At 49.6% G+C, this 144,179-nt stretch overlaps 2 protein-coding genes across 3 annotated transcripts; one reads left to right on the top strand and one right to left on the bottom strand.

Moving 5' to 3' along the window:
* Nucleotides 1-10,693: 10,693 nt before the first annotated feature.
* Nucleotides 10,694-45,247, top strand: WIPI1 (WD repeat domain, phosphoinositide interacting 1). 2 transcript variants are annotated; one of them, XM_073607056.1, is made up of 13 exons: nt 10,694-10,727; nt 14,520-14,602; nt 18,277-18,446; nt 18,527-18,623; nt 30,336-30,433; nt 31,571-31,663; nt 31,734-31,804; nt 33,585-33,692; nt 41,845-42,006; nt 42,083-42,190; nt 42,644-42,765; nt 42,854-42,954; nt 45,020-45,247. In XM_073607056.1, the coding sequence occupies exons 3-13, from the start codon at nt 18,360-18,362 to the stop codon at nt 45,068-45,070; spliced, it is 1,098 nt and encodes a 365-aa protein (XP_073463157.1). In that variant the 5' UTR covers nt 10,694-10,727; nt 14,520-14,602; nt 18,277-18,359; the 3' UTR covers nt 45,071-45,247. The 2 variants fall into 2 exon arrangements, with proteins under 2 accessions (XP_073463157.1, XP_073463158.1); XM_073607057.1 differs by lacking the exon at nt 10,694-10,727 and adding an exon at nt 14,273-14,302 and having other exon boundaries at nt 14,521-14,602.
* A 28,741-nt stretch (nt 45,248-73,988) lies between these two features.
* ARSG (arylsulfatase G) lies at nt 73,989-136,918 on the bottom strand. The gene is made up of 12 exons (XM_073607055.1): nt 136,812-136,918; nt 120,642-121,081; nt 120,212-120,399; nt 119,316-119,363; nt 113,417-113,534; nt 104,863-104,997; nt 81,769-81,935; nt 81,617-81,697; nt 80,965-81,073; nt 79,704-79,824; nt 79,084-79,174; nt 73,989-74,310 (listed from the first exon to the last, which is right to left on the bottom strand). Exons 2-12 carry the CDS (start codon nt 120,866-120,868, stop codon nt 74,036-74,038), a joined length of 1,560 nt encoding a protein of 519 aa, XP_073463156.1. The 5' UTR covers nt 120,869-121,081; nt 136,812-136,918; the 3' UTR covers nt 73,989-74,035.
* Between the last annotated feature and the right edge of the window lie 7,261 nt (nt 136,919-144,179).

Here is a 144,179-nt window from a genome sequence, read left to right as displayed (position 1 = left end):
AGGAGCGTACCACTGTATACAGAGCGTGGGGGGAGGAGGAGCGTACCACTGTATACAGAGCGTGGGGGGAGGAGGAGCGTACCACTGTATACAGAGCGTAGGGGAGGAGGAGCGTACCACTGTATACAGAGCGTGGGGGGAAGAGGAGGAGTGTACCACTATATACAGAGCGTGGGGGGAGGAGGAGCGTACCATTATATACAGAGCGTGGGGGGAGGAGCGTACCATTATATACAGAGCGTGGGGGGAGGAGGAGGAGCGTACCACTATATACAGAGCGTGGGGGGAGGAGTAGCGTACCATTATATACAGAGCGTGGGGGGAGGAGCGTACCATTATATACAGAGCGAGGGGGGAGGAGGAGCGTACCATTATATACAGAGCATGGGGGGAGGAGCGTACCACTGTATACAGAGCGTGGGGGGAGGAGGAGCGTACCACTGTATACAGAGCGTGGGGGGAGGAGGAGCGTACCACTGTATACAGAGCGTGGGGGGAGGAGGAGCGTACCACTGTATACAGAGCGTGGGGGGAGGAGCGTACCATTATATACAGAGCGAGGGGGGAGGAGGAGCGTACCATTATATACAGAGCATGGGGGGAGGAGCGTACCACTGTATACAGAGCGTGGGGTGAGGAGGAGCGTACCACTATATACAGAGCTTGGGGGGAGGAGGAGTGTACCATTATATACAGAGCGTGGGGGGAGGAGGAGCGTACCATTATATACAGAGCGTGGGGGGAGGAGGAGCGTACCACTGTATACAGAGCGTAGGGGGAAGAGGAGGAGCGTACCACTGTATACAGGGCGTTGGTGGAGGAGCGTACCACTGTATACAGAGTGTGGGGGGAGGAGCGTACCACTGTATACAGAGCGTGGGGGGAGGGGGAGGAGGAGGAGGAGCGTACCACTGTATACAGAGTGTGGGGGGAGGAGGAGCGTACCACTGTATACAGAGCGTGGGGGGAGGAGGAGTGTACCACTGTATAAAGAGCGTGGGGGGAGGAGGAGCGTACCATTATATACAAAGCGTGGGGGGAGGAGCGTACCATTATATACAGAGCGTGGGGGGAGGAGGAGCGTACCACTATATACAGAGCGTGGGGGGAGGAGTAGCGTACCATTATATACAAAGCGTGGGGGGAGGAGCGTACCATTATATACAGAGCGTGGGGGGAGGAGGAGCGTACCACTATATACAGAGCGTGGGGGGAGGAGTAGCGTACCATTATATACAGAGCGTGGGGGGAGGAGCGTACCATTATATACAGAGCGAGGGGGGAGGAGGAGCGTACCATTATATACAGAGCATGGGGGGAGGAGCGTACCACTGTATACAGAGCGTGGGGGGAGGAGGAGCGTACCACTGTATACAGAGCGTGGGGGGAGGAGGAGCGTACCACTGTATACAGAGCGTGGGGGGAGGAGGAGCGTACCACTGTATACAGAGCGTGGGGGGAGGAGGAGCGTACCCCTGTATACAGAGCGTGGGGGGAGGAGCGTACCATTATATACAGAGCGTGGGGTGAGGAGGAGCGTACCACTATATACAGAGCTTGGGGGGAGGAGGAGTGTACCATTATATACAGAGCGTGGGGGGAGGAGGAGCGTACCACTGTATACAGAGCGTGGGGGGAGGAGGAGCGTTCCACTGTATACAGAGCGTGGGGGGAGGAGGAGCGTACCATTATATACAGAGCGTGGGGGGAGGAGGAGCGTACCACTGTATACAGAGCGTGGGGGGAGGAGGAGCGTACCACTGTATACAGAGCGTGGGGGGAGGAGGAGCGTACCACTGTATACAGAGCGTGGGGGGAGGAGGAGCGTACCATTGTATACAGAGCGTGGGGGGAGGAGGAGCGTACCATTGTATACAGAGCGTGGGGGGAGGAGGAGCGTACCACTGTATACAGAGCGTGGGGGGAGGAGGAGCGTACCACTGTATACAGAGCGTGGGGGGAGGAGGAGCGTACCACTGTATACAGAGCGTGGGGGGAGGAGGAGCGTACCATTATATACAGAGCGTGGGGGGAGGAGGAGCGTACCACTGTATACAGAGCGTAGGGGGAAGAGGAGGAGCGTACCACTGTATACAGGGCGTTGGGGGAGGAGCGTACCACTGTATACAGAGTGTGGGGGGAGGAGCGTACCACTGTATACAGAGCGTGGGGGGAGGAGGAGGAGGAGCGTACCACTGTATACAGAGTGTGGGGGGAGGAGCGTACCACTGTATACAGAGCGTGGGGGGAGGAGGAGGAGGAGCGTACCACTGTATACAGAGCGTGGGGGGAGGAGGAGGAGTGTACCACTGTATACAGAGCGTGGGGGGAGGAGGTGCGTACCACTGTATACAGAGCGTGGGGGGAGGAGGAGGAGGAGCGTACCACTGTATACAGAGCGTGGGGGGAGGAGGAGGAGCGTACCACTGTATACAGAGCGTGGGGGGAGGAGGAGCATACCACTATATACAGAGCGTGGGGGGAGGAGGAGCGTACCATTATATACAGAGCGTGGGGGGGGAGGAGCGTACCACTGTATACAGAGCGTGGGGAGAGGAGGAGCGTACCACTGTATACAGAGCGTGGGGGGAGGAGGAGTGTACCACTGTATACAGGGCGTGGGGGGAGGAGCGTACCACTGTATACAGAGCGTGGGGGGAGGAGGAGTGTACCACTGTATACAGGGCGTGGGGGGAGGAGCGTACCACTGTATACAGAGCGTGGGGGGAGGAGGAGCGTACCACTGTATACAGAGCGTGGGGGGAGGAGGAGCGTACCACTGTATACAGAGCGTGGGGGGAGGGGGAGCGTACAACTGTATACAGAGCGTGGGAGGAGGAGGAGGAGCGTACCACTGTATACAGAGCGTGGGAGGAGGAGGAGGAGCGTACCACTGTATACAGAGCGTTGGGGGAGGAGGAGCGTACCACTGTATACAGAGCGTGGGGGGAGAAGGAGCGTACCATTTTATATACAGAGCGTGGGGGGAGGAGGAGCTTACCACTGTATACAGAGCGTAGGGGGAAGAGGAGGAGCGTACCTCTGTATACAGAGCGTGGGGGGAGAAGGAGCGTACCATTATATACAGAGCGTGGGGGGGAGGAGGAGCGTACCACTGTATACAGAGCGTGGTGGGAGGAGGAGGAGCGTACCACTGTATACAGAGCGTGGGGGGAGGAGGAGGAGCGTACCACTGTATACAGAGCGTGGGGGGAGGAGCGTACCACTGTATACAGAGCGTTGGGGGAGGAGGAGGAGCGTACCATTATATACAAGGCGTGGGGGGAGGAGGAGCGTACCACTGTATACAGAGCGTGGGGGGAGGAGGAGCGTACCACTGTATACAGAGCGTGGGGGGAAGAGCGTACCACTGTATGCAGAGCGTGGGGGGAGGAGGAGCGTACCACTGTATGCAGAGTGTGGGGGGAGGAGGAGCGTACCACTATATACAGGGCGTGGGGGGAGGAGCGTACCACTGTATACAGAGCGTGGAAGGAGGAGGAGCGTACCACTATATACAGGGCGTGGGGGGAGGAGCGTACCACTGTATACAGAGCGTTGGAGGAGGAGCGTACCACTGTATACAGAGCGTGGGGGGAGGAGCGTACCACTGTATACAGAGCGTGGGGGGAGGAGGAGGAGCGTACCACTGTATACAGAGCGTGGGAGGAGGAGCGTACCACTGTATACAGAGCGTGGGGGGAGGAGCGTACCACTGTATACAGAGCGTGGGGGGAGGAAGAGGAGTGTACCACTGTATACAGAGCGTGGGGGGAGGAGCGTACCACTGTATACAGAGCGTGGGAGGAGGAACGTACCACTGTATACAGAGCGTGGGGGGAGGAGGAGGAGCGTACCATTTTATATACAGGGCGTGGGGGGAAGAGGAGCGTACCACTGTATACAGAGCGTGGGGGGAGGAGGAGCGTACCACTGTATACAGAGCGTGGGGGGAGGAGGAGCGTACCACTATATACAGGGCGTGGGGGGAGGAGTGTTCCACTGTATACAGAGCGTGGGAGGAGGAGGAGCGTACCACTATATACAGGGTGTGGGGGGAAGAGCGTACCACTGTATACAGAGCGTGGGAGGAGGAGGAGCGTACCACTGTATACAGAGTGTGGGGTAAGGAGGAGCGTACCACTGTATACAGAGCGTGGGGGGGAGGAGGAGGAGGAGCGTACCACTGTATACAGAGCGTAGGGGAGGAGGAGGAGCGTACCACTGTATACAGAGCGTGGGGGGAGGAGGAGTGTCACGGAACGTCCCACACTCCGCTTGAGTGTTTCCGTCAGTATACCGCTTCCTAAGTTCTGGAACACGAGTCCAATGGATCTGGCTATAGGAACCCCCAAGAACTAGACAACACCAGTCTTGGAGTACATCAGAACTATCTCTTTATTTGAGATCTCACACACATTTATACACCAGGCTGACGCAAAGTTAACCTAATTAACATGAGCTCCAATAGGAGTCGTCCCGTCTCCTACATTGTATAGAGGACAATGTGATCAGCTCATTCAATTTACACACATTACCATAAACATCAACACAGGGTTAATTAGAACAAACAACAATGAGTTGAATACCCTTAGAACCTGTGGTAAGCCAGACTAAACTCATTTACATTAAACACATTATAGCTGACATCAGACAGGTGATTGGAGTTGATGACATTAGCATCTCCTCACAGGATGTGTCCCAACAGTATAATTCAGTCTTATCATTCTAATATGGCATATAACGGGTTCCAGAGTCTGTGTGTTTTGGGGGGACATGGAGCTGAATCCAAAGTAACACCAACCCCAGGGTCCCCAGGCATACAGCTCACAGAGAGCACCATTCCCCCAAATGCTAGGGCCCATAATCGGTGGACAAGAGGCTTGCGTTCAGTCCCCTCCAATAGCCTCTGTCCCGGGTGAGTCTGTCACAAGGAGCGTACCATTGTATACAGAGCGTGGGGGGAGGAGGAGCGTACCACTGTATACAGAGCGTGGGGGGAAGAGGAGCGTACCACTGTATACAGAGCGTGGGGGGAGGAGCGTACCACTGCGTGGGGGGAGGAGGAGGAGCGTACCACTGTATACAGAGCGTGGGGGGAGGAGGAGCGTACCACTGTATACAGAGCGTGGGGGGAAGAGGAGCGTACCACTGTATACAGAGCGTGGGGGGAGGAGCGTACCACTGCGTGGGGGGAGGAGGAGGAGCGTACCATTGTATACAGAGCGTGGGGGGAGGAGGAGCGTACCACTGTATACAGAGCGTGGGGGGAAGAGGAGCGTACCACTGTATACAGAGCGTGGGGGGAGGAGCGTACCACTGCGTGGGGGGAGGAGGAGGAGCGTACCACTGTAGACAGAGCGTGGGGGAGGAGGAGCGTACCACTATATACAGAGCCAAGGGGGAGGAGGAGGAGGAGCGTACCATTATATACAGAGCGTGGGGGGAGGAGGAGCGTACCACTGTATACAGAGCGTGGAGGGGAGGAGGAGCGTACCATTATATACAGAGCGTGGGGGGAGGAGGAGCGTACCACTGTAAGCAGAGCGTGGGGGGAGGAGGAGCGTACCACTGTATACAGAGTGTGGGGGGAGGAGGAGCGTACCACTATATACAGGGCGTGGGGGGAGGAGCGTACCACTGTATACAGAGCGTGGAAGGAGGAGGAGCGTACCACTATATACAGGGCGTGGGGGGAGGAGCGTACCACTGTATACAGAGTGTGGGAGGAGGAGCGTACCACTGTATACAGAGCGTGGGGGGAGGAGCGTACCACTGTATACAGAGCGTGGGGGGGAGGAGGAGGAGCGTACCACTGTATACAGAGCGTGGGAGGAGGAGCGTACCACTGTATACAGAGCGTGGGGGGAGGAGCGTACCACTGTATACAGAGCGTGGGGGGAGGAAGAGGAGTGTACCACTGTATACAGAGCGTGGGGGGAGGAGCGTACCACTGTATACAGAGCGTGGGAGGAGGAGCGTACCACTGTATACAGAGCGTGGGGAGAGGAGGAGGAGCGTACCATTATATACAGGGCGTGGGGGGAAGAGGAGCATACCACTGTATACAGAGCGTGGGGGGAGGAGGAGCGTACCACTGTATACAGAGCGTGGGGGGAGGAGGAGCGTACCACTATATACAGGGCATGGGGGGAGGAGCGTTCCACTGTATACAGAGCGTGGGAGGAGGAGGAGCGTACCACTATATACAGGGCGTGGGAGGAGGAGCGTACCACTGTATACAGAGCGTGGGGGGAGGAGGAGCGTACCACTGTATACAGAGCGTAGGGGGAAGAGGAGGAGCGTACCACTGTATACTGAGCATGGGGGGAGGAGGAGCGTACCACTATATACAGAGCGTGGGGGGAGGAGGAGCGTACCATTATATACCGAGCGTGGGGGGAGGAGGAGGAGCGTTCCACTGTATACAGAGTGTGGGGTAAGGAGGAGCGTACCACTGTATACAGAGCGTGGGGGGGAGGAGGAGGAGGAGCGTACCACTGTATACAGAGCGTGGGGGAGGAGGAGGAGCGTACCACTGTATACAGAGCGTGGGGGGAGGAGGAGTGTCACGGAACGTCCCACACTCCGCTTGAGTGTTTCCGTCAGTATACCGCTTCCTAAGTTCTGGAACACGAGTCCAATGGATCTGGCTATAGGAACCCCCAAGAACTAGACAACACCAGTCTTGGAGTACATCAGAACTAACTCTTTATTTGAGATCTCACACACATTTATACACCAGGCTGACGCAAAGTTAACCTAATTAACATGAGCTCCAATAGGAGTCGTCCCGTCTCCTACATTGTATAGAGGACAATGTGATCAGCTCATTCAATTTACACACATTACCATAAACATCAACACAGGGTTAATTAGAACAAACAACAATGAGTTGAATACCCTTAGAACCTGTGGTAAGCCAGACTAAACTCATTTACATTAAACACATTATAGCTGACATCAGACAGGTGAGTGGAGTTGATGACATTAGCATCTCCTCACAGGATGTGTCCCAACAGTATAATTCAGTCTTATCATTCTAATATGGCATATAACGGGTTCCAGAGTCTGTGTGTTTTGGGGGGACATGGAGCTGAATCCAAAGTAACACCAACCCCAGGGTCCCCAGGCATACAGCTCACAGAGAGCACCATTCCCCCAAATGCTAGGGCCCATAATCGGTGGATAAGAGGCTTGCGTTCAGTCCCCTCCAATAGCCTCTGTCCCGGGTGAGTCTGTCACAAGGAGCGTACCATTATATACAGAGCGTGGGGGGAGGAGGAGCGTACCACTGTATACAGAGCGTGGGGGGAAGAGGAGCGTACCACTGTATACAGAGCGTGGGGGGAGGAGCGTACCACTGCGTGGGGGGAGGAGGAGGAGCGTACCACTGTATACAGAGCGTGGGGGAGGAGGAGCGTACCACTATATACAGAGCCAAGGGGGAGGAGGAGCGTACCATTATATACAGAGCGTGGGGGGAGGAGGAGCGTACCACTGTATACAGAGCGTGGAGGGGAGGAGGAGCGTACCATTATATACAGAGCGTGGGGGGAGGAGGAGCGTACCACTGTATACAGAGCGTGGGGGGAGGAGGAGCGTACCACTGTATACAGAGCGTAGGGGGAAGAGGAGGAGCGTACCACTGTATACTGAGCATGGGGGGAGGAGGAGCGTACCACTATATACAGAGCGTGGGGGGAGGAGGAGCGTACCATTATATACCGAGCGTGGGGGGAGGAGGAGGAGGAGGAGCGTACCACTGTATACAGAGCGTGGGGGGAGGAGGAGCGTACCACTATATACAGAGCCATGGGGGAGGAGCGTACCATTATATACAGAGCGTGGGGGGAGGAGGAGGAGCGTACCACTATATACAGAGCCATGGGGAAGGAGGAGGAGGAGCGTACCACTGTATACAGAGCGTAGGGGGAAGAGGAGGAGAATACCACTGTATACAAAGCGTAGGGGGAACAGGAGGAGCGTACCACTGTATACAGAGCGTGGGGGGAGGAGAAGCGTACCATTATATACAGAGCGTGGGGGGAGGAGGAGGAGCGTACCACTGTATACAGAGCGTGGGGGGAGGAGGAGGAGCGTACCACTGTATACAGAGCGTGGGGGGAGGAGGAGGAGCGTACCACTGTATACAGAGCGTGGGGGGAAGAGGAGGAGCGAACCACTGTATACAGAGCCATGGGAGGAGGAGGAGCATACCATTATATACAGAGCGTGGGGGGGAGGAGGAGCGTACTACTGTATATAGAGCGTGGGGGGGAGGAGGAGCGTACTACTGTATACAGAGCGTAGGGGGAGGAGGAGCGTACCACTGTGTACAGAGCGTGGGGGGAGGAGGAGGAGCGTACCATTATATACAGAGCGTGGGGGGAGGAGGAGCGTACCACTGTGTACAGAGCGTGGGGGGAGGAGGAGGAGTGTACCACTGTGTACAGAGCGTGGGGGGAGGAGGAGGAGCGTACCACTGTGTACAGAGCGTGGGGGGAGAGGAGGAGGAGGAGCATACCCCTATATACATGGGGAAGGAGGGATTTGCCATTATATACGTGGGGGGGACAGGAGGAATATACCATTATATACAGGGGAGGAGGGGGTTATACCAGTATATACATGGGGGGGAAGAATATACCATTACTACACTATACATGAGGGGAGGAGGGGGATATACCAATATTTACAAGGGGGGGGAGGGGTATACCATTATGTACGTGGGGAGGGGGGAATCTACCATTATATACATGGGGTGGGGGGAGGAGGGAGGTGTATACCATTATATACATGAGGGGAGGAGGAGGGATATACAATTATATACATGAGGGGGGAGGAGGGATATACAATTATATACATGAGGGGGGAGGAGGGATATACCATTGTATACATGGGGAGGAGGGATATACCATTATATACAAGGGTGGGGGGAAGGATATACCATTATATACATGGGGGGGAGGAGGGATATACCATTAAATATATGGGGGGAGGAGAAGGAGGGATATACCATTATATACATGGAGGGGGGAGGAGGAACGTACCATTACTACACTACACATGGGGGGAGGAGGAACAAACCATTACTACACTATACATGGGGGGAGGAGGACTATACCATTATATACATGGGGAGCGCCTGCCTGTCCTACAACCAGGACTGCACGCACGGAGCCTACCACCTACACCGTGTGGGAATATACTATTACTACACTATACATGGGGGAGGGGTATGCCATTATATACATGGGGGGAGGAGGAGCGTACCAACTACACGAGCGTGGGGTGAGAGGAGCGTACCAACTACACCGAACGTGGAAGGATGAGGAGCCTATACCATTATATACCTGGGGGGAGGAAGAGGGATATACCATTATATACATAGGGGGAGGAGGGATATACCATTATATACATGGTAGGAGGAGGGATATACCATTTTATACATGGGAGGGGGGGGGACGTGGAGGGATATACCATTATATACATGGGGGGATTTATCATTATATACATAGGGGGAGGGGAAGGAGGGATATACCATTAAATACATGGGGGTGAGGAGGGTTAACTAAATGTTCCACACTCCGCTTGAGTGCTTTCGTCATATACCGCTTCCTTCCAGTCTGAATATAGATATCAGATATTCCAACTACTACTAGATATTCTAATTACTGACAACCACACAACAAGACAATACTCATTTGGTTGCTGAACATGAACTGTTTATTAGAACAAGAATACAGTCTTATATACAGTTGAGGAGGTTCATATTACTCTAACAATACAAACTGTAACCAGAAACATAAATTAACGAGCTAATTGACTAATCATTTCCAGACTTGGTGACTCCGAGATATGACCTTTCAGGTCAGCCTTGTCGTCTCCGGGCTCACTGACTATACAATACACATTATCATAAATATCAACACAGAACTCCTTCACACAATAGCAGAGATAATTAACACAAATAACAATGGGGGAAAGACTCTTGGAGCCCACACTAGACGTATTTACAATAAACACATTATAGCAGACAACAGACAGGTGGCTGGAGTTGATGACCCAACAGTATGAAGCAGCCAGACATACACCTCACAAACAGTATTGTTCCCTTAAAATGCCAGAGCCCATAATCAGTAGGCAAGAGGCCAGCATTCAGTCCTTCCTCTCCAAAAGCCTCTGTCACAGAGGGATATACCATTATATACATGGGGGAGGAGGGATATACCATGAAATACATGGGAGGGGGAAGGGATATACCATGAAATGCATGGGAGGGGGAAGAGGGATATACTATTAAATACACGGGAGGAGGAGGAAGATACCATTATATACATGGGGAGGAGGGGGTTATACCATCATATACATGGGGGGAAGAATATACCATTAATACATTATACATGAGGGGAGGAGGAGGGGGATATACCATTATATACATGAGGGGAGGAGGAGGGGGATATACCATTATATACATGGGGGGAGGAGGAGGGATATACCATTATATACATGGGGGGGAGGAGGAGGGATATACCATTATATACATGGGGGGAGAAGGTGGAGGGATATACCATTATATACATGGAGGGGGGAGGAGGAACGTACCATTACTACACTATACATGGGGGGGGAACAAACCATTACTACACTATACATGGTGGGGGGGAGGACTATACCATTATATACATGGGGAGTGCCTGCCTGTCCTACAACCAGGACTGCACGTACGGAGCCTACCACCTACACTGTGTGGGAATATACCATTACTACACTATACATGGGGGAGGGGTATACCATTATAAAGTCAGGTCCATAAATATTGGGACATGGACACAATTCTAATCTTTTTGGCTCTATACACCTCCACAATGGATTTGAAATGAACAAGATGTGCTTTAACTTCAGACTTTCAGCTTTAATTTGAGGGTATTTACATCCAAATCAGGTGAATGTTGTAGGAATTACAACAGTTTGTATATGTGCCTCACACTTTTTAAGGGACCAAAAGTAATGGGACAATTGGATGCTGAGCTGTTCCATGGCCAGGTGTGTGTTATTCCCTCATTATCCCATTTACAAGGAGCAGATAAAAGGTCCAGAGTTCATTTCAAGTGTGCTATTTGCATTTGGAATCTGTTGCTGTCAACTCTCAATATGAGATCCAAAGAGCTGTCACTATCAGTGAAAGCAAGCCATCATTAGGCTGAAAAAACAAAACAAACCCATCAGAGAGATAGCAAGAACATTAGGTGTGGCCAAATCAACTGTTTGGAACATCCATAAAAAGAAAGAACGCACCAGTGAGCTCAGCAACACCAAAAGACCCGGAAGACCACGGAAAACAACTGTGGTGGATGACCGAAGAATTCTTTCCCTGGTGAAGAAAACACCCTTCACAACAGTTGGCCAGATGAAGAACACTCTCCAGGAGGTCGGGGTATGTGTGTCAAAGTCAACAATCAAGAGAAGACTTCACCAGAGTGAATACAGAGGGTTCACCACAAGATGTAAACCATTGGTGAGCCTCAAAAACAGGAAGGCCGGATTAGAGTTTGCCAAACAACATCTAAAAAAGCCTTCACAGTTCTGGAACAACATCCTATGGACAGATGAGACCAAGATCAACTTGTACCAGAGTGATGGGAAGAGAAGAGTATGGAGAAGGAAAGGAACTGCTCATGATCCAAAGCATACCACCTCATCAGTGAAGCATGGTGGTGGTAGTGTCATGGCGTGGGCATGTATGGCTGCCAATGGAACTGGTTCTCTTGTATTTATTGATGATGTGACTGCTGACAAAAGCAGCAGGATGAATTCTGAAGTGTTTCGGACAATATTATCTGCTCATATTCAGCAAAATGCTTCAGAACTCATTGGACGGAGCTTCACAGTGCAGATGGACAATGACCCGAAACATACTGCGAAAGCAACCAAAGAGTTTTTTAAGGGAAAGAAGTGGAATGTTATGCAATGGCCAAGTCAATCACCTGACCTGAATCCGATTGAGCATGCATTTCACTTGCTGAAGACAAAACTGAAGGGAAAATGCCCCAAGAACAAGCAGGAACTGAAGACAGTTGTAGTAAAGGCCTGGCAGAGCATCACCAGGGATGAAACCCAACGTCTGGTGATGTCTATGTGTTCCAGACTTCAGGCTGTAATTGACTGCAAAGGATCTGCAACCAAGTATTAAAAAGTGAAAGTTTGATGGATGATTGTTAATCTGTCCCATTACTTTTGGTCCCTTAAAGAGTGGGAGGCACATATACAAACTGTTGTAATTTCTACACCGTTCACCTGATTTGGATGTAAATCCCTCAAATTAAAGCTGAAAGTCTGCAGTTAAAGCACATCTTGTTCATTTCATTTCAAATCCATTGTGGTGGTGTATAGAGCCAAAAAGATTAGAATTGTGTCCATGTCCCAATATTTATGGACCTGGGAGGAGGAATATACAAATTATATACATGGGGGGAGGAGGAGGGATATACCAATATATACATGGGGGGAGGAGGAGGGATATACAAATTATATACATGGGGGGAGGAGGAGGGATATACAAATTATATACATGGGGGGAGGAGGAGGGATATACCAATATATACATGGGGGGAGGAGGAGGGATATACCAATATATACATGGGGGGAGGAGGAGGGATATACCATTATATACATGGGGGGAGGAGGAGGGATATACCATTCTATACATGGGGGGGGATATACCAATTATATACATGGGGGGAGGAGGAGGGATATACCAATATATACATGGGGGGAGGAGGAGGGATATACCATTATATACATGGGGGAGGAGGAGGGATATACCATTCTATACATGGGGGGAGGAGGAGGGATATACCAATATATACATGGGGGGAGGAGGAGGGATATACCAATATATACATGGGGGGAGGAGGAGGGATATACCATTATATACATGGGGGGAGGAGGAGGGATATACCATTCTATACATGGGGGGGAGGAGGAGGGATATACCATTCTATACATTGGGGGAGGAGGGATATATCATTCTATACATGGGGGGGAGGAGGAGGGATATACCATTATATACATGGGGTAGGAGGAGGGATATACCATTATATACATGGAGGAGGCAGTGTTGCCAACCGTCAGTATTTTTACTGGCAGCCAGTAAAAAACAGGCAATTTTCTCCTGCCAGTAAATGCCAGTAAAAGAAAAAAGTTGCCAGTAAAAAAATATGGCTGTGATATTGGGCTCGGTCCAGAGCCAGCTGAGATCATCTGAATTCCTGCTCCAGTGTGATCAGGCGGGTCTGGTGGAAGCAGTGCCCGAGCGTGTCGTGTGATGTCATAGTGCAAGGGAACCAAGCAGAGCGCCCAGAGCCTCGTGTGTGGGTCTGCAGGACAGGAACAGGGCAGGTCGGGAGCGGGACTGTCAGTGCTGTTTAGACTGAAGGGACCAAGAGTCAGCTTCATGTGTGCCTTTCTATTCTAATTTCTTGCCCTCCTCAGTCCTGTCCCTGAGCTACTTACTTACTATATCGAAAATAAAATAAGAAATATGTTTTTTGCCCTAATATCTACCTTAAATCACATTGCTAATTGCATATTGTACTTGTTTGTAGCCTAAATACTAAAATTTGCACTTACAACTGTAATTTTGTAACTTTTGGAAATGTGAGTAAAAACTTGGCTGTGCCAAGAAATTTTGGGTGTCGTTTCAATACATTTCAATCTGGTAGGTTGGCAACACTGGGAGGAGGAGGAGGCATATACCATTATATACATGGAGGGGGAGGGATATACCATTATATACATGTGGGGAGGAGGAGCCTATCACTACTACACTATACATGGGGGAGGAGGAGGAGGGATATACCATTTTATACATGGGGGGGGGGGGGGGGAGGAATATGCCTTATATACATGGGGGGGAATCTACCATCTCTACACTATACATGAGGGGAGGAGCAGGGATATACCATTATATACATGGGAGGAGGGATATACAATTACTACACTATACATAGGGGAGGAGCAGGAGGAATATACCATTATATACATGAGGGGAGGAGGAATATACCATTATATACATGAGGGGAGGAGGGATATACCATTATATACATGAGGGGAGGAGGGGTATACTATTATATACATGGGGGGGAGGGATGTACTATTATATACATGGGGGGGAGGGATGTACTATTATATACATGGGGGGAGGAGGAATATACAATTATAAACATGGAGGGGGGAGGAGGAATATACCATTATATACATGGGGAGCACCTGCCTGTCCTACAACCAGGACTGCACGAACGGAGCCTACCACCTATACAGAGCGTGTGGGAATATACCATTACTACACTATTCCTTGGGGGGGGGGTTATACCATTATATACATGGAGGGGGGGTGGAGGGATATACCATTATATACATGGAAGATGAGGGATATACCATTATATACATGGGGGGGAGGAGGAGGGGTATAACATTTCTACACCCACTTCAACTCTGCCATCTTTTCTTTTTAGGTCGTTGGCCATTGGGATAAGGACGGGTTACCGGCTTTTTTCTCTAAGTTCTGTGGATCATCTGGATCTCGTCCATGAAAACTGTAAGGACTTTCAGTCTTCTATCATTATTAGTCCGTGTATTCCTGGTCTGTGTATTCCTGGTCTGGGTATTCCTAGACTTATAGACCCCACATCTCTCCATAAAGAGGACCTGTCACGCACTATTACAAGCGATGCCCCGGCTCCTTGGAACTCCAGAGGGCCGGTTATTGGTAGAGATGGGGCTCTGACGAGGGCCGGCCATTGGTAGAGATGGGGCTCTGACGAGGGCCGGCCATTGGTAGAGATGGGGCTCTGATGAGGGTAGGCCATTGGTAGAGATGGGGCTCTGACGAGGGATGGCCATTGGTAGAGATGGGGCTCTGGCGAGGGCCAGCCATTGGTAGAGATGGGGCTCTGGCGAGGGCCAGCCATTGGTAGAGATGGGGCTCTGGCGAGGGCCGGCCATTGGTAGAGATGGGGCTCTGGCGAGGGCCGGCCATTGGTAGAGATGGGGCTCTGGCGAGGGCCGGCCATCGGTAGAGATGGGGCTCTGGCGAGGGCCGGCCATTGGTAGAGATGGGTCTCTGACAAAGGGCGGCCATTGGTAGAGATGGGGCTCTGGTGAGGGCCGGCCATTGGTAGAGATGGGGCTCTGACGAGGGCCGGCCATTGGTAGAGATGGGGCTCTGACGAGGGATGGCCATTGGTAGAGATGGGGCTCTGACGAGGGATGGCCATTGGTAGAGATGGGGCTCTGGCGAGGGCCAGCCATTGGTAGAGATGGGGCTCTGGCGAGGGCCGGCCATTGGTAGAGATGGGGCTCTGGCGAGGGCCGGCCATTGGTAGAGATGGGGCTCTGGTGAGGGCCGGCCATTGGTAGAGATGGGCCTCTGATGAGGGACGGCCATTGGTAGAGATGGGGCTCTGACGAGGGTTGGCCATTGGTAGAGATGGGGCTCGGACAAGGATTGGCCATTGGTAGAGATGGTGCTCTGACGAGGGTTGGCCATTGGTAGAGCTGGGGCTCTGACGAGGGACGGCCATTGGTAGAGATGGGGCTCTGTCGAGGGACGGCCATTGGTAGAGATGGGGCTCTGTCGAGGGTTGGCCATTAGTAGAGATGGGGCTCTGACGAGGGCCGGCCATTGGTAGAGATGGGGCTCTGACGAGGGCCGGCCATTGGTAGAGATGGGGCTCGGACGAGGGATGGCCATTGGTAGAGATGGGGCTCGGACGAGGGTTGGCCATTGGTAGAGATGGGGCTCTGACGAGGGTTGGCCATTGATAGAGATGGGGCTCTGACGAGGGTTGGCCATTGATAGAGATGGGGCTCTGACGAGGGTTGGCCATTGGTAGAGATGGGGCTCTGACGAGGGTTGGCCATTGGTAGAGATGGGGCTCTGACGAGGGTTGGCCATTGATATAGATGGGGCTCTGACGAGGGACGGCCATTGGTAGAGATGGGGCTCTGACGAGGGACGGCCATTGGTAGAGATGGGGCTCGGACGTGGGCCGGCTATTGGTAGAGATGGGGCTCTGTCGAGGGACGGCCATTGGTAGAGATGGGGCTCTGTAGAGGGTTGGCCATTGGTAGAGATGGGGCTCTGTCGAGGGACGGCCATTGGTAGAGATGGGGCTCTGTCGAGGGACGGCCATTGGTAGAGATGGGGCTCTGTCGAGGGTTGGCCATTAGTAGAGATGGGGCTCTGGCGGGGGACGGCCATTGGTAGAGATGGGGCTCTGTCGAGGGACGGCCATTGGTAGAGATGGGGCTCTGTCGAGGGATGGCCATTGGTAGAGATGGGGCTCTGTCGAGGGATGGCCATTGGTAGAGATGGGGCTCGGATGAGGGATGGCCATTGGTAGAGATGGGGCTCGGATGAGGGATGGCCATTGGTAGAGATGGGGCTCGGACGAGGGATGGCCATTGGTAGAGATGGGGCTCGGACGAGGGATGGCCATTGGTAGAGATGGGGCTCTGACGAGGGTTGGCCATTGATAGAGATGGGGCTCTGACGAGGGATGGCCATTGGTAGAGATGGGGCTCTGACGAGGGTTGGCCATTGATAGAGATGGGGCTCTGACGAGGGTTGGCCATTGATAGAGATGGGGCTCTGACGAGGGTTGGCCATTGATAGAGATGGGGCTCGGATGAGGGATGGCCATTGGTAGAGATGGGGCTCGGACGGGGGATGGCCATTGGTAGAGATAGGGCTCGGACGTGGGCCGGCCATTGGTAGAGATGGGGCTCTGTCGAGGGACGGCCATTGGTAGAGATGGGGCTCGGATGAGGGATGGCCATTGGTAGAGATGGGGCTCGGATGAGGGATGGCCATTGGTAGAGATGGGGCTCGGATGAGGGATGGCCATTGGTAGAGATGGGGCTCGGACGAGGGATGGCCATTGGTAGAGATGGGGCTCGGACGAGGGATGGCCATTGGTAGAGATGGGGCTCGGACGTGGGCCGGCTATTGGTAGAGATGGGGCTCTGTCGAGGGACGGCCATTGGTAGAGATGGGGCTCTGTCGAGGGTTGGCCATTGGTAGAGATGGGGCTCTGTCGAGGGTAGGCCATTGGTAGAGATGGGGCTCTGTCGAGGGACGGCCATTGGTAGAGATGGGGCTCTGACGAGGGACGGCCATTGGTAGAGATGGGGCTCTGACGAGGGACGGCCATTGGTAGAGATGGGGCTCTGTCGAGGGACGGCCATTGGTAGAGATGGGGCTCTGTCGAGGGTTGACCATTGGTAGAGATGGGGCTCTGTCGAGGGTTGGCCATTGGTAGAGATGGGGCTCTGTCGAGGGTTGGCCATTGGTAGAGATGGGGCTCTGTCGAGGGTTGGCCATTGGTAGAGATGGGGCTCTGTCGAGGGTTGGCCATTGGTAGAGATGGGGCTCTGTCGAGGGTTGGCCATTGGTAGAGATGGGGCTCTGTTGAGGGTTGGCCATTGGTAGAGATGGGGCTCTGTAGAGGGTTGGCCATTGGTAGAGATGGGGCTCTGTCGAGGGACGGCCATTGGTAGAGATGGGGCTCTGTCGAGGGACGGCCATTGGTAGAGATGGGGCTCTGTCGAGGGTTGGCCATTAGTAGAGATGGGGCTCTGGCGGGGGACGGCCATTGGTAGAGATGGGGCTCTGTCGAGGGACGGCCATTGCTAGAGATGGGGCTCTGTCGAGGGACGGCCATTGCTAGAGATGGGGCTCTGTCGAGGGACGGCCATTGCTAGAGATGGGGCTCTGTCGAGGGATGGCCATTGGTAGAGATGGGGCTCGGACGAGGGATGGCCATTGGTAGAGATAGGGCTCGGACGTGGGCCGGCCATTGGTAGAGATGGGGCTCTGTCGAGGGACGGCCATTGGTAGAGATGGGGCTCGGATGAGGGATGGCCATTGGTAGAGATGGGGCTCGGATGAGGGATGGCCATTGGTAGAGATGGGGCTCGGACGAGGGATGGCCATTGGTAGAGATAGGGCTCGGACGTGGGCCGGCCATTGGTAGAGATGGGGCTTCATAAGAGGAGAGGCTGGATGAGAAGATATATTCTATATATCTTGTTCTGTGCCTGTGGTGAAATGTATGATTGGTTGGACTGTGGGTGAGCCTTTGTCTGTAGCAGGAATCATCTGGTGAAGATGGCCTCCCATGTCGGCTGTATTGTTGTGTGGAGAAGGTCCAGGTTTGTGGAGAAGGTCCAGGTTTGGTATTCTCTCATTATTCTGTTCCTTGCTTCCAGCCGATCTCCCAGATGTGTACATCGTGGAAAGGCTTTTTTCCAGCAGTCTGGTGGTTGTCGTCAGTCACTCCAAGCCGCGTCAAATGAATGTTTTTCACTTTAAAAAAGGTACAGAAATCTGCAACTACAACTACTCCTCCAACATCCTCTCCATCAGGCTGAACCGACAGGTATGTGCTGGCGTCATCCTGTGACTGCATCCTGCAAGGGTTGGGGCTCACTGATTGGACATTTCCCTTTTTTGTTGCAGAGACTGGTGGTGTGTCTGGAGGAGGCCATCTACATCCATAACATTAAAGACATGAAACTGCTAAAAACGCTGCTGGACACTCCGCGGAACGCATCCGGTAAGCTGTGCACTTTGTATTGGGGGGTCCGTTCATTGCTGTGCACACTGCACCCCATCTCACTCATAATAATCAGGCTGCCAGTGTAGCAGGTCAAACCCTACGGGGCTCTGTGATTGGAGGAGAGCAGATCATGTCATTTTGATCACATGACCAGGCTCTCCTCCAGGAATGCCTTTTACTGGTCTGTCGTTCATTTGTAAAGCTCATCGCTGTGCAGCCATATGACTGCTTTATACACGAGCCCCTTAGTGTCTGTAGAATGGTGGAACTAGCAGAGCTGCTCAGTCATGTCGGATTCCTCAGATTTCTGTGCCGAATAAAGTCTTCATCTACAGACGAGGATTCAACATCTCCAACCTTTACTATTTACCTGGCCCTCGGGTTGGGGTGTAGATAGCATGTCTTGTACTGTAGATGGCATGTCTTGTACTGTGTGCTGGCCCTCGGGTTGGGGTGTAGATGGCATGTCTTGTACTGTGTGCTGGCCCTCGGGTTGGGGTGTAGATGGCATGTCTTGTACTGTGTGCTGGCCCTCGGGTTGGGGTGTAGATGGCATGTCTTGTACTGTGTGCTGGCCCTCGGGTTGGGGTGTAGATGGCATGTCTTGTACTGTGTGCTGGCCCTCGGGTTGGGGTGTAGATGGCATGTCTTGTACTGTGTGCTGGCCCTCGGGTTGGGGTGTAGATGGCATGTCTTGTACTGTGTGCTGGCCCTCGGGTTGAGGTGTAGATGGCATGTCTTGTACTGTGTGCTGGCCCTCGGGTTGGGGTGTAGATGGCATGTCTTGTACTGTGTGCTGGCCCTCGGGTTGGGGTGTAGATGGCATGTCTTGTACTGTGTGCTGGCCCTCGGGTTGAGGTGTAGATGGCATGTCTTGTACTGTGTGCTGGCCCTCGGGTTGGGGTGTAGATGGCATGTCTTGTACTGTAGATGGCATGTCTTGTACTGTGTGCTGGCCCTCGGGTTGGGGTGTAGATGGCATGTCTTGTACTGTGTGCTGGCCCTCGGGTTGAGGTGTAGATGGCATGTCTTGTACTGTGTGCTGGCCCTCGGGTTGGGGTGTAGATGGCATGTCTTGTACTGTGTGCTGGCCCTCGGGTTGGGGTGTAGATGGCATGTCTTGTACTGTGTGCTGGCCCTCGGGTTGAGGTGTAGATGGCATGTCTTGTACTGTGTGCTGGCCCTCGGGTTGGGGTGTAGATGGCATGTCTTGTACTGTGTGCTGGCCCTCGGGTTGGGGTGTAGATGGCATGTCTTGTACTGTGTGCTGGCCCTCGGGTTGAGGTGTAGATGGCATGTCTTGTACTGTGTGCTGGCCCTCGGGTTGGGGTGTAGATGGCATGTCTTGTACTGTAGATGGCATGTCTTGTACTGTGTGCTGGCCCTCGGGTTGGGGTGTAGATGGCATGTCTTGTACTGTGTGCTGGCCCTCGGGTTGAGGTGTAGATGGCATGTCTTGTACTGTGTGCTGGCCCTCGGGTTGGGGTGTAGATGGCATGTCTTGTACTGTGTGCTGGCCCTCGGGTTGGGGTGTAGATGGCATGTCTTGTACTGTGTGCTGGCCCTCGGGTTGAGGTGTAGATGGCATGTCTTGTACTGTGTGCTGGCCCTCGGGTTGGGGTGTAGATGGCATGTCTTGTACTGTAGATGGCATGTCTTGTACTGTGTGCTGGCCCTCGGGTTGGGGTGTAGATGGCATGTCTTGTACTGTGTGCTGGCCCTCGGGTTGGGGTGTAGATGGTTACACTATAAGCCCTTGGCAGGTCGTGGTACTGATCGTCTTCTGGTGTTGTTCATCCTATGGCACAGTGTTCACCTCTTTCATGGCAGCCAGTTAAAGTGGTTCTAAAGCAGGGATCTTCAAACTATGGCCCTCCAGCTGTTGCGGAACTACATATCCCATGAGGCTAGGGGTGCAACGGATCGTCACCGATCCGTGATCCGAACGGGCCAGGCTGTTCGGATCGGTACACCCGCGATCCGCGGAGCGCTCCGCGGCCTCGGGTTTTAGGAAAGGCCGCGGCTTCGGCCTAGCTCCGGAGCCGCGGCCATCTTGGTACACCCGGCGGCGCTCAGCTGCGTGCTGACGTCATCACCCCGCCCTCAACTCGTGGGTCCGGCGGCTGGCTTGGCGGCGCCGGCTTCTCTTAACAGGTCAGACTAACAGCACTGTAATGTATACAGTGCGGGGGGGCGTGTGGCTGTATTACAGTGGAGGGGGGGCGTGTGGCTTTATTACAGTGGAGGGGGGGGGGCGTGTGGCTGTATTACAGTGGGGGGGGGGGGGCGTGTGGATGTATTACAGTGGGGGGACATGTGGATGTATTACAGTGGGGGGACATGTGGATGTATTACAGTGGGGGGGACATGTGGATGTATTACAGTGGGGGGGACATGTGGATGTATTACAGTGGGGGGGACATGTGGATGTATTACAGTGGGGGGGACATGTGGATATATTACAGTGGGGGGGACATGTGGATATATTACAGTGGGGGGAGATGTGGATATATTACAGTGGGGAACATGTGGATATATTACAGTGGGGGAGATGTGGATATATATTTTTTTTGTTGATCCGAAAATGATCCGAAAATGATCCGATCCGTGACTCTGATCCGAGGAACGATCCGAACCGTGATTTTTTTGATCCGTTGCACCCCTACATGAGGCATTGTAAAACTCTGACATTCACAGATATGACTAGGCATGATGGGAATTGTAGTTCCTGAGCAACTGGAGGGCCATAGTTTGAAGACCTCTGTTCTAAAGGCTTAAGAATTTTTACCTTTTAATGCATTCTCTACATTGTCTGCATTAATGTAAAAACTCTTCTGTGCTGCAGGGACCTGTTCCTCCAAAAATTCAGGGGTTCAATGGAAGGACCTGGGCTTGCAGTGCTGCACGTAGTGGGTAGGGCTGCAGAAAACGTGTCTTGTAACCTTGAGGACAGTTTCTGTCTTGTATATCATGAATGCTGCTGCCAGACTCATCCACCTTACAAACCGCTCAGTGTCTGCTACCCCTCTCTACCAATCCCTCCATTGGTTGCCACTCGCCCAACAAATTAAATTCAAAATGCTAACAATAAGTTACAAAGCCATCCACAACTCTGCCCCCAGCTACATCACTAACCTAGTCTCAAAATACCAACCTAATCACCCTCTCCGTTCCTCCCAAGACCTCCTGCTCTCTAGCTCCCTCAGCCCAAGACCTCCTGCTCTCTAGCTCCCTCAGCCCAAGACCTCCTGCTCTCTAGCTCCCTCAGCCCAAGACCTCCTGCTCTCTAGCTCCCTCAGCCCAAGACCTCCTGCTCTCTAGCTCCCTCAGCCCAAGACCTCCTGCTCTCTAGCTCCCTCAGCCCAAGACCTCCTGCTCTCTAGCTCCCTCAGCCCAAGACCTCCTGCTCTCTAGCTCCCTCAGTGACTCAAACAGTCTTACTATCCTGCACAGAAAGGAAAGCGATTTGTATACCACATAAATGTGGGACAATCTCCCACCCTGGACACGAGATCTGCTGGCCTCCTTTCACACCGGTATGATGTCTGCAGGTCCTGTATGGGGAAGACCCATATCTGATAGGATATTGTAACCCTTGTTCCTGCCTTTGTTGGGTTTCAGTCATTTGGAGTCAGTATAGGCCTCCTAAGAAGACCATTTCTCTAATTGCACTTTGATTGAACCGTTCACTCCTCCGGGTTGTCCATAACCTTGATGGTCATTGGTACCTCTGTACCCCCCCCCCCCCCCCTTTCAAACCCCACTATGGAGACGGTTCCAGAGGAGTTTTGGTGTCTCCTAACCGTATTTGAATTACTCTATGCTTGTGATGCTTAGCCTTTCGGTGACGGGAGGTGTACAGGCTCTTGGGGTATCCGTGGTGCCACCATGGCAGACGTATTGCTGACAGCTTGTTCTTCCTACATAGTTGGGGTGTAGATGGCATGTCTTGTACTGTGTGCTGGCCCTCGGGTTGGGGTGTAGATGGCATGTCTTGTACTGTGTGCTGGCCCTCGGGTTGGGGTGTAGATGGTGTCACGGAACGTCCCACACTCCGCTTGAGTGCTTCCGTCATATACCACTTCCTCCCAGTCTGTATACAGATATCCCAACCTCTCTGAGCACAAACAAGGCGACACTTGCTTGTTGCTACCAAGAACTGACTTTATTCAGAACCAGAATACAGTCTTATATACACAGGAGAAGATTACTCTAACAATACAAACGTAACCTAATTAACATGAGCTAATTATCTAATCCTTTATACAGCCTAGGTGACTGAGACATGACCTTTCGCCCAGACTTGTGGTCACCGAGCTTCACACAGTTATATCAACAAAATGGCAGTCGTCCCGTCTCCTACATTGTATAGAGGACAATGTCACCAGCTCATTCAATTAACATAAACACAGGTTGATGACAACAGCATCTCCTCACAGGATGTGTCCCAACAGAATGAATCAGTCTTATCAGCAGGGGGCTGCTGGAGGAACCCCCCTCCCTCTTCAGGGACACAGACCCACAGCAAGGAGTCCCCAACAGAATCAAACAACCAACAATATATACATATATACATGACTGAGTCCGATTAGTACAGTTCAAACCGGACCTCCAATTCACCCCACAAAGAGCACCGTTCCATTGAAAATCCAGGGCCCATAATCAAAAGGCAACAGGCTAGCGTTCAGTCCCCTCCAATAGCCTCTGTCTCGGGTGAGTCTGTCACATTTCACCCCCATCAAAGGTTGACTAACAAGGTCCCAGACCTCCCCCTGGTCTGGACATACGTTAGTCAGGCAGAGTGAACTCACATAGTCTTCCCGCATGATCTCCATTCTTGGCTGCAAGGAATAGTTGACCTCAGTAGGTGTGGGGCAGAGGTCATTTACTCTCTGTCTGGCTGCCAGGGCTTCAGCTGGATTGTTTTTAACATTCCTGGGCTCGGTCTGCTGCTGGGCAGAGGGGCCAATCACCCCAGCTTACTGAAGCTGTAGAGGGACACTAGGTGCTAGGCAGAGGCCAGCGGTGCTCTGCCCTGTTGCCAGCGATTCAGCTGGGAGTAGCAGCTCCACTACATCAGCTTGTCGTCGGAGAGAGGGGCCAACTGCCCCGGCTCCCTGGAACTCTGTAGTTGTTGCCGGTGCTGGGAAGAGGTTGGTAGCACTCTGCCCTGTTGCCAGCACTTCTGCTGAGGACTCCGCATCCTCCGCTCCAGCTAACTGTTGGGGCAGGAGGTTGGCTTCCTCCACTCCCAAACTGTGTAGCTGCCATTGGGGAGGTGAGCCGGCTGCTTCCTTTTCTATTCCCTCATCTGGCTGCTGGGACGACATGTCGATGGTACTGTCTCCCAGGTACACGGATCTTTGCTGGGGAGGAAAGCCCGCTTCCTCCACCCTGGCCAACTGTTGGGGAGGGACAACACACACCTCCTCTCCCTTCTCCCTCTGTATCTGCTGCTGGGAAGTGATTGCCATCTTCTCACCCTGAGCCTCCACAATTGCTGCAGGTGTGGGGCAGAGGTCTTGGACCCTCTGTCCGGTTGCCAGCACTTCTGCTGGGGGTTTGCCAGGTGGTTCCTCCTCTACAGAAACGTCTATTAAATCCCCAGTCTCTGGAATTGGTAAAAGTGTGGGACAGAGGTCTTGGACCCTCTGTTCAGTTACCAGATCTTCAGCTGGAGAAGTTTGTTTTAACTCCATAGATGCTGCTGGCAGAAAATCACATGTCCCTGTCAGTGTTGTGGGAGAAAGGCCGACTACCTCTTCTCTCAAGAAGGCCGAAGCCACTGTTGGTGCTGGGCAGAACACAGTGAACTTTGGCCCTGATAGCAGCTCTTCTGCTGGAGGCTCATCAGGTTGTTCTTCCTCAGCAGAAAAGTCTATCAAATCCCATGTCTCTGCAACTGATGTCTGGGGATAGAGGTTCACAATCTCCTGTCCATGGAACCCAGAAGATGCTATCATTTCTGGGCAGAGGTTAGCAGAACTCTGCCCTGTTGTCAGCACTTCAGGTTTGGGGACGGCAATCTCCGGATTTTCCACTGCCGATTCTCTGGCATGCTGCTGAACTTGTTCTAGCAGTTTCCTGTATGCCCTTTCCAGATGCTGTTCCTTCCTTAGCAAATGGTCCAGATCAGGTTTGAGCTCTGAGACCCCTGCAAGACCGAGCATAGACTCTCTATAGTCTCCCAGGTCCTCAAGGTCAGGTTCCCCTTCATCGCCAAACATAAAAAGATCTGTAAGGTTCTCCCACAGCAATCCAGGGCCGCCAAAGTCATATCCCTCCGGAGAGCATTCTGTTGTCTCCCCTAAATATCCCTCCTCTGCGTGCCATTGCAGAGCCCGATAACGATTGTCCAGCTCTATCTCCTGCTGGACCAGCCTGTCCAACTCAGTCACCCATTGCTCCTGGGGCTGCTCTCCCAGGAATGCCATCCGCAATGCCCGTTGGTCACTGGCCCATTTCTCTTGGGTTGGAAAGCACTTGCCCTGTTTTATACCAGCGAGACGGAGGGCTCCAATCCAGAGCTCCACACGAATTTGCTGCCTAAGCTCCAGGTATTCATCCTCAGACACAGTCCTGGTGTATGTTGAAAGGATGATCCGCAGCAGCCCCGGGAACTCTGATGCCAGGTCCATATCTCCGCTGGGGTGACTGAAGTCTGCTATCCTCATCTTGGATCCAGTTGGAGGTTTGGATGTTCCAGACTTCAGGAAGCTTTCCCGCTGCTTGCCACCAATGTCACGGAACGTCCCACACTCCGCTTGAGTGCTTCCGCCATATACCACTTCCTCCCAGTCTGTATACAGATATCCCAACCTCTCTGAGCACAAACAAGGCGACACTTGCTTGTTGCTACCAAGAACTGACTTTATTCAGAACCAGAATACAGTCTTATATACACAGGAGAAGATTACTCTAACAATACAAATGTAACCTAATTAACATGAGCTAATTATCTAATCCTTTATACAGCCTAGGTGACTGAGACATGACCTTTCACCCAGACTTGTGGTCACCGAGCTTCACACAGTTATATCAACACAATAGCAGTCGTCCCGTCTCCTACATTGTATAGAGGACAATGTCATCAGCTCATTCAATTAACATAAACACAGGTTGATGACACCAGCATCTCCTCACAGGATGTGTCCCAACAGAATGAATCAGTCTTATCAGCAGGGGGCTGCTGGAGGAACCCCCCCTCCCTCTTCAGGGACACAGATCCACAGCAAGGAGTCCCCAACAGAATCAAACAACCAACAAAATATACATATCTACACGACTGAGTCCGATTAGTACAGTTCAAACCGGACCTCCAATTCACCCCACAAAGAGCACCGTTCCATTGAAAATCCAGGGCCCATAATCAAAAGGCAACAGGCTAGCGTTCAGTCCCCTCCAATAGCCTCTGTCCCGGGTGAGTCTGTCACACCCCCCATGTCCTGTAAAACCTCCATGGTCTGACCCCCCCCCCATGTCCTGTATAACCCCCAAAGTCTGTGAGCGCCCCCCCCGGGTCTTGTATAACCCCCATGGTCTGTGAGCGCCCCCCCCCCCCGTGTCTTGTATAACCCCCATAGTCTGTGACACCCCCCCATGTCCTGTATAACCCCCATAGTCTGTGACCCCCCCCATGTCCTGTATAACCCCCATAGTCTGTGACCCCCCCCCCGTGTCTTGTATAACCCCCATAGTCTGTGAGCGCCCCCCCCCCGGGTCTTGTATAACCCCCATGGTCTGTGAGCGCCCCCCCTGTCTTGTATAACCCCCATGGTCTGTGAGTGCCCCCCCCGTGTCTTGTATAACCCCCATAGTCTGTGACACCCCCCCATGTCCTGTATAACCCCCATAGTCTGTGACCCCCCCCCGTGTCTTGTATAACCCCCATGATCTGTGAGCGCCCCCCCCCGTCCTGTATAACCCCCATGGTCTGTGAGCGCCCCCCCCATGTCATGTATAACCCCCATGGTCTGTGAGCGCCCCCCCCGTGTCTTGTATAACCCCCATGATCTGTGAGCGCCCCCCCCATGTCATGTATAACCCCCATGGTCTGTGAGCGCCCCCCCCCGTGTCTTGTATAACCCCCATGATCTGTGAGCGCCCCCCCCCATGTCATGTATAACCCCCATGGTCTGTGAGCGCCCCCCCCATGTCGTGTATAACCCCCATGATCTGTGAGCACCCCCCCCCCTGTCTTGTATAACCCCCATGGTCTGTGAGCGCCCCCCCCCGTCTTGTATAACCCCCGTGGTCTATGAGCGCCCCCCCCGTCTTGTATAACCCCCATGATCTATGAGCGCCCCCCCCCCCGTGTCTTGTATTACCCCCATGATCTGTGAGCGCCCCCCCCGTGTCTTGTATAACCCCCATGATCTGTGAGCGCCCCCCCCCCGTGTCTTGTATAACCCCCATGATCTGTGAGCGCCCCCCCCCCCCTGTCTTGTATAACCCCCATAGTCTGTGACACCCCCCCATGTCCTGTATAACCCCCATAGTCTGTGACCCCCCCCGTGTCTTGTATAACCCCCATGATCTGTGAGCGCCCCCCCCCCGTCCTGTATAACCCCCATGGTCTGTGAGCGCCCCCCCCATGTCATGTATAACCCCCATGGTCTGTGAGCGCCCCCCCCATGTCGTGTATAACCCCCATGATCTGTGAGCGCCCCCCCCCGTGTCTTGTATAACCCCCATGATCTGTGAGCACCCCCCCCCCGTCTTGTATAACCCCCATAGTCTGTGACCCCCCCCCCCCGTGTCTTGTATAACCCCAATGATCTGTGAGCACCCCCCCCCTGTCTTGTATAACACCCATGGTCTGTGAGCGCCCCCCCCCCGTCTTGTATAACCCCCATGATCTGTGAGCGCCCCCCCCCCCGTGTCTTGTATAACCCCCATGATCTGTGAGCGCCCCCCCCCCCCGTGTCTTGTATAACCCCCATAGTCTGTGACCCCCCCCCCGTGTCTTGTATAACCCCCATAGTCTGTGACCCCCCCCCCGTGTCTTGTATAACCCCCATGATCTGTGAGCGCCCCCCCCCCGTGTCTTGTATAACCCCCATAGTCTGTGACCCCCCCCCCGTGTCTTGTATAACCCCCATAGTCTGTGACCCCCCCCCCGTGTCTTGTATAACCCCCATGATCTGTGAGCACCCCCCCCCTTGTCTTGTATAACCCCCATGGTCTATGAGCGCCCCCCCCTGTCTTGTATAACCCCCATAGTCTGTGAGCACCCCCCCCCGTCTTGTATAACCCCCATGGTCTATGAGCGCCCCCCCCTGTCTTGTATAACCCCCATGGTCTGTGAGCGCCCCCCCCGTCTTGTATAACCCCCATGGTCTATGAGCGCCCCCCCCTGTCTTGTATAACCCCCATGGTCTGTGAGCGCCCCCCCCATGTCGTGTATAACCCCCATGATCTGTGAGCACCCCCCCCGTGTCTTGTATAACCCCCATGGTCTGTGAGCGCCCCCCCCCCCATGTCTTGTATAACCCCCATGGTGTGTGAGCGCCCCCCCCGTGTCTTGTATAACCCCCATGGTCTGTGAGCACCCCCCCGTCTTGTATAACCCCCATGGTCTGTGAGCGCCCCCCCGTGTCTTGTATAACCCCCATGATCTGTGAGCACCCCCCCCCCGTCTTGTATAACCCCCATGGTCTGTGAATGCCCCCCCCCATGTCGTGTATAACCCCCATGATCTGTGAGCAACCCCCCGTGTCGTGTATAACCCCCCATGGTCTGTGAGCGCCCCCCCCCCCGTGTCGTGTATAACCCCCATGGTCTGTGAGCGCCCCCCCCCCCGTGTCTTGTATAACCCCCATGGTCTGTGAGCGCCCCCCCCCCGTCTTGTATAACCCCCATGGTGTGTGAGCGCCCCCCCCCGTCTTGTATAACCCCCATGGTCTGTGAGCGCCCCCCCCGTGTCTTGTATAACCCCCATGGTCTGTGACACCCCTCCCCCCGTGTCGTGTATAACCCCCATTGTCTGTAAATGCCCTCCTGCCCGTCTTGTATAACCCCCATGGTCTGTAAACACCCCCCCCGTGTCTTGTATAACCCCCATGGTGTGTGAGCGCCCCCCCGTGTCTTGTATAACCCCCATGGTGTGTGAGTGCCTCCCCGTGTCTTGTATAACCCCCATGGTGTGTGAGTGCCTCCCCGTGTCTTGTATAACCCCCATGGTGTGTGAGCGCCCCCCCGTGTCTTGTATAACCCCCATGGTGTGTGAGCGCCTCCCCGTGTCTTGTATAACCCCCATGGTGTGTGAGCGCCCCCCCGTGTCTTGTATAACCCCCATGGTCTGTGAGCGCCCCCCCGTGTCTTGTATAACCCCCATGGTGTGTGAGCGCCTCCCCGTGTCTTGTATAACCCCCATGGTGTGTGAGCGCCCCCCCGTGTCTTGTATAACCCCCATGGTGTGTGAGCGCCCCCCCGTGTCTTGTATAACCCCCATGGTGTGTGAGCGCCCCCCCGTGTCTTGTATAACCCCCATGGTGTGTGAGCGCCCCCCCGTGTCTTGTATAACCCCCATGGTCTGTGAGCGCCCCCCCGTGTCTTGTATAACCCCCATGGTGTGTGAGCGCCTCCCCGTGTCTTGTATAACCCCCATGGTGTGTGAGCGCCCCCCCGTGTCTTGTATAACCCCCATGGTGTGTGAGCGCCTCCCCGTGTCTTGTATAACCCCCATGGTGTGTGAGCGCCCCCCCGTGTCTTGTATAACCCCCATGGTGTGTGAGCGCCTCCCCGTGTCTTGTATAACCCCATGGTGTGTGAGCGCCCCCCCGTGTCTTGTATAACCCCCATGGTGTGTGAGCGCCCCCCCGTGTCTTGTATAACCCCCATGGTCTGTGAGCGCCCCCCCGTGTCTTGTATAACCCCCATGGTGTGTGAGCGCCTCCCCGTGTCTTGTATAACCCCCATGGTGTGTGAGCGCCCCCCCGTGTCTTGTATAACCCCCATGGTCTGTGACACCCCTCCCCCCCGTGTCGTGTATAACCCCCATGGTCTGTAAACTACCCCCCCCGTCTTGTATAACCGCCATGGTCTGTGAGTGCCCCCCTGTGTCTTGTGTAACCCCCATGGCAGAGGTGGGGGACTCGAGTCACCTGTTTGAGGACTTGCGACTTGCTTGACAAAATGAAATAAATGACTCGACTTGACTTTGACTTGGGCTATTTGACTTGCAATGACTTGGCACCACCAGTGCTGTGTCTTGGCCTAGGCAAAAGCCGCCCCCCCCCCCAAAAGAAAGCTCCCCCCAAGTCCCGGCTTCGGGGTAGATCAGTATTTTGACTTAATAAATGACTTGACTTCTAGCAGGGACTCGACTTGACTTGCTTGCTTTTCGCCAAAGTAACTTGGGACTTGCTTGTGACTTGCACATGTGTGACTTACTCCCATCTCTACCCCATGGTCTGTGACACCCCTCCCCCGTGTCGTGTATAACCCCCATGGTCTGTAAACACCCCCCCGCCCGTCTTGTATAACCCCCATGGTCTGTGAGCGCCCCCCACCCGTCCCGTCCTGTAGCTGGCGGGGTGATGGCACCTCACGGATGTAGACTTTTGGTGGATGTGCTGTGCAGTTAGCCGTGTGGATGAGAAGAGAATGATGAGTGGGATCCCCACAGACAGGCAGAAGTTAGGGCTGTTATTCTTGTGTTCTCCAGGAGGGCGGCGCTGTGACTGATGAGCTCCCTCCACTTTGCAGGTCTCTGCGCTCTTTCTATAAACCATTCCAACTCTTTCCTGGCATACCCTGGCAGCTCCTCCGCGGGGGAGATCGTTGTGTACGACGCCAACATGCTGGTGAGTCATGTGACCTGCCTGGTGATTGAATTTTTGTCCCATGGAGCTTACAATCTAATGGGGAGGCGGCCAGCGGAGATGGTTCTGTATGAATAAAACTCTCAAAGCTGGCCTTACATTGATAGAATCTTCCCTTCAAATGATTTCAGTTTTCTAATCACTGAGTGGATGGAAGGTCCTCTTCTAGCGGGATGGCCAATCACTGGTGGGGTGGATGGGAGGTCCTCTTCTAGCGGGATGGCCAATCACTGGTGGGGTGGATGGGAGGTCCTCTTCTAGCGGGATGGCCAATCACTGGTGGGGTGGATGGAAGGTCCTCTTCTAGCAGCATGGCCAATCACTGATGGGGTGGATGGAAGGTCCTCTTCTAGCAGGATGGCCAATCACTGATGGGGTGGATGGAAGGTCCTCTTCTAGCGGGATGGCCAATCACTGGTGGGGTGGATGGAAGGTCCTCTTCTAGCGGGATGGTCAATCACTGGTGGGGTGTATGGAAGGTCCTCTTCTAGCGGGATGGCCAATCACTGGTGGGGTGGATGGAAGGTCCTCTTCTAGCGGGATGGCCAATCACTGGTGGGGTGGATGGAAGGTCCTCTTCTAGCGGGATGGCCAATCACTAGTGGGGTGGATGGAAGGTCCTCTTCTAGCGGGATGGCCAATCACTGGTGGGGTGGATGGAAGGTCCTCTTCTAGCGGGATGGCCAATCACTGGTGGGGTGGATGGAAGGTCCTCTTCTAGCGGGATGGCCAATCACTGGTGGAGTGGATGGAAGGTCCTCTTCTAGCGGGATGGCCAATCACTGGTGGGGTGGATGGAAGGTCCTCTTCTAGCGGGATGGCCAATCACTGGTGGAGTGGATGGAAGGTCCTCTTCTAGCGGGATGGCCAATCACTGGTGGAGTGGATGGAAGGTCCTCTTCTAGCGGTATCGCCAAATGTCCTGAGAATGTTCATTTTAAAATTTATGAGTGTGTGCTCAAATCTTCAGAGCACCTCCCCCCTTTGAGAAAATGTTCGATGTGACTCCACCCCTCAGTGTCCCCGCCTTCCCCTAATGATGACGTCACTGATGAGGTCATAGAGGTGAAATTGAATATTTTCTTTGAAATATTATTAAACTCCTTTCTTTTTCTGCAGAAAACTGAATGCTCCATTCCAGCTCATGACAGCCCCCTGGCTGCCATCGCCTTCAGTCCTCCAGGGACCAAACTGGCCAGCGCCTCTGAAAAAGTGAGTCCGGTGCTCTGTGCATCCTTTTTCCGCCCACAACGGACAGCACTGACCCCCCTCTTCCCTACAGGGGACGGTGATCCGTGTCTTCTCCATCCCAGAGGGGCAGAGATTGTACGAATTCCGCAGAGGAATGAAGAGGTCAGAACTCCACCCCCTCTACTATACACAACTCCACCCCTTCTACTATACTCCGCCTACACCGCTCCACCCCTTCTACTATACTCCGCCTACACCGATCCACCCCTTCTACTATACTCCGCCTACACCGCTCCACCCCTTCTACTATACTCCGCCTACACCGCTCCACCCCTTCTACTATACTCTGCCTACACCGCTCCATCCCTTCTACTATACTCCGCCCACACCGCTCCACCCCTTCTACTATACTCCGCCTACACCGCTCCACCCCTTCTACTATACTCCGCCTACACCGCTCCACCCCTTCTACTATACTCCGCCTACACCGCTCCACCCCTTCTACTATACTCCGCCTACACCGCTCCACCCCTTCTACTATACTCCGCCTACACCGCTCCACCCCTTCTACTATACTCCGCCTACACCGCTCCACCCCTTCTACTATACTCCGCCTACACCGCTCCACCCCTTCTACTATACTCCGCCTACACCGCTCCACCCCTTCTACTATACTCCGCCTACACCGCTCCACCCCTTCTACTATACTCCGCCTACACCGCTCCACCCCTTCTACTATACTCCGCCTACACCGCTCCACCCCTTCTACTATACTCCGCCTACACCGCTCCACCCCTTCTACTATACTCCGCCTACACCGCTCCACCCCTTCTACTATACTCTGCCCACACCGCTCCACCCCTTCTACTATACTCCGCCTACACCGTTCCACCCCTTCTACTATACTCCGCCTACACCGCTCCACCCCTTCTACTATACTCCGCCTACACCGCTCCACCCCTTCTACTATACTCCGCCTACACCGCTCCACCCCTTCTACTATACTCCGCCTACACCGCTCCACCCCTTCTACTATACTCCGCCTACACCGCTCCACCCCTTCTACTATACTCCGCCTACACCGCTCCACCCCTTCTACTATACTCCGCCTACACCGCTCCACCCCTTCTACTATACTCTGCCCACACCGCTCCACCCCTTCTACTATACTCCGCCTACACCGTTCCACCCCTTCTACTATACTCCGCCTACACCGCTCCACCCCTTCTACTATACTCCGCCTACACCGCTCCACCCCTTCTACTATACTCCACCTACACTGCTACTACTCCACCCCTTCTTCTATACTCCGCCTACACCGCTTCACCCCTTCTACTATACGCCGCCTACACCGCTCCACCCCTTCTACTATACTCCGCCTACACCGCTCCACCCCTTCTACTATACTCTGCCCACACCGCTCCACCCCTTCTACTATACTCCGCCTACACCGCTCCACCCCTTCTACTATACTCCGCCTACACCGCTCCACCCCTTCTACTATACTCCGCCTACACCGCTCTACCCCTTCTACTATACTCCACCTACACCGCTCCACCCCTTCTACTATACTCCGCCTACACTGCTCCACCCCTTCTACTATACTCCGCCTACACTGCTACTACTCCACCCCTTCTTCTATACTCCGCCTACACCGCTCCACCCCTTCTACTATACTCCGCCTACACTGCTCCACCCCTTCTACTATACTCCGCCTCCATTGTCACATTATAATACCTCTGTTGCCCCCACCCCTGTACTTTTTTGAGGTTCCTCTCCAGATTGTCCCCCCCCCCCCCTCGCAGCTTCTTTGTTAGGCGGAGCCTTCTGAAGAGGATGACTTATCAGGTCTCTGCTTTTACTATCAGCCAATAGGATAGCCGTTCCTGTTTTTGTTAGGAAGGAGTCTTGTGATTGGTCATTTCTGGTGTTTGTCTTCCAGGTACGTCTCTATAAATTCTCTGGTGTTCAGTACAGACTGTCAGTTCCTGTGCGTGTCCAGCAACACGGAGACCGTGCATGTCTTCCGCCTGGAGGTTCCCCTGGAGCGGTGAGTACCCCCGACCCTGGGCATGTTCTCTACTACCAATCAGCTGGTGTCGGAGATAACAGGTTGTGATGTCACGGTGGTGGGCGTGGCCTGCCTCCCTCTCCATGGTCCTGTGTTCCTATCCCATAGTGCTCTCCGGGATTTCTCTTCTTGCCAGGATTAGGCACATGAAGTCTTTTTCCGGGTCTAGTCCACCATGTGTGACCAGGAGGGTGAAGGAGGAGTCGATTGGAGCAAATTGCAAAGCCCAAGATGGCGCCCAACTCCTCCTAGCCAAGCCTCAGCACGACGGACAGCCTGATTAGAGCGAACGAGGGCTTGATCTTTATGTGGCCCCAGGAGGAGTCTGTCTGGAATCTGCAGAATTGTCTGTGGAGTGGCTGGAGAGGAATGAAAGGTCTCTATGGGAGGAGAAGATTGATTCCCTATGGGAGGAGAAGATTGATTCCCTCTTCTACCTCTGGGGTCTGTCGGTGTCTCTGCTGGGAGGTAGATGTCAGAGCGGGTATTACTTGTAAAACAATTCCACTATGGCTGCCCTTTGCCCTTTAGGAGCTGCCGTCACCTATTAACACCCCCACACTGCCTCTGAGTTGGGGGTATATTGATGGAGACCAGTTGGGGTTGTGGGTCTCTGGCTGTAGTAGTAGTAGCAGCGGCCCACACTGGCTGTAGTAGTAGTAGCAGCAGCCCGTGCTGGCTGTAGTAGTCACGAGTCGTGGCGACGCTGGCAGTAGTAACCGCGCTGGCTGTAGTAGGCTCGGAGTCGCGGCCGCACTGGCTGTAGTAGTCACGATTCGTGGCGACGCTGGCAGTAGTAGGCTCGGAGTCGCGGCCGCACTGGCTGTAGTAGGCTCGGAGTCGCGCCCGCACTGACTGTAGTAGTCACGATTCGTGGCGACGCTGGCAGTAGTAGGCTCGGAGTCGCGGCCGCACTGGCTGTAGTAGGCTCGGAGTCGCGGCCGCACTGGCTGTAGTAGGCTCGGAGTCGCGGCCGCACTGGCTGTAGTAGGCTCGGAGTCGCGGCCGCACTGGCTGTAGTAGGCTCGGAGTCGCGGCCGCACTGGCTGTAGTAGGCTCGGAGTCGCGGCCGCACTGGCTGTAGTAGGCTCGGAGTCGCGGCCGCACTGGCTGTAGTAGGCTCGGAGTCGCGGCCGCACTGGCTGTAGTAGGCTCGGAGTCGCGGCCGCACTGGCTGTAGTAGGCTCGGAGTCGCGGGCGCGCTGGCTGTAGTAGGCTCGGAGTCGCGGGCGCGCTGGCTGTAGTAGGCTCGGAGTCGCCGCCACGCTGGCTGTAGTAGTCACGAGTCGTGCCCACGCTGGCAGTAGTAGACTCGGAGTCGCGGCCGCACTGGCTGTAGTAGGCTCGGAGTCGCGGCCGCGTTGGCTGTAGTAGGCTCAGAGTCGCGGCCACGTTGGCTCCCAGTGATGCATCTTCTAGGACGTCTGCTATCCTCCTTTCTATGGATTGGATATGGTTTTCTATTATTTCTCCCTTTCTAACAGTTTTTTACATTCTTTCCTGGAATGTTCGGCCTAAAATACCAAATCTTGTAACGCTTGTTTATGGACTCAACAATTTTATAGCCAAAGCATCCACTTTATTGTACATAAAACCTACAATTCTAAAACCAAAAGGTTTGTATGTTTTTTATGTATAATAAAGTGTATTGATGATGCTTTGGCTAGTGGTGGAACTACCAGGATCACAATGGTTGCACTTGGGACCAGGCTCTGGCATTCCACCACTGTGGGAGGGGCCCAGCGAGGTTTCTGGCTGTAGGGCTCTATGCTGAGAGCGTCTTTCATACAGCCCAGAGCCTGCACTGACATTCCCCCCCCACCTCCTTCCTCACACGGACAGGAGAGGAGAAAGTCGATTGTCACAGACTTTGGGCTTCAGGAGAACCATTGTCTGGAGAACTGTGTTTTTAATGTGTTCTCAAGTTATCCAGACAGAGCTGGTCACTAATTGCTTTTGTCTTCTTATGCATAAGTTAGTCCTATGGGGGACCCGGACTGTCTAAAGTGGTCATTGTCATAATAGGATTAGCTCTACTGTCTAAGGTGACCATTGTCTGAGATAATGGGAGTCACCCTTATCTGATGGTTTTCTGTATAAATTGTGTTTCTCAAATAAAGCAGTTCTATTTCTGGTGTACTCCAAGGCTGGTGTTGTCTGGTTTTTGGGGGTAGCCAGATCCATTGGTCTCGTGTTCCAGGAATTGGGAAGCAGCTTGTTGGCGGAAATACCCAACAGGGTGTCCGGAGTCCGTCGCATTTGGTTGGCAGCGGTGGGATGCTTTCTTGTGCCTGGAACATCCAAACCACCAACGGGACCTTGTCGGATGGATCTTTGCTACTCCAGCCCTAAGAGAAGCACACTCAAGGATCTGCTGGAATCGAGGGGACAGAGCGCCAGCAACAAGTCAAAGGCAACTTTAATTGCAGAGTTGATAGAGAGTGACCAGACCAGCAATCAAAGCAGAGGGCCACCTATGGAGGGGTCCAGGATGTCCAAGCTCCAGCGAGAGATCCAGTGTTGTCTGGCGCTATACAGCATCACCCCCCACCCCCCACCCCTCCCCTCTGCAGACACAACCCGTCTGAAAATGCTTGAGGTTCAGAAGGAGATCGGGGGTACTGCAGTTGCAGAATCGGGTAGCCGCAAGAAACTCCAGGATGGGGTGGAGGAAATTGACCGGTACCTTTTATGTCTTAGAGACCCAGTGTGATCTCCAGGGAATCGACGAAGCTGACTGGGTCACCATCCTCATCAGCAAGCTGTCTGGTCAAGCACTGGATGCTTTTGAAGCCATACCTGGGAAGACAAAAAAAAGACTACAAGCGAGTTAATGAGCGGCTGCTGGCAAGATACACAATCACTCCCGAAGCTCATCGTGCCAAATTTTGTAGCCTACAATGGGAAGAGGGCCAGCCCTATATGGAATGGGCTCATCGGATGTCCCGATCGGTAGATGCATGGTTCTCTTGGCTGTCAAGCGACTACCTTAGCGGATGCTGCCCAACTGATCCTACTGGAACAGTTTTACTACCAATCCCCTATTGAAGTGCGCAAGGGGGTCCAAGACCAAAAACCCTTGACGGTAGATAAAGCTATATGAATACCTGGAGATCCCACCAACCAGAGACTCACAGCTTCTCCAGACCACCACTAGCACCTGCCCATATCCAGCCAGCAGCCAGTTGCCCTCCCTGCAATGGCCCGACGGGGGGACACCTACGAGCTAACTGTCCTCGGAATGTCAACGTCACTTCATGGAGCCGTGCTGCCCCTGGCCCAGCCCGAGCAGCCACTCATTGCCCGGAGGCTGCCTCACCATCTACCCCAACCGGCTGGGGTGAAGAGGAATTTGGGCTACTCCCATGAGGCGAACCCAATACAAGCTGCTGCTGATGATAAATGCAGGCATCACCGACAGGCCGTATGGGTGAATGGGCGACCTGCCCAAGGACTCAGGGACAGCGGAGCTACTATTACCTTGGTGCAACCCAGGATGGTTACATCGACTGAGAAAACCGGGAGGTCCCTAGCTGTGCGAGTGGCTGGAGGCAAAGTTTTACGCATCCCTACCGCCCAAGTGCATATGGATCGGGGTTCGGGATCTAGAGACGTGGAAGTTGGAGTTATGAAAAATATACCCACAGATGTTCTACTTGGAAATGATTTGGGATATCTTTCTTCATCTTTCCATGTGGATTTATCCCCAGAAGCCTTCCCTGTGACAACCCGGCCGCAAGCAAGGCAAGCGGAGGAGGCACTCGATGACGGGACCCAGGTGAGGCCTATCTTCCCTAACCCCGACCAGACTGTACCACCCTTTACCTGGGCTACCCTGACTGACTTTACCCGGGAACTACTATCTGACCCAACATTGGCTAGTTACCGGGAGAGGCAGGGATGGACCCCGGGGGGATTAGAAAGGGAACGGATAGAGTGGGATTGGGAATTACTTTATCGGGTGACCGAAGGGAAGGGATCTCATCCAGTGCCCAAGCAACAAAAGGTCATGCCGCAGAAATATTGATGCGATGTTGATGATGATGCCTGCTTGGCATCGGACATGACATTCCACTAGCTGGTCACTTTGGAGTGATTAAAACCATTCACCGTTTGACTTGGCTATTCTTCTAGCCGGGGATATTAGACAGTAAGGTCATACCTGTGATCCTTTGTACCCCCTACTGATCATAGCTGAGCCCTTTAGCCGGATAGCCGTAGACCTGGTAGGACCGTTACCCTGACCCAGTCCCTCTGGGAAGAGAAATACCTTGACGGTGGATTATGCTACTCATTACCCAGAGGCAGTTCCTCTGACATACATCCATGCAGAGACAGTAGTGGAGGCCCTGCTGTGGATCTTTGCCAGGGTGAGTTTACCTCAGGAGATTATCTCAGACCAAGGGGCTCAGTTTACTGAGGACCTGACCCGACAGTTGTGGAAGCACTGTGGAATTAAGCCTATACACAGCTTTCCCTACCACCCCCAGACTAACAGACTATGTGAGCGGTTCAATGGAACGCTGGAGCAATTACTGCGGACATTCGAACTTCCCACCAGGATTGGGTTCTCCCCATTTTCTCCCCACTAGATCTACTTAGAGCACATTGGGAAGGAGGTGTAGGGGCTGAAGAGACCTCTGTGGTAGGGTACCTACTAGTGCTCAGGGACCTGCTAAAGGAACTCATGGACACCGTACAGGAGAACCTTCAGACAGCACAGGGGCAGCAGAAGCGGTGGTATGATCGTACCGCCCAGAATCGTACCTTGGCTGTAGGGCAGAAAGTTCTTGCCCTCAAACCTACCAAGTCCGACAAATTACAGGCAGGGACCCTACAAGGTAGTGCAGCAAATATGTGACACTACCTACCTGGTAGCAAAGTGCTCAGATGTAAGAGTCCGGCGGACCATCCATGTAAACATGCTCAAAGCGTATCAAGAGAGTCCTGAGGGGATAGCTGCAATATATGCTCCACCCGGGGCAGATTCAGAGAACCCTCCCCTGCCAGAGCTACCAGTGAGAGATGGGGATAGAGCAGGTGTAGAGACAGTGAGGTTAGACAGACAGCTAGGACCGAAGCAGCAGGACCAGGCCAGGCTGGTCCTTAGGCAGCGTCAGGACATGTTTTCCACCAAGCCTGCATACACTACTATGGCAGTGCACCGAGTGGAAACCCTGGAACAGCCACCTATTCGGCAGGCGGCTTACCAGGTACCTGAGTCGGTGAGAGAGTGTATGAGGCAGGAGATAAAGGACATGCTTGATTTAGGAGTCATCGAGCCCTCCAACAGCCCCTGGGCATCCCCAGTAGTGTTAGTGCCAAAGCGGGATGGTACTACCCACTTCTGCATAGATTACCGCCAACTAAATGACTGCACAACGACTGACGCCTACCCCATGCCCCGGGTCGATGAACTGTTAGACCGCATCGCCAGAGGTAATTTCCCAACTAACCTTGACCTATGCAAAGGGTACTGGCAGATTCCTCTGGACCTGGAATCTGTTCCGAAGTCAGCATTCATCACCCCCTTTGACTTGTACCAGTCTAAGATCATGCCATTTGGGATGAAGAATGCTCCGGCGACGTTCCAGAGGATGGTAGATCAGCATCTCGATGCCTTCCAGGACTATGCCTGTGCATACCTGGATGACATTGCGATCTATAGCTAAACTTGGGTACTCCACCTGGGTACTGTTAGACAGCATTAGGGCTGCGGGACTAACATTAAAGCCAGAGAAATGTAGCATAGGGATGTCCGAGGTTCAGTACCTCGGCCGGGCCGTGGGCAACAGCGTCCTGAACCAGCTAAAGTAGAGGCCGTTGCCAACTGGCCCACTCCCGGACAAAAACCCAGGTCTTGGCATTCCTAGGCACTGCAGGCTACTATAGGAGGTTTGTTCCCGACTATAGCACAATAGCTAAACCCCTGACTGACTTGACCAGAAAGATTCTTCCCCGCCAGGTCCTGTGGTCCCCAGAGTGTGAAAATGCTTTCCAGTGCCTGAAAATGCTTTGGTTTCTGCCCCAGTTTTTGCTGCTCCTGACCCAAACAAACGTTTTTGTGTACATACAGATGATTCTACCTTCGAGTTGGGAGCAGTGCTAAGCCGAGTGGGAGCCGATGGCAGTGATCACCCTATTGCCTACATCAGTCGCAAGCTATTACCCGAGTATTGTCATGGACTTTGGGCTGCAGGAGAACCATGGCCTGGAGAACTCTGTGTTTTAATGTGTTACGTTATCCAGACAGACAGAAGCTTTGGCTTCTTATGCATAAGTTAGTCCTATGGGGGGGGGGGCAGGCTAAGGAGGTCATTGTTATTATAATAGGACTAGCTCTACTATGGTTTTCTGTCTAAATTCAGTGTGTTTCTAAAAATAAAGCAGTTCTATTTCTGGTGTACTCCAAGACTGGTGTTGTCTGGTGCTTGGGGGTTACTATAGCCAGATCCATTGGTCTTGTGTTCCAGGACATGGGAAGCAGCTTCTTGGTGTAAATACCCAACAGGGTGTCCGGAGTCCGTCACACTGATCTACTCCTTCTCCTCTCCTGTGTGTGCACCAAGGCCCAGGTGGGAGAGGAGAGAGCCGATCTGCTCCTTGTCCTCCCGCCCCTCTCCTCCTGTGTGTACACCCCAGCACAGATGGGAGAGGAGAGAGCCGATCTGCTCCTTCTCCTCCTGTGTCTGCACCCAGCACAGATGGGAGAGGAGAGAGCCGATCTGCTCCTTCTCCCTCCTCCTCCTGTGTGTGCACCAAGGCAGAGATGGGAGAGGAGAGAGCCGATCTGCTCCTTCTCCCCCTCTCCTCCTGTGTCTGCACCCCGGCACAGATAGGAGAGGAGAGAGCCGATCCGCTCCTTCTCCACCTCTCCTCCTGTGTGTGCACCAAGGCAGAGATGGGAGAGGAGAGAGCCAATCTGCTCCTTCTCCCCCTCTCCTCCTGTGTGTGCACCCCGGCACAGATGGGAGAGGAGAAAGCCGATCCGCTCCTTCTCCCCCTCTCCTCCTGTGTGCACCAAGGCAGAGATGGGAGAGGAGAGAGCCGATCTGCTCCTTCTCCCCCTCTCCTCCTGTGTCTGCACCCCGGCACAGATGGGAGAGGAGACAGCCGATCCGCTCCTTCTCCCCCTCTCCTCCTGTGTGTGCACCAAGGCAGAGATGGGAGAGGAGAGAGCCGATCTGCTCCTTCTCTCCTCCTGTGTGTGCATCAAGGCACAGATGGGAGAGGAGAGAGCTGATCACATGGTACAGAGCCGCTGTGATTTACCGTGATCTGTGATGTGGCAGAGCGCACTGGATACGTGCCTCAGGGTTCTGGAAGGATGTCCATGGACCTCCATGATTTCTTGCATCGGGGCACTGAAGGCTCTAGTTCCGCCTCGGGCTTTGGCTATGCATTTTTGGATAGGAGACTCTCTCCAGATCTGGTTGAGTCCATAGACTAGCATTACAAGCTTTTGGTGTCTTCTATAAATAAGACTAGGAACCCCCAGATTGTGATATAATGTTAAGGCTTGCAGGAGCCTCTTTTATTTTATCATATCACTGGGGACCCCCCTTACAAAGACCCCCCCCCCCCCTCCCCCCCATTGGCTGCGTAGATCTCACTAATCACGCGTACCGTTCTTTTCATACATTGTATTCCGGAGGTGTCCGGAACCTTCCATCTCTTGTAAACAGGTCAGACATGACAGGCTCATTGCTTCACATGTAGCCATTAATAATAATAATAATGTACCTTGTCTATTGGCTAATGCCCCACCCCCCACCTTTATACCCCTGAAGTTGTGCTTGGCTGGATTCAGTTGTGGATGGGACACCGGCTCTTCCTGGGAATATTCTTGCAGATTTTGGTACCGTTGTGTCCGTTGCTGGATAGACTTTCTACATCCAGAACGTCCCAAGTCTCTTCTGTATCAGCCCTGTGATGTCACACTGCTCCGCCTCCACAAAGCACAGCAATTGGTTAGACAACTTCCTGCAGGAAATGGAATGAGCTGGTAGGAAGAATCTGACCCCATAGGAATGCAGCAAGAGCACCCTGCTAGCCACGCCCCCTTCCAATCAGGTTTCTGGCCGATAACTTAAGTTCTGATTGGTTTTTATCTCTCTAATAAACTCCCCAGATTGGAGGAAACGTCTTCCTGGAGTGGCTACATGGGGAAGATGTTTACGGCGGCATCGAACTACCTCCCAGCTCAGGTGTCAGACATGATGAACCAGGACCGGGCATTCGCCACCGTGCGTCTCCCCTTCTCCGGGCACAAGAACACCTGCACTTTGGTGACGTAAGTACATCTATGACACTCCGAATATCACTCTCTGATTGGCCGAAAATCATTAACTCGTCCTGTCTGCTTCCAGAATTCAGAAACTTCCTCGACTCCTGGTTGCCTCATCCAGTGGCCATCTCTATATCTACAATGTGGACCCGCAGGATGGGGGCGAGTGTGTCCTGATCCAGAAACACAGGTGACTAGTGTGGCACTAGTGGAGAAGGGGGCACCATAGTATGGCTGGGACTGGTGACGGGGACCGTACTGGGGCCTGGACTTGTGACGGGGACCATACTGGGGAGGACCATACTGGGGCCTGGACTGGTGACAGGGACCATACTGGGGAGGACCGTACTGGTGACAGGGACCATACTGGGGCCAGGACTGGTGATGAGGACCATACTGGGGCCTGGACTGGTGACAGGGACCATACTGGGGAGGACTGTACTGGTGACAGGGACCATACTGGGGCCAGGACTGGTGGCGGGGACCATACTGGGGCCAGGACTGGTGGCGGGGACCATACTGGGGCCAGGACTGGTGGCGGGGACCATACTGGGGCCAGGACTGGTGGCGGGGAGGACTATACTGAGGCTGTGGGACGTATTGTGACTAGGACAAGTGGTCCTCTTCTGGTGTCTCTCCGCAGCCTCCTGGATTGCAGAAAGTCAGATAAAGATGGAGATGGATCAGCAGAGAGTTCAGCTCCAACGTCTTATGCTGCCACAGTAGCCAGGCCAAGTAATGTACCCTCCTCATCCGCTGTAACAGGTGAGAGCGCCCCCTGAAGGGGAAGCTGGGGGACGTGGTTTAGGGGTTTCATAGATGTGACATTTACATTTGGTTGCACCAATTTTAGGTTACTCAGAAGATGGAGGGGCGCTACGCGGGGAGCTTCTTCCAGAACACGAGTTTGCAGTTGGACCTCTTCAGCTGGACGATGAGAGAGAATTTCCTCCTGTGAGCATTCAGGGTCCCTGAGAGAACTTGGGGGGAAGGGTCGCTCACCTTGGACCGCATCATGCACTTTACACACCAAGAACTGTGCTGGAGGTGCCTTGTAGTCCGCCATAGAACAGTCTACAGCTATATCTGTTCTGTCATATACAGCCAATGCCGGGTGCTACCCCCCACCTTGTATTAGCTCCCTTACCCCCCGCCTTGTATTAGTTCCCTTACCCCCTACGCCTTGTATTAGTTCCCTTACCCCCCCGCCTTGTATTAGCTCCCTTACCCCCCCGCCTTGTATTAGTTCCCTTACCCCCTCCGCCTTGTATTAGTTCCCTTACCCCCTCCGCCTTGCATTAGTTCCCTTACCCCCCCGCCTTGTATTAGTTTCCTTACCCCCCCCCCGCCTTGTATTAGTTCCCTTACCCCCCCGCCTTGTATTAGTTCCCTTACCCCCCCGCCTTGTATTAGTTCCCTTACCCCCCCCGCCTTGTATTAGTTCCCTTACCCCCCCCGCCTTGTATTAGTTCCCTTACCCCCCCCCCGCCTTGTATTAGTTCCCTTACCCCCCCCGCCTTGTATTAGTTCCCTTACCCCCCCGCCTTGTATTAGTTCCCTTACCCCCCCCTGCCTTGTATTAGCTCCCTTACCCCCCCCGCCTTGTATTAGCTCCCTTACCCCCCGCCTTGTATTAGTTCCCTTACCCCCCCGCCTTGTATTAGCTCCCTTACCCCCCGCCTTGTATTAGCTCCCTTACCCCCCCGCCTTGTATTAGTTCCCTTACCCCCTCCGCCTTGCATTAGTTCCCCTTACCCCCCCCGCCTTGTATTAGTTCCCTTACCCCCCCGCCTTGTATTAGCTCCCTTACCCCCCCGCCTTGTATTAGCTCCCTTACCCCCCGCCTTGTATTAGCTCCCTTACCCCCCCGCCTTGTATTAGTTCCCTTACCCCCTCCGCCTTGCATTAGTTCCCCTTACCCCCCCCCCCCTGCCTTGTATTAGTTCCCCTTACCCCCCCCCCCCCCGCCTTGTATTAGTTCCCTTATTCCCCCCGCCTTGTATTAATCCCCTTACACCCCGCCCCCCCCCCCCCGGCCTTGTATTAGTTCCCCTTACCCCCCCGCCTTGTATTAGTTCCCTTATTCCCCCCGCCTTGTATTAATCCCCTTACACCCCCCCCCTGCCTTGTATTAGTTCCCCTTACCCCCCCCCCGCCTTGTATTAGTTCCCTTATTCCCCCCGCCTTGTATTAATCCCCTTACACCCCCGCCCCCCCCCCCCCCCGCCTTGTATTAGTTCCCCTTACCCCCCCCGGCCTTGTATTAGTTCCCTTACCCCCTCTGTCCATAACCGGCCTCCTTTCTGTTCTCTCCAGTCTTAGGTGTCTCTTTACTCCTCAGTACCGTCACATGGTCAGTGGCCATTGAGAGTTCAGTATATGAGGTCATGGGTTCATCCCAGCGGAGGCTGTGACCTCTGAGGTCATGGGTTCATCTCAGAGGTGGGTGTGACCTCTGAGGTCATGGGTTCATCTCAGAGGTGGGTGTGACCTCTGAGGTCATAGGTTCATCTCAGAGGTGGGTGTGACCTCTGGGATCATGGGTTCATCTCAGTGGAGGCTGTGACCTCTGAGGTCATGGGTTCATCTCAGAGGTGGGTGTGACCTCTGAGGTCATAGGTTCATCCCAGAGGTGGGTGTGACCTCTGAGGTCATGGGTTCATCTCAGAGGTGGGTGTGCTCTCTGATGTCTCCACCGCTCCCTACTAGAGGTGTGTATGTGGTCAGGGTCTGTGTATTGGGGGGGGTCAGTACAAATTGAGGTGAATAATTCTGCTTGTCCCCTTAGATGTTAGCTAAACCTGCCCACTGCCTGTATGTACACCGCCATGGTATGTGTGTGTGCCTTCCCCTTCCATGTCCAATGCCAGTGTTATCACACATGTTACATGTCATCCCCATCCTTGTCTTCCAGGCGAGCCGTGCTGCGCTCACCCTGCCATGTTGTCTTGTATTTCTAGCCCCTCCCCCCCCCCCCTGCACTCGGGAGAATAAGATGGTTTTGTTTTGGTTTTGGTAGATAAGTTTGTGTCGCAGAGGTCAGAGGTCAGAGAGAGACGCCGTGCCGTGACCAGACAAGGAGCCGCCGAGTCGCAGGTGTGGGAGTGAGACTAATATGGAGGATGTTTACTATTGTAAGATATTCATTATATAGCCAGACGTCTAATTTATGCTTTGTATTGTACAAATGTTCATATAGACAACTTATTAATATGATAATCTTCTATAATAAATACTCTGCAATGTCCGGCTCTGTGACTGCGTCTCCTAGAACTCTCCACTCAAACATCGCAGGTCTCTATCAATATCCAGTGATAGTTTGTGTCTCTGCCCCTCCCACATCCAGTGATAATTTGTGTTTCTGCCCCTCCCACATCCAGTGATAGTTTGTGTCTCTGCCCCTCCCACATCCAGTGATAGTTTGTGTCTCTGCCCCTCCCACATCCAGTGATAGTTTGTGTCTCTGCCCCTCCCACATCCAGTGATAGTTTGTGTCTCTGCCCCTCCCACATCCAGTGATAGTTTGTGTCTCTGCCCCTCCCACATCCAGTGATAGTTTGTGTCTCTGCCCCTCCCACATCCAGTGATAATTTGTGTGTCTGCACCTCCCACATCCAGTGATAGTTTGTGTCTCTGCCCCTCCCACATCCAGTGATAGTTTGTGTCTCTGCCCCTCCCACATCCAGTGATAGTTTGTGTCTCTGCCCCTCCCACATCCAGTGATAGTTTGTGTCTCTGCCCCTCCCACATCCAGTGATAGTTTGTGTCTCTGCCCCTCCCACATCCAGTGATAGTTTGTGTCTCTGCCCCTCCCACATCCAGTGATAGTTTGTGTCTCTGCCCCTCCCACATCCAGTGATAGTTTGTGTCTCTGCCCCTCCCACATCCAGTGATAGTTTCTGTCTCTGCCCCTCCCACACCAAGTGATAGTTTGTGTCTCTGCCCCTCCCACATCCAGTGATAGTTTGTGTCTCTGCTCCTCCCACATCCAGTGATAATTTGTGTCTCTGCCCCTCCCACATCCAGTGATAGTTTGTGTCTCTGCACCTCCCACATCCAGTGATAGTTTGTGTCTCTGCACCTCCCACATCCAGTGATAGTTTGTGTCTCTGCCCCTCCCACATCCAGTGATAGTTTGTGTCTCTGCCCCTCCCACATCCAGTGATAATTTGTGTGTCTGCACCTCCCACATCCAGTGATAGTTTGTGTCTCTGCCCCTCCCACATCCAGTGATAGTTTGTGTCTCTGCCCCTCCCACATCCAGTGATAGTTTGTGTCTCTGCCCCTCCCACATCCAGTGATAGTTTGTGTCTCTGCCCCTCCCACATCCAGTGATAGTTTGTGTCTCTGCCCCTCCCACATCCAGTGATAGTTTGTGTCTCTGCCCCTCCCACATCCAGTGATAGTTTGTGTCTCTGCCCCTCCCACATCCAGTGATAGTTTGTGTCTCTGCCCCTCCCACATCCAGTGATAGTTTGTGTCTCTGCCCCTCGCACATCAGTCATATTTACCCAAAGTAGTGTTTCTTTCTTGTTCATTGAGGAACACAGGAAGTCTGTTGGGTACCTTCAGGGGATTGGACACTGGTAAACTAACCCCTCCTACTCTCAGCATTCCCCTGTTTTTTTTGGGGGGGGTGGGGGGGGGTAGATGTCTTCTTGAAACCCAACTGTTTTTGCTAGCTACCTTTTTTCTCAGGTCGATACCCGCTGCTGAGCTGCTCTTCCTTTGCACAGCTGTCCATATTGATGTATCCTCAGTATTGATTTGGAGGTCATATCTGGACCCCTCAGGAGGACTGGGTGATTGTGGGGATAGAACAGTGATGGTGAACCTTGGCACCCCAGATGTTTTGGAACTAATTTCCCATGATGCTCATGCAGTGTAGTTGAGCATGATGGGAAATGTAGTTCCAAAACATCTGGGGTGTAAAGGTTCTCCATCACTGGTCTAGAACATGACCTCCGGTACTAGGTTCTGCATCGTGGTGCTCTCCAGACCTGAGTGTACAGTAGTGTTTAGCTGCAGAGGTCCAGATCTGTGGCATAGGCCCATGTGTGACCCTGTCTCTGAAGACTTTGTGAGTAGGCTATATGGACCAAGCACTGGGCCTGTTGGGCACTATTTTTCCAATTCCCACCCTCTTGAAGGTTTAAAGCAGAAGGGTTTAATGCTGAGTGATTGGGAGCGACATGCTCTACCTCAGAGTCGTGCATTTTATCACACCATTCAGGGTTGAGGAAGAACCTTCTGCTCAGAAGTACAAGTGACACTTGGCATCCTACTCTGTTGGTCTCCATCCACCTACAGTGAACATGGGCCACCTGACCCTATTGATACTCAACAGACCGGATTGTGAGTTGCCTTCCACCCTCCGCTGCAACATGTCGGAACCCTGGAGACCAGGTATCCCCAGCTCACACTCCACAAACACTTCTTGTGCTGCCTGACATTGATGGTCTGGAATGTTGCCCTCTGCTACACTTTATACCCTCATCAGATTCTTCCTCCTCAGCCCCTTCCAACATGGCAGCCTCTTCTGTCTTAACCCGGAAGGATTTCACAGCAGTCGTGCAGGATTAGCACATTTCATTGTTGAGGTCATACTTGTGCTTTCACGCCTCCCCTGTAGAATTCTTGCAGCCTTATGCCGTGTACACACGAGCGGACGTTCGACGGACTGAACTCCAGAGGACTTTTTGATGGAGCTCCGACGCAACGGACTTGCCTACACACGATCACACCAAAGTCCGACTGATTCAAACGTGATGACGTACGACTGGACTAGAATAAGGAAGTTCATAGCCTGTAGCCAATAGCTGTCCTAGCGTCGTTGTTCGTACGTCGGACTAGCATACAGACGAACGGATTTTTCGACCAGACTCGAGTCCGTCGGAAAGATTTGAAACATGTTCTATTTCTAAAGTCCATCTGATTTTTCGACAGCAAAGGTCCGATGAAGCCCACACACGATCGAATTGTCTGGCAAATTCGTTCCGTTGGCCCTTTTGCTGTCGTGTACACGGCATAAGAAGTCGCTGAGTCCTGATCCACCAAGGCTCTGATATGGAATCCCTTATGAAGGAGCCTACACAGGAGGTGCATTCTTCTGCTATCTGTTGAAAACTTATTGACCCGCTGGGCACCACCTTAAAAAGATGAACCTGTAGCTCCTACCAGTGCTGACCCAAGTCTAGGCTCCTTTAGCACTCATAAGTCTGCCAAGACCTTCCTGGTGCACCTGCTGTTCTCAGCCTTCCTTTATGGACACTAGAAGTACCCTGAAAAGTCCTTTGTCCCTTCATAGCACTTGCAGGCCAAGTATCTCTTCAAGGAAGACTTTGTTACAAAGTGGAGTTTTTCTCTCTCTGCAGCAAGAAAGTTCGATCTTGTCCTGGGCGGAACTTCGCATTCTAGCTTTGCCTGCCGTTTGCATTGAAAGAGTCGACAATTGACAGGTAGATTTCCTCAGCTGGCAGAGCCTGATCCCTGGCGAGTGGAACTCCTGGAGGTGCTCCACAACCTGTGTTACATCCGAGGGATGCTGGAAGTGGACCTACTGGCCTCCAGATTCAACACCAAAGTGGACAGGTTTGTCTTCAGGTCTAGGGATTCTCTAAGGGGAGCAGTGGATGCTCCATGGAATTGGTACACTCTGATCTATGCCTTTCCTCCCCTAACAACTCCTTTCTCTGTTCGGCAGGATGGAGGGCATTACGGTAATCCTCATAGCTCCTGACTGGCCCAGGTGTATATAGTACTCTGACCTGATTCAGCTCTTTGCAGACTCTCCATTAGGCTCTTCCAGATCTTTATTTTCTCAAGGACCAATTTATGACCCTGCTTTATGGTCGCTGCAGCAAGGCCTTAGAAGGCTGGGTTCTGAGCGACAGAGGCATTTCCTAATCGCTGATGTTAAAACTTGGTCTAGTCTACATTCCTAGAAGAATTTTCACCTCCGGAAATTCTTCAAGACAAATTCTGGCCTTTTTAAAGATGGGCCTGACCCAGTATTTGTCCCTTCAAGGGTCATGTCTCTGCACTTGCAGTCTTGTTGAAGGGGCCGCTGCTTTTCCATTCCTTGATCAGTATTTTTGTGCAGGGTGTCCCCCCATCTGGCTCCCCCGGCTTACCAAACTGCAGGAAGTTCCCAGCTTCTGTGAGCCTGTTGGGGTTTTGTTGCCGTCAGTTGGACTTTTGTTTGGATGTCCTGAAAGTCACTGACTTCCTGTGTCCCTCAATCAACCTGAGAAAATCTTTTTTTGTAAAATCCATTGTCTGGAATGCATTGTGTCAAGGGTCCCACCTCTCTCTGTCAGACTATTTTATTGGCACTGTGGAAGTACGATGGCTTATATTAGGCTGGCCACACTTGGTTGCCAATGTCCAGTTCTCCTGAGGGTGGCTCTAAGAAATAGATTTTACGATAAAAAAAAATCCCATTGTTCCAGCCCCTCTCACAATGGGGAGATTTCCTGCATTAGTTTGTGTCTCTGCCCCTCCCACAATGGGGAGATTTTCTGCATTAGTTTGTGTCTCTGCCCCTCCCACAATGGGGAGATTTCCTGCAGTAGTTTGTCTCTGCCCCTCCCACAATGGGGAGATTTCCTGCAGTAGTTTGTCTCTGCCCCTCCCACAATGGGGAGATTTCCTGCGGTAGTTTGTGTCTCTGCCCCTCCCACAATGGGGAGATTTCCCGCGGTAGTTTCTCTGCCCCTCCCACAATGGGGAGATTTCCTGCGGTAGTTTGTGTCTCTGCCCCTCCCACAATGGAGAGATTTCCTGCAGTAGTTTGTGTCTCTGCCCCTCCCACAATGGGGAGATTTCCCGCAGTAGTTTGTGTCTCTGCCCCTCCCACAATGGGGAGATTTCCCGCAGTAGTTTGTGTCTCTGCCCCTCCCACAATGAGGAGATTTCCTGCAGTAGTTTGTCTCTGCCCCTCCCACAATGGGGAAATTTCCTGCAGTAGTTTGCCTCTGTCCCTCCCACAATGGGGAGATTTCTTGTAGTAGTTTGTGTCTCTGCCCCTCCCACAATGGGGAGATTTCCCGCAGTAGTTTGTGTCTCTGCCCCTCCCACAATGGGGAGATTTCCCCCAGTAGTTTGTGTCTCTGCCCCTCCCACAATGGGGAGATTTCCTGCAGTGGTTTGTGTCTCTGCCCCTCCCACAATGGTGAGATTTCCTGCAGTAGTTTGTGTCTCTGCTCCTCCCACAATGGGGAGATTTCCCGCAGTAGTTTGTGTCTCTGCCCCTCCCACAATGGTGAGATTTCCTGCAGTAGTTTGTGTCTCTGCCCCTCCCACAATGGGGAGATTTCCCGCAGTAGTTTGTGTCTCTGCCCCTCCCACAATGAGGAGATTTCCTGCAGTAGTTTGTCTCTGCCCCTCCCACAATGGGGAAATTTACTGCAGTAGTTTGCCTCTGCCCCTCCCACAATGGGGAGATTTCTTGTAGTAGTTTGTGTCTCTGCCCCTCCCACAATGGGGAGATTTCCTGCAGTAGTTTGTGTCTCTGCCCCTCCCACAATGGGGAGATTTCCCCCAGTAGTTTGTGTCTCTGCCCCTCCCACAATGGGGAGATTTCCTGCAGTAGTTTGCGTCTCTGCCCCTCCCACAATGGGGAGATTTCCCTGCAGTAGTTTGTGTCTCTGCCCCTCCCACAGTGGGGAGATTTCCCTGCAGTAGTTTGTGTCTCTGCCCCTCCCACAATGGGGAGATTTCCTGCAGTAGTTTGTCTCTGCCCCTCCCACAATGGGGAGATTTCCCGCAGTAGTGTGTGTCTCTGCCCCTCCCACAATGGGGAGATTTCCCTGCAGTAGTTTGTCTTTGCCCCTCCCACAATGGGGAGATTTCCTGCAGTAGTTTGTCTCTGCCCCTCCCACAATGGGGAGATTTCCTGCAGTAGTTTGTCTCTGCCCCTCCCACAATGGGGAGATTTCCTGCAGTAGTTTGTCTCTGCCCCTCCCACAATGGGGAGATTTCCTGCAGTAGTTTGTCTCTGCCCCTCCCACAATGGGGAGATTTCCTGCTGTAGTTTGTCTCTGCCCCTCCCACAATGGGGAGATTTCCTGTGGTAGTTTGTCTCTGCCCCTCCCACAATGGGGAGATTTCCTGCGGTAGTTTGTCTCTGCCCCTCCCACAATGGGGATATTTCCTGCGGTAGTTTGTCTCTGCCCCTCCCACAATGGGGAGATTTCTTGTAGTAGTTTGTGTCTCTGCCCCTCCCACAATGGGGAGATTTCCCGCAGTAGTTTGTGTCTCTGCCCCTCCCACAATGGGGAGATCTCCCCCAGTAGTTTGTGTCTCTGCCCCTCCCACAATGGGGAGATCTCCCGCAGTAGTTTGTGTCTCTGCCCCTCCCACAATGGGGAGATTTCCCGCAGTAGTTTGTGTCTCTGCCCCTCCCACAATGGGGAGATTTCCCGCAGTAGTTTGTGTCTCTGCCCCTCCCACAATGGGGAGATTTCCCGCAGTAGTTTGTGTCTCTGCCCCTCCCACAATGGGGAGATTTCCCGCAGTAGTTTGTGTCTCTGCCCCTCCCACAATGGGGAGATTTCCCGCAGTAGTTTGTGTCTCTGCCCCTCCCACAATGAGGAGATCTGCAGTAGTTTGTCTCTACCCCTCCCACAATGGGGAGATTTCTTGTAGTAGTTTGTGTCTCTGCCCCTCCCACAATGGGGAGATTTCCTGCAGTAGTTTGTGTCTCTGCCCCTCCCACAATGGTGAGATTTCCCTGCAGTAGTTTGTGTCTCCTCCCCTCCCACAATGGGGAGATTTCCTGCAGTAGTTTGTGTCTCTGCCCCTCCCACAATGGGGAGATTTCCTGCAGTGGTTTGTGTCTCTGCCCCTCCCACAATGGGGAGATTTCCTACAGTAGTTTGTGTCTCTGCCCCTCCCACAAAGGGGAGATTTCCCTGCAGTAGTTTGTGTCTCTGCCCCTCCCACAATGGGGAGATTTCCTCCAGTAGTTTGTGTCTCTGCCCCTCCCACAATGGGGAGATTTCCTGCAGTAGTTTGCGTCTCTGCCCCTCCCACAATGGGGAGATTTCCCTGCAGTAGTTTGTGTCTCTGCCCCTCCCACAATGGGGAGATTTCCTGCAGTAGTTTGTCTCTGCCCCTCCCACAATGGGGAGATTTCCTGCAGTAGTTTGTCGCTGCCCCTCCCACAATGGGGAGATTTCCTGCTGTAGTTTGTCTCTGCCCCTCCCACAATGGGGAGATTTCCTGCGGTAGTTTGTGTCTCTGCCCCTCCCACAATGGGGAGATTTCCTGCGGTAGTTTGTCTCTGCCCCTCCCACAATGGGGAGATTTTCTGCAGTAGTTTGTGTCTCTGCCCCTCCCACAATGGGGAGATTTCCTGCGGTAGTTTGTGTCTCTGACCCTCCCACAATGGGGAGATTTCCTGCGGTAGTTTGTGTCTCTGCCCCTCCCACAATGGGGAGATTTCCTGCGGTAGTTTGTGTCTCTGCCCCTCCCACAATGAGAAGATTTCCTGCGGTAGTTTGTCTCTGCCCCTCCCACAATGGGGATATTTCCTGCAGTAGTTTGTCTCTGCCCCTCCCACAATGGGGAGATTTCTTGTAGTAGTTTGTGTCTCTGCCCCTCCCACAATGGGGAGATTTCCCGCAGTAGTTTGTGTCTCTGCCCCTCCCACAATGGGGAGATCTCCCCCAGTAGTTTGTGTCTCTGCCCCTCCCACAATGGGGAGATTTCCCACAGTAGTTTGTGTCTCTGCCCCTCCCACAATGGGGAGATTTCCCGCAGTAGTTTGTGTCTCTGCCCCTCCCACAATGGGGAGATTTCCCGCAGTAGTTTGTGTCTCTGCCCCTCCCACAATGGGGAGATTTCCCGCAGTAGTTTGTGTCTCTGCCCCTCCCACAATGGGGAGATTTCCCGCAGTAGTTTGTGTCTCTGCCCCTCCCACAATGAGGAGATTTCCTGCAGTAGTTTGTCTCTGCCCCTCCCACAATGGGGAAATTTCCTGCAGTAGTTTGCCTCTGCCCCTCCCACAATGGGGAGATTTCTTGTAGTAGTTTGTGTCTCTGCCCCTCCCACAATGGGGAGATTTCCCGCAGTAGTTTGTGTCTCTGCCCCTCCCACAATGGGGAGATTTCCTGCAGTGGTTTGTGTCTCTGCCCCTCCCACAATGGTGAGATTTCCCGCAGTAGTTTGTGTCTCTGCTCCTCCCACAATGGGGAGATTTCCCGCAGTAGTTTGTGTCTCTGCCCCTCCCACAATGGTGAGATTTCCTGCAGTAGTTTGTGTCTCTGCCCCTCCCACAATGGGGAGATTTCCTGCAGTGGTTTGTGTCTCTGCCCCTCCCACAATGGGGAGATTTCCTGCAGTGGTTTGTGTCTCTGCTCCTCCCACAATGGGGAGATTTTCCGCAGTAGTTTGTGTCTCTGCCCCTCCCACAATGAGGAGATCTCCTGCAGTAGTTTGTCTCTGCCCCTCCCACAATGGGGAGATTTCTTGTAGTAGTTTGTGTCTCTGCCCCTCCCACAATGGGGAGATTTCCTGCAGTAGTTTGTGTCTCTGCCCCTCCCACAATGGTGAGATTCCCCTGCAGTAGTTTGTGTCTCCTCCCCTCCCACAATGGGGAGATTTCCTGCAGTAGTTTGTGTCTCTGCCCCTCCCACAATGGGGAGATTTCCTGCAGTGGTTTGTGTCTCTGCCCCTCCCACAATGGGGAGATTTCCTACAGTAGTTTGTGTCTCTGCCCCTCCCACAAAGGGGAGATTTCCCTGCAGTAGTTTGTGTTTCTGCCCCTCCCACAATGGGGAGATTTCCCCCAGTAGTTTGTGTCTCTGCCCCTCCCACAATGGGGAGATTTCCCGCAGTAGTTTGTGTCTCTGCCCCTCCCACAATGGGGAGATTTCCCTGCAGTAGTTTGTGTCTCTGCCCCTCCCACAATGGGGAGATTTCCCTGCAGTAGTTTGTGTCTCTGCCCCTCCCACAGTGGGGAGATTTCCCTGCAGTAGTTTGTGTCTCTGCCCCTCCCACAATGGGGAGATTTCCCTGCAGTAGTTTGTGTCTCTGCCCCTCCCACAATGGGGAGATTTCCTGCAGTAGTTTGTGTCTCTGCCCCTCCCACAATGGGGAGATTTCCCGCAGTAGTTTGTGTCTCTGCCCCTCCCACAATGGGGAGATTTCCCTGCAGTAGTTTGTCTTTGCTCCTCCCACAATGGGGAGATTTCCTGCAGTAGTTTGTCTCTGCCCCTCCCACAATGGGGAGATTTCCTGCAGTAGTTTGTCTCTGCCCCTCCCACAATGGGGAGATTTCCTGCAGTAGTTTGTCTCTGCCCCTCCCACAATGGGGAGATTTCCTGCAGTAGTTTGTCTTTGCCCCTCCCACAATGGGGAGATTTCCTGCAGTAGTTTGTCTCTGCCCCTCCCACAATGGGGAGATTTCCTGCAGTAGTTTGTCGCTGCCCCTCCCACAATGGGGAAATTTCCTGCTGTAGTTTGTCTCTGCCCCTCCCACAATGGGGAGATTTCCTGCGGTAGTTTGTGTCTCTGCCCCTCCCACAATGGGGAGATTTCCTGCGGTAGTTTGTGTCTCTGCCCCTCCCACAATGGGGAGATTTCCTGCGGTAGTTTGTGTCTCTGCCCCTCCCACAATGGGGAGATTTCCTGTGGTAGTTTGTGTCTCTGCCCCTCCCACAATGGGGAGATTTCCTGCGGTAGTTTGTGTCTCTGCCCCTCCCACAATGGGGAGATTTCCTGCGGTAGTTTGTGTCTCTGCCCCTCCCACAATGAGGAGATTTCCTGCGGTAGTTTGTCTCTGCCCCTCCCACAATGGGGATATTTCCTGCAGTAGTTTGTCTCTGCCCCTCCCACAATGGTGAGATTTCCCGCAGTAGTTTGTGTCTCTGCCCCTCCCACAATGGGGAGATTTCCCGCAGTAGTTTGTGTCTCTGCCCCTCCCACAATGGGGAGATTTCCCCCAGTCGTTTGTGTCTCTGCTCCTCCCACAATGGGGAGATTTCCCGCAGTACTTTGTGTCTCTGCTCCTCCCACAATGGGGAGATTTCTTGTAGTAGTTTGTGTCTCTGCCCCTCCCACAATGGGGAGATTTCCCGCAGTAGTTTGTGTCTCTGCCCCTCCCACAATGGTGAGATTTCCCTGCAGTAGTTTGTGTCTCTTCCCCTCCCACAATGGTGAGATTTCCCGCAGTAGTTTGTGTCTCTGCCCCTCCCACAATGGGGAGATTTCCTGCAGTAGTTTGTGTCTCTGACCCTCCCACAATGGGGAGATTTCCCGCAGTAGTTTGTCTCTGCCCCTCCCACAATGGGGAGATTTCCTGCAGTAGTTTGTGTCTCTGCCCCTCCCACAATGGGGAGATTTCCTGCAGTAGTTTGTCTCTGCCCCTCCCACAATGGTGAGATTTCCCGCAGTAGTTTGTGTCTCTGCCCCTCCCACAATGGGGAGATTTCCTGCAGTAGTTTGTCTCTGCCCCCCCACAATGGTGAGATTTCCCGCAGTAGTTTGTGTCTCTGCCCCTCCCACAATGGGGAGATTTCCCTGCAGTAGTTTGTGTCTCTGCCCCTCCCACAATGGAGAAATTTCCTGCAGTAGTTTGTGTCTCTGCCCCTCCCACAATGGGGGGATTTCCTGCAGTAGTTTCTGTCTCTGCCCCTCCCACAATGGGGAGATTTCCCTGCAGTAGTTTGTGTCTCTGCCCCTCCCACAATGGTGAGATTTCCCGCAGTAGTTTGTGTCTCTGCCCCTCCCACAATGGGGAGATTTCCCGCAGTAGTTTGTGTCTCTGCCCCTCCCACAATGGGGAGATTTCCTGCAGTAGTTTTTCTCTGCCCCCCCACAATAGGGAGATTTCCTACAGTAGTTTGTCTCTTCCCCTCCCACAATGGGGAGATTTCCCTGCAGTAGTTTGTGTCTCTGCCCCTCCCACAATAGGGAGATTTCCCGCAGTAGTTTGTGTCTCTGCCCCTCCCACTATGGGGAGATTTCCCCCAGTAGTTTGTGTCTCTGCCCCTCCCACAATGGTGAGATTTCCCGCAGTAGTTTGTGTCTCTGCCCCTCCCACAATGGGGAGATTTCCCTGCAGTAGTTTGTGTCTCTGCCCCTCCCACAATGGAGAAATTTCCTGCAGTAGTTTGTGTCTCTGCCCCTCCCACAATGGGGGGATTTCCTGCAGTAGTTTGTCTCTGCCCCTCCCACAATGGGGAGATTTCCCGCAGTAGTTTGTCTCTGCCCCTCCCACAATGGGGAGATTTCCCTGCAGTAGTTTGTGTCTCTCCCCTCCCACAATGGTGAGATTTCCCGCAGTAGTTTGTGTCTCTGCCCCTCCCACAATGGGGAGATTTCCCTGCAGTAGTTTGTGTCTCTGCCCCTCCCACAATGGTGAGATTTCCCGCAGTAGTTTGTGTCTCTGCCCCTCCCACAATGGGGAGATTTCCCGCAGTAGTTTGTGTCTCTGCCCCTCCCACAATGGGGAGATTTCCTGCAGTAGTTTTTCTCTGCCCCCCCACAATAGGGAGATTTCCTACAGTAGTTTGTCTCTTCCCCTCCCACAATGGGGAGATTTCCCTGCAGTAGTTTGTGTCTCTGCCCCTCCCACAATAGGGAGATTTCCCGCAGTAGTTTGTGTCTCTGCCCCTCCCACAATGGGGAGATTTCCCTGCAGTAGTTTGTGTCTCTGCCCCTCCCACTATGGGGAGATTTCCCGCAGTAGTTTGTGTCTCTGCCCCTCCCACAATGGGGAGATTTCCCGCAGTAGTTTGTGTCTCTGCCCCTCCCACAATGGGGAGATTTCCCGCAGTAGTTTGTGTCTCTGCTCCTCCCACAATGGGGAGATTTCCCGCAGTACTTTGTGTCTCTGCTCCTCCCACAATGGGGAGATTTCTTGTAGTAGTTTGTGTCTCTGCCCCTCCCACAATGGGGAGATTTCCTGCAGTGGTTTGTGTCTCTGCCCCTCCCACAATGGAGAAATTTCCTGCAGTAGTTTGTGTCTCTGCCCCTCCCACAATGGGGAGATTTCCCGCAGTAGTTTGTGTCTCTGCCCCTCCCACAATGGGGAGATTTCCCGCAGTAGTTTGTGTCTCTGCCCCTCCCACAATGGGGAGATTTCCTGCAGTAGTTTGTGTCTCTGACCCTCCCACAATGGGGAGATTTCCCGCAGTAGTTTGTCTCTGCCCCTCCCACAATGGGGAGATTTCCTGCAGTAGTTTGTGTCTCTGCCCCTCCCACAATGGGGAGATTTCCTGCAGTAGTTTGTCTCTGCCCCTCCCACAATGGGGAGATTTCCCGCAGTAGTTTGTCTCTGCCCCTCCCACAATGGGGAGATTTCCCGCAGTAGTTTGTCTCTGCCCCTCCCACAATGGGGAGATTTCCCGCAGTAGTTTGTCTCTGCCCCTCCCACAATGGGGAGATTTCCCTGCAGTAGTTTGTGTCTCTGCCCCTCCCACAATGGGGAGATTTCCTGCAGTAGTTTGTGTCTTTGCCCCTCCCACAATGGGTAGATTTCCCTGCAGTAGTTTGTGTCTCTGCCCCTCCCACAATGGTGAGATTTCCCGCAGTAGTTTGTGTCTCTGCCCCTCCCACAATGGGGAGATTTCCCGCAGTAGTTTGTGTCTCTGCCCCTCCCACAATGGTGAGATTTCCCGCAGTAGTTTGTGTCTCTGCCCCTCCCACAATGGGGAGATTTCCTGCAGTAGTTTGTGTCTCTGCCCCTCCCACAATGGGGAGATTTCCCTGCAGTAGTTTGTGTCTCTGCCCCTCCCACAATGGTGAGATTTCCCGCAGTAGTTTGTGTCTCTGCCCCTCCCACAATGGGGAGATTTCCCGCAGTAGTTTGTGTCTCTGCCCCTCCCACAATGGGGAGATTTCCCGCAGTAGTTTGTGTCTCTGACCCTCCCACAATGGGGAGATTTCCCGCAGTAGTTTGTCTCTGCCCCTCCCACAATGGGGAGATTTCCTGCAGTAGTTTGTGTCTCTGCCCCTCCCACAATGGGGAGATTTCCTGCAGTAGTTAGTGTCTCTGCCCCCCCCACAATGGAGAAATTTCCTGCGGTAGTTAGTGTCTCTGCCCCTCCCACAATGGGGAGATTTCCCTGCAGTAGTTTGTGTCTCTGCCCCTCCCACAATGGGGAGATTTCCCGCAGTAGTTTGTGTCTCTGCCTCTCCCACAATGGGGAGATTTCCCGCAGTAGTTTGTGTCTCTGCCCCTCCCACAATGTGGAGATTTCCTGCGGTAGTTTGTGTCTCTGCCCCTCCCACAATGGGGAGATTTCCTGCGGTAGTTTGTGTCTCTGCCCCTCCCACAATGGGCAGATTTCCCTGCAGTAGTTTGTGTCTCTGCCCCTCCCACAATGGTGAGATTTCCCGCAGTAGTTTGTGTCTCTGCCCCTCCCACAATGGGGAGATTTCCCGCAGTAGTTTGTGTCTCTGCCCCTCCCACAATGGTGAGATTTCCCGCAGTAGTTTGTGTCTCTGCCCCTCCCACAATGGGGAGATTTCCTGCAGTAGTTTGTGTCTCTGCCCCTCCCACAATGGGGAGATTTCCCTGCAGTAGTTTGTGTCTCTGCCCCTCCCACAATGGTGAGATTTCCCGCAGTAGTTTGTGTCTCTGCCCCTCCCACAATGGGGAGATTTCCCGCAGTAGTTTGTGTCTCTGCCCCTCCCACAATGGGGAGATTTCCCGCAGTAGTTTGTGTCTCTGCCCCTCCCACAATGGGGAGATTTCCCGCAGTAGTTTGTGTCTCTGACCCTCCCACAATGGGGAGATTTCCCGCAGTAGTTTGTCTCTGCCCCTCCCACAATGGGGAGATTTCCTGCAGTAGTTTGTGTCTCTGCCCCTCCCACAATGGGGAGATTTCCTGCAGTAGTTTGTCTCTGCCCCTCCCACAATGGGGAGATTTCCTGCAGTAGTTTGTGTCTCGGCCCCTCCCACAGTGGTGAGATTTCCCGCAGTAGTTTGTGTCTCTGCCCCTCCCACAATGGGGAGATTTCCCGCAGTAGTTTGTCTCTGCCGCTCCCACAATGGAGAGATTTCCCTGCAGTAGTTTGTGTCTCTGCCCCCCCCACAATGGAGAAATTTCCTGCGGTAGTTAGTGTCTCTGCCCCTCCCACAATGGGGAGATTTCCCTGCAGTAGTTTGTGTCTCTGCCCCTCCCACAATGGGGAGATTTCCCGCAGTAGTTTGTGTCTCTGCCCCTCCCACAATGGGGAGATTTCCCTGCAGTAGTTTGTGTCTCTGCCCCTCCCACAATGGTGAGATTTCCCGCAGTAGTTTGTGTCTCTGCCCCTCCCACAATGGGGAGATTTCCCGCAGTAGTTTGTGTCTCTGCCCCTCCCACAATGGGGAGATTTCCTGCAGTAGTTTTTCTCTGCCCCCCCACAATGGGGAGATTTCCTACAGTAGTTTGTCTCTTCCCCTCCCACAATGGGGAGATTTCCCTGCAGTAGTTTGTGTCTCTGCCCCTCCCACAATAGGGAGATTTCCCGCAGTAGTTTGTGTCTCTGCCCCTCCCACAATGGGGAGATTTCCCCCAGTAGTTTGTGTCTCTGCCCCTCCCACAATGGTGAGATTTCCCGCAGTAGTTTGTGTCTCTGCCCCTCCCACAATGGGGAGATTTCCCGCAGTAGTTTGTGTCTCTGCCCCTCCCACAATGGTGAGATTTCCCGCAGTAGTTTCTGTCTCTGCCCCTCCCACAATGGGGAGATTTCCCGCAGTAGTTTGTGTCTCTGCCCCTCCCACAATGGGGAGATTTCCCGCAGTAGTTTGTGTCTCTGCTCCTCCCACAATGGGGAGATTTCCCGCAGTACTTTGTGTCTCTGCTCTTCCCACAATGGGGAGATTTCTTGTAGTAGTTTGTGTCTCTGCCCCTCCCACAATGGGGAGATTTCCTGCAGTGGTTTGTGTCTCTGCCCCTCCCACAATGGAGAAATTTCCTGCAGTAGTTTGTGTCTCTGCCCCTCCCACAATGGGGAGATTTCCCGCAGTAGTTTGTGTCTCTGCCCCTCCCACAATGGTGAGATTTCCCGCAGTAGTTTGTGTCTCTGCCCCTCCCACAATGGGGAGATTTCCTGCAGTAGTTTGTGTCTCTGACCCTCCCATAATGGGGAGATTTCCCGCAGTAGTTTGTCTCTGCCCCTCCCACAATGGGGAGATTTCCTGCAGTAGTTTGTGTCTCTGCCCCTCCCACAATGGGGAGATTTCCTGCAGTAGTTTGTCTCTGCCCCTCCCACAATGGGGAGATTTCCCGCAGTAGTTTGTCTCTGCCCCTCCCACAATGGGGAGATTTCCCGCAGTAGTTTGTCTCTGCCCCTCCCACAATGGGGAGATTTCCCGCAGTAGTTTGTCTCTGCCCCTCCCACAATGGGGAGATTTCCCGCAGTAGTTTGTCTCTGCCCCTCCCACAATGGGGAGATTTCCTGCAGTAGTTTGTCTCTGCCCCTCCCACAATGGGGATTTTTCCCTGCAGTAGTTTGTGTCTCTGCCCCTCCCACAATGGAGAAATTTCCTGCAGTAGTTTGTGTCTCTGCCCCTCCCACAATGGGGAGATTTCCTGCAGTAGTTTGTGTCTCTGCCCCTCCCACAATGGAGAGATTTCCCTGCAGTAGTTTGTGTCTCTGCCCCTCGCACAATGGTGAGATTTCCTGCAGTAGTTTGTGTCTCTGCCCCTCCCACAATGGGGAGATTTCCTGCAGTAGTTTGTGTCTCTGCCCCTCCCACAATGGGGAGATTTCCTGCAGTAGTTTGTGTCTCTGCCCCTCCCACAATGGGGAGATTTCCTGCAGTAGTTTGTGTCTCTGCCCCTCCCACAATGGGGAGATTTCCTCCAGTAGTTTGCGTCTCTGCCCCTCCCACAATGGTGAGATTTCCTGCAGTAGTTTGTGTCTCTGCCCCTCCCACAATGGGGAGATTTCCCGCAGTAGTTTGTGTCTCTGCCTCTCCCACAATGGGGAGATTTCCCGCAGTAGTTTGTGTCTCTGCCCCTCCCACAATGGAGAGATTTCCTGCGGTAGTTTGTGTCTCTGCCCCTCCCACAATGGGCAGATTTCCCTGCAGTAGTTTGTGTCTCTGCCCCTCCCACAATGGTGAGATTTCCTGCGGTAGTTTCTGTCTCTGCCCCTCCCACAATGGAGAGATTTCCTGCGGTAGTTTGTGTCTCTGCCCCTCCCACAATGGGCAGATTTCCCTGCAGTAGTTTGTGTCTCTGCCCCTCCCACAATGGTGAGATTTCCCGCAATAGTTTGTGTCTCTGCCCCTCCCACAATGGGGAGATTTCCCGCAGTAGTTTGTGTCTCTGCCCCTCCCACAATGGGGAGATTTCCCCCAGTAGTTTGTGTCTCTGCCCCCCCACAATGGGGAGATTTCCTGCAGTAGTTTGTGTCTCTGCCCCTCCCACAATGGGGAGATTTCCCTGCAGTAGTTTGTGTCTCTGCCCCTCCCACAATGGTGAGATTTCCCGCAGTAGTTTGTGTCTCTGCCCCTCCCACAATGGGGAGATTTCCCGCAGTAGTTTGTGTCTCTGCCCCTCCCACAATGGGGAGATTTCCCGCAGTAGTTTGTGTCTCTGACCCTCCCACAATGGGGAGATTTCCCGCAGTAGTTTGTCTCTGCCCCTCCCACAATGGGGAGATTTCCTGCAGTAGTTTGTGTCTCTGCCCCTCCCACAATGGGGAGATTTCCTGCAGTGGTTTGTCTCTGCCCCTCCCACAATGGGGAGATTTCCTGCAGTAGTTTGTGTCTCTGCTCCTCCCACAGTGGTGAGATTTCCCGCAGTAGTTTGTGTCTCTGCCCCTCCCACAATGGGGAGATTTCCCGCAGTAGTTTGTCTCTGCCGCTCCCACAATGGGGAGATTTCCTGCAGTAGTTTGTGTCTCTGCCCCTCCCACAATGGGGAGATTTCCCTGCAGTAGTTTGTGTCTCTGCCCCTCCCACAATGGGGAGATTTCCCACAGTAGTTTGTGTCTCTGCCCCTCCCACAATGGGGAGATTTCCCGCAGTAGTTTGTGTCTCTGCCCCTTCCACAATGGGGAGATTTCCCGCAGTAGTTTGTGTCTCTGCCCCTCCCACAATGGGGAGATTTCCTGCAGTAGTTTGTCTCTGCCCCCCCACAATGGGGAGATTTCCTGCAGTAGTTTGTCTCTGCCCCTCCCACAATGGGGAGATTTCCTGCAGTAGTTTGTGTCTCTGCCCCTCCCACAATGGGGAGATTTCCTGCAGTAATTTGTCTCTGCCCCCCCACAATGGGGAGATTTCCTACAGTAGTTTGTGTCTCTGCCCCTCCCACAATGGTGAGATTTCCCGCAGTAGTTTGTGTCTCTGCCCCTCCCACAATGGGGAGATTTCCCGCAGTAGTTTGTGTCTATGCCCCTCCCACAATGGTGAGATTTACCGCAGTAGTTTGTGTCTCTGCCCCTCCCACAATGGTGAGATTTCCCGCAGTAGTTTGTGTCTCTGCCCCTCCCACAATGGGGAGATTTCCTGCAGTAGTTTGTCTCTGCCCCCCCACAATGGGGAGATTTCCTGCAGTAGTTTGTGTCTCTGCCCCTCCCACAATGGGGAGATTTCCTGCAGTAGTTTGTGTCTCTGCCCCTCCCACAATGGGGAGATTTCCTGCAGTAGTTTGTGTCTCTGCCCCTCCCACAATGGGGAGATTTCCTGCAGTAGTTTGTGTCTCTGCCCCTCCCACAATGGGGAGATTTCCTGCAGTAGTTTGTGTCTCTGCCCCTCCCACAATGGTGAGATTTCCCGCAATAGTTTGTGTCTCTGCCCCTCCCACAATGGGGAGATTTCCCGCAGTAGTTTGTGTCTCTGCCCCTCCCACAATGGTGAGATTTCCCGCAGTAGTTTGTGTCTCTGCCCCTCCCACAATGGGGAGATTTCCCCCAGTAGTTTGTGTCTCTGCCCCCCCACAATGGGGAGATTTCCTGCAGTAGTTTGTGTCTCTGCCCCTCCCACAATGGGGAGATTTCCTGCAGTAGTTTGTGTCTCTGCCCCTCCCACAATGGTGAGATTTCCCGCAGTAGTTTGTGTCTCTGCCCCTCCCATAATGGGGAGATTTCCCGCAGTAGTTTGTGTCTCTGCCCCTCCCACAATGGGGAGATTTCCCGCAGTAGTTTGTGTCTCTGACCCTCCCACAATGGGGAGATTTCCCGCAGTAGTTTGTGTCTCTGACCCTCCCACAATGGGGAGATTTCCCGCAGTAGTTTGTCTCTGCCCCTCCCACAATGGGGAGATTTCCTGCAGTAGTTTGTGTCTCTGCCCCTCCCACAATGGGGAGATTTCCTGCAGTAGTTTGTCTCTGCCCCTCCCACAATGGGGAGATTTCCTGCAGTAGTTTGTGTCTCTGCTCCTCCCACAGTGGTGAGATTTCCCGCAGTAGTTTGTGTCTCTGCCCCTCCCACAATGGGGAGATTTCCCGCAGTAGTTTGTCTCTGCCGCTCCCACAATGGGGAGATTTCCTGCAGTAGTTTGTGTCTCTGCCCCTCCCACAATGGGGAGATTTCCCTGCAGTAGTTTGTGTCTCTGCCCCTCCCACAATGGAGAAATTTCCTGCAGTAGTTTGTGTCTCTGCCCCTCCCACAATGGGGAGATTTCCCTGCAGTAGTTTGTGTCTCTGCCCCTCCCACAATGGGGAGATTTCCCGCAGTAGTTTGTGTCTCTGCCCCTCCCACAATGGGGAGATTTCCCGCAGTAGTTTGTGTCTCTGCCCCTTCCACAATGGTGAGATTTCCCGCAGTAGTTTGTGTCTCTGCCCCTCCCACAATGGGGAGATTTCCTGCAGTAGTTTGTCTCTGCCCCCCCACAATGGGGAGATTTCCTGCAGTAGTTTGTGTCTCTGCCCCTCCCACAATGGGGAGATTTCCTGCAGTAGTTTGTGTCTCTGCCCCTCCCACAATGGGGAGATTTCCCGCAGTAGTTTGTGTCTCTGCCCCTCCCACAATGGGGAGATTTCCCGCAGTAGTTTGTGTCTCTGCCCCTCCCACAATGGGGAGATTTCCCGCAGTAGTTTGTGTCTCTGCCCCTCCCACAATGGGGAGATTTCCCGCAGTAGTTTGTGTCTCTGCCCCTCCCACAATGGGGAGATTTCCCCCAGTAGTTTGTGTCTCTGCCCCCCCACAATGGGGAGATTTCCTGCAGTAGTTTGTGTCTCTGCCCCTCCCACAATGGGGAGATTTCCTGCAGTAGTTTGTGTCTCTGCCCCTCCCACAATGGGGAGATTTCCCTGCAGTAGTTTGTGTCTCTGCCCCTCCCACAATGGTGAGATTTCCCGCAGTAGTTTGTGTCTCTGCCCCTCCCATAATGGGGAGATTTCCCGCAGTAGTTTGTGTCTCTGCCCCTCCCACAATGGGGAGATTTCCCGCAGTAGTTTGTGTCTCTGACCCTCCCACAATGGGGAGATTTCCCGCAGTAGTTTGTGTCTCTGACCCTCCCACAATGGGGAGATTTCCCGCAGTAGTTTGTCTCTGCCCCTCCCACAATGGGGAGATTTCCTGCAGTAGTTTGTGTCTCTGCCCCTCCCACAATGGGGAGATTTCCTGCAGTAGTTTGTCTCTGCCCCTCCCACAATGGGGAGATTTCCTGCAGTAGTTTGTGTCTCTGCTCCTCCCACAGTGGTGAGATTTCCCGCAGTAGTTTGTGTCTCTGCCCCTCCCACAATGGGGAGATTTCCCGCAGTAGTTTGTCTCTGCCGCACCCACAATGGGGAGATTTCCCGCAGTAGTTTGTGTCTCTGCCCCTCCCACAATGGGGAGATTTCCCTGCAGTAGTTTGTGTCTCTGCCCCTCCCACAATGGAGAAATTTCCTGCAGTAGTTTGTGTCTCTGCCCCTCCCACAATGGGGAGATTTCCCTGCAGTAGTTTGTGTCTCTGCCCCTCCCACAATGGGGAGATTTCCCGCAGTAGTTTGTGTCTCTGCCCCTCCCACAATGGGGAGATTTCCCGCAGTAGTTTGTGTCTCTGCCCCTTCCACAATGGTGAGATTTCCCGCAGTAGTTTGTGTCTCTGCCCCTCCCACAATGGGGAGATTTCCCGCAGTAGTTTGTGTCTCTGCCCCTTCCACAATGGTGAGATTTCCCGCAGTAGTTTGTGTCTCTGCCCCTCCCACAATGGGGAGATTTCCTGCAGTAGTTTTTCTCTGCCCCCCCACAATAGGGAGATTTCCTGCAGTAGTTTGTCTCTGCCCCCCCACAATGGGGAGATTTCCCTGCAGTAGTTTGTGTCTCTGCCCCTCCCACAATGGTGAGATTTCCTGCAGTAGTTTGTGTCTCTGCCCCTCCCACAATGGGGAGATTTCCCGCAGTAGTTTGTGTCTCTGCCCCTCCCACAATGGGGAGATTTCCTGCAGTAGTTTGTGTCTCTGCCCCTCCCACAATGGGGAGATTTCCTCCAGTAGTTTGTGTCTCTGCCCCTCCCACAATGGTGAGATTTCCTGCAGTAGTTTGTCTCTCTGCCCCTCCCACAATGGTGAGATTTCCTGCAGTAGTTTGTGTCTCTGCCCCTCCCACAATGGTGAGATTTCCTGCAGTAGTTTGTGTCTCTGCCCCTCCCACAATGGTGAGATTTCCTGCAGTAGTTTGTGTCTCTGCCCCTCCCACAATGGTGAGATTTCCTGCAGTAGTTTGTGTCTCTGCCCCTCCCACAATGGTGAGATTTCCTGCAGTAGTTTGTGTCTCTGCCCCTCCCACAATGGGGAGATTTCCTGCAGTAGTTTGTGTACAGCTGTGTGTAGTGATGATGCGCATACAGTACCTTGTTTGTCCACCAGGAGGACACACAGTTTTGTGATAGACAGTGAGGGGTAAATACTGATTGTCTGCCCTGCAGATTGTGTAAGTTTTGCCCCCTTACATAGAAATGAAGGGTCTATAATTTTTATCATAGGTGTATTTTATATGATAGAGACAGAATATCAACCAAAAATCCAGAAAAATCACACAATACAAATGTTATAAATGGAGTAAAATAAGTATTTGATCCCCAACAATCATTCTCCCCCCACAGACTGGATACAGTATGTGGTACATATATATATAGAGAGAGAGAGAGAGAGTGTATATAGTATATATGGGGTATATAGAGAGTGTATATATGGGGGTATATATGGAGTATATAGAGAGTGTATATAGTATATATGGGGGTATATATGGAGTATATAGAGAGTGTATATAGTATATAGAGAGTGTATATAGTATATATGGAGTATATAGAGAGTGTATATAGTATATATGGGGGGTATATATGGAGTATATAGAGAGTGTATATAGTATATATGGGGGTTTATATATGAAGTATATAGAGAGTGTATATAGTATATATGGGGGGTATATATGGAGTATATAGAGTGTATATAGTATAATAGGGGGGTATATATGGAGTATATAGAGAGTGTATATAGTATATATGGAGTATATAGAGAGTGTATAGAGTATATATGGAGTATATAGAGAGTGTATATAGTATAATAGAGGGGTATATATGGAGTATATAGAGAGTGTATATATGGAGTATATAGAGAGTGTATATAGTATATATGGGGGGTATATATGGAGTATATAGAGCGTGTATATAGTATATATGGAGTATATAGAGAGTGTATATAGTATATATGGAGTATATAGAGAGTGTATATAGTATATATGGGGGGTATATATGGAGTATATAGAGAGTGTATATAGTATATATGGGGGGTATATATGGAGTATATAGAGAGTGAATATAGTATATATGGGGGGTATATATGGAGTATATAGAGAGTGTATATAGTATATATGGGGTGTATATATGGAGTATATAGAGCGTGTATATAGTATATATGGGGGTATATATGGAGTATATAGAGAGTGTATATAGTATATAGAGAGTGTATATAGTATATATGGAGTATATAGAGAGTGTATATAGTATATATGGGGGGTATATATGGAGTATATAGAGAGTGTATATAGTATATATGGGGGTTTATATATGAAGTATATAGAGAGTGTATATAGTATATATGGGGGGTATATATGGAGTATATAGAGTGTATATAGTATAATAGGGGGTATATATGGAGTATATAGAGAGTGTATATAGTATATATGGAGTATATAGAGAGTGTATAGAGTATATATGGAGTATATAGAGAGTGTATATAGTATAATAGAGGGGTATATATGGAGTATATAGAGAGTGTATATAGTATATATGGGGGGTATATATGGAGTATATAGAGCGTGTATATAGTATATATGGGGGTATATATGGAGTATATAGAGAGTGTATATAGTATATATGGAGTATATAGAGAGTGTATATAGTATATATGGGGGTATATATATGGAGTATATAGAGAGTGTATATAGTATATATGGGGGGTATATATGGAGTATATAGAGAGTGTATATAGTATAATAGGGGGTATATATGGAGTATATAGAGAGTGTATATAGTATATATGGAGTATATAGAGAGTGTATATAGTATATATGGAGTATATAGAGAGTGTATATAGTATAATAGAGGGGTATATATGGAGTATATAGAGAGTGTATATAGTATATATGGAGTATATAGAGCGTGTATATAGTATATATGGGGGTATATATGGAGTATATAGAGTATATAGAGAGTGTATGTAGTATATATGGGGGGTATATATGGAGTATATAGAGAGTGTATATAGTATATATGGAGTATATAGAGCGTGTATATAGTATATATGGGGGTATATATGGAGTATATAGAGAGTGTATATAGTATATATGGGGGTATATATGGAGTATATAGAGAGTGTATATAGTATATATGGAGTATATAGAGAGTGTATATAGTATATATGGGGGGTATATATGGAGTATATAGAGAGTGTATATAGTATATATGGGGGTTTATATATGAAGTATATAGAGAGTGTATATAGTATATATGGAGTATATAGAGTGTATATAGTATAATAGGGGGGTATATATGGAGTATATAGAGAGTGTATATAGTATATATGGAGTATATAGAGAGTGTATAGAGTATATATGGAGTATATCGAGAGTGTCTATAGTATAATAGAGGGGTATATATGGAGTATATAGAGAGTGTATATAGTATATATGGGGGTATATATGGAGTATATAGAGAGTGTATATAGTATATATGGGGGTATATATGGAGTATATAGAGAGTGTATATATATGGAGTATATAGAGAGTGTATATAGTATATATGGGGGTATATATGGAGTATATAGAGAGTGTATATAGTATAATAGGGGGGTATATATGGAGTATATAGAGAGTGTATATAGTATATATGGAGTATATAGAGAGTGTATATAGTATATATGGAGTATATAGAGAGTGTATATAGTATAATAGGGGGGTATATATGGAGTATATAGAGAGTGTATATAGTATATATGGAGTATATAGAGAGTGTATATAGTATATATGGAGTATATAGAGAGTGTATATAGTATATATGGAGTATATAGAGCGTGTATATAGTATATATGGGGGTATATATGGAGTATATAGAGAGTGTATATAGTATATATGGAGTATATAGAGAGTGTATGTAGTATATATGGGGGGTATATATGGAGTATATAGAGAGTGTATATAGTATATATGGAGTATATAGAGCGTGTATATAGTATATATGGGGGTATATATGGAGTATATAGAGAGTGTATATAGTATATATGGAGTATATAGAGAGTGTATATAGTATATATGGGGGTATATATGGAGTATATAGAGAGTATATAGTATATATGGGGGGTATATATGGAGTATATAGAGAGTGTATATAGTATATATGGAGTATATAGAGAGTGTATATAGTATATATGGAGTATATAGAGAGTGTATATAGTATAATAGAGGGGTATATATGGAGTATATAGAGAGTGTATATAGTATATATGGAGTATATAGAGCGTGTATATAGTATATATGGGGGTATATATGGAGTATATAGAGAGTGTATATAGTATATATGGAGTATATAGAGAGTGTATGTAGTATATATGGGGGGTATATATGGAGTATATAGAGAGTGTATATAGTATATATGGAGTATATAGTGCGTGTATATAGTATATATGGGGGTATATATGGAGTATATAGAGAGTGTATATAGTATATATGGAGTATATAGAGAGTGTATATAGTATATATGGAGGTATATATGGAGTATATAGAGAGTGTATATAGTATATATGGAGTATATAGTGTATATAGTATATATGGGGGGTATATATGGAGTATATAGAGAGTATATAGTATATATGGGGGGTATATATGGAGTATATAGAGAGTGTATATAGTATATAGAGAGTGTATATAGTATATATGGGGGGAGTATATAGAGAGTGTATATAGTATATATGGGGGGTATATATGGAGTATATAGAGAGTGTATATAGTATATATGGGGGGTATATATGGAGTATATAGAGAGTGTATATAGTATATATGGAGTATATAGAGAGTGTATATAGTATATATGGGGGGTATATATGGAGTATATAGAGAGTGTATATAGTATATATGGGGGGTATATATGGAGTATATAGAGAGTGTATATATGGGGGTATATATGGAGTATATAGAGAGTGTATATAGTATATATGGGGGGTATATATGGAGTATATAGAGAGTGTATATAGTATATATGGAGTATATAGAGAGTGTATACAGTATATATGGGGGTATATATGGAGTATATAGAGAGTGTATATAGTATATATGGGGGGTATATATGGAGTATATAGAGAGTGTATATAGTATATATGGAATATATAGAGCGTGTATATAGTATATATGGGGGGTATATATGGAGTATATAGAGAGTGTATATAGTATATATGGAGTATATAGAGCGTGTATATAGTATATATGGGGGTATATATGGAGTATATATAGAGAGTGTATATAGTATATATGGGGGGGTATATAGAGAGTGTATATAGTATTTATGGGGGGTATATATGGAGTATATAGAGAGTGTATATAGTATATATGGAGTATATAGAGAGTGTATGTAGTATATATGGAGTATATAGAGAGTGTATATAGTATATATGGGGTATATAGAGAGTGTATATAGTATATATGGAGTATATAGAGAGTGTATATAGTATATATGGGGGGTATATATGGAGTATATAGAGAGTGTATATAGTATATACGGAGTATATAGAGAGTGTATATAGTATATATGGGGGGTATATATGGAGTATATAGAGAGTGTATATAGTATATATGGGGGTATATATGGAGTATTTAGAGAGTGTATATAGTATATATGGAGTATATAGAGAGTGTATATAGTATATATGGAGTATATAGTGTATATAGTATATATGGGGGGTATATATGGAGTATATAGAGAGTATATAGTATATATGGGGGGTATATAGAGAGTGTATATAGTATATATGGAGTATATAGAGAGTGTATATAGTATATATAGGGGGAGTATATAGAGAGTGTATATAGTATATATGGGGGGTATATATGGAGTATATAGAGAGTGTATATATGGGGGTATATATGGAGTATATAGAGAGTGTATATAGTATATATGGGGGGTATATATGGAGTATATAGAGAGTGTATATATGGGGGTATATATGGAGTATATAGAGAGTGTATATAGTATATATGGGGGGTATATATGGAGTATATAGAGAGTGTATATAGTATATATGGAGTATATAGAGCGTGTATATAGTATATATGGGGGGTATATATGGAGTATATAGAGAGTGTATATAGTATATATGGAGTATATAGAGCGTGTATATAGTATATATGGGGGTATATATGGAGTATATATAGAGAGTGTATATAGTATATATGGGGGGGTATATAGAGAGTGTATATAGTATTCATGGGGGTATATATGGAGTATATAGAGAGTGTATATAGTATATATGGAGTATATAGAGAGTGTATATAGTATATATGGGGTATATAGAGCGTGTATATAGTATATATGGAGTATATAGAGAGTGTATATAGTATATATGGGGGGTATATATGGAGTATATAGAGAGTGTATATAGTATATATAGGGGGTATATAGAGAGTGTTTATAGTATATATGGGGGGAGTATATATAGAGTGTAAATAGTATATATGGGGGTATATAGAGAGTGTATATAGTATATATGGAGTATATAGAGAGTGTATATAGTATATATGGGGGGTATATATGGAGTATATAGAGAGTGTATATAGTATATATGGAGTATATAGAGAGTGTATAGAGTATATAGAGAGTGTATATAGTATATATGGGGGTATATATGGAGTATATAGAGAGTGTATATAGTATATATGGGGGGTATATATGGAGTATATAGAGGGTGTATATAGTATATATGGAGTATATAGAGAGTGTATATAGTATATATGGAGTATATAGAGAGTGTATATAGTATATATGGGGGGAGTATATAGAGAGTGTATATAGTATATATGGGGGAGTATATAGAGAGTGTATATAGTATATATGGGGGGTATATATGGAGTATATAGAGAGTGTATATAGTATATATGGGGGTATATATGGAGTATATAGAGAGTGTATATAGTATATATGGGGGGAGTATATAGAGAGTGTATATAGTATATATGGGGGTATATATGGAGTATATAGAGAGTGTATATAGTATATATGGAGTATATAGAGAGTGTATATAGTATATATGGGGGTATATATGGAGTATATAGAGAGTGTATATAGTATATATGGGGGGTATATATGGAGTATATAGAGAGTGTATATAGTATATATGGGGGGTATATATGGCGTATATAGAGAGTGTATATAGTATATATGGAGTATATAGAGAGTGTATATAGTATATATGGAGTATATAGAGCGTGTATATAGTATATATGGGGGTATATATGGAGTATATAGAGAGTGTATATAGTATATATGGAGTATATAGAGAGTGTATATAGTATATATGGGGGGTATATAGAGAGTGTATATAGTATATATGGGGGGTATATAGAGAGTGTATATAGTATATATGGGGGTATATATGGAGTATATAGAGAGTGTATATATGGGGGGTATATATGGAGTATATAGAGAGTGTATATAGTATATATGGAGTATATATAGTATATATGGTAGGGAGTATATAGAGAGTGTATATAGTATATATGGGGGGAGTATATAGAGAGTGTGTATAGTATATATGGGGGTATATATGGAGTATATAGAGAGTGTATATAGTATATATAGGGGTATATATGGAGTATATAGAGAGTGTATATAGTATATATGGAGTATATAGAGAGTGTATATAGTATATATGGAGTATATAGAGAGTGTATATAGTATATATGGGGGGTATATATGGAGTATATAGTATATATGGGGGGTATATATGGAGTATATAGAGAGTGTATATAGTATATATGGAGTATATAGAGAGTGTATATAGTATATATGGGGGTATATATGGAGTATACACAGACACTACAGTAGGTGCTCATGGTGTACACAGATTAGTCCTGTCAATGTAAGAAGGTTCTCCTAACAACAACTCGTTATGTGTATAAAAGACACCTGTCCACAGAATCTCTTCCATTCAATCCTCACCATCATGGGGAAGACCAAAGATCTGTCAGAGGACGTCAGGGAGAAGATTGTAGATCTGCACAAGGCTGGAATGGGCTACAAGACCATCAGCAAGGAGCTTGGTGAGAAGGAGACAACTGTTGGAGCGATTATTGAGAAATACAAAATAACCATCAATCGTCCTCGGTCTGGGGCTCCATGGAAGATTTCTCCTCATGGGGTGAGGATGGTCATGAGAAAAGTGAGGGATCCGCTCAGAACTACACAGGAGGAGCTTGTGAAGGATCTCAAGGCAGTTGGGACCTCAGTCACCAAACAAACCATTGGTAACACAATACACCACCATGGATTGAAATCCTGCAGCCCCCGCAAGGTCCTCCTCCTCAGGAAGACACATGTACAGGAACATCTGAAGTTTGCCAATAAACATCTAAATGATTCAGAGAAGGTTTGGGAGAAAGTTCTGTGGTCAGAGGAGACCACAATTCAGATCTTTGGCATTAACTCGACTCGCTGTGTTTGGAGGAAGAAAAATGGTGACTATGACCCTAAGAACACCATCTCTACAGTCACACACGGAGGTGGAAACGTGATGATATGGGGCCGTTTCTCTGATAAAGGTACAGACCAACTTTGCCGCATTGAGGGCCCATTGGACGGGGCCATGTATTGTAAAATCTTGAACCTTCTTCTCTCAGCCAGAACACTAAAGATGGGTCCTGAATGGGTCTTCCAGCATGACAATGACCAAAAACATACGGCCAAGGCAACAAAGGAGTGGCTCAAGAAGAAGCACATGAAGGTCATGGAGTGGCCTAGCCGGTCTTCAGACCTTAATCCTATAGAAAATGTATGGAGGGAGCGGAAACTTCGAGTTGCCAAGAAACCTTCAGGATTTAGAGAAGATCTGTAAAGAAGAGTGGACCAAAATCCCTCCTGAGATGTGTGCAAACCTGATCACCACCTACAAGAAACGTCTGAACTCTGTGATCACCAACAAGGGTTTCTCCACCAACTACTAAGTCATGTTTGCCTTGGGGATCAAATACTTATTTTACTCCATTTATAACATTTGTATTGTGTGATTTTTCTGGATTTTTGGTTGATATTCTGTCTCTATCATATAAAATACACCTATGATAAAAATTATAGACCCTTCATTTCTTTGTAAGTGGTCAAAACTTACACCATCTGCAGGGGAGACGATCAGTATTTTCCCCATTGTACCTACCTGGGCCTGGCACCTGGAGGATGCACAGGGATGATGTAGTGAACCTGCAGATGTCTAATGATGATGTACATACCTTGTTCCAGCACTCGGGATGATGAAGCCCCTTCCAGAGAAGACTGGGATTCCCTGATGAACTTCTGGAGCTTCTGAGGTAAATCCTTCTCCAGGCAGGTGAAAGAATATTAGCATAGAGAAGATATCTGATTTGTGTCTGTTTAATAACCTAGCAGGAAGCACAAGGAGAGAGGTCATTGCTCTGTACAGCGACACACAATGTGCCGGGGGTTACAGCAGATAATTGCAGACATGTCCTGAGAATAGTCTGCTGTGGACACATTGTCTTTGCGGACATTTTCGTGAATTGCAGAAATGGCATCCTCGATCAGCGGCAACACTTGCTGAAACTCTACACTGCTAGCCTCCAGGGGCTTCCCTTCCCGTGGGTCACGCTCAATGTTAAAGACTAAAGGAGGGTTGTGATGTCGCTCGGGTCCGATCTTCCCATCACAGCTCAATGCTCCACCTAGAATGAATTTCATGTCTCACAATCACAAGCAATATGTCTGAGGGCTGGGCATGGATCTGATGCAATTATTACGATACCACAAAACATACAAAGTCCCTGAGGACCAGCCATTGGTCCAGTGTAATCCTAGACCCTTCTGAGGACCAGCCATTGGTCCAGTGTAATCCTAGACCCTTCTGAAGACCAACCATTGGTCCAGTGTAATCCTAGACCCTTCTGAAGACCAGCCATTGGTCCAGTGTAATCCTACTCCCTTCTGAGGACCAGCCATTGGTCCAATGTAATCCTACTCCCTTCTGAGGACCAACCATTGGCCCAGTGTAATCCTAGACCCTTCTGAGGACCAACCATTGGTCCAGTGTAATCCTTCTCCCTTCTGAGGACCAGCCATTGGTCCAGTGTATTCCTACACCCTGCTGTAGACCAGCCATTGGTCCAGTGTAATCCTAGACCCTTCTGAAGACCAGCCTTTGGTCCAGTGTAATCCTAGACCCTCCTGTAGACCAGCCATTGGTCCAGTGTAATCCTAGACCCTTCTGAAGACCAGCCATTGGTCCAGTGTAATCCTACTCCCTTCTGAGGACCAGCCATTGGTCCAATGTAATCCTACTTCCTTCTGAGGACCAACCATTGGTCCAGTGTAATCCTTCTCCCTTCTGAGGACCAACCATTGGTCCAGTGTAATCCTTCTCCCTTCTGAGGACCAGCCATTGGTCCAGTGTATTCCTACACCCTTCTGTAGACCAGCCATTGGTCCAGTGTAATCCTAGACCCTTCTGAAGACCAGCCTTTGGTCCAGTGTAATCCTAGACCCTCCTGTAGACCAGCCATTGGTCCAGTGTAATCCTAGACCCTTCTGAGGACCAGCCATTGGTCCAGTATAATCCTAGACCCTTCTGAGGACCAACCATTGGTCCAGTGTAATCCTTCTCCCTTCTGAGGACCAACCATTGGTCCAGTGTATTCCTACACCCTTCTGGAGGATCAGCCATTGGTCCAGTGTAATCCTAGATCCTTCTGAGGACCAGCCATTGGTCCGGTGTAATCCTAGACCCTTCTGAGGACCAGCCATTGGTCTGATAATATATGTTGTTGCTGGCCTTTCTCAGTGAAGGGGGAGGGAGGTGAAAAGCTGTGGGTTTGCAACAGTCTGTAAAAGGTGTCCTGCAGGAATTTGTCACTTCTGCATCATCCGGTCTGGCCAAAATACTATAATGCCAGTTCTGCAGTGCCGGTGTTCTGTGATTTATTTTTCTATGTTTATGTCTCTTTTCTCCCTTTGAGGGGTACAGGATTCTTAGACAGCTGGGCTATACTGCCGCCTGTTGGAGGGTTCAACACTACAAGGCAGAAAACTGTAGACCCCTCCCATTACCAACATGGTTCAATTTTTGCTATTCTTAAAGAATGACTGACTGTCTCTCTCTCAGTTCTACTTATCTCAAGTCCCCTTTCTTCATTGATTTCAGGGGAGTTTTTCTGGACTAGGTCCAACTAGTCTGGGGGTCTCCTTTTTTTAAGCACAGTTTTTCCTAGGCATTGTGCTTGTGGAACGCAATATGACAGCCCAGCACTGTCAGCCTGGAAGTGCTTTTTGGGTTCTGCTTGATGGTGCCTTTTACTTCTAGCTGGTGTGTCACTGCTGGGTACTGTCTGGAGACCGGGTAACAGCACCAGAGCCAAAGACTTGCTTTGCTTTGTTAGTGGGCAGTGCAGGCCAAGCATCATGCTGGGAGTTCCCTTCATTTTTTGTAGGCTATAGGGTGAATTGTGTGGTAAATTTTCAGGCAGTATCTATGTTTAAACACATTCAAATCTTGGTTTCCCACAAGCAGCTGCAAGATTGGGGGTGCCTGACAAAGTAAAGCTAAAGTCCTTTGCCGGGGTAAAGCGTTGCTTGAGCAGACTCCCTGCCCTCTTCATCAGGAAGCTAAGTTGACATTTTTCTCCTGTTGCTTCTACACCTAAGAGCCACATGGAACAGAGGCTTGTGTTTTCTACCCATTAATTACCTGTTGGTCGCTCGGTCAGCTATGACTAATGTCTTGCTCAAACTGCAGGTCTTGAGGACTGTGCCAGCTGCCCAGATTATGCGGGTACCCCTCTGGGGTCTAGTATTATACCCTGTGCTTGTTCTTGCCCTTCTGCTATTGCAGCCAAAACATGGCGTACTCTAAGCCCAGGGGATATCACCCAGAAGCCGCAGGTAGCCCCAGAGCACAGTCTTCTTTTGGCTCCTGCTCTGCATCCAGGGCTCATTTTGATGCTGATGGGGGATCATCGCATCTGTATGTCCTTTTTTATCTCCTGTTCTAATGTATAGCCTTGGTATCCTTTTTTTTTATTGGCTTTTCCTGCACCCATCAGGGGGGTCTCCACTATCCCTGTTTTTAACATGGAAATTAACTCTAAAGTAGAAGGAACTTGTTTCTTCTCTTATTGGTGTCATGGGCATAATACTGGAGGTTGGAGAATTAGCCTGTTGCTACTACTCGCCCAGTGGTGGGCCTTGGCTCCTACAAGCCACAGCTGTCTTTTTATATGTTTTTCATGACCCCCTTTTTTTGATTATGTTATCTATAAGGACTAGAAATACTCTAAAATACTGTTCTCACTTATACATAATTGGTGCATTGGCAGAGGATTTGGTTTGGATGTAGTCTACACCTTCAGCGTTGGACCACCCAGTCTCCCACACCATAAAGAGAAGCAACCTTGTGGTGGAGATGGAGAATGCTCCTTCTAGGATTCCATGGACAAATGTTTTGAGGGTTAGTCCTAGTCTATATTTTGCACTCTCTGGCTCTGCTTTAAGTATTGATTCTAGTACCATTAGTCTAGACTCTCAACAATTGGTCCAAATCCTACTTTTGAGACTTTGCTCATTCGGGAGTTGACCAACAGATGGGGGATTTTAGGAACCAGGTGGTCCTCATGTTGAGTTGTATCTGTGATTTGTCGTGGGATAGCAATCACTTGCTTTTGTTGCAAATGCACAGACCACTTTATCTTAAGTGTTGGATGGGATGACAGAGCAGGCTTCCAAAAAAGGCTTTTTTATATGCCCTTTGTTGGGGTGTCTGTTCCATCCTGGACCTAAAGGTCCTCAATTTGTTTATTCGTGTCCACAAGTTTTGGATGGAGTTCAGATTTGTAACCCCTTACAGATTATCTTCTGTACCTCTTGGTGTTAATCGAGTTGCTGGCTCCAGTCCTGGCTCTGTTGCATTCCTAAGCCATCCACGTGGCCTTAAGCTGCATACACACGAGCAGAATGTCTGACAGAAAAAGTCAGACGGAAGCTTTTCATCATCTATTCCAATCGTGTGTATGCCTCCTCTGACTTTTTTTTTTTTTCGAAAATTCTGACGGACCTAGAAATGGAACATGTTCTAAATATTTCCGATGGAACCAATTCCTATCGGGAAACTGCTCGTCTGTATGCTGTTCCGATGGACAAAAAACGACGCATGCTCTGAAGCAAATACGAGATGGATGCTACTGGCTACTGACTATTGAACTTCCTTTTTTCTAGTCCCGTTGTATACGTCACCTCGTTCTGGACAGTGTGACCGTGTGTAGGCAAGACAGCTTGAGTGGAATTCCGTTGGAGAAACCTTCAGAGTTTATTCCGACGGCAAAACCGGTCGTGTGTACACGGCCTTAGAGAACAATGTGTTAGTTTCTAGAAAAACTGCGTGACTATGTAAGGACCCTGAACCTCCAACCCATTATCTGGACTATCTCTTGGATACCTCTCTGATCCTAGTGTTTATCCCTACAGATACACTGCTGATGCTCCAGTCTCAGATCTGTGCTTTCTGGTCCTGGAATCCATTGATTGATGCACTGGTGACTTTATCAGATCATCAATCAAGCCCATGACCACAAGGTTTGGGTTCTCCCCTTTCCTCTCAAAGCTTACTCCAGCAGTGCTAGGAGAGTCTCTTTTCTAGGTTTCCTTGGCTTCTGAGGCTGGCATCTTGTTATCTCTTCACACATTTTATATGTTCTATCAGATACATGTATTTGCCTCTATCAGTGCTGGCTTTGTGAGTTGACTACAGTTCTTTTGCCTTGTTGGACCCTTTAGGATGTGTTACCTGCCCTTCTGTTAGACTGCCTTTGCACTTCCTGTTGTCTTAGAATCATCAAGCCTCAAGTGCCCTTCAATTGATGGAGTACAAAATTCCCATTTTTTCCCTTTTAAAATCCCTTTCTCTGAGCCCATTTAGGGACACAGCCCCCTTGTGAGCAGTTTTGAGAAGGGTTATAGGGCTGGCTTACACTTTGTTTCCAATACTTCTGCAGGCGGTAATAAATCCTACTGATCAACGAATCCTGTGTCCCTCAATGGGCAACAATGAGAGTTTTATGGGGAGGACAAACATTTCATTAGTAAAACCCATCATTAAAGTACTGTATAATGATATTATAATTAAAAAAAATTATATTATATCTTATAAGGGTTAATCCTTTATTTTTTTTATAGAGTGGAGAAATATTAAAACCCCCTTTGGGCTTTTATTGCTTCTCAATTTCTCATGTTTACCATTCATTTTTAAAATTGAAAGAACATCCCCAATTTTGGCTTGTCCCCAGAATAGTAATAGAGGAGCTCTTCTCATGGTGGACACCAGTTTTGGTGACAACCAGGGATTCCCTGCCTTGGAGGATCGTCCCTCACGTCTTGTGTTTTAGAGGTTATAACCTTTACTCTATCTAAAATGAGAACAAAAGGTTTGCCTTTAGGACTACTTTAAACCATACCTGTGGTATAAAAAGCCTTGTATGGACCCAACCGAATTGCTTCTATGTTTCCAAACTGCCCGCCTGCCCCGCTGTTGGGATGATAAAGGATCTAAAGAAGAAAATCAAAGATGTCATTTGTATGAGATACAGAAAGTTTTCCTCCCACGTTTCCTGGCAGATGAGACAATCCTCTACCTGCTCATTGTGAAGATCATATAGAACCCAGCCAAGAAATCTATCCCCCCTATAGTGTGCAGCTGCTGCTGGAGATAAACACAAAGCCTCTGGCTGTCACATTTGTTAATAATTGCTGACCCATGATGGAGATTGCATCATGTCATCCAGCAGTGTGACCGGGACAAGTTTATTGTTTAGAGGCCTGAGGTCAGCGAAAAGCCATGGCTTCATCTGCAGGTTCCAGCGGAGGTGTCCAACAAATACAGACTGAACCCCAAGCTCCATTCTTCAAAGAAAGCCGAGCTCACTGGGTGTTGGTTCCTCTGATCTTTCTATAACCCAAAACAGCTGGAGAGGTGAGACGCATTCTGCCGCCCAGCAACTTGATGTGCTCCGACTTACAGAGACTCATCAACAGGATCTGCTTCCTTCTCAAACGCCCATCTAATGCCGCCACGTACCTGGTGTCCTTTATGTGCCCGTCCACGGAGAATGGCAGAGATGTCTATACCATCAAACTTCCGATTGGCTGGCAGAGTGCTATTTGTAAGAGTCACTATGGTGGGGAAAATGTCCAGTATGCTAGAAGAAAAAAAAGCCAGGAAAGTTCTGATAATCACATGGATAGGCGGATGAATTGTAGAACATATATGCTTAAATCATTTGGCCACAATTTCCCAATAAACAGCCTATTGCCATCCTCCACCTATTACCTGACCTGAGCTGAATCGTGGACACGAGCCACGAAATGGATGGCCGGGTAGAAAGGTTAACCCCAATCAGTAATAGCTGAGGCCACGTACGTCTGTCGTCACTGGCCAATCAGCTCTCACTGCCATTCTGTTCACCTGCAGGCTTCCGCCATTTCATTATTAGCAACCTATGATTTGGGGACCAATCTCAGCATAGCCAATCTGGTCCAATTCAAATGGAAGAGACTTTGGAAGTGCTCTGTAGACATTCACATGCCGGGAACGTTATCCAACCCTATAGGAAATGTTGGGGAGGGTGATGTGACTGGTGACCTTTTCTATTATGGATTGGGGTGGAGTCTGGCTGGGGTGATATTTATTTAATAAGTGAGGACACGGTGGTTCAAAGTCTGTTTCAAATTACTCTGTACATGTTATCTGATTTGGAACACGCTTGAAGTGAACCTTCCAACACAACTAATAACACACTTCAAATGCCTTTGCTGAGTGTCTCTCTCCCCTCCCCCTCTCGTAGGTTCCATCATCAGTGCTTACACTGGAGTTAGAAGAAGCATGGCTTTCTACATCTCTATGGGAGCCATGCTTTTGTGTCAGAAAGTAGGGATGCATGTAGGCATGGGTGACAAGAGATATGGGCACTTGACAGCCCAATCACCTCCATCCAATGCTGATTAGACCATAAATCACTATCCTTCCATTCCTTGTTTGTTATGCAGTAAGTAGCGGGGGGCTGCAGTAGTGTATGGTGGTGGTACCCTCTGGTCAGGCTGTATGGTAGGGGTTCCTGGATCACATGACTGGCTAAATACAATTAAATTCTTTGTGTTTCAACTGTACATCCAGTTGTTTGGCTGGAGTTCCACTGTGACAGTTCTAGTCAACACCGAGCTGGTTCCACCTGAAATGGTTTCCTTGCAGGAGAGAGATGTAGACACGCATACTAACCGCTTCTGCTGGGTGCTTTCTTTAGACAAGGGGCATGCTGGGTAAATATGGAGCCTTCACTTACCTCAGTAGCGCAGAGCTTGTCTTGTTTTCTGGAACCACCTCTGGCCAGTACACAATGGTGGGGACACGATGGCCACCTTCCCATGTTGTCCGTTTTGCTGCGCTACCACCTGGGAAGAGAAGACTCCGCATTAATCTGTGTCCTTATTGGATCATCCATAATAGATTTACAGCCATAGTATCTCCTCCCAGAGAAAACAACTTTTCCTTAACGCGTTTCACCACAGCATGGCTTGATCACAAGGATGCCCCATACTATGATACTGTGGCTGCATATCTTTTATGGATGATCCAACAAAGTAACTCAGTGTGGAGTGCAGTTCTTATCCTAATCACTTTCATGTGATGATAGACCAGAATGGGCTTCTTGAACCTGCACCCAAAGTCCAGATACCTAATGGTAGTGCTAGTCTGGAGTGCTGCGTCGGAATGGGATTGTGTCACATAATGTTGTGCTTCCTCACCCACTAGGCCTATCGCTGTGCCTGCAGATATAATAGGACCATCTGTCACCCCATAATACCTCTGTTTGGAGGAGCAGGTCATCTATGTGGATCTTGTCCATGTCACATAGTGTGGTACTTCACTCACTGAAGGTCTATTCCTATCTTCTGCATAGTAGGTAGCTTGTGTTCTTAGTTTATCCTGGTTACCTTGTGCCGTTTGCCATGCTCCTATAAATGGTCCTGTACTCCCTGCGAGGTCACACTTCTCAGCCCAGGGTCCGTTGTCACCTGTGGGGCAGGAATAGATCTGTATTACATGGATAGTGACACGGTAGGAGGACTTTGTCTTTCTGCAGTACCTGTAAACCAGACTAGAGTATTGTGGTCGGCGTTGGCTATTATCTGTCCGATCAGCCAGTCCATCTCTTGCATGCTGTCCTTGTATGGTGTCCTAGTAGGAGCAACTGACAGGGGAACGTGCATATGTGCAAGGGCCACATACAGGAAGTACGGCATCCCCCGAGCCCTAGACACAGAGGAAAGTTACTCTGATTGCTGGATGTGGACATCTCATTGTCCTCCTTAGTTTAGTGCCCATTTAGTTAGAATTGGGGATGACGGCTTCAGTACACCGATACCTCACCTGGCTCTCTGTACAGAGTACTCCTAACTTACTAAAGAGTGAAGTGAGGACAAAGCTGCAGGGAAATTAAAAGACTGCCCACAAGATATTTGAATTGAGTGCTGTGCTTTATCCTTAATAAATGAGGCCCAGTTTGTGTGCACAGTGCAGTTCACAGACACCTCAGTACAGTGTACACACCCAGGAAGAGCCTAGAGGTCCAGGGAAATTTATTTGTCAGCATTATGAGAATGGCAGGAATTGCACTGACAGGGGCAATAAACCCTTCTGTAGGACTGGCGGCATTCCAGCAAAGGAGACACGACCTCTCATGTCTACTGCTGAGCTGCTTCAGTCACACAGAGACCGGGAACACGGGCACCAATACAAAGGATGGGAACACGGGCACCAATACAAAGGATGGGAACACGGGCACCAATACAAAGGATGGGAACACGGGCACCAATACAAAGGATGGGAACACGGGCACCAATACAAAGGCTGGGAACACGGGCACCAATACAAAGGATGGGAACACGGGCACCAATACAAAGGATGGGAACACGGGCACCAATACAAAGGATGGGAACACGGGCACCAATACAAAGGATGGGAACACGGGCACCAATACAAAGGATGGGAACACGGGCATCAATACAAAGGATGGGAACACAGGCACCAATACAAAGTACAGGAACAGGGGCACCAATACAAAGTACAGTAACACGGGCACCAATAAAAAGGATGGGAACACGGGCACCAATACAAAGGATGGGAACACGGGCACCAATACAAAGGATGGGAACACGGGCATCAATACAAAGTACAGGAACACGGGCACCAATACAAAGTACAGGAACACGGGCACCAATACAAAGTACAGGAACACGGGCACCAATACAAAGTACGGAAACACGGGCACCAATACAAAGGATGGGAACACGGGCACCAATACAAAGGATAGGAACACGGGCACCAATACAAAGGCTGGAAACACGGGCACCAATACAAAGGATGGGAACACAGGCACCAATACAAAGTACAGGAACACGGGCACCAATACAAAGGATGGGAACACGGGCACCAATACAAAGGATAGGAACACGGGCACCAATACAAAGGATGGGAACACGGGCACCAATACAAAGTACAGGAACACGGGCACCAATACAAAGGCTGGGAACACGGGCACCAATACAAAGTACAGGAACACGGGCACCAATACAAAGTACAGGAACACAGGCACCAATACAAAGTACAGGAACACGGGCACCAATACAAAGGATGGGAACACGGGCACCAATACAAAGGATGGGAACACGGGCACCAAGGACACAGACACAAAGGATGGGAACGCGGGCACCAAGGACACCAATACAAAGGATGGGAACACGGGCACCAAGGACACCAATACAAAGTACAGGAACACGGGCACCAATACAAAGTACGGGAACACGGGCACCAATACAAAGTACGGGAACACAGGCACCAATACAAAGGATGGGAACACGGGCACCAATACAAAGTACAGGAACACGGGCACCAATACAAAGTACAGTAACACGGGCACCAATACAAAGTACAGGAACACGGGCACCAATACAAAGTACAGGAACACGGGCACCAATACAAAGGATGGGAACACGGGCACCAATACAAAGGATGGGAACACGGGCACCAATACAAAGGATGGGAACACGGGCACCAATACAAAGGCTGGGAACACGGGCACCAATACAAAGGCTGGGAACACGGGCACCAATACAAAGGATGGGAACACGGGCACCAATACAAAGTACAGGAACACGGGCACCAATACAAAGTACAGGAACACAGGCACCAATACAAAGTACAGGAACACAGGCACCAATACAAAGGATGGGAACACGGGCACCAATACAGAGGATGGGAACACGGGCACCAATACAAAGGATGGGAACACGGGCACCAATACAAAGGATGGGAACACGGGCACCAATACAAAGTACAGTAACACGGGCACCAATACAAAGGATGGGAACACAGGCACCAATACAAAGTACAGGAACACGGGCACCAATACAAAGGATGGGAACATGGGCACCAATACAAAGGATGGGAACACGGGCACCAATACAAAGTACAGTAACACGGGCACCAATACAAAGGATGGGAACACAGGCACCAATACAAAGTACAGGAACACGGGCACCAATACAAAGGATGGGAACATGGGCACCAATACAAAGGCTGGGAACACGGGCACCAATACAAAGGATGGGAACACGGGCACCAATACAAAGACTGGGAACACGGGCACCAATACAAAGGATGGGAACACGGGCACCAAGGACACAGACACAAAGGATGGGAACACGGGCACCAAGGACACAGACACAAAGGATGGGAACGCGGGCACCAAGGACACCAATACAAAGGATGGGAACACGGGCACCAATACAAAGGATGGGAACACGGGCATCAATACAAAGGCTGGGAACACGGGCACCAATACAAAGGATGGGAACACGGGCACCAATACAAAGGATGGGAACACGGGCACCAATACAAAGGATGGGAACACGGGCACCAATACAAAGGCTGGGAACACGGGCACCAATACAAAGGATGGGAACACGGGCACCAATACAAAGGCTGGGAACACGGGCACCAATACAAAGGATGGGAACACGGGCACCAATACAAAGTACAGGAACACGGGCACCAATACAAAGTACAGGAACACGGGCACCAATACAAAGTACAGGAACACAGGCACCAATACAAAGGATGGGAACACGGGCACCAATACAAAGTACAGGAACACCGGCACCAATACAAAGGATGGGAACACAGGCACCAATACAAAGGATGGGAACACGGGCACCAATACAAAGGATGGGAACACGGGCACCAAGGACACCAATACAAAGGATGGGAACACGGGCACCAATACAAAGTACAGGAACACGGGCACCAATACAAAGGATGGGAACACAGGCACCAATACAAAGTACAGGAACACGGGCACCAATACAAAGGATGGGAACACGGGCACCAATACAAAGGATGGGAACACGGGCACCAATACAAAGGATGGGAACACGGGAACCAATACAAAGGATGGGAACACGGGCACCAAGGACACCAATACAAAGGATGGGAACACGGGCACCAATACAAAGGATGGGAACACGGGCACCAATACAAAGGATGGGAACACGGGCACCAATACAAAGTACAGGAACACGGGCACCAATACAAAGGATGGGAACACAGGCACCAATACAAAGTACAGGAACACGGGCACCAATACAAAGGATGGGAACACGGGCACCAAGGACACCAATACAAAGTACAGGAACACGGGCACCAATACAAAGTACAGGAACACGGGCACCAATACAAAGGATGGGAACACGGGCACCAATACAAAGGATGGGAACACGGGCACCAATACAAAGGCTGGGAACACGGGCACCAATACAAAGGATGGGAACACGGGCACCAATACAAAGGATGGGAACACGGGCACCAATACAAAGGATGGGAACACAGGCACCAATACAAAGTACAGGAACACGGGCACCAATACAAAGGATGGGAACACGGGCACCAATACAAAGGATGGGAACACGGGCACCAAGGACACCAATACAAAGGATGGGAACACGGGCACCAAGGACACCAATACAAAGTACAGGAACACGGGCACCAATACAAAGTACAGGAACACGGGCACCAATACAAAGGATGGGAACACGGGCACCAATACAAAGTACAGGAACACGGGCACCAATACAAAGGATGGGAACACGGGCACCAATACAAAGGATGGGAACACGGGCACCAATACAAAGGGTGGGAACACGGGCACCAATACAAAGGATGGGAACACGGGCACCAATACAAAGTACAGGAACACGGGCACCAATACAAAGTACGGGAACACGGGCACCAATACAAAGGATGGGAACATGGGCACCAATACAAAGGATGGGAACACGGGCACCAATACAAAGGATGGGAACACGGGCACCAATACAAAGTACAGGAACACGGGCACCAATACAAAGTACGGGAACACAGGCACCAATACAAAGGATGGGAACATGGGCACCAATACAAAGGCTGGGAACACGGGCACCAATACAAAGGATGGGAACACGGGCACCAATACAAAGACTGGGAACACGGGCACCAATACAAAGGATGGGAACACGGGCACCAAGGACACAGACACAAAGGATGGGAACACGGGCACCAAGGACACAGACACAAAGGATGGGAACGCGGGCACCAAGGACACCAATACAAAGGATGGGAACACGGGCACCAATACAAAGGATGGGAACACGGGCATCAATACAAAGGCTGGGAACACGGGCACCAATACAAAGGATGGGAACACGGGCACCAATACAAAGGATGGGAACACGGGCACCAATACAAAGGATGGGAACACGGGCACCAATACAAAGGATGGGAACACGGGCACCAATACAAAGGATGGGAACACGGGCACCAATACAAAGGATGGGAACACGGGCACCAATACAAAGGATGGGAACACGGGCACCAATACAAAGGCTGGGAACACGGGCACCAATACAAAGTACAGGAACACGGGCACCAATACAAAGGATGGGAACACGGGCACCAATACAAAGGATGGGAACACGGGCACCAATACAAAGTACAGGAACACGGGCACCAATACAAAGTACAGGAACACAGGCACCAATACAAAGTACAGGAACACAGGCACCAATACAAAGGATGGGAACACGGGCACCAATACAAAGGATGGGAACACGGGCACCAATACAAAGTACAGGAACACGGGCACCAATACAAAGGATGGGAACATGGGCACCAATACAAAGGATGGGAACACGGGCACCAATACAAAGTACAGGAACACGGGCACCAATACAAAGGATGGGAACATGGGCACCAATACAAAGGATGGGAACACGGGCACCAAGGACACCAATACAAAGGATGGGAACACGGGCACCAAGGACACCAATACAAAGTACAGGAACACGGGCACCAATACAAAGTACAGGAACACGGGCACCAATACAAAGGATGGGAACACGGGCACCAATACAAAGGATGGGAACACGGGCACCAATACAAAGGATGGGAACACGGGCACCAATACAAAGGATGGGAACACGGGCACCAATACAAAGTACAGGAACACGGGCACCAATACAAAGTACGGGAACACGGGCACCAATACAAAGGATGGGAACATGGGCACCAATACAAAGGATGGGAACACGGCACCAATACAAAGGATGGGAACACGGGCACCAATACAAAGTACAGGAACACGGGCACCAATACAAAGTACGGGAACACGGGCACCAATACAAAGGATGGGAACATGGGCACCAATACAAAGGCTGGGAACACGGGCACCAATACAAAGGATGGGAACACGGGCACCAATACAAAGACTGGGAACACGGGCACCAATACAAAGGATGGGAACACGGGCACCAAGGACACAGACACAAAGGATGGGAACACGGGCACCAAGGACACAGACACAAAGGATGGGAACGCGGGCACCAAGGACACCAATACAAAGGATGGGAACACGGGCACCAATACAAAGGATGGGAACACGGGCATCAATACAAAGGCTGGGAACACGGGCACCAATACAAAGGATGGGAACACGGGCACCAATACAAAGGATGGGAACACGGGCACCAATACAAAGGATGGGAACACGGGCACCAATACAAAGGATGGGAACACGGGCACCAATACAAAGGATGGGAACACGGGCACCAATACAAAGGCTGGGAACACGGGCACCAATACAAAGGATGGGAACACGGGCACCAATACAAAGGATGGGAACACGGGCACCAATACAAAGGATGGGAACACGGGCACCAATACAAAGGATGGGAACACGGGCACCAATACAAAGGCTGGGAACACGGGCACCAATACAAAGGATGGGAACACGGGCACCAATACAAAGGATGGGAACACGGGCACCAATACAAAGGATGGGAACACGGGCACCAATACAAAGGCTGGGAACACGGGCACCAATACAAAGGATGGGAACACGGGCACCAATACAAAGTACAGGAACACGGGCACCAATACAAAGTACAGGAACACAGGCACCAATACAAAGTACAGGAACACAGGCACCAATACAAAGGATGGGAACACGGGCACCAATACAAAGTACAGGAACACGGGCACCAATACAAAGGATGGGAACACGGGCACCAATACAAAGGATGGGAACACGGGCACCAATACAAAGGATGGGAACACGGGCACCAATACAAAGTACAGGAACACGGGCACCAATACAAAGGATGGGAACACGGGCACCAATACAAAGTACAGGAACACGGGCACCAATACAAAGGATGGGAACACGGGCACCAATACAAAGGATGGGAACACGGGCACCAATACAAAGGATGGGAACACGGGCACCAATACAAAGGATGGGAACACGGGCACCAAGGACACCAATACAAAGGATGGGAACACGGGCACCAATACAAAGGATGGGAACACGGGCACCAATACAAAGGATGGGAACACGGGCACCAATACAAAGTACAGGAACACGGGCACCAATACAAAGGATGGGAACACAGGCACCAATACAAAGTACAGGAACACGGGCACCAATACAAAGGATGGGAACATGGGCACCAATACAAAGGATGGGAACACGGGCACCAAGGACACCAATACAAAGGATGGGAACACGGGCACCAAGGACACCAATACAAAGTACAGGAACACGGGCACCAATACAAAGTACAGGAACACGGGCACCAATACAAAGGATGGGAACACGGGCACCAATACAAAGGATGGGAACACGGGCACCAATACAAAGGCTGGGAACACGGGCACCAATACAAAGGATGGGAACACGGGCACCAATACAAAGGATGGGAACACGGGCACCAATACAAAGGATGGGAACACGGGCACCAATACAGAGGATGGGAACACGGGCACCAATACAAAGGATGGGAACACGGGCACCAATACAAAGTACAGGAACACGGGCACCAATACAGAGGATGGGAACACGGGCACCAATACAAAGTACAGGAACACGGGCACCAATACAAAGGATGGGAACACAGGCACCAATACAAAGTACAGGAACACGGGCACCAATACAAAGGATGGGAACACGGGCACCAATACAAAGGATGGGAACACGGGCACCAAGGACACCAATACAAAGGATGGGAACACGGGCACCAAGGACACCAATACAAAGTACAGGAACACGGGCACCAATACAAAGGATGGGAACACGGGCACCAATACAAAGGATGGGAACACAGGCACCAATACAAAGGATGGGAACACGGGCACCAATACAAAGGGTGGGAACACGGGCACCAATACAAAGGATGGGAACACGGGCACCAATACAAAGTACAGGAACACGGGCACCAATACAAAGTACGGGAACACGGGCACCAATACAAAGGATGGGAACATGGGCACCAATACAAAGGATGGGAACACGGGCACCAATACAAAGTACAGGAACACGGGCACCAATACAAAGTACGGGAACACAGGCACCAATACAAAGGATGGGAACATGGGCACCAATACAAAGGCTGGGAACACGGGCACCAATACAAAGGATGGGAACACGGGCACCAAGGACACAGACACAAAGGATGGGAACGCGGGCACCAAGGACACCAATACAAAGGATGGGAACACGGGCACCAATACAAAGGATGGGAACACGGGCATCAATACAAAGGCTGGGAACACGGGCACCAATACAAAGGATGGGAACACGGGCATCAATACAAAGGATGGGAACACGGGCACCAATACAAAGGATGGGAACACGGGCACCAATACAAAGGATGGGAACACGGGCACCAATACAAAGGATGGGAACACGGGCACCAATACAAAGGATGGGAACACGGGCACCAATACAAAGGATGGGAACACGGGCACCAATACAAAGGCTGGGAACACGGGCACCAATACAAAGGATGGGAACACGGGCAACAATACAAAGTACAGGAACACAGGCACCAATACAAAGTACAGGAACACAGGCACCAATACAAAGGATGGGAACACGGGCACCAATACAAAGGATGGGAACACGGGCACCAATACAAAGGATGGGAACACGGGCACCAATACAAAGGATGGGAACATGGGCACCAATACAAAGGATGGGAACACGGGCACCAATACAAAGTACAGGAACACAGGCACCAATACAAAGTACAGGAACACAGGCACCAATACAAAGTACAGGAACACGGGCACCAATACAAAGGATGGGAACACAGGCACCAATACAAAGGATGGGAACACGGGCACCAATACAAAGGATGGGAACACGGGCACCAATACAAAGGATGGGAACATGGGCACCAATACAAAGGATGGGAACACAGGCACCAATACAAAGTACAGGAACACGGGCACCAATACAAAGGATGGGAACACGGGCACCAATACAAAGGATGGGAACACGGGCACCAATACAAAGTACAGTAACACGGGCACCAATACAAAGGATGGGAACACGGGCACCAATACAAAGGATGGGAACACGGGCACCAATACAAAGTACAGGAACACGGGCACCAATACAAAGGATGGGAACACGGGCACCAATACAAAGGATAGGAACACGGGCACCAATACAAAGTACAGGAACACGGGCACCAATACAAAGGATGGGAACACGGGCACCAATACAAAGGATGGGAACACGGGCACCAAGGACACAGACACAAAGGATGGGAACACGGGCACCAAGGACACAGACACAAAGGATGGGAACGCGGGCACCAAGGACACCAATACAAAGGATGGGAACACGGGCACCAATACAAAGGCTGGGAACACGGGCACCAATACAAAGGATGGGAACACGGGCACCAATACAAAGGATGGGAACACGGGCACCAATACAAAGGATGGGAACACGGGCACCAATACAAAGGCTGGGAACACGGGCACCAATACAAAGGATGGGAACACGGGCACCAATACAAAGTACAGGAACACGGGCACCAATACAAAGTACAGGAACACGGGCACCAATACAAAGTACAGGAACACGGGCACCAATACAAAGGATGGGAACACGGGCACCAATACAAAGGATGGGAACACGGGCACCAATACAAAGGATGGGAACACGGGCACCAAGGACACCAATACAAAGTACAGGAACACGGGCACCAATACAAAGGATGGGAACACGGGCACCAATACAAAGTACAGGAACACGGGCACCAATACAAAGGATGGGAACACGGGCACCAATACAAAGGATGGGAACACGGGCACCAATACAAAGGATGGGAACACGGGCACCAATACAAAGGATGGGAACACGGGCACCAATACAAAGGATGGGAACACGGGCACCAATACAAAGGATGGGAACACGGGCACCAATACAGAGGATGGGAACACGGGCACCAATACAAAGGATGGGAACACGGGCACCAATACAAAGTACAGGAACACGGGCACCAATACAAAGGATGGGAACACAGGCACCAATACAAAGTACAGGAACACGGGCACCAATACAAAGGATGGGAACACGGGCACCAAGGACACCAATACAAAGGATGGGAACACGGGCACCAAGGACACCAATACAAAGTACAGGAACACGGGCACCAATACAAAGTACAGGAACACGGGCACCAATACAAAGGATGGGAACACGGGCACCAATACAAAGGATGGGAACACGGGCACCAATACAAAGGATGGGAACACGGGCACCAATACAAAGGGTGGGAACACGGGCACCAATACAAAGGATGGGAACACGGGCACCAATACAAAGTACAGGAACACGGGCACCAATACAAAGTACAGGAACACGGGCACCAATACAAAGGATGGGAACATGGGCACCAATACAAAGGATGGGAACACGGGCACCAATACAAAGTACAGGAACACGGGCACCAATACAAAGTACGGGAACACAGGCACCAATACAAAGGATGGGAACATGGGCACCAATACAAAGGCTGGGAACACGGGCACCAATACAAAGGATGGGAACACGGGCACCAAGGACACAGACACAAAGGATGGGAACGCGGGCACCAAGGACACCAATACAAAGGATGGGAACACGGGCACCAATACAAAGGATGGGAACACGGGCATCAATACAAAGGCTGGGAACACGGGCACCAATACAAAGGATGGGAACACGGGCACCAATACAAAGGATGGGAACACGGGCACCAATACAAAGGATGGGAACACGGGCACCAATACAAAGGATGGGAACACGGGCACCAATACAAAGGATGGGAACACGGGCACCAATACAAAGGATGGGAACACGGGCACCAATACAAAGGATGGGAACACGGGCACCAATACAAAGGCTGGGAACACGGGCACCAATACAAAGGCTGGGAACACGGGCAACAATACAAAGTACAGGAACACAGGCACCAATACAAAGTACAGGAACACAGGCACCAATACAAAGTACAGGAACACGGGCACCAATACAAAGGATGGGAACACGGGCACCAATACAAAGTACAGGAACACAGGCACCAATACAAAGTACAGGAACACAGGCACCAATACAAAGTACAGGAACACGGGCACCAATACAAAGGATGGGAACACGGGCACCAATACAAAGGATGGGAACACGGGCACCAATACAAAGGATGGGAACACGGGCACCAATACAAAGGATGGGAACATGGGCACCAATACAAAGGATGGGAACACAGGCACCAATACAAAGTACAGGAACACGGGCACCAATACAAAGGATGGGAACACGGGCACCAATACAAAGGATGGGAACACGGGCACCAATACAAAGTACAGTAACACGGGCACCAATACAAAGGATGGGAACACGGGCACCAATACAAAGGATGGGAACACGGGCACCAATACAAAGTACAGGAACACGGGCACCAATACAAAGGATGGGAACACGGGCACCAATACAAAGGATAGGAACACGGGCACCAATACAAAGTACAGGAACACAGGCACCAATACAAAGTACAGGAACACGGGCACCAATACAAAGGATGGGAACACGGGCACCAATACAAAGGATGGGAACACGGGCACCAAGGACACAGACACAAAGGATGGGAACACGGGCACCAAGGACACAGACACAAAGGATGGGAACGCGGGCACCAAGGACACCAATACAAAGGATGGGAACACGGGCACCAATACAAAGGCTGGGAACACGGGCACCAATACAAAGGATGGGAACACGGGCACCAATACAAAGGATGGGAACACGGGCACCAATACAAAGGATGGGAACACGGGCACCAATACAAAGGCTGGGAACACGGGCACCAATACAAAGGATGGGAACACGGGCACCAATACAAAGTACAGGAACACGGGCACCAATACAAAGTACAGGAACACGGGCACCAATACAAAGTACAGGAACACGGGCACCAATACAAAGGATGGGAACACGGGCACCAATACAAAGGATGGGAACACGGGCACCAAGGACACCAATACAAAGTACAGGAACACGGGCACCAATACAAAGGATGGGAACACGGGCACCAATACAAAGTACAGGAACACGGGCACCAATACAAAGGATGGGAACACGGGCACCAATACAAAGGATGGGAACACGGGCACCAATACAAAGGATGGGAACACGGGCACCAATACAAAGGATGGGAACACGGGCACCAATACAAAGGATGGGAACACGGGCACCAAGGACACCAATACAAAGGATGGGAACACGGGCACCAATACAAAGGATGGGAACACGGGCACCAATACAAAGGATGGGAACACGGGCACCAATACAAAGTACAGGAACACGGGCACCAATACAAAGGATGGAAACACAGGCACCAATACAAAGTACAGGAACACGGGCACCAATACAAAGGATGGGAACATGGGCACCAATACAAAGGATGGGAACACGGGCACCAAGGACACCAATACAAAGGATGGGAACACGGGCACCAAGGACACCAATACAAAGTACAGGAACACGGGCACCAATACAAAGTACAGGAACACGGGCACCAATACAAAGGATGGGAACACGGGCACCAATACAAAGGATGGGAACACGGGCACCAATACAAAGGATGGGAACACGGGCACCAATACAAAGGCTGGGAACACGGGCACCAATACAAAGGATGGGAACACGGGCAACAATACAAAGTACAGGAACACAGGCACCAATACAAAGTACAGGAACACAGGCACCAATACAAAGGATGGGAACACGGGCACCAATACAAAGTACAGGAACACAGGCACCAATACAAAGTACAGGAACACGGGCACCAATACAAAGGATGGGAACACGGGCACCAATACAAAGGATGGGAACACGGGCACCAATACAAAGGATGGGAACACGGGCACCAATACAAAGGATGGGAACATGGGCACCAATACAAAGTACAGGAACACGGGCACCAATACAAAGGATGGGAACACGGGCACCAATACAAAGGATGGGAACACGGGCACCAATACAAAGTACAGTAACACGGGCACCAATACAAAGGATGGGAACACGGGCACCAATACAAAGGATGGGAACACGGGCACCAATACAAAGTACAGGAACACGGGCACCAATACAAAGGATGGGAACACGGGCACCAATACAAAGGATAGGAACACGGGCACCAATACAAAGTACAGGAACACAGGCACCAATACAAAGTACAGGAACACGGGCACCAATACAAAGGATGGGAACACGGGCACCAATACAAAGGATGGGAACACGGGCACCAATACAAAGGATGGGAACACGGGCACCAATACAAAGGATGGGAACACGGGCACCAAGGACACCAATACAAAGGATGGGAACACGGGCACCAATACAAAGGATGGGAACACGGGCACCAATACAAAGGATGGGAACACGGGCACCAATACAAAGTACAGGAACACGGGCACCAATACAAAGGATGGAAACACAGGCACCAATACAAAGTACAGGAACACGGGCACCAATACAAAGGATGGGAACATGGGCACCAATACAAAGGATGGGAACACGGGCACCAAGGACACCAATACAAAGGATGGGAACACGGGCACCAAGGACACCAATACAAAGTACAGGAACACGGGCACCAATACAAAGTACAGGAACACGGGCACCAATACAAAGGATGGGAACACGGGCACCAATACAAAGGATGGGAACACGGGCACCAATACAAAGGCTGGGAACACGGGCACCAATACAAAGGATGGGAACACGGGCACCAATACAAAGGATGGGAACACGGGCACCAATACAAAGGATGGGAACACGGGCACCAATACAGAGGATGGGAACACGGGCACCAATACAAAGTACAGGAACACGGGCACCAATACAAAGGATGGGAACACAGGCACCAATACAAAGTACAGGAACACGGGCACCAATACAAAGGATGGGAACACGGGCACCAATACAAAGGATGGGAACACGGGCACCAAGGACACCAATACAAAGGATGGGAACACGGGCACCAAGGACACCAATACAAAGTACAGGAACACGGGCACCAATACAAAGTACAGGAACACGGGCACCAATACAAAGGATGGGAACACGGGCACCAATACAAAGGATGGGAACACGGGCACAAATACAAAGGATGGGAACACGGGCACCAATACAAAGGGTGGGAACACGGGCACCAATACAAAGGATGGGAACACGGGCACCAATACAAAGTACAGGAACACGGGCACCAATACAAAGTACGGGAACACGGGCACCAATACAAAGGATGGGAACATGGGCACCAATACAAAGGATGGGAACACGGGCACCAATACAAAGGATGGGAACACGGGCACCAATACAAAGTACAGGAACACGGGCACCAATACAAAGTACGGGAACACAGGCACCAATACAAAGGATGGGAACATGGGCACCAATACAAAGGCTGGGAACACGGGCACCAATACAAAAGATGGGAACACGGGCACCAATACAAAGACTGGGAACACGGGCACCAATACAAAGGATGGGAACACGGGCACCAAGGACACAGACACAAAGGATGGGAACGCGGGCACCAAGGACACCAATACAAAGGATGGGAACACGGGCACCAATACAAAGGATGGGAACACGGGCATCAATACAAAGGCTGGGAACACGGGCACCAATACAAAGGATGGGAACACGGGCACCAATACAAAGGATGGGAACACGGGCACCAATACAAAGGATGGGAACACGGGCACCAATACAAAGGATGGGAACACGGGCACCAATACAAAGGATGGGAACACGGGCACCAATACAAAGGATGGGAACACGGGCACCAATACAAAGGCTGGGAACACGGGCACCAATACAAAGGATGGGAACACGGGCACCAATACAAAGTACAGGAACACAGGCACCAATACAAAGTACAGGAACACGGGCACCAATACAAAGGATGGGAACACGGGCACCAATACAAAGGATGGGAACACGGGCACCAATACAAAGGATGGGAACATGGGCACCAATACAAAGGATGGGAACACGGGCACCAATACAAAGGATGGGAACACAGGCACCAATACAAAGTACAGGAACACGGGCACCAATACAAAGGATGGGAACACGGGCACCAATACAAAGGATGGGAACACGGGCACCAATACAAAGTACAGTAACACGGGCACCAATACAAAGGATGGGAACACGGGCACCAATACAAAGGATGGGAACACGGGCACCAATACAAAGTACAGGAACACGGGCACCAATACAAAGGATGGGAACACGGGCACCAATACAAAGGATAGGAACACGGGCACCAATACAAAGTACAGGAACACGGGCACCAATACAAAGGATAGGAACACGGGCACCAATACAAAGTACAGGAACACGGGCACCAATACAAAGGATGGGAACACGGGCACCAATACAAAGTACAGGAACACGGGCACCAATACAAAGGATGGGAACACGGGCACCAATACAAAGGATGGGAACACGGGCACCAAGGACACAGACACAAAGGATGGGAACACGGGCACCAAGGACACAGACACAAAGGATGGGAACGCGGGCACCAAGGACACCAATACAAAGGATGGGAACACGGGCACCAAGGACACAGACACAAAGGCTGGGAACACGGGCACCAATACAAAGTACAGGAACACGGGCACCAATACAAAGTACGGGAACACGGGCACCAATACAAAGGATGGGAACACGGGCACCAATACAAAGGATGGGAACACGGGAACCAATACAAAGTACAGGAACACGGGCACCAATACAAAGTACAGGAACACGGGCACCAATACAAAGTACAGGAACACGGGCACCAATACAAAGTACAGGAACACGGGCATCAATACAAAGGATGGGAACACGAGCACCAATACAAAGGATGGGAACACAGGCACCAATACAAAGGATGGGAACACGGGCATCAATACAAAGGATGGGAACACGGGCACCAATACAAAGTACAGGAACACAGGCACCAATACAAAGTACAGGAACACGGGCACCAATACAAAGGATGGGAACACGGGCACCAATACAAAGTACAGGAACACGGGCACCAATACAAAGTACGGGAACACGGGCACCAATACAAAGGATGGGAACATGGGCACCAATACAAAGGATGGGAACACGGGCACCAATACAAAGGATGGGAACACGGGCACCAATACAAAGTACAGGAACACGGGCACCAATACAAAGGATGGGAACACGGACATCAATACAAAGTACAGGAACACGGGCACCAATACAAAGGATGGGAACACGGGCACCAATACAAAGGCTGGGAACACGGGCACCAATACAAAGGCTGGGAACACAGGCACCAATACAAAGGATGGGAACACGGGCACCAATACAAAGGATGGGAACACGGGCACCAATACAAAGGATGGGAACACGGGCACCAATACAAAGGATGGGAACACGGGCACCAATACAAAGGATGGGAACACGGGCACCAATACAAAGGATGGGAACACGGGCACCAATACAAAGGCTGGGAACACGGGCACCAATACAAAGGATGGGAACACGGGCACCAATACAAAGGCTGGGAACACGGGCACCAATACAAAGGCTGGGAACACGGGCACCAATACAAAGGCTGGGAACACGGGCACCAATACAAAGGCTGGGAACACGGGCACCAATACAAAGGCTGGGAACACGGGCACCAATACAAAGGCTGGGAACACGGGCACCAATACAAAGGCTGGGAACACGGGCACCAATACAAAGGATGGGAACACGGGCACCAATACAAAGGATGGGAACACGGGCACCAATACAAAGGATGGGAACACGGGCACCAATACAAAGGATGGGAACACGGGCACCAATACAAAGGATAGGAACACGGGCACCAAGGACACAGACACAAAGGATGGGAACACGGGCACCAAGGACACAGACACAAAGGATGGGAACGCGGGCACCAAGGACACCAATACAAAGGATGGGAACACGGGCACCAAGGACACAGACACAAAGGATGGGAACACGGGCACCAATACAAAGGCTGGCAACACGGGCACCAATACAAAGGCTGGGAACACGGGCACCAATACAAAGGATGGGAACACGGGCACCAATACAAAGTACAGGAACACGGGCACCAATACAAAGGATGGGAACACGGGCACCAATACAAAGGCTGGGAACACGGGCACCAATACAAAGGATGGGAACACGGGCACCAATACAAAGGATGGGAACACGGGCACCAATACAAAGGATGGGAACACGGGCACCAATACAAAGGATGGGAACACGGGCACCAATACAAAGGATGGGAACACGGGCACCAATACAAAGGATGGGAACACGGGCACCAATACAAAGGATAGGAACACGGGCACCAAGGACACAGACACAAAGGATGGGAACACGGGCACCAAGGACACAGACACAAAGGATGGGAACGCGGGCACCAAGGACACCAATACAAAGGATGGGAACACGGGCACCAAGGACACAGACACAAAGGCTGGGAACACGGGCACCAATACAAAGGCTGGGAACACGGGCACCAATACAAAGGCTGGGAACATGGGCACCAATACAAAGGCTGGGAACACGGGCACCAATACAAAGGATGGGAACACGGGCACCAATACAAAGACTGGGAACACGGGCACCAATATAAAGGATGGGAACACGGGCATCAATACAAAGGCTGGGAACACGGGCACCAATACAAAGGATGGGAACACGGGCACCAATACAAAGGATGGGAACACGGGCACCAATACAAAGGATGGGAACACGGGCACCAATACAAAGGATAGGAACACGGGCACCAAGGACACAGACACAAAGGATGGGAACGCGGGCACCAAGGACACCAATACAAAGGATGGGAACACGGGCACCAAGGACACAGACACAAAGGATGGGAACACGGGCACCAATACAAAGGCTGGCAACACGGGCACCAATACAAAGGCTGGGAACACGGGCACCAATACAAAGGATGGGAACACGGGCACCAATACAAAGGATGGGAACACGGGCACCAATACAAAGGATGAGAACACGGGCACCAATACAAAGGCTGGGAACACGGGCACCAATACAAAGGCTGGGAACACGGGCACCAATACAAAGTACAGGAACACGGGCACCAATACAAAGGACGGGAACACGGGCACCAATACAAAGGCTGGGAACACGGGCACCAATACAAAGGCTGGGAACACGGGCACCAATACCAAGGCTGGGAACACGGGCACCAATACAAAGGATGGGAACACGGGCACCAATACAAAGGCTGGGAACACGGGCACCAATACAAAGGCTGGGAACACGGGCACCAATAGAAAGGATGGGAACACGGGCACCAATACAAAGGCTGGGAACACGGGCACCAATACAAAGGCTGGGAACACGGGCACCAATACAAAGGACGGGAACACGGGCACCAATACAAAGGCTGGGAACACGGGCACCAATACAAAGGCTGGGAACACGGGCACCAATACAAAGGCTGGGAACACGGGCACCAATACAAAGGATGGGAACACGGGCACCAATACAAAGGATGGGAACACGGGCACCAATACAAAGGATGGGAACACGGGCACCAATACAAAGGATAGGAACACGGGCACCAAGGACACAGACACAAAGGATGGGAACGCGGGCACCAAGGACACCAATACAAAGGATGGGAACACGGGCACCAAGGACACAGACACAAAGGATGGGAACACGGGCACCAATACAAAGGCTGGCAACACGGGCACCAATACAAAGGCTGGGAACACGGGCACCAATACAAAGGATGGGAACACGGGCACCAATACAAAGGATGGGAACACGGGCACCAATACAAAGGATGGGAACACGGGCACCAATACAAAGGCTGGGAACACGGGCACCAATACAAAGGCTGGGAACACGGGCACCAATACAAAGTACAGGAACACGGGCACCAATACAAAGGACGGGAACACGGGCACCAATACAAAGGCTGGGAACACGGGCACCAATACAAAGGCTGGGAACACGGGCACCAATACAAAGGCTGGGAACACGGGCACCAATACAAAGGATGGGAACACGGGCACCAATACAAAGGATGGGAACACGGGCACCAATACAAAGGATGGGAACACGGGCACCAATACAAAGGATGGGAACACGGGCACCAATACAAAGGATGGGAACACGGGCACCAATACAAAGGATGGGAACACGGGCACCAATACAAAGGATAGGAACACGGGCACCAAGGACACAGACACAAAGGATGGGAACACGGGCACCAAGGACACAGACACAAAGGATGGGAACGCGGGCACCAAGGACACCAATACAAAGGATGGGAACACGGGCACCAAGGACACAGACACAAAGGCTGGGAACACGGGCACCAATACAAAGGCTGGGAACACGGGCACCAATACAAAGGCTGGGAACATGGGCACCAATACAAAGGCTGGGAACACGGGCACCAATACAAAGGATGGGAACACGGGCACCAATACAAAGACTGGGAACACGGGCACCAATATAAAGGATGGGAACACGGGCATCAATACAAAGGCTGGGAACACGGGCACCAATACAAAGGATGGGAACACGGGCACCAATACAAAGGATGGGAACACGGGCACCAATACAAAGGATGGGAACACGGGCACCAATACAAAGGATAGGAACACGGGCACCAAGGACACAGACACAAAGGATGGGAACGCGGGCACCAAGGACACCAATACAAAGGATGGGAACACGGGCACCAAGGACACAGACACAAAGGATGGGAACACGGGCACCAATACAAAGGCTGGCAACACGGGCACCAATACAAAGGCTGGGAACACGGGCACCAATACAAAGGATGGGAACACGGGCACCAATACAAAGGATGGGAACACGGGCACCAATACAAAGGATGGGAACACGGGCACCAATACAAAGGCTGGGAACACGGGCACCAATACAAAGGCTGGGAACACGGGCACCAATACAAAGTACAGGAACACGGGCACCAATACAAAGGACGGGAACACGGGCACCAATACAAAGGCTGGGAACACGGGCACCAATACAAAGGCTGGGAACACGGGCACCAATACCAAGGCTGGGAACACGGGCACCAATACAAAGGATGGGAACACGGGCACCAATACAAAGGCTGGGAACACGGGCACCAATACAAAGGCTGGGAACACGGGCACCAATAGAAAGGATGGGAACACGGGCACCAATACAAAGGCTGGGAACACGGGCACCAATACAAAGGCTGGGAACACGGGCACCAATACAAAGGACGGGAACACGGGCACCAATACAAAGGCTGGGAACACGGGCACCAATACAAAGGCTGGGAACACGGGCACCAATACAAAGGCTGGGAACACGGGCACCAATACAAAGGATGGGAACACGGGCACCAATACAAAGGATGGGAACACGGGCACCAATACAAAGGATGGGAACACGGGCACCAATACAAAGGATAGGAACACGGGCACCAAGGACACAGACACAAAGGATGGGAACGCGGGCACCAAGGACACCAATACAAAGGATGGGAACACGGGCACCAAGGACACAGACACAAAGGATGGGAACACGGGCACCAATACAAAGGCTGGCAACACGGGCACCAATACAAAGGCTGGGAACACGGGCACCAATACAAAGGATGGGAACACGGGCACCAATACAAAGGATGGGAACACGGGCACCAATACAAAGGATGGGAACACGGGCACCAATACAAAGGCTGGGAACACGGGCACCAATACAAAGGCTGGGAACACGGGCACCAATACAAAGTACAGGAACACGGGCACCAATACAAAGGACGGGAACACGGGCACCAATACAAAGGCTGGGAACACGGGCACCAATACAAAGGCTGGGAACACGGGCACCAATACAAAGGCTGGGAACACGGGCACCAATACAAAGGATGGGAACACGGGCACCAATACAAAGGCTGGGAACACGGGCACCAATACAAAGGCTGGGAACACGGGCACCAATACAAAGGCTGGGAACACGGGCACCAATACAAAGGCTGGGAACACGGGCACCAATACAAAGGATGGGAACACGGGCACCAATACAAAGGATGGGAACACGGGCACCAATACAAAGGATGGGAACACGGGCACCAATACAAAGGATGGGAACACGGGCACCAATACAAAGGATGGGAACACGGGCACCAATACAAAGGATGGGAACACGGGCACCAATACAAAGGATAGGAACACGGGCACCAAGGACACAGACACAAAGGATGGGAACACGGGCACCAAGGACACAGACACAAAGGATGGGAACGCGGGCACCAAGGACACCAATACAAAGGATGGGAACACGGGCACCAAGGACACAGACACAAAGGCTGGGAACACGGGCACCAATACAAAGGCTGGGAACACGGGCACCAATACAAAGGCTGGGAACATGGGCACCAATACAAAGGCTGGGAACACGGGCACCAATACAAAGGATGGGAACACGGGCACCAATACAAAGACTGGGAACACGGGCACCAATATAAAGGATGGGAACACGGGCATCAATACAAAGGCTGGGAACACGGGCACCAATACAAAGGATGGGAACACGGGCACCAATACAAAGGATGGGAACACGGGCACCAATACAAAGGATGGGAACACGGGCACCAATACAAAGGATAGGAACACGGGCACCAAGGACACAGACACAAAGGATGGGAACGCGGGCACCAAGGACACCAATACAAAGGATGGGAACACGGGCACCAAGGACACAGACACAAAGGATGGGAACACGGGCACCAATACAAAGGCTGGCAACACGGGCACCAATACAAAGGCTGGGAACACGGGCACCAATACAAAGGATGGGAACACGGGCACCAATACAAAGGATGGGAACACGGGCACCAATACAAAGGATGGGAACACGGGCACCAATACAAAGGCTGGGAACACGGGCACCAATACAAAGGCTGGGAACACGGGCACCAATACAAAGTACAGGAACACGGGCACCAATACAAAGGACGGGAACACGGGCACCAATACAAAGGCTGGGAACACGGGCACCAATACAAAGGCTGGGAACACGGGCACCAATACCAAGGCTGGGAACACGGGCACCAATACAAAGGATGGGAACACGGGCACCAATACAAAGGCTGGGAACACGGGCACCAATACAAAGGCTGGGAACACGGGCACCAATAGAAAGGATGGGAACACGGGCACCAATACAAAGGCTGGGAACACGGGCACCAATACAAAGGCTGGGAACACGGGCACCAATACAAAGGACGGGAACACGGGCACCAATACAAAGGCTGGGAACACGGGCACCAATACAAAGGCTGGGAACACGGGCACCAATACAAAGGCTGGGAACACGGGCACCAATACAAAGGATGGGAACACGGGCACCAATACAAAGGATGGGAACACGGGCACCAATACAAAGGATGGGAACACGGGCACCAATACAAAGGATAGGAACACGGGCACCAAGGACACAGACACAAAGGATGGGAACGCGGGCACCAAGGACACCAATACAAAGGATGGGAACACGGGCACCAAGGACACAGACACAAAGGATGGGAACACGGGCACCAATACAAAGGCTGGCAACACGGGCACCAATACAAAGGCTGGGAACACGGGCACCAATACAAAGGATGGGAACACGGGCACCAATACAAAGGATGGGAACACGGGCACCAATACAAAGGATGGGAACACGGGCACCAATACAAAGGCTGGGAACACGGGCACCAATACAAAGGCTGGGAACACGGGCACCAATACAAAGTACAGGAACACGGGCACCAATACAAAGGACGGGAACACGGGCACCAATACAAAGGCTGGGAACACGGGCACCAATACAAAGGCTGGGAACACGGGCACCAATACAAAGGCTGGGAACACGGGCACCAATACAAAGGATGGGAACACGGGCACCAATACAAAGGCTGGGAACACGGGCACCAATACAAAGGCTGGGAACACGGGCACCAATAGAAAGGATGGGAACACGGGCACCAAGGACACATGGGAATACTGAGAACAGGAATATGGTCACCAGGGACATAGATGGTGGGAACACAGGCACCAGGGGGGGCATTCACCAGATATATAAGGTATAAGGTCACCAGAAAAATGGGGCCACAGAGGGCAGGAATGGTCACAGGGAACATAGGGGGGCTACAGAGGGTAGGTAGAGTGGTACCAGGAACACCGTGCCACAATGTACAAGTCTAGTAATGCAATAATCACTGACTTGGCATCTCTGATGAACCCGGTGGCCTTGTCTGCGTATCTGCTGGCCAAGCTATTTAAATCCACCGGCTGATCCAAAATCTGAGAGTTTTCCATCAGTGGTAATCCCAGCTTTGTGTTGCATCCGCCCTTCGACCTGCAAGACCAAACATAACTGAATGTATCTGATATCCTCATTATACATTTATATAGATCTGACATATACCGCAGTGCTGTACAGAGATCACAGAGCCAATCACATCAGTCTCTGTACAGAGGAGCTTACGCTCTACATAAAGGGTCCTCCATGTTTTTTAATAAAAAGTCAAATCAGTGTTTCAGACTGATCAGCGGGAGTAGAAATGCCCTCAATGAATAATGCTTTATGATTGGTGTCAGTGGAAGGAATGGTTCTCTGTCCTTGGTGTCAGTGGAAGGAACGGTTCCCTGTCCTTGGTGTCAGTGGAAGGAATGGTTCTCTGTCCTTGGTGTCAGTGGAAGGAACGGTTCCCTGTCCTTGGTGTCAGTGGAAGGAATGGTTCTCTGTCCTTGGTGTCAGTGGAAGGAACGGTTCTCTGTCCTTGGTGTCAGTGGAAGGAACGGTTCTCTGTCCTTGGTGTCAGTGGAAAGAACGGTTCTCTGTCCTTGGTGTCAGTGGAAGGAACGGTTCTCTGTCCTTGGTGTCAGTGGAAGGAACGGTTCTCTGTCCTTGGTGTCAGTGGAAGGAACGGTTCTCTGTCCTTGGTGTCAGTGGAAAGAACGGTTCTCTGTCCTTGGTGTCAGTGGAAGGAATGGTTCTCTGTCCTTGGTGTCAGTGGAAGGAATGGTTCTCTGTCCTTGGTGTCAGTGGAAGGAACGGTTCTCTGTCCTTGGTGTCAGTGGAAAGAACGGTTCTCTGTCCTTGGTGTCAGTGGAAGGAATGGTTCTCTGTCCTTGGTGTCAGTGGAAAGAACGGTTCTCTGTCCTTGGTGTCAGTGGAAGGAACGGTTCTCTGTCCTTGGTGTCAGTGGAAAGAACGGTTCTCTGTCCTTGGTGTCAGTGGAAGGAACGGCTCTCTGTCCTTGGTGTCAGTGGAAGGAACGGCTCTCTGTCCTTGGTGTCAGTGGAAGGAACGGTTCTCTGTCCTTGGTGTCAGTGGAAAGAACGGTTCTCTGTCCTTGGTGTCAGTGGAAGGAACGGTTCTCTGTCCTTGGTGTCAGTGGAAGGAACGGTTCCCTGTCCTTGGTGTCAGTGGAAGGAACGGTTCTCTGTCCTTGGTGTCAGTGGAAGGAACGGTTCTCTGTCCTTGGTGTCAGTGGAAAGAACGGTTCTCTGTCCTTGGTGTCAGTGGAAAGAACGGTTCTCTGTCCTTGGTGTCAGTGGAAAGAACGGTTCTCTGTCCTTGGTGTCAGTGGAAAGAACGGTTCTCTGTCCTTGGTGTCAGTGGAAAGAACGGTTCTCTGTCCTTGGTATCAGTGGAAGGAACGGTTCTCTGTCCTTGGTATCAGTGGAAGGAACGGTTCTCTGTCCTTGGTATCAGTGGAAGGAACGGTTCTCTGTCCTTGGTGTCAGTGGAAGGAACGGTTCTCTGTCCTTGGTGTCAGTGGAAGGAACGGTTCTCTGTCCTTGGTGTCAGTGGAAGGAACGGTTCTCTGTCCTTGGTGTCAGTGGAAGGAACGGTTCTCTGTCCTTGGTGTCAGTGGAAGGAACGGTTCTCTGTCCTTGGTGTCAGTGGAAGGAACGGTTCCCTGTCCTTGGTGTCAGTGGAAGGAACGGTTCTCTGTCCTTGGTGTCAGTGGAAGGAACGGTTCTCTGTCCTTGGTGTCAGTGGAAGGAACGGTTCTCTGTCCTTGGTGTCAGTGGAAGGAACGGTTCCCTGTCCTTGGTGTCAGTGGAAGGAACGGTTCTCTGTCCTTGGTGTCAGTGGAAGGAACGGTTCTCTGTCCTTGGTGTCAGTGGAAAGAACGGTTCTCTGTCCTTGGTGTCAGTGGAAAGAACGGTTCTCTGTCCTTGGTGTCAGTGGAAAGAACGGTTCTCTGTCCTTGGTGTCAGTGGAAAGAACGGTTCTCTGTCCTTGGTGTCAGTGGAAAGAACGGTTCTCTGTCCTTGGTGTCAGTGGAAAGAACGGTTCTCTGTCCTTGGTATCAGTGGAAGGAACGGTTCTCTGTCCTTGGTATCAGTGGAAGGAACGGTTCTCTGTCCTTGGTGTCAGTGGAAGGAATGGTTCTCTGTCCTTGGTGTCAGTGGAAGGAACGGTTCCCTGTCCTTGGTGTCAGTGGAAGGAACGGTTCTCTGTCCTTGGTGTCAGTGGAAAGAACGGTTCTCTGTCCTTGGTGTCAGTGGAAAGAAAGGTTCTCTGTCCTTGGTGCCAGTGGAAAGAACGGTTCTCTGTCCTTGGTGCCAGTGGAAAGAACGGTTCTCTGTCCTTGGTGTCAGTGGAAAGAACGGTTCTCTGTCCTTGGTGTCAGTGGAAGGAACGGTTCTCTGTCCTTGGTGTCAGTGGAAGGAACGGTTCTCTGTCCTTGGTGTCAGTGGAAGGAATGGTTCTCTGTCCTTGGTGTCAGTGGAAGGAACGGTTCTCTGTCCTTGGTGTCAGTGGAAAGAAAGGTTCTCTGTCCTTGGTGCCAGTGGAAAGAACGGTTCTCTGTCCTTGGTGCCAGTGGAAAGAACGGTTCTCTGTCCTTGGTGTCAGTGGAAAGAACGGTTCTCTGTCCTTGGTGTCAGTGGAAGGAACGGTTCTCTGTCCTTGGTGTCAGTGGAAGGAATGGTTCTCTGTCCTTGGTGTCAGTGGAAGGAACGGTTCTCTGTCCTTGGTGTCAGTGGAAAGAACGGTTCTCTGTCCTTGGTGTCAGTGGAAAGAACGGTTCTCTGTCCTTGGTGTCAGTGGAAAGAACGGTTCTCTGTCCTTGGTGTCAGTGGAAAGAACGGTTCTCTGTCCTTGGTGTCAGTGGAAGGAATGGTTCTCTGTCCTTGGTGTCAGTGGAAAGAACGGTTCTCTGTCCTTGGTGTCAGTGAAAGGAACGGTTCTCTGTCCTTGTTGTCAGTGGAAGGAACGGTTCTCTGTCCTTGGTGTCAGTGGAAGGAACGGTTCTCTGTCCTTGGTGTCAGTGGAAGGAACGGTTCTCTGTCCTTGGTGTCAGTGGAAGGAACGGTTCTCTGTTGTTGGTGTCAGTGGAAGGAACGGTTCTCTGTCCTTGGTGTCAGTGGAAGGAACGGTCCTCTGTCCTTGGTGTCAGTGGAAGGAACGGTCCTCTGTCCTTGGTGTCAGTGGAAGGAACGGTTCTCTGTCCTTGGTGTCAGTGGAAGGAACGGTTCTCTGTCCTTGGTGTCAGTGGAAGGAACGGTTCTCTGTCCTTGGTGTCAGTGGAAAGAACGGTTCTCTGTCCTTGGTGTCAGTGGAAAGAACGGTTCTCTGTCCTTGGTGTCAGTGGAAAGAACGGTTCTCTGTCCTTGGTGTCAGTGGAAAGAACGGTTCTCTGTCCTTGGTGTCAGTGGAAAGAACGGTTCTCTGTCCTTGGTGTCAGTGGAAAGAACGGTTCTCTGTCCTTGGTATCAGTGGAAGGAACGGTTCTCTGTCCTTGGTATCAGTGGAAGGAACGGTTCTCTGTCCTTGGTGTCAGTGGAAGGAACGGTTCCCTGTCCTTGGTGTCAGTGGAAGGAACGGTTCCCTGTCCTTGGTGTCAGTGGAAGGAACGGTTCTCTGTCCTTGGTGTCAGTGGAAAGAACGGTTCTCTGTCCTTGGTGTCAGTGGAAAGAAAGGTTCTCTGTCCTTGGTGCCAGTGGAAAGAACGGTTCTCTGTCCTTGGTGCCAGTGGAAAGAACGGTTCTCTGTCCTTGGTGTCAGTGGAAAGAACGGTTCTCTGTCCTTGGTGTCAGTGGAAGGAACGGTTCTCTGTCCTTGGTGTCAGTGGAAGGAACGGTTCTCTGTCCTTGGTGTCAGTGGAAGGAACGGTTCCCTGTCCTTGGTGTCAGTGGAAGGAACGGTTCTCTGTCCTTGGTGTCAGTGGAAAGAACGGTTCTCTGTCCTTGGTGTCAGTGGAAAGAACGGTTCTCTGTCCTTGGTGTCAGTGGAAAGAACGGTTCTCTGTCCTTGGTGTCAGTGGAAAGAACGGTTCTCTGTCCTTGGTATCAGTGGAAGGAACGGTTCTCTGTCCTTGGTATCAGTGGAAGGAACGGTTCTCTGTCCTTGGTGTCAGTGGAAGGAACGGTTCCCTGTCCTTGGTGTCAGTGGAAGGAACGGTTCCCTGTCCTTGGTGTCAGTGGAAGGAACGGTTCTCTGTCCTTGGTGTCAGTGGAAAGAACGGTTCTCTGTCCTTGGTGTCAGTGGAAAGAAAGGTTCTCTGTCCTTGGTGCCAGTGGAAAGAACGGTTCTCTGTCCTTGGTGCCAGTGGAAAGAACGGTTCTCTGTCCTTGGTGTCAGTGGAAAGAACGGTTCTCTGTCCTTGGTGTCAGTGGAAGGAACGGTTCTCTGTCCTTGGTGTCAGTGGAAGGAACGGTTCTCTGTCCTTGGTGTCAGTGGAAGGAATGGTTCTCTGTCCTTGGTGTCAGTGGAAGGAACGGTTCTCTGTCCTTGGTGTCAGTGGAAAGAAAGGTTCTCTGTCCTTGGTGCCAGTGGAAAGAACGGTTCTCTGTCCTTGGTGCCAGTGGAAAGAACGGTTCTCTGTCCTTGGTGTCAGTGGAAAGAACGGTTCTCTGTCCTTGGTGTCAGTGGAAGGAACGGTTCTCTGTCCTTGGTGTCAGTGGAAGGAATGGTTCTCTGTCCTTGGTGTCAGTGGAAGGAACGGTTCTCTGTCCTTGGTGTCAGTGGAAAGAACGGTTCTCTGTCCTTGGTGTCAGTGGAAAGAACGGTTCTCTGTCCTTGGTGTCAGTGGAAAGAACGGTTCTCTGTCCTTGGTGTCAGTGGAAAGAACGGTTCTCTGTCCTTGGTGTCAGTGGAAGGAATGGTTCTCTGTCCTTGGTGTCAGTGGAAAGAACGGTTCTCTGTCCTTGGTGTCAGTGAAAGGAACGGTTCTCTGTCCTTGTTGTCAGTGGAAGGAACGGTTCTCTGTCCTTGGTGTCAGTGGAAGGAACGGTTCTCTGTCCTTGGTGTCAGTGGAAGGAACGGTTCTCTGTCCTTGGTGTCAGTGGAAGGAACGGTTCTCTGTTGTTGGTGTCAGTGGAAGGAACGGTTCTCTGTCCTTGGTGTCAGTGGAAGGAACGGTCCTCTGTCCTTGGTGTCAGTGGAAGGAACGGTTCTCTGTCCTTGGTGTCAGTGGAAGGAACGGTTCTCTGTCCTTGGTGTCAGTGGAAGGAACGGTTCTCTGTCCTTGGTGTCAATGGAAGGAACGGTTCTCTGTCCTTGGTGTCAGTGGAAGGAACGGTTCTCTGTCCTTGGTGTCAGTGGAAGGAACGGTTCTCTGTCCTTGGTGTCAGTGGAAGGAACGGTCCTCTGTCCTTGGTGTCAGTGGAAGGAACGGTTCTCTGTCCTTGGTGTCAGTGGAAGGAACGGTTCTCTGTCCTTGGTGTCAGTGGAAGGAACGGTTCTCTGTCCTTGGTGTCAGTGGAAGGAACGGTTCTCTGTCCTTGGTGTCAGTGGAAAGAACGGTTCTCTGTCCTTGGTGTCAGTGAAAGGAATGGTTCTCTGTCCTTGGTGTCAGTGGAAGGAATGGTTCTCTGTCCTTGGTGTCAGTGGAAGGAACGGTGCCCTGTCCTTGGTGTCAGTGGAAGGAACGGTGCCCTGTCCTTGGTGTCAGTGGAAGGAACGGTTCCCTGTCCTTGGTGTCAGTGGAAGGAACGGTGCCCTGTCCTTGGTGTCAGTGGAAGGAACGGTTCCCTGTCCTTGGTGTCAGTGGAAGGAACGGTTCTCTGTCCTTGGTGTCAGTGGAAGGAACGGCTCTCTGTCCTTGGTGTCAGTGGAAGGAACGGCTCTCTGTCCTTGGTGTCAGTGGAAGGAACGGTTCTCTGTCCTTGGTGTCAGTGGAAGGAATGGTTCTCTGTCCTTGGTGTCAGTGGAAGGAACGGCTCTCTGTCCTTGGTCTCAGTGGAAGGAACGGCTCTCTGTCCTTGGTGTCAGTGGAAGGAACGGTTCTCTGTCCTTGGTGTCAGTGGAAGGAACGGTTCTCTGTCCTTGGTGTCAGTGGAAGGAACGGTTCTCTGTCCTTGGTGTCAGTGGAAGGAACGGTTCCCTGTCCTTGGTGTCAGTGGAAGGAACGGTTCTCTGTCCTTGGTGTCAGTGGAAGGAACGGTTCCCTGTCCTTGGTGTCAGTGGAAGGAACGGTTCCCTGTCCTTGGTGTCAGTGGAAGGAACGGTTCCCTGTCCTTGGTGTCAGTGGAAGGAACGGTTCCCTGTCCTTGGTGTCAGTGGAAGGAACGGTTCCCTGTCCTTGGTGTCAGTGGAAGGAACGGTTCCCTGTCCTTGGTGTCAGTGGAAGGAACGGTTCCCTGTCCTTGGTGTCAGTGGAAGGAACGGTTCCCTGTCCTTGGTGTCAGTGGAAGGAACGGTTCCCTGTCCTTGGTGTCAGTGGAAAGAACGGTTCCCTGTCCTTGGTGTCAGTGGAAAGAACGGTTCCCTGTCCTTGGTGTCAGTGGAAAGAACGGTTCCCTGTCCTTGGTGTCAGTGGAAAGAACGGTTCCCTGTCCTTGGTGTCAGTGGAAAGAACGGTTCTCTGTCCTTGGTGTCAGTGGAAAGAACGGTTCTCTGTCCTTGGTGTCAGTGGAAAGAACGGTTCTCTGTCCTTGGTGTCAGTGGAAAGAACGGTTCTCTGTCCTTGGTGTCAGTGGAAAGAACGGTTCTCTGTCCTTGGTGTCAGTGGAAAGAACGGTTCTCTGTCCTTGGTGTCAGTGGAAAGAACGGTTCTCTGTCCTTGGTGTCAGTGGAAAGAACGGTTCTCTGTCCTTGGTGTCAGTGGAAAGAACGGTTCTCTGTCCTTGGTGTCAGTGGAAGGAACGGTTCTCTGTCCTTGGTGTCAGTGGAAGGAACGGTTCTCTGTCCTTGGTGTCAGTGGAAGGAACGGTTCTCTGTCCTTGGTGTCAGTGGAAGGAACGGTTCTCTGTCCTTGGTGTCAGTGGAAGGAACGGTTCTCTGTCCTTGGTGTCAGTGGAAGGAACGGTTCCCTGTCCTTGGTGTCAGTGGAAAGAACGGTTCCCTGTCCTTGGTGTCAGTGGAAAGAACGGTTCCCTGTCCTTGGTGTCAGTGGAAAGAACGGTTCTCTGTCCTTGGTGTCAGTGGAAAGAACGGTTCTCTGTCCTTGGTGTCAGTGGAAAGAACGGTTCTCTGTCCTTGGTGTCAGTGGAAAGAACGGTTCTCTGTCCTTGGTGTCAGTGGAAGGAACGGTTCTCTGTCCTTGGTGTCAGTGGAAGGAATGGTTCTCTGTCCTTGGTGTGAGTGGAAGGAATGGTGCGCATGGAAGGAATGGTGCCCCATCGATGGTGTGCATGGTAGGAATGGTTCTCTGTCCTTGGTGTGAGTGGAAGGAATGGTGCCCCATCGATGGTGTGCATGGTAGGAATGGTTCTCTGTCCTTGGTGTGAGTGGAAGGAATGGTGCCCCATCGATGGTGTGCATGGTAGGAATGGTTCTCTGTCCTTGGTGTGAGTGGAAGGAATGGTGCCCCATCGATGGTGTGCATGGTAGGAATGGTTCTCTGTCCTTGGTGTGAGTGGAAGGAATGGTTCTCTGTCCTTGGTGTGAGTGGAAGGAATGGTGCCCCATCGATGGTGTGCATGGTAGGAATGGTTCTCTGTCCTTGGTGTGAGTGGAAGGAATGGTGCCCCATCGATGGTGTGCATGGTAGGAATGGTTCTCTGTCCTTGGTGTGAGTGGAAGGAATGGTTCTCTGTCCTTGGTGTGAGTGGAAGGAATGGTGCCCCATCGATGGTGTGCATGGTAGGAATGGTTCTCTGTCCTTGGTGTGAGTGGAAGGAATGGTGCCCCATCGATGGTGTGCATGGTAGGAATGGTTCTCTGTCCTTGGTGTGAGTGGAAGGAATGGTTCTCTGTCCTTGGTGTGAGTGGAAGGAATGGTTCTCTGTCCTTGGTGTGAGTGGAAGGAATGGTGCCCCATCGATGGTGTGCATGGTAGGAATGGTTCTCTGTCCTTGGTGTGAGTGGAAGGAATGGTGCCCCATCCATGGTGTGCATGGTAGGAATGGTTCTCTGTCCTTGGTGTGAGTGGAAGGAATGGTTCTCTGTCCTTGGTGTGAGTGGAAGGAATGGTGCCCCATCGATGGTGTGCATGGTAGGAATGGTTCTCTGTCCTTGGTGTGAGTGGAAGGAATGGTGCCCCATCCATGGTGTGCATGGTAGGAATGGTTCTCTGTCCTTGGTGTGAGTGGAAGGAATGGTTCTCTGTCCTTGGTGTGAGTGGAAGGAATGGTGCCCCATCGATGGTGTGCATGGTAGGAATGGTTCTCTGTCCTTGGTGTGAGTGGAAGGAATGGTGCCCCATCGATGGTGTGCATGGTAGGAATGGTTCTCTGTCCTTGGTGTGAGTGGAAGGAATGGTGCCCCATCGATGGTGTCGGTGGAAGGAATGGTTCTCTGTCTTTGTTGGCAGGAGAAATGGTTAAATATAATATTTTATGATGCTGAGAAGGAAGACAGCGTCTATATACATTACCAGTATGGCGGCTCTCGCAGGCTCTGAGGACAGGGTGGGCAGGGGGGAAGGTTGTACCCAGCGGTGTCTAAGCAGCCCATGTCATTACTGTATGGGATTCCATAGTAGTAGTGAAATCCTGAAGAGAGGAAGCAGTCACATGTCAGCAAGGGACAGTCACCTGACTGATGTCCTTCCCTCACGTATGATACTTGGGTGCCGCAACATAGAAGACTCTTCAGGAAGCAGCCTTGTGATGTCAGTGCACAGTGAGGTAAGTGGCCATCAGTCATCTCCCATGGCAACAAACCAAAATATGAAATACACACACAGCACCCTAATAGTGCCACTCCTATGACTGCCCTGACCAATCACCTGCCAACAGCCTGGATGAAATGAATATGTGCCACCAGAAAAGAGTCTATGTTCTTCTATCCTTGCATGTATAGAAAGAGCCATGGGAGGCGAAATCAGCGATTTAATGCCATTTATTTTCATGTGTTCAGTGTACCCCCTGCTTGTAGATTCCAGAGAACTCCTCACATGATTGGTGAAAGGGTCAGCTTTCCACACTCCCCACTGTATCACAAATATTTTGATTCTTATTGGTAGCTATAAGAAACTTTTCTTCTCTCTTTTCATGTGACAACACTGAAGAAATGACACTTGTCTACAATGTAAAGTAGTGAGTGTACAGCTTGTATAACAGTGTAAATTTGCTGTCCCCTCAAAATAACTCAACACACAGCCATTAATGTCTAAACCGCTGGCAACAAAAGTCAGTACACCCCTAAGTGAAAATCTCCAAATTGGGCCCAATTAGCCATTTTCCCTCCCCGGTGTCATGTGACTCGTTAGTGTTACAAGGTCTCAGGTGTGAATGGGGAGCAGGTGTGTTAAATTTGGTGTTATCGCTCTCACTCTCTCATACTGGTCACTGGAAGTACAACATGGCACCTCATGGCAAAGAACTCTCTGAGGATCTGAAAAAAAGAATTGTTGCTCTACATAAAGATGGCCTAGGCTATAAGAAGATTGCCAAGACCCTGAAACTGATCTGTAGCACGGTGGCCAAGACCATCCAGCGGTATAACAGGACAGGTTCCACTCAGAACAGGCCTCGCCATGGTCCACCAAAGAAGTTGAGGTCACGTGCTCAGCGTCATATCCAGTGGTTGTCTTTGGGAAATAGACGTATGAGTGCTGCCAGCATTGCTGCAGAGGTTGTAGGGGTGGGGGGGTCAGCCTGTCAGTGCTCAGACCATACGCCGCACACTGCATCAAATTGGTCTGCATGGCTGTCATCCCAGAAGGAAGCCTCTTCTAAAGATGATGCACAAGAAAGTCCACAAACAGTTTGCTGAAGACAAGCAGACTAAGGACATAGATTACTGGAACCATGTCCTGTGGTCTGATGAGACCAAGATAAACTTGTTTGGTTCAGATGGTGACAAGCGTGTGTGGGGGCAACCAGGTGAGGAGGACAAAGACAAGTGTGTCTTGTCTACAGTCAAGCATGGTGGTGGGAGTGTCATGGTCTGGGGCTGCATGAGTGCTGCCGGCACTGGGGGGCTACAGATCATTGAGGGGACCATGAATGCCAACATGTACTGTGATATACTGAAGAAGAGCATGATCTCCTCCCTTCAGAGACTGGACCGCAGGGCAGTATTCCAACATGATAACCACTCCAAACACACCTCCAAGACCACCACTGCCTTGCTAAAGAAGCTGAGGGTAAAGGTGATGGACTGGCCAAGCATGTCTCCAGACCTAAACCCTATTGATCATCTGTGGGACATCCTCAAACGGAAGGTGGAGGAGCGCAAGGTCTCTAACGTCCACCAGCTCTGTGATGTCATCATGGAGGAGGGGAAGAGGACTCCAGTGACAACCTGTGAAGCTCTGGTGACCTCCATGCCCAAGAAGGTTAAGGCAGTGCTGGAAAATAATGGTGGCCACACAAAATATTGACACTTTGGGCCCAATTTGGAGATTTTCACTTAGGGGTGTACTGACTTTTGTTGCCAGCGGTTTAGACATTAATGGCTGTGTGTTGAGTTATTTTGAGGGGACAGTAAATTTACACTGTTATACAAGCTGTACACTCACTACTTTACATTGTAGACAAGTGTCATTTCTTCAGTGTTGTCACATGAAAAGATAGAAGAAAAGATTTACACAAATGTCACTGAGGGGTGTACTTACTTTTGTCAGATACTGTATATCTGACAATCCAGCAATCTTGATGTACTGACGGCCGATCTCATCTCTTGAGGCCCAAAAACACCAGAAAAGTACAAATACCCCCAAATGACCCCTTTTTGGAAAATAGACAGTTCAATGTATTTAGTAGGAGGTATGGCAAGTTTTTGGAAGTTGTAATTTTTTATTGTCATAATTTTTTGGAAAATGGAAAAAATTATCCATTGTTTACATCTGTCATATGACCTGCTGTGATTGGTCACATGGTACCGTCAGCGAGCCGGTACTTTGATCAGGTGACAGATCACATCACTGCATGGCCCGATGCGGGAGGATGTCATGTGACGTCCACCTGAATCGACGAGAGGCCCGCCCAGCTTTCATTTTTTTAATGGCTGGACAGGAAGGGGGTAAATGAGCGAGTTGTTCCTTCTGCCCAGTCAGTATCTGGATAGTTGAAGTCCTCCATCATGATAACGTTGCCCTGCCTTTCCACCATTTCTAACTGTGAAAGGAGAGCCAACTCCTCCTCTTCGTTTAGATGGGGGGGGGGCTGTAGCATACGCCCACTATTTGAAGTTCCACCCACAGGGATTCTACACCCCCCGCCCCATTTCCAATGTCGTCCCTCAAGTTCACTAGCAAATCATTCTTCATATATAGGCACACCCCTCCCCCTCTTCTACCCCCCCCCCCGTCCCTTGAATAGTTGCCAGCCAGTCATGTGAGCTGTCAAATCAAGTTTCTGATATTCCCACAAAGTCGAAATCCTCCTCATGTATCAGCAGCTCCTGTTCCTCCATTTTGTTAGCTGGGCTCCTGGCATTTGTGAACATGCCTCTCAGTTTTATACGGGTGCAAATGATTTCCTCTTTAGCTTTTCTGTGGCTGTGATATTCATTTACCAACCCGCTCACCCAGGGTTTAGATTTTATGGTTATACTTACCACTAATGCCTCCATTAGCACCCTCTGACCTTCGCTCACTGTTGGCTATTGCTTCCTCTGATTCCCCCCCCCCCACCTAATTTAAAAGTCCCTGTTAACATCCTCTCCCCCAACAGAGTTGCACCCTCCAAATTAAAAAGCAGCCCATCCAGTAATTTACTGAAAAGTCAGCCCAGTTCTCCAGGAACCCGAACCCTTCCTTCCTGCACCAATTCGTTCAGCCACTTGTTCATTTTCCTACGCTTCTGGTGTGGCCCGAGGTACTGGTACTATTTCTGAGAATACCACCTTGGAGGTCCTACTCTTCAATACAGCCCCAAAGTCCCTGAAAGTATTATTTTAGGACGCTCCACTTTCCTCTTACTTTGTCATTGATACCATTTTGTAGCATGACAGCTGGGTCCACCCCAGCCCCACCCAACAATGTGTCCAGCCCAGCCCCACCCCCACCCAACAATGTGTCCAGCCCAGCCCCACCCAACAATGTGTCCAGCCCACCCCCACCCAACAATGCGTCCAGCCCACCCCCACCCAACAATGTGTCCAGCCCAGCCCCACCCCCACCCAACAATGTGTCCAGCCCAGCCCCACCCAACAATGTGTCCAGCCCAGCCCCACCCAACAATGTGTCCAGCCCAGCCCCACCCAACAATGAGTCAACCCCAGCCCCACCCAACAATGTGTCCACCCCAGCCCCACCCAACAATGTGTCCAGCCCAGCCCCACCCAACAATGTGTCCAGCCCAGCCCCACCCCCACCCAACAATGTGTCCAGCCCAGCCCCACCCAACAATGTGTCCACCCCAGCCCCACCCAACAATGTGTCCAGCCCAGCCCCACCCCCACCCAACAATGTGTCCACCCCAGCCCCACCCAACAATGTGTCCACCCCAGCCCCACCCAACAATGTGTCCAGCCCAGCCCCACCCAACAATGTGTCCACCCCAGCCCCACCCAACAATGAGTCAACCCCAGCCCCACCCAACAATGTGTCCAGCCCAGCCCCACCCAACAATGAGTCCACCCCAGCCCCACCCAACAATGTGTCCAGCCCAGCCCCACCTAACAATGAGTCCACCCCAGCCCCACCCAACAATGTGTCCAGCCCAGCCCCACCCAACAGTGTGTCCACCCCAGCCCCACCCAACAGTGTGTCCAGCCCAGCCCCACCCAACAATGTGCCCAGCCCCACCCAACAATGTGTCCACCCCAACCCCACCCAACAATGTGTCCAGCCCAGCCCCACCCAACAATGAGTCCACCCCAGCCCCACCCAACAATGTGTCCAGCCCAGCCCCACCCAACAATGTGTCCAGCCCAGCCCCACCCAACAATGAGTCCACCCCAGCCCCACCCAACAATGAGTCCACCCCAGCCCCACCCAACAATGTGTCCAGCCCAGCCCCACCCAACAATGTGTCCAGCCCAGCCCCACCCAACAATGAGTCCAGCCCAGCCCCACCCAACAATGTGTCCAGCCCAGCCCCACCCAACAATGTGTCCAGCCCAGCCCCACCCAACAATGTGTCCAGCCCAGCCCCACCCAACAATGTGTCCAGCCCAGCCTCACCCAACAATGAGTCCAGCCCAGCCCCACCCAACAATGTGTCCAGCCCAGCCCCACCCAACAATGAGTCCAGCCCAGCCCCACCCAACAATGAGTCCAGCCCAGCCCCACCCAACAATGAGTCCACCCCAGCCCCACCCAACAATGTGTCCAGCCCAGCCCCACCCAACAATGAGTCCACCCAGCCCCACCCAACAATGTGTCCAGCCCAGCCCCACCCAACAATGAGTCCACCCCAGCCCCACCCAACAATGTGTCCAGCCCAGCCCCACCCAACAATGTGTCCAGCCCAGCCCCACCCAACAATGAGTCCACCCCAGCCCCACCCAACAATGAGTCCACCCCAGCCCCACCCAACAATGTGTCCAGCCCAGCCCCACCCAACAATGTGTCCAGCCCAGCCCCACCCAACAATGTGTCCAGCCCAGCCCCACCCAACAATGAGTCCAGCCCAGCCCCACCCAACAATGTGTCCAGCCCAGCCCCACCCAACAATGTGTCCAGCCCAGCCCCACCCAACAATGTGTCCAGCCCAGCCCCACCCAACAATGTGTCCAGCCCAGCCTCACCCAACAATGAGTCCAGCCCAGCCCCACCCAACAATGTGTCCAGCCCAGCCCCACCCAACAATGAGTCCAGCCCAGCCCCACCCAACAATGAGTCCAGCCCAGCCCCACCCAACAATGTGTCCAGCCCAGCCCCACCCAACAATGAGTCCAGCCCAGCCCCACCCAACAATGAGTCCAGCCCAGCCCCACCCAACAATGAGTCCAGCCCAGCCCCACCCAACAATGAGTCCAGCCCAGCCCCACCCAACAATGTGTCCAGCCCAGCCCCACCCAACAATGTGTCCAGCCCAGCCCCACCCAACAATGAGTCCAGCCCAGCCCCACCCAACAATGTGTCCAGCCCAGCCCCACCCAACAATGTGTCCAGCCCATCCGCGATTACAGAATGATTATGAGAACAATGGATTGTGTACAGTGTACATTGATGTCCCCCCCATCATGTCTCCACGTCTCACTCTACATCCCTCTATTGTGGTGGAAGGGTCATCACTCGATGTGTACACGATGCAGAGCTTTGTAAACTCCTTCCTGGCACCTGCAACGTATCCTTATGTCTTTTTATTTAGCTTGGATTTCTGCACTGGAAAAACATCAAGTGAGATAAAAATATAAATCTAGTAAAGTTTGCTTACCCCGTAGGTTGGGATGATAGGGACCATGATGACCTAGATGCCATTTACCTGAAAAATAACAGGTGTAAGTTTTTTATGTGTACAGAGCATTTCCCAGCACTAAACAATGTATACATTGAAGGTGTGAATACTCCTCGTCAGGTGCGGGTATGGAGATCGAGATGCTAAGAAGGCTCCCCTTGCGGCTAAGTGCAGCGCGTCCCTGGAGTTGGGGACAGGGAGCGCAATGCCCAAAGAAGCACGGTTGGCCAGGTGCTTGTTTGCAGTCCAATGAGCTTGGCCATTGAGGGATGACTAAAGCAGGCAGAGCTGAACTTGCTGTGTTCAGGTCAATGGAGAAACCAGGAGCCAGGCCAGAGGTCATAAACGGATAAGTCAGTCCAGAGCATAAACAGGGACGGGCCAAGGTCATACACGGGAGACGGGAGCAAGCAGAGTCCAGGTACAAGCCGAAGGTCAAGCCGAGTGATCAGGAAACAGAAGCAGAGTCCAGAAGCAGGCCAAGGGTCAAACCAGGAGATCAAGAAGCGAGGTCAAGGTACACAAGGGAGCTGAGGAGATAATCCAGCAATGTTCTGTAGTCACAGGCTGGCTTAAATAGGGCCATTGGTGCCAGTGTCTGTGACGCCACTTGCAAGCCGTCGCGCTTGCACCAATGCGCGCGACGCACGCTCCTGCACATCTCGGAACCCTCTGAGCGTACATGTAGGTTCTGGGCAACATTGCTAGTTCTGTGATGGCCATGTCCCTGACACTCCTGTAGAATGAAGAGATCACCACTCCCATGGAAGATCCAGTAGAACTGCTCATTCTAAACATATTGTATTATGTTATGAAGCATATAAAAAGCTCAGAACCTCAGAGCACATGGAGAAATGGATGCAATGACAACATACCTATGAGACCAGTGATGTAGCCAGACTCCTTTAGGACATCTGCCAGCGTTGTCTCATTCAGGGGAAGTCCACCAAGGGATGTTATGGCAAAGTTGTGTGTTACTCCGTTCCGGATTCCAAGCCTTCCAGTTAGTAGTGAGGCCCGAGATGGGGAGCAGGTGGAAGCTGCAGAATGGAAATCCACTAATCTATGGAAAAGCGACATATTCCAGTGTTAGGTTACTATCTGATTACTGGGTTCAGTCATAATTTTTAGCTGTCTACATTTATTATGCTTCCATTTTGCACAGGATGTTTGGCCTACCTGCAGGTAGGTATTAGGAGATTTGTCTACTAGAGGTTTCTTTTTTTTTTCAAATTTGGAAAACAAAAGCAATATTTGAAGAAACCTTAAAATCTTATGAACAATAAAGCATGATGATATGCCTACCTTAATCCTTTGGAAGCCATTTTCTCTAGGTTTGGAGTTGTTGCTGTCTCTGAGGCAATATTTGCACCAAGATCTCCCCATCCCATATCATCTGCTAAAATGATGATAATGTTGGGCTTTTTGTAGGTCCTATGTTCCAATATGGCGTACGAAAGCCAGAGGTTAAAGTGCACACACAGAAAGAGTGTGACCAATGAAGTCACCAGGGCAGTGGAGAATGGGATCATTATTGTTAAATTTAATCAATGACTGGGTGAGATATCCCTATAAGACCAAGAAGAATATCAGAAGTGCAGATCTATCTTTGTGGATCTGGGCAACGACTGAAGACACCGATGAGCCTGGATAAGGAGAATCTCAGGAGGTCCTTTGCAGACAGCAGCATTAGTGTCCTCCAAGTGAGGCTGTTGTTCGATGTTCAGAGGTCAAGGGCAATAACTCTGGAAAACACAAATGGTTTTTATTTGTATGAAAGGCCAGAAACATTCATCCACACAGTTTAATCATGACAATACAGTAAAACATGCTTGGTGCTTCATGTGATTATATTGGAGTGATTTTCATGACTCCCTGAAGTCTCTTCACAACAGAGGAGCAGGTCACCATCCGTGTGTTACTTTTCTCCAGAAAGCTTGGCTACATGGATGAATAGTATAAATATAGGTAGATGTTTGATGGAGATAGCCTGACTACAGACACAGGGAAGGCTAACAATCCGCATCAGATATGGTCAACATGGACCCATTGACCTCAGATCTTCTGAGCTTGTTTTGGATCTTAGGGTTTGCCGATTGCTGCTCACCACACAAACACATACATACATACATACCATAATTCCTCACATGAAGAGATCTGAGCACAAAGTAAAATCGAACCAAATTCCTTGATGGATAACAGCTGGGCACTCCATTCTGGGGCCCAACAGCACAATATAGGGACACGTGTACAACAAATACGAAGTGAAGGTAACGCGATATATCTAGAAGTTTACTAATCATTGGTGAACTGATTGAAGGGTTTTCTACAAGTATTTGCATGCTGAAAGGATTGCTTCAGTGACTTGGCTGCCATTTACACCCATTGTGTCAGGGTTCTTAGGTTTCAGAGCAGAGGGAATATGGTTGATGAGGGTAATTTGGCAAGCACATAAGCCTGATATTGACATAAGAACATGCAGTCACTTGGAGTTTGGTCACCTCTGCAATGAGAGCTGGCAGCATTGTAAGCATAGCTCACCCTCCTCTGTTACCAGCCAGCCCCAATGTTTGCATTCTTTGTGTCACATTAAAGGCCAGAACACAGATGGGGCTGGTGAATAAATACGCTTGTTGCCCCAAAGCCAAGAGCAACATTCAGAGGAATAATGAAATGACTGTTTATTTCATGTAAAACCCGTTCCTTCACCAAACTACCAACAAACGGGTCACAGGAATGTGAATGATGCTACTAGGAAGACATAACTAGGAGTAATGGGTATTTCCTTCAACCCTTGCCTGTCCCTACAATGATGTTCCATGAATGCTCACCTAAAGCTCAGGTGGTATGAATCGAATTAGATCCTCACTAGGTTGTAGAAGACACCCTCCATCCTGTAATTAGGTGGCACCTGCCGACCACTGAGGGCAAAACAAGGTGCCCCGTACATATGTTTTGTTCCTTTTGGTCTGAAATAGAAAGTATTCACAAGCTAACCACTATCTCAGTTCCTGAAAAACCAGCAGCATTGACCTTAGAACTATACAAACCATCTCATGCAGCTAACGTTAGAAATAACATAATAGGATTTTTATAACAGCTTACTTGTAAAATCCTTTTCTTTGAAGTACATCACAGGACAGAGCACCATAGTAATTACTATGTGGGTTATAGGCCACCTTCAGGTGATGGACACTGGCACACCCTAAGACAAAAAAGTGCACTCCCTATATAACCCCTCCCACCTCCCTATATAACCCCTCCCACTACTGGGACTACCTCAGTTTTGTAGCAAAGCAATACACGTGTATACCAGAAGAAGGGAGGGAGCTCTGTGTCCCGTGATGTACCTCAAAGAAAAGGATTTTACAGATAAGCTGTTATAAAAATCCTATTTTCTTATCGTACATCACGGGACACAGAGCCATAGTAATTACTATGTGGGATGTCCTATAGCAATGCCAACTGAAGGGAAGGGACACAACAAAAGTAGGGCAATAAGAGACTAGAGGACTTATACTGCTGCCTTCAGTACACTGCGCCCAAAGGCCATATCCTCATGATCTTTTACATCTACTTGATAGAATCTGGTAAATGTATTGACTGAAGACCAAGTTGCAGCCTTGCAGATCTGAGCCATGGAGGCTTGGTGATGCACTGCCCATGAAGCACTAACCGCCCTGGTGGAGCGTGCTTTGATTTGAAAAGGTGGAACTTTCCTCTTCAAACCATAAGCTTGAACAATCACTTGACCAATCCATTTAGAAATAGTAGATTTCGATGCTGCCTGTCCTCTTAGGACCTTCTGGCAACACAAACAAGACATCTGTTTTACGAATCTGAGCGGTCACTTTCAAATAGACCTTGACTGCTCTCAGCACATCAAGAGAATGCAGTGACTTTTCTTCCACAGAACGAGGTTCTGGAAAAAATGAAGGAAGAACAATATCCTGGTTTAAATGAAAACCTGACACTACCTTCCGTAGGAAATTAGGATGAGGCCGCAATACAACCCTATCCTTATGAATAATCAAATATGGCTCTTTACAAGAAAGAGCAGCCAACTCTGATACTCACCTTGCAGAAGATATGGCAACCAAGAAAATTATTTTCCTCATCAAGAGGACCAAGGGAATATCTCGAATTGGCTGAAAAGGCTGTTTTTGTAAAGCCGACAGGACTAAATTTGGTGTCAACCTGTTATCGAAATTTGGTTGTACGCAGAGCACACAGCCAAATCTCCTGTTTCTAAACATAATAGCAATTTCGTCTAATGAAATAAATGCAATGCATCTCACCTTTTGATCGTATCCATCCTCTGGTGTGTGCCCCAGCCATCCAACAAGACAAAACACATGGTTCTTACATTCCCATCTCAGCAAGACTGCCTTTACAGCTCTGTCTGCCTCCTTTATTCAAAAGACCACAAAAGCAATCACAAACAGGAAGCCCTGGCCCCAACAGCCAATCGTTTCCTTCACAGGGTGTGACCTCACAGGATGTAAGTGACCATATAAGGATTTAACAACAGAATACAAAACAACCAATGAACAATGACTACAGGACATGATACAATATACTAAATGACGATGACTAAAGTTCCTTGTGCATGGATGAGAGATTATCTGCAGATGTAGATCATGGCACCCCAAACATGTTGATCAGGCACACCAGGGGTGACAAGAGCAAAACACCTCTAAACCGATAATGTCTTTGCAGAGCGAATGCATCCCCACCAGACGATCGTTCTGTGCATTGCACAGGGGCCCTTTTGCTGGCGGACATGTCCTCTCTCCGCAAACACTTCTCTCCAAACTCCAGGAAGTTTTCCACTACCTAACAGGTCTCAGCCAGCGTCGGTCTGCCCCAGTCAGTTCTTTAGAACGGGCTGTGGTTGAACACACACTGGGAGACTTATGACAACACATTAATATAAAATTTTCCACAACAAACCCCTGGATTCATACCAGGAGACCTATGCCTTCCAGATTCTATAGTATATGACTCTGGAGGCCGGCTTCCTAGCATTAACCAAAGTAGAAACTACTGAAGCTGACAACTCATGGTCCTTTTAAAATGTGTCTCTCAATAGCCAAACTGTTAAATTTAGCATTTGTAAGGTAGGATGGAACACTGGACCTTGCGAAAGAAGGTCTGGCCACAGTGGTCCACAAGGGTCCCCTACCGCCATCTTTATGATCTCCGCAAACCAAGATCTCCTGGGCCTTGCTGGGGCCACCAGAATCACCTCCTTCCCTTCTTGCTTGATCCTGCGAAGAAGACGCGGAAGCAGCAGAACAGGAGGGAAGGCATAGATCAGTGAAAACTGATCCCATGGAAAGACCAAGGCATCTGTTCCATATGCCATCGGATCCCTTGTCCTCGACACAAAGTTGTCGATCTTGTTGTTGAACCTGGACGCAAACAGAGCCATGTCCGGAACTGCCCATTTTTGACATATTGACAGAAAGATGTCGGGATGAAGGGACCATTCTCCCGGGAACAATTGTTGGTGACTTAAGTAGTCCGCCTGCCAATTCTCTATCCCTGGAATGAAAATTGCTGATAGGCAAGGAATGTTGTTTTCTGCCCAAGATAGTGCCCCCTTGGTGATTGATACAGGCCACCACTGTGGCATTGTCGGATTGGATTCTGACAGGACAATTCCGTAGTCTGAATGTCCAGGCTTCCAGGGCCATGTGTACTCCTCGAATCTCTAGAATATTGATGTGCAAGGTCATCTCTGATTTGGACCATTTCCCTTGGACAGCTGCTTCTTCCAGGACTGCTCCCCAGCCAAGAAGGCTGGCATATGTTCACCACCTTCCAGTTAACTGGTAGAAAGGATTTCCCTTTTTTTTTTTTTTTTAAAGTCTTTATTTTAGTAACATTTTGGTACAAAAGACCACACACATTATACAAATGTTACGCAAAACATGTAAAAACATTTCAGGTACGGTTTAGAGCTGAAAGGTTAAGGTGGTCCCAAGGTACCAGTGGCGTCAGGAGCTTCTGGTGAGCTCCTGAAGCCATATGGCCATGAGACCTTAAACCGGTTAGATATTGGCCTTAAACCTCCAGAGGAGGTATATGAGTTGGAGTGATTACATGGGGGGGACATCCTCCAACAGTGATCCAGGCAGAGGGGGGCAATAGCCTCCTACAACCTCGCCCTTCTCGCTGTGTCTAGGAGGACTTTTTCCCCCCTGCCCCGCCCGCCAGGAAGCGGAGGAAGTATGTCTCCGACTCCGTGTGACGAGGCAATTGTCTTGTTGCCAATCATCTTCACCTTGAGTCTAAACAAACAAGATGTATCTTAAATAAGAACCGCATGGTAACAGAGACGTTAAGTAGTCCCTTAAACAAAAATATGCATAGTAATAAAAAATAGAAAAGGGGTAAAAGTAAAGGGATAGAGGATAGAAAAGGGTCAGAGGTGGAGAGAGGTAGAGGGAAACGGATATGGAGCATACCTCTTAGCCCAAGAAGGCTCTTCTGTTCTGTGCCGGACGAGTCTCCCAACCATATATCTTCTTTTATGGCCAGTAAAGTTGAAGTATATCTTTCAATGGGTCTTGTTTACGTTATCTAAGCGGGATCGTAAGGAGGGTTCTGCTAATTCTAGTAGTGCCATGTCCAAGCTTGAGGACATATGATTCGGATCGAACACATAGTCTTTCCATGGGCCCCATATAATTTCAAAACGTTCCGTCTTTCCTTTACATGATGCTATCCAATGTTCTGCTTCCCTAATATCGTTCACTTTTTTTATCCAATCTTCTTTTGTAGGGACCCTAGTTTGTTTCCAATATATTGGAACAAGGCGTCTAGACGCGTTTAGTAGATGTGGAAGTAAACTCTTTTTATATCTACCAATCGGATTTAAGGGGACATGTAGGAGGAAATGTGCTGGGGACAGAGGAATATCTAGATCTAGAATTTCTTTCACACTAGACTTAATGTCTTTCCAGTATGATTTAATCAGGGGGCACTCCCACCAAATGTGTAGGAGTGTGCCTCTGTGGCCACATCCCCTCCAACACTGATCCGACACCGAGGGGTAGATACGAGCCAAATCAGCTGGAACTCTGTACCAGCGTGATAGAATCTTATAGTTTGTTTCTTGGGTTTTGGATTCCATAGTGCTCGAGTGGGTGAGTTGGTATAGGTGTGTGAGTTGGGTCATGGAAAAGTCTAACTGTAAATCCCTTTCCCATGCCCGTATGTAATTCGTTCTGGGGTTGTCAGAGGTACCTAGTAAGCGATACATTTCTGAGATCAGGTATGGGATCGGGTCTTCCTCAATAAAGAGTTGTTCAAATGGAGTAAGAGTGGAGATGTCCCTTATGGAACGACCATGGATTTCAAAAAAGTGGTGGAGCTGCCTATATCTCCAAAAATTCATTTTGGGACCTCTATGATCACCTTGTAGTGTTTCATAACTCATCAGTTTGCCATCCTTCATTAATTTTCCGCAACTGGCATTTCCGTCATCTACCCATGGGCCGAAAAAAGCCATTTGTTCGCCTGGTGGGAACCAAAGGAACCCCCCTAACGGAGCAAGCGGGGATATTGGTGGAGATAATTTAAGAGCTAAGTTCACTGTGTCCCAAACAGAAAGAACATGGGTCGTCAACGGGGAGGTATTGTCTGACAACCCTCGGTATTCGCGTGGCAGCCAAGGTGCAAAAGCCAGGTTCCTGCCGGCTAACCATTTTTCTAGGGAGACCCATAATTTGGACTGGGTGTGGAATCGCCAGTTGAGGATCCTCTGGAGAGCGATGGCTCTATAGTATTTTAAAATGTCTGGAATCCCTAAACCCCCCGTTAGTTTTGAACGCTTCATGACGTGCATAGCTATTCTAGGCTTTTTTGCGTCCCACACAAATTTTGTCAGTATGCTATTAATTTGAGAAAAGAAATTTTTGGGCAGGGGAATTGGTATCATTTGTAGAAAAAAAAGGATTCGGGGCAAAATATTCATTTTTATGATGTTGATGCGGCCTATCCACGTATACGCGGTCTTTGTCCAGATGGACAAATCTTTTTTAATTGTGTTAAGTAACGGTGGGAAATTTGCAGCATATAGTGTATCAAGACTGTCCGTTAACTGTATACCTAAGTATCGAAAGGAGGATTTGGCCCAGGTGAAGGGGAACGAAGCTTGTAAGCTGTTAGTCAATGTGGGGGTCCAATTGATCGGCAGAATTTCAGACTTGGAGAAATTAATTTTAAAATTAGAGAGTAATCCGAATAATTTTAATTCTTTCATCAGGACTGGCAACGAGATCAGGGGTTCTGAGAGGTGAAACAGTACGTCGTCTGCGTATGCGGACAGTTTATGTTCATTATTTCCTACCTTCAGGCCCCTGATGTCAGCATTTGCTCTGACGGTACTCAGTAACGGTTCCAGCACTAAAGCGAAGAGTAGAGGGGAAAGGGGGCACCCCTGTCTCGTGCCGTTTCGAATTGCGAATTGGGGGGAAAGCACTCCATTCACCTTGACCTGTGCACAGGGGGTAGAATATAGGGCTAAGATAGACGACATCATGCGTGTTTTCAGCCCTAAAGCCTCCAACACTGCTTTGAGGTATGACCAATCGACCCGGTCGAAGGCCTTTTCGGCGTCTGTGGATAGGATGATGTAAGGTTTAGGGTTAGGATCTGAGCGGGCCCAATGAATAAGTTGTATTGCTCTTATTGAATTGTCTCTCGCTTCCCTTCCTTTGATGAACCCGGTTTGGTCCGGATGGATAATGTGGGGCAGAAGACACCCAAGTCTATCTGCTAAAACTTTTGCCAGGATCTTAATGTCAATATTGAGAAGGGATATGGGATGGTAACTTTGGGGGAGCGTCGGATCTTTACCATCTTTTGGCAACACAGTGATGTGTGCCAAAAGAGCTCCTGGAGGGATGGGTGACCCCTCTGCTGTGGAATTGAAATAGGTGCACATGTAGGGTAATAGGAGAGGCAGGAAGGTTTTATAATAAGACCCAGTATATCCATCTGGCCCAGGGCTTTTTCCTGTAGGGAGGGACTTCACCACCAATTCAATCTCCCTAGAGGAAATGGGAAGTTCGAGGTCAGTACATTGTTCTGCACTTAGGGGCGGGACGCCAGCTGAGGCTAAGTAATCTATTATGGCAGTGGCTCTGGGTTTCTGACTATCTGGAGGGCATTCAGAATTTAAGTTATATAGGCCTGAATAATAATCTCGGAACCCCGAGGCAATTTTGGAGGACTGGATCAGAGTGTCTCCGGATGGAGAGCGAAGCTTTTGTACATATGTTTGAGCATGTTTCTTGCGGATAGCTCTCGCAAGCATACGGCCGCACTTATTGCCATGTTCGTAATATTTGTGCGATAAGTGTCTGGCTTTCTTGCGGATCTGTCGATCAAGCAAACGCAGGAACAAGTCCCTCAATTCATTCCGTCTCTGTAATGCCTCGGGGCTCCCATTTTGTTTATGTTTGAGTTCAGCTTCTTGTAGAGCTGCTAACACCCTGTCAAAATCTGCTTGAAGCATCTTTTTAAGTTTTGCTCCTAGGGATATGAACTCTCCTCTGATCACAGCTTTATGGCCCTCCCACACTATGCCCGCGCTAAGGTCGTCTGTGACATTTTCTTTGAAGTAATTTGTGATAGTTTCTGACACTTTGGCTACTGCTGCTGTGTCATCTAGCAGATTGTCATTCAATCACCATGTCCAGGCCCCACGGGAGCCGGAGGGGAGGGTGATGAGCACTCCCACTGGTGCATGATCAGATATGGTAATATTCCCGATGGAGGCCGATTGCACGAGCTCTAGTGTGGGCCGGTCCACGTAAATGTGGTCTATGCGAGTGTACACATTATGTACAGCAGAGTGGTAGCTAAAGTCTTTTTCCTTAGGGTGGAGAACTCTCCAACTATCAAGTAATAGATGTGAATGAAGGGATTTTCTAAAGTGTTTCAAGAATGCATACGAATGTGTTTGACTGGAATTGGAAGTGTCCATTGAGGGGTCTGGGCTAACGTTGAAGTCTCCTCCTAGAATGACGAAACCTTCTTTAAATTCTGCCAGCATTTCAAGGGTATTGTCTAAGAAAGTGATTTGTTCCGTATTAGGTGCATAAATTGAGGCAAATGTAAACTTTTTCCCTGCTATACTACCTTTCAGGAAAATGTAACGGCCCAGTGGGTCTATTTTACTGTCTGAGAGTTGAAAGGGGCAGGTCCTATGAATTGCGATCGTGCTGCCTTTAGATTTAGAGGAGGGGGAGGTACTATGGAACCATTGATTGAATATGTGAGTAGGAAGCCTAGGTATGGAATGATGGGTGAAGTGGGTTTCCTGTAGAAAAACCACTTGAGCTTTTAGCTTTTTAAGTTCCCACCAGAGTTTATTTCTTTTCTCAGGGGAGCAGAGGCCTCTAATGTTATATGAAATTACCTTGATTGTAGACATTTTTACGTAGGTAGCAGGGAGGTCGTTGGGTGATCAGACTCGCCCGACACAGGATCCAAAGCAGTGGAATGCTCCTAGGGAGAACAGAAGAGGGTGGACAGATGGGGAGAGGTAAGAAAAGCAGATGGTTAAAGGAATATGAAACAAAAACTGATAAATTAACAACAGCAATACGATGCAGTAGTAACGAAGCTTGTAAACAAAACCTCGATGTGTTAGGTGGGGGGTCTCCCCTCCTAAGAGGGAGGACCCCAGACCCAAACCTAGTGTCCCGAAAAGGGACCATACCCAGTTGAGGGTGGCCTACGTGGGGAAACGTGAGCCTGTACATAAAGGAGAGGGAAGGGACCCCATCTCCTATCACCGCATCTGAAAAAAGGCTGGGGAATAGGGAAGGGAGTATATTCAGCTAGTTAGCTCATAGTCCACTAATTCCTAAGTGGGACCAAAGTATTATCAGATAAAAGTATAGGAAAAAAGGGGGGGAATTGGGAACGGTGATAAAAAGAAAAAAGAAAGTTCAAAAGTTAAAGAAAATTTGTGTTTCCTGTCTCTCTCTTTTCTTCTCTCTTTTCTTCTCTTTAAAAGAATGTGGGACCCATCACAAGCACGGGTTGCCATGTTCAATGGACTGGGTTGAGAGATAGAACAGGTCATCTCTGGAGGGTATAAGCTCTTAAGAAATGCAGGGACAAAGTTCGGCTAGGTAGAGCTCTTCATTCCTTTTGTAGCTTGTAGAGGGAACGCACATCAAAGGTATCTGGTGATGCTTCTGAGTCGAAAACTTAAGGTGATGGTGATTTCCAAGGGGGTTTGGAGGGGTCTCTGCATCAATCAGGAGTCCTGGTTCAGGTGCTGCCTTTCTCTCCGTCTGTTTTTGCATGTAACCATCGACCATGTTTGTGAGAAATGTTGCACTGGTGCATCAGATGGTCCTCTCCAATCTGGAAAATCAATAGGTCCCAAACCAAGAGTTGAGAGAAAGTGAGGTAGATCATCTTTATTACGTAAAGTGACTTGTCTGCCATCTTTGGTCACTTGCAAGTAAAAAGGGAAGCCCCAACGATACGTAAGTCCTGCTTCTTGGATCGCCGCCAGAAGGGGGCGCAGAGCCCTGCGTTGCATTAAGGTGCGCCTGGATATGTCTTGGTAGAAAAATAAACGTGCTCCGTCGAAGTCATAAAATGGCCTGTTGCGCATTTTCTGCATGATACTGTCCTTAAGAGTGTATTTGTGGAGCTTGCAAATTATATCTCTGGGATTATCAGCATCTTGAGATGGAGGTCTTAACGCTCTGTGTGCCCTGTCTATTTCGATGGGTGCGGAAGCTGGTAAACCCAGGATGTCTCTGAAAATGTCTGTTAGTGTAGGGATGATATCTCTGGGAGCTGTGGCCTCTGGCAGACCTTTGATCCTGATATTAACCCTCCTACTGCGGTTTTCGACATCATCCAATTGACATAGCAATGTCTCAATTTGCTGGTCTTGTGTTTTGCACCTAGATTGCAGTAGAGCAATGGTGGGGAGAGCCTCCTCTAGTTTCTCTTCCAGAGATTCCACTCTGTTTCCCAAGTGTGAGGTATCGGCCTTAAGCTGGGCTATATCCTCAGTGAATGCTTTCTCCACTCTAGATGTGAAGCGTTCTAGGTCTTCTCTGGTAGGGAGGGACATAATATGGCGTCTAATGTCTTCCTCACTTAAGAAGTCTGACACTTCAGAGCGACCATCCAGGGATACAGGGGACGTTGGAGGGACAGATTCACTCACCGAGCTTGGGGATGGAGCTTGTGAGGCTGGAGAAGCCGTGTCTTTTAATGTCCGACTTGTAGCTGCGGCTGGCTGGGACGATTTGACTGCTTTCTGTGTTTTCCCGGCCGGCGCCATCTTGGAAGCAGCGCGGCCTTGTCCTCGGGTCCCAGGAAAGTAGGATTACAGCTGTCCCTGCCGGTATTTGTCTGTCCGTTGTGGCTCAGAAGACTGTTGAGCCCGCTGTGACATGTGAGGAGCCGTTAAACACCGGTTTTCCCCGTTTTAGCTAAGATTTCTGCGGCGGTGAGACGGAGCTGAGGTGAAACACAACCTCACTCCTCCATAGCCAGGACACGCCCCCAGGATTTCCCTTTTTGAAGATTCTTGGATATCAACCACCAATTGAGGCTCTGACGCACATTGGGGGATAAACGCATTGGGAAGTATAGAGCTTGGACCCTCTTGTTCCAAGTTGACAGGATAATGTTTTGCAGCGGTCTTGAATGAAACTGCGCATAAGGAACGGCCTGGAAAGAAACCACCTTCTTTCCCAACAATTTCATACAACGTTGAATAGAAGGATTCTTCTTTGTTTTGACCAACTGAATCAGTTCCTTTATGGAACTGATCCTTTCCTGGGGCAAAAACACCCTCTTCTGAGCTGTATCTATGATCAGCCTCAAGTACTGCAATCTCCTTGATGGTTTTAAGGAGGATTTCTCTAGGTTGAGAATCCATTAAAAAATTCAAAAAGTGTGGCGCTATAAACTCCATACATAAAGAATAATTAAAATAAATCTGAAGAATGAACACTCTAAAATATTGAGTGATTATAAAGCAAACATTTCAGTGTGAACCAAAAGGTGCTTATGTGAAGGGAATGTGATTAGTAAACAAAACTTAAATGCATTCATTAAATCCAATAATAAGTGAAAAAAACATCACAAAATAATATTATATATAAAGTCCATGTCATAATAAGTGAGAAAACTGTGATGATAGTGCATAAATGATGATGGACAGGTGTTTCCTGAGCATGCGGAAGGGTTGTTTAGACCAAGCAACCTGGTAGGTGAATGGACCACGCGGAGACCAAACGTGCACAAAGGATTGGAATCAGTGCCAGAACCGTCACCAGGAATCATAGAGGCTTACCAGAAATATTGGCCTGAAATAGCATATGCCAAAACAGGTCAAAAAGGCTTGATGACCAACAGGTCTGAATATAACAGCTGGTCAGATGTCGTCGTCACACAGAGAAGGGGGAAAGGAAATCAGCACGGCTTCCTCTTCACTGGGTACACCATAGGCCAATAGTATGTGTGGCATGTGAGGGAAAAACACTCACATAGCGTGATAACGTTTTTAAACTTGGATTTATTTAAAAAATGAATAAAAACAGACTCACATTTTTTGAAGAAGAAAACAGCATGTAAATCGTATAGCAGTAGTCATGAGAGGTCCACCCGACATGTTTCAACTAAACAGTCATCATCTGGGGTGTGGACCCCCTCATCCCACCGCTCTTTATATAAACAAATAATGACCCCCACTGGAAGTGTCTGAAACCGGAAGTGCTTCGGATAGCCATCACTTCCGGTTCAAAGGGGCATACATAACAAATATACTAGTAATTCCTACATAGCCACCGGACCAATGCCAAACTGTTTAAGCTAGTTTTCATCATAAATGGGGCCTCAAATACATTATGGGTATCCATATATACAGCCCCTTTTAGCTATGTAGGAATTACTAGTATATTTGTTATGTATGCCCCTTTGAACCGGAAGTGATGGCTATCCGAAGCACTTCCGGTTTCAGACACTTCCAGTGGGGGTCATTATTTGTTTATATAAAGAGCGGTGGGATGAGGGGGTCCACACCCCAGATGATGACTGTTTACTTGAAACATGTCGGGTGGACCTCTCATGACTACTGCTATACGATTTACATGCTGTTTTCTTCTTCAAAAAATGTGAGTCTGTTTTTATTCATTTTTTAAATAAATCCAAGTTTAAAAACGTTATCACGCTATGTGAGTGTTTTTCCCTCACATGCCACACATACTATTGGCCTATGGTGTACCCAGTGAAGAGGAAGCCGTGCTGATTTCCTTTCCACCTTCTCTGTGTGACGACGACATCTGACCAGCTGTTATATTCAGACCTGTCGGTCATCAAGCCTTTTTGACCTGTTTTGGCATATGCTATTTCAGGCCAATATTTCTGGTAAGCCTCTATGATTCCTGGTGACGGTTCTGGCACTGATTCCAATCCTTTGTGCACGTTTGGTCTCCGCGTGGTCCATTCACCTACCAGGTTGCTTGGTCTAAACAACCCTTCCGCATGCTCAGGAAACACCTGTCCATCATCATTTATGCACTATCATCACAGTTTTCTCACTTATTATGACATGGACTTTATATATAATATTATTTTGTGATGTTTTTTTCACTTATTATTGGATTTAATGAATGCATTTAAGTTTTGTTTACTAATCACATTCCCTTCACATAAGCACCTTTTGGTTCACACTGAAATGTTTGCTTTATAATCACTCAATATTTTAGAGTGTTCATTCTTCAGATTTATTTTAATTATTCTTTATGTATGGAGTTTATAGCGCCACACTTTTTGAATTTTTTAATGTTAGTTTAACCCTGAGTCTACAGGTGTGTTGGCTGCTGTTTACTTCCTTTAGCGCAGCGCTGTACTTAACCACTACATACCAATTTATTACTCCTAGGTTGAGAATCCAACCTAGGTATTCTAAGTAGCTGACTGTGGTGACCAAAGTTTTGTTTAAGCGGGCTACCGATTGATCTATCAAGAGTAGATCATCTAGGTAGGCTAGTATCGTTATACCTTGAGCCCTTAGCCTGGCTAAAGGAGGAGCCAGGACCTTTGTAAATACTCGAGGTGCAGTAGCTAGACAGAAAGACAGAGCTACAAACTGGAAATTAAGATTTTCTACCTTGAAGCGTAGAAATTTCTGGTGAGCGGGGAAAATCGGCACATGGAGATAAGCATCCTTTATGTCAATTGACGCCAGAAGTTCTCCCCTTCTTAGGATGGAGACTATTGATCGGATTGACTCCATGCGAAAAGAACGGATATTCAAAAACCGGTTTAGATCTCTGAGATCTAAAATTGTTCTGACATCCCCGTTTGGTTTTGGAACCGTGAACAGGTTTGAAAAAAACCCCAAACCTTGCTCTTCCAATAGGACCACCAATAATCACTCTTTGAGACAAGAGATGATCCAAAGCTAGAAAGACTTTTTTCACTGGATCTCTGGGAACGTTTGATCTGAGAAAACAAGGAGACGTTAACTCTAGTTTGTAACCTAGAGAAATTGAGGAAGCCACCCATCTGTCTTGACATTGTTCCTGCCAGGCCTTTGAAAGCTGTAGAAACCTTCCCCCCACTCGGGCGAGCGGGGGCGCCCCTTCATAAGGAGGCTTTAGTATTTTGTTTTGTGGGTTCCCCCCCCCAGGTCCTCTTTTGACCCTGGGACTGACCCTGAAGTTTACCTCTTGAACCTGACAGTGGAGGCCATCGTAACTGCCTGGAGGCTGATGCCCTCGGCACTGGAGAAGAAGCACGTTTAAAAGAAAAATGCTTAAAACTTCTTAACCGGTAAAAGGGAACTTTTTCCATTAGAAATTCTTTGGATATACTTATCCAGATCGTCTCCAAACAACTGTCCACCATGAAAAGGGAAAGTGGCCAAGAGCTTTTTACATGGCACTTCGGCTGACCAATTTTTCAACCATAGGATTCTACGCACATGTACCAGCCCTTGAGCCATGAGGCCTGGAGAATAGAATCTCTCATAGCATCTACTGTAAAACACAACGCTTCTGATATTCCAGCCAAATCCTGGGCCTGCTGACCAGGAATAATTGTGAGTACCTCTATAAACTGGTCCTTTAAGGACTGAGATAATGCGATCGCTGCCAGTGCAGGTTGGACGACTGACTCTGCGAGTGAAATATAGTTTTTAAAAAGGAACTCCAACTTCTTATCGATTGGATCCTTTAGCATATGAGCATTGTCTACAGGACAAGTCAGGTTTTTATTCACAGAGGATATAGCAGCGTCAATTGCTGGAATTCCCCATTTCTTATAAAACTCTTCCTCCATAGGATAAAGTAGTGAAAACTTATTTGGAGGAAAAAACTGTTTATCTGGGTGTTCCCACTCAGAATACATAACGCTTCCTTAGCCATGAATGGATAGGAAAAACAGATCAGATTGGGGAGGCTTTTATTGAACCCAAACCAGAAGTGGGCTCATCGACTGACTGCTTTACTGGCAGTAAAAATGTGGAGCGGACCAATTCAGTGAGAGATTGTACCAACAACCTTTCTTGTGAACCTGATCCTTCCATATTAGGTTCTTCAGAAGAGGAGACTTCAGCTGCTTCCTGGTCCTTTGAAAGGAATTCATCATCTCTCGCTTCTTGTTCCTCAGTTTGAGGGTCCTGAGCAATGGACGAGAACCTGCTGCGCTTAGTCCCACTCTGGGATGAAATTAAAGCATCAATTTTTTGCTCCAAGCTTAAAATGGTTGAAATAAAAAAACCTCCTTAGTAATATACACAGGGGCTGAAGTGTTAAGAGCAGCTGCAACACCAGCCCCTCCTGACTGCTCACTCTGACCAGCTATATCACTCTCAGGGGAGGATGCCATCTTTACTGGGATGGTTCTAGGCTCCTGTGTGACTAACAGTCCTTCTAGAGCCCTTTTTGAGGTGTTTTTACCCCCCTTCTGACCATAGCCCAATACACAAAGCAGAGGTACTACCAGAAGGAATGCATCCACTGCTTGAGCAATAGTCCAGCCCTGTCATTAATGCTCAGCCTGATGCAAATAGTAAATGTGTCAAAGGAATGCCTGTGTCACCAAACTCTTAATACCACCTTTGCTCTCGTGTCCCTCCTGCAGCATGTAACAGCACAAATGGTGCCTTTTAAAACGTACCTTCCCGCGCTGGATGCCGCCAACGTCACGCTAAGCCCTGCCCCCTATGGCCCTTCCCCTCTTTTTAAAAAAAAAGCTTTCCTGCGGGGGGCTCCTGATCCAATGGGATCCACAGGGAGGAAAGGAGGAATGGCGAGGGGGGGGGGGTTTGGAAGCCGCCGAGCGGCGTGCCGTTCGCCCCCTTTTTTTTTTTTTCAAATCTCTTGTGGTGCTCTTTTCCCGAGAAGAGGGGATGAAAAAAACAGCACAGGGGGGAGTCTGGTGGGGAGAGGGACCCCCCCCCACACTTACCGGAGATCTGCTGCTTGGCTGGAGGAAGAAGATTACTACTTCCTAGACACAACGTGGGCTCTCTGAGAAGCACGAGACGGGAAGTGCTCAATACAGCCCCCCGTGGTGACACATAGGCATGACAACACTTACTAAATTTAAAAAGTTTAAAGTTTAAATTTAAACAATCATAAGAAAATTTTTAAAATTCTTAGAAAACTTTACTTACCTTTCCCGCCGCAGGGTTTTCTGTGGTAAACCAACAGACCCAATCTTCACCCTTCACAGTGGGTTCCATAAACCTTCAGGAGGCGGGGATCCTCGAGGAAACCCACAATCCAGGACCTGCAATAAAACCACCGCCAGTAAAAACTTTATGGCCTTAATACCAAAAAGTACTGGATCCCAGGGTCCAACTCTCTAAAAAGAGAAGCGTTTACAGGAAAAACCTCGTTTCTTTGGATATGAGGCCCGGTACCATTCAATTAGGCCAGAAAGACACTTTAAATGGATCCAGCTGCATGGCCTGCCCCAGCAAGGATTCCTCGAGAGGAGCTCAGCACATCTTTACTCGTGACCAACACCTTAGACACTGGCGAAAAAAACTGAGGTACGCCCAGCAGTGGGAGGGGTTATCTAGGGAGGTGGGAGGGATCATATAGGGAGGTGGGAGGGGTTATCTAGGGAGGTGGGAGGGATCATATAGGGAGGTGGGAGGGGTTATATAGGGAGTGCACTTTTTTGTCTTAGGGCGTGCCAGTGTCCATCACCTGAAGGTGGCCTATAACCCACATAGTAACCACTATGGTTTTGTGTCCCGTGATGTATGAAAATGCCCATAGAAGTTTCTTCCTTTGGTTGTAGATGTGAGGTCTTTAGGAAGAGATGGTTGTACTGGTTGAAGTTTAATCAGATATCAGAATACACAGCAGTCTAGGGACACACCTCTATGTGGACCTTGGAGCCACCTTGCAAAGCACCTATGTAGATAAATCTCAGCTAACGGCACTGCGGATAGGTGAGGATTGTATGGATAGACCCCTTCTCTCATTCTTTCCATCCTTCTTCCCCCTTCTACATTTCAGACCTGATACTCTGCTCTACCTCCTGCTATTTCTGATGCATGAAGTATATTTATCTCCTTGGATTCCTGAATTCAGTGTGGGAACAAATACTACGGCACGGTTTTGGTTCTTGGTATTGTAGAAATGCCATACTTTTTGTTAGATGTTCAGCCTGCATTTGAATGGGATGTTTTGTGTAAAAGTGAAGAATGTAGAAGTGCCCGGGTCATGGACAGTGAGTGGCAGCAGATGTTCATGAAAAGAGCCGAGGATTTAGACTTCCTGTGACAAGCCATTCGTTGGCAGGAGTAGATGCCAGCTGTACAGCCAAGTGCATGGAAGATATCCATAGACACCACTTCTGGTGGGCACCCTCATATTGTATGCATTGAAAATTATGTTTTGCCTACACAGGACTTTCAATACGGCAAAGAGCAATGTGCAACCCAAAGTGACCAATTGTATTTAATGCCTGTTTGATAAAAGCTTGGTTACTGTGATATGTTACTGTATATCTCCTGACATAGAAAGCTCAGTATAGTAGACATGGCTCTGCATTCTGCTCACCCCATTATGATTCTACCCATGTCAGTAGGAAAAGTTTTGTGGCAATGGGGTATCCTATACAGATCATTTTTAGGGAGCACTATAGGTGGCCCCTTTTCTCAGTCCATACTTCCAGAAATCAGTGTGACCCTATTCCAAAGACGTGCCAGGGAACCCTGGAGACCCTTTTTCTCTTGAAGTGAGATGAGTCTCATTCCTTCACCTATTCAGTTCCTACAAGAGAAGCTCTGGATCTCTGCAATTGAAGAATCGATGTTCTGAGTTCCTCTGTGGAATTGGTTCTGCTCATGGAGGTACCACCCAACCATACAATTGTTCTGTGGCCAGTTACTAAGCCTGGAGTATTCTGGTCTCCACTAGGGAGAGGAATTCAGGGAAGAACAATTCAGAATGTCTGAAGATCATTGATAATGAAAACACCCGGAGAAGATTCTCCCCAACCTCAGACAATCTCACAACCAGATAGATATATAAGTCTGTAGACTCAAAGGAGGTCTAAATCCTAAAGAACTCAACCGCAACAGGATCAAAAGGACTTCCAACAAACCAAACCAGAGAGGCCAAACCGGTGTGTAACCGAGAGATCTTCCCATCAACTCTCCTACTGACATCAAAGAACTTCTCCACTTCCCAAAACACAAATCCGAGACACCAGATCCATCTGTATGTACTATGGAGGAGCAATCTCAGGGCATAGCATCAAATAAGAAATAAAACACACCAAACAATCCCAACTATCACTTCTTCTGTCCCAACTGTCAATTCTACAGACCTCTTCCCAACTGTCACTTCTACAGACCTCATCCCAACTGTCACTTCTACAGACCTCTTCCCAACTGTCACTTCTTATATCCCTCTTCCCAACTGTCACTTCTTCTGTCCCATCTGTCACTTCTACAGACCTCTTCCAAACTGTCACTTCTACAGACCTCTTCCCAACTGTCACTTCTTATATCCCTCTTCCCAACTGTCACTTCTTCTGTCCCATCTGTCACTTCTACAGACCTCTTCCCAACTGTCACTTCCACAGACCTCATCCCAACTGTCACTTCTACAGACCTCTTCCCAACTGTCACTTCCTATATCCCTCTTCCCAACTGTCACTTCTTCTGTCCCATCTGTCACTTCTACAGACCTCTTCCCAACTGTCACTTCTACAGACCTCTTCCCAACTGTCACTTCTACAGACCTCTTCCCAACTGTCACTTCTTATATCCCTCTCCCCAACTGTCACTTCTTCTGTCCCATCTGTCACTTCTACAGACCTCTTCCCAACTGTCACTTCTTCTGTCCCATCTCCAACTTCTTATATCCCTCCTCCCAACTGTCACTTCTTATATCCCTCTTCTCATCTGTCACTTCTTATATCCCTCCTCTCATCTGTCACTTCTTATATCCCTCCTGTCATCTGTCACTTCTTATATCCCTCCTCTCATCTGTCATTTCTTATATCTCTCTTCTCATCTGTCACTTCTTATATCTCTCTTCTCATCTGTCACTTCTTATAACTCTCTTCTCATCTGTCACTTCTTATATCCCTCCTCTCATCTGTCACTTCTTATATCTCTCTTCTCATCTGTCACTTCTTATATCTCTCTTCTCATCTGTCACTTCTTATATCTCTCTTCTCATCTGTCACTTCTTATATCCCTCCTCTCATCTGTCACTTCTTATATCTCTCCTCTCATCTGTCACTTCTTATATCTCTCCTCTCATCTGTCACTTCTTATATCCCTCTTCTCATCTGTCATTTCTTATATCCCTCTTCTCATCTGTCACTTCTTATATCTCTCTTCTCATCTGTCACTTCTTATATCTCTCTTCTCATCTGTCACTTCTTATATCTCTCCTCTCATCTGTCACTTCTTATATCCCTCCTCTCATCTGTCACTTCTTATATCTCTCTTCTCATCTGTCACTTCTTATATCTCTCTTCTCATCTGTCACTTCTTATATCTCTCTTCTCATCTGTCACTTCTTATATCCCTCTTCTCATCTGTCACTTCTTATATCCCTCCTCTCATCTGTCACTTCTTATATCCCTCCTCTCATCTGTCACTTCTTATATCTCTCCTCTCATCTGTCACTTCTTATATCTCTCCTCTCATCTGTCACTTCTTATATCTCTCTTCTCATCTGTCACTTCTTATATCTCTCTTCTCATCTGTCACTTCTTATATCTCTCCTCTTATCTGTCACTTCTTATATCTCTCTTCTCATCTGTCACTTCTTATATCTCTCTTCTCATCTGTCACTTCTTATATCTCTCTTCTCATCTGTCACTTCTTATATCCCTCCTCTCATCTGTCACTTCTTATATCTCTCTTCTCATCTGTCACTTCTTATATCCCTCTTCTCATCTGTCACTTCTTATATCTCTCCTCTCATCTGTCACTTCTTATATCTCTCTTCTCATCTGTCACTTCTTATATCTCTCCTCTCATCTGTCACTTCTTATATCCCTCTTCTCATCTGTCACTTCTTATATCCCTCTTCTCATCTGTCACTTCTTATATCTCTCTTCTCATCTGTCACTTCTTATATCTCTCTTCTCATCTGTCACTTCTTATATCTCTCCTCTCATCTGTCACTTCTTATATCTCTCCTGTCATCTGTCACTTCTTATATCTCTCCTCTCATCTGTCACTTCTTATATCTCTCTTCTCATCTGTCACTTCTTATATCTCTCTTCTCATCTGTCACTTCTTATATCTCTCCTCTCATCTGTCACTTCTTATATCTCTCTTCTCATCTGTCACTTCTTATATCTCTCCTCACATCTGTCACTTCTTATATCTCTCCTGTCATCTGTCACTTCTTATATCTCTCTTCTCATCTGTCACTTCTTATATCTCTCTTCTCATCTGTCACTTCTTATATCTCTCTTCTCATCTGTCACTTCTTATATCTCTCCTCTCATCTGTCACTTCTTATATCTCTCCTCTCATCTGTCACTTCTTATATCTCTCCTCTCATCTGTCACTTCTTATATCTCTCCTCTCATCTGTCACTTCTTATATCTCTCCTGTCATCTGTCACTTCTTATATCTCTCTTCTCATCTGTCACTTCTTATATCTCTCCTCTCATCTGTCACTTCTTATGTCTCTCCTCTCATCTGTCACTTCTTATATCTCTCCTCTCATCTGTCACTTCTTATATCTCTCTTCTCATCTGTCACTTCTTATATCTCTCCTCTCATCTGTCACTTCTTATATCTCTCTTCTCATCTGTCACTTCTTATATCCCTCTTCTCATCTGTCACTTCTTATATCTCTCTTCTCATCTGTCACTTCTTATATCTCTCCTCTCATCTGTCACTTCTTATATCTCTCTTCTCATCTGTCACTTCTTATATCCTCTCTTCTCATCTGTCACTTCTTATATCTCTCTTCTCATCTGTCACTTCTTATATCCCTCCTCTCATCTGTCACTTCTTATATCTCTCTTCTCATCTGTCACTTCTTATATCTCTCTTCTCATCTGTCACTTCTTATATCTCTCTTCTCATCTGTCACTTCTTATATCTCTCTTCTCATCTGTCACTTCTTATATCTCTCTTCTCATCTGTCACTTCTTATATCTCTCCTCTCATCTGTCACTTCTTATATCTCTCCTCTCATCTGTCACTTCTTATATCTCTCTTCTCATCTGTCACTTCTTATATCTCTCTTCTCATCTGTCACTTCTTATATCTCTCTTCTCATCTGTCACTTCTTATATCTCTCCTTCTCATCTGTCACTTCTTATATCTCTCTTCTCATCTGTCACTTCTTATATCTCCTCTCTCATCTGTCACTTCTTATATCTCTCTCTCATCTGTCACTTCTTATATCTCTCCTCTCATCTGTCACTTCTTATATCTCTCTTCTCATCTGTCACTTCTTATATCCTCTCCTCTCATCTGTCACTTCTTATATCTCTCCTTCTCATCTGTCACTTCTTATATCTCTCCTTCTCATCTGTCACTTCTTATATCTCTCTTCTCATCTGTCACTTCTTATATCTCTCTTCTCATCTGTCACTTCTTATATCTCTCCTCTCATCTGTCACTTCTTATATCTCTCTCTCATCTGTCACTTCTTATATCTCTCCTCTCATCTGTCACTTCTTATATCTCTCCTTCTCATCTGTCACTTCTTATATCTCCTCTTCTCATCTGTCACTTCCTTATATCTCTCTTCTCATCTGTCACTTCTTATATCCTCTCTCATCTGTCACTTCTTATATCCCTCTCTGTCATCTGTCACTTCTTATATCTCTCCTCTCATCTGTCACTTCTTATATCTCTCTTCTCATCTGTCACTTCTTATATCTCTCTCTCATCTGTCACTTCTTATATCTCTCTTCTCATCTGTCACTTCTTATATCTCTCTCTCATCTGTCACTTCTTATATCTCTCTTCTCATCTGTCACTTCTTATATCTCTCTTCTCATCTGTCACTTCTTATATCCTCTCTCATCTGTCACTTCTTATATCTCTCTTCTCATCTGTCACTTCTTATATCTCTCTCTCATCTGTCACTTCTTATATCTCTCTTCTCATCTGTCACTTCTTATATCTCTCCTCTCATCTGTCACTTCTATATCTCTCCTTCTCATCTGTCACTTCTTATATCTCTCTTCTCATCTGTCACTTCTTATATCTCTCCTCTCATCTGTCACTTCTTATATCTCTCTTCTCATCTGTCACTTCTTATATCTCTCCTCTCATCTGTCACTTCTTATATCTCTCCTCTCATCTGTCACTTCTTATATCTCTCTTCTCATCTGTCACTTCTTATATCCTCTTCTCATCTGTCACTTCTTATATCTCTCTTCTCATCTGTCACTTCTTATATCTCTCTCTCATCTGTCACTTCTTATATCTCTCTCTCATCTGTCACTTCTTATATCTCTCTTCTCATCTGTCACTTCTTATATCCTCTCCTCTCATCTGTCACTTCTTATATCCTCTCTCTCATCTGTCACTTCTTATATCTCTCCTCTCATCTGTCACTTCTTATATCTCTCCTCTCATCTGTCACTTCTTATATCTCTCTTCTCATCTGTCACTTCTTATATCTCTCTCTCATCTGTCACTTCTTATATCTCTCTTCTCATCTGTCACTTCTTATATCTCTCTCTCATCTGTCACTTCTTATATCTCTCCTCTCATCTGTCACTTCTTATATCTCATCTGTCACTTCTTATATCCTCTTCTCATCTGTCACTTCTTATATCTCTCTTCTCATCTGTCACTTCTTATATCTCTCTCTCATCTGTCACTTCTTATATCTCTCCTCTCATCTGTCACTTCTTATATCCCTCTCATCTGTCACTTCTTATATCTCTCCTCTCATCTGTCACTTCTTATATCTCTCCTTCTCATCTGTCACTTCTTATATCTCCTCTCATCTGTCACTTCTTATATCTCTCTTCTCATCTGTCACTTCTTATATCTCTCTCTCATCTGTCACTTCTTATATCTCTCCTCTCATCTGTCACTTCTTATATCTCTCCTCTCATCTGTCACTTCTTATATCTCTCTCTCATCTGTCACTTCTTATATCTCTCTTCTCATCTGTCACTTCTTATATCTCTTCCTCTCATCTGTCACTTCTTATATCTCTCTCTCATCTGTCACTTCTTATATCTCTCTTCTCATCTGTCACTTCTTATATCCTCTTCTCATCTGTCACTCTTCGTATATCTCTTCTCTCATCTGTCACTTCTTAGTATCTCTCTCTCTCATCTGTCACTTCTTATATCTCTCCTCTC

Source organism: Aquarana catesbeiana, linkage group LG12 (genome assembly GCF_042186555.1).
Source record: "Aquarana catesbeiana isolate 2022-GZ linkage group LG12, ASM4218655v1, whole genome shotgun sequence".
Taxonomy (NCBI): Eukaryota; Metazoa; Chordata; class Amphibia; order Anura; family Ranidae; genus Aquarana; species Aquarana catesbeiana.
This window is presented reverse-complemented; position numbering and strand designations above follow the sequence as displayed.

What these genes read in the sequence shown, in the direction of transcription:
- ARSG (XM_073607055.1), bottom strand. Translation starts at nt 120,868, where the DNA reads ATGATCCCATTCTCCACTGCCCTGGTGACTTCATTGGTCACACTCTTT. An exon ending in CTACATCACTGGTCTCATAG is followed by an intron (nt 119,364 to 120,211) that starts GTATGTTGTCAT and finishes GTTATTTTTCAG; the next exon opens with GTAAATGGCATCTAGGTCAT. An exon ending in CTATCATCCCAACCTACGGG is followed by an intron (nt 113,535 to 119,315) that starts GTAAGCAAACTT and finishes TCCTCTCTTCAG; the next exon opens with GATTTCACTACTACTATGGA.
- WIPI1 (XM_073607056.1), top strand. Translation starts at nt 18,360, where the DNA reads ATGAATGTTTTTCACTTTAAAAAAGGTACAGAAATCTGCAACTACAAC. An exon ending in TGTACGACGCCAACATGCTG is followed by an intron (nt 30,434 to 31,570) that starts GTGAGTCATGTG and finishes CTTTTTCTGCAG; the next exon opens with AAAACTGAATGCTCCATTCC. An exon ending in CTGGAGGTTCCCCTGGAGCG is followed by an intron (nt 33,693 to 41,844) that starts GTGAGTACCCCC and finishes TAAACTCCCCAG; the next exon opens with ATTGGAGGAAACGTCTTCCT.